This window comes from Vulpes vulpes, chromosome 9, assembly GCF_048418805.1.
Source record: "Vulpes vulpes isolate BD-2025 chromosome 9, VulVul3, whole genome shotgun sequence".
Taxonomy (NCBI): domain Eukaryota; kingdom Metazoa; phylum Chordata; class Mammalia; order Carnivora; family Canidae; genus Vulpes; species Vulpes vulpes.
In genome coordinates, this window is record NC_132788.1 from 21,781,298 (window position 1) to 21,899,549 (window position 118,252).

General features: G+C 39.4%; 2 protein-coding genes and 1 long non-coding RNA gene across 14 annotated transcripts; 2 read left to right on the forward strand and 1 right to left on the reverse strand.

Annotated features, from left to right (window-relative positions):
- Positions 1-44,192: 44,192 nt before the first annotated feature.
- Positions 44,193-49,802, forward strand: LOC140593838 (uncharacterized). Its single transcript, XR_011994173.1, has 3 exons — positions 44,193-44,547; positions 44,646-44,751; positions 48,742-49,802. It is a non-coding gene; the product is annotated as an uncharacterized lncRNA (long non-coding RNA).
- Positions 49,803-50,506: 704 nt separating this feature from the next.
- CCDC25 (coiled-coil domain containing 25) lies at positions 50,507-91,219 on the reverse strand. Of its 11 annotated transcripts, none has more exons than XM_072719552.1 (11): positions 91,064-91,197; positions 86,256-86,303; positions 80,627-80,666; positions 75,919-75,970; positions 74,324-74,472; positions 70,816-70,891; positions 66,301-66,404; positions 65,897-66,099; positions 58,175-58,220; positions 55,656-55,726; positions 50,507-53,831 (listed from the first exon to the last, which is right to left on the reverse strand). In XM_072719552.1, the coding sequence occupies exons 6-10, from the start codon at positions 70,853-70,855 to the stop codon at positions 55,694-55,696; spliced, it is 426 nt and encodes a 141-aa protein (XP_072575653.1). In that variant the 5' UTR covers positions 70,856-70,891; positions 74,324-74,472; positions 75,919-75,970; positions 80,627-80,666; positions 86,256-86,303; positions 91,064-91,197; the 3' UTR covers positions 50,507-53,831; positions 55,656-55,693. The 11 variants fall into 11 exon arrangements, 10 of the variants coding, with proteins under 10 accessions (XP_072575653.1, XP_072575649.1, XP_072575646.1 ...); XR_011994172.1 differs by lacking the exon at positions 74,324-74,472 and adding an exon at positions 59,914-60,010 and having other exon boundaries at positions 53,769-53,831; positions 86,217-86,303; positions 91,064-91,203; XM_072719548.1 differs by lacking the exon at positions 74,324-74,472 and having other exon boundaries at positions 91,064-91,212.
- Positions 91,220-91,264: 45 nt separating this feature from the next.
- Positions 91,265-117,596, forward strand: ESCO2 (establishment of sister chromatid cohesion N-acetyltransferase 2). 2 transcript variants are annotated; one of them, XM_072719540.1, is made up of 12 exons: positions 91,265-91,585; positions 92,143-93,604; positions 94,884-94,952; positions 95,746-96,535; positions 98,690-98,783; positions 103,304-103,361; positions 106,490-106,613; positions 107,674-107,805; positions 108,646-108,735; positions 109,517-109,660; positions 112,380-112,555; positions 116,128-117,596. In XM_072719540.1, exons 3-12 carry the CDS (start codon positions 94,900-94,902, stop codon positions 116,258-116,260), a joined length of 1,794 nt encoding a protein of 597 aa, XP_072575641.1. In that variant the 5' UTR covers positions 91,265-91,585; positions 92,143-93,604; positions 94,884-94,899; the 3' UTR covers positions 116,261-117,596. The 2 variants fall into 2 exon arrangements, with proteins under 2 accessions (XP_072575641.1, XP_072575642.1); XM_072719541.1 differs by lacking the exon at positions 91,265-91,585 and having other exon boundaries at positions 93,505-93,604; positions 95,746-95,924; positions 96,075-96,535.
- Positions 117,597-118,252: the final 656 nt, after the last annotated feature.

Sequence of the window (118,252 nt, forward strand, 5' to 3'; positions counted from 1 at the left end):
CTCTGCCTCTCTCTCTCTCTCTCTGTGTCTGTCATGAATAAGTAAATAAAATCTTTAAAAATAAAAGGCAGAGAATGTCAGACTAGATTTTTTTAAAAGTAAGATCTAATGATACACTGTTTGAAAGAGATGGCTTCTAATGCCACACTTCTAAATAATTATAGGCCAGAGAAAAAAATCACAAAGAAAATTAGAAAATACTTTTAACTGATATTATAAATACATCATACCAAAAATTTTTGGATGCAGATAAAGCAGTGCTTAGAGCTTTAAATTACTATATAAGAAAAGAAAAACAATTAAGTTATTAATGTATATTTCTACCTTGAGATGCTAGAAAAAGAAAACAAATGTAAGCACAAAATAAGATAAAAAAGACAACAATAAATATTAAAGCCACAATCAATATAAACAGACAAACAATAAAGAAAATTAACATGACCAAAAGTTAGTTCTTTGAAAATATGAATAAAATTGATACACTCTTACCTAAATTGATTAAGAAAAACAAAGGAAAAAGAAATAAATTAACAATATCAGACATGAAAGAAGGGACAAAGCAAGGATGTTGACTCACCATTTGCATTCAACATTGTACTGGAGATCTTAGCCAGTGAAATAAGGCAAGCAGAGAAAATATAAAGAATAGGAAACTAGTAAAATTATCTCTATTTACAGACAAAAAATGTGGAAATTCTTAAGGAATGTATTTTGAAAAAAAAAACTGTACTTTTACCAACACACAACTTATCAAAGTCAAAGAATACAAGAACAATACATAAAAATCAGTCATTTCTCTATATACTAGCTACAAAAAAATTGAAGAATGAAATTTTAAAAATATCACAATACATCAAAGAACACAAAATAATTGGGAATAATTTTCACAAAATTTGTGTGAAATCTCTGCATATAATACTATATATAAAATGCTGCTGAGAGAAAATTTAAATGTCCAGAATAAATGGAAAGTATAAATGTTCACAGATTGGAAGACTTAATATTGGACATTCTCCCCAATTAATCTATAATCAGTGCAATCCCAAAGTTCTTGCATGTCTTTTTGTAAAAATTGAAAAGCAGATGCTAAAATGTAAGTGAGCACCTGGATGGCTCAGTTGATTAAGTATTGGACTCTTGTTTTCATCTCAGGTCATGCTATCAGAGTGATGAGATCAAGCCCAGCATCAGGCTCCACTGTCAGTGCATAGTCTGCTTGGGATTCTCTCCCTTTCTATCTCCTTCCCTCTCTGCCTGTTCCCCCAGTCATATGCACTCCCCCTCCCAAATAAATAAATAATAAATAAAATATTCGAAGAAGTAAAATAAAATGTATATAGTGATATAAGTGACATAGAATAGCAAAAGAGAAAAAAATTATTGAAAAAAGAACCAATTTGGAGGACTTACATAGCTTGATTTCAGTGATTACTATGAAGATTTATTATTCAAGACAGTATGATATTGGCACAAAGACGAACAGGCAAATGGAACAGAACAAAATCAGAAATGAGCTCAACATTAGTCAATTGACTTTTTTTTTTTTTTTTTTTTACAAAGAAGCCAAAAGAAATCAATGAGAAAAAGAAAGGTTCTTCAAAAATGGTGCTGGGACAATTGGATATTCATAGGAGGAAAATGTATCTTGACCCCCTAACTCAACTACACATAAAAATTAATTCAAGATAGATGAAGACCTAAATATAAATGTTAAAATTATAGCACTTCTTGAATAAAACACAGAAAAATACCTTCATAATATCTGGGTGGCAAAGATTTCTCAGCTAGAACAAGAAAGGCCTTAAACATAAAAAAAATTGATAAATTAAACTTCACAAAATTAAAATCTGCCCATTAAGAGATCTGGTTCAGTAAATGATTGGAAATGTCACACATTGGGAGAAAATATTTGACAAATAATTTATAAATAAAATATATAAATATCTATTGTAACTCAGTAATAGGAAGATAAATAACCCATAAAAGGTGAAATGTTTTAGCAGACTTTAAAAAAGACATTTGTGCATGACAAGATGTCAACATCATTAGTGTTAAGGGAAATAGAAATTAAAACCACAATGAGATACCACCACAAACCTATTAGAATAGCTAAAATTAAGAAGACTGACTATCCCAAGTGTTGGTGATGATGTAGTGAGGATGCAACTCTCATATACTGCTGGTAGGAATATAAAATAATACGACCATTTTGGAAAATAGTTTGGTAGTTTCTTAAAAAGTTAACATACATTTATCTTGAGGGTCAGCCATTATATCCTTAGGAATATATTCAAAATAATAAAATACAAAATAAATAAAAAACATATATCAAAGAATACATTTATTCATAATAGTTCCAAAGTAAAAACAACCCAAATATCCATCATCAGGAGAGTGGATAAGTAAGTTGTAGTACATCCATACAATGGAATGCCACTGGCACTGAAAAGGGAAATGTTAATGCTGGACACAAAATTATGAATGAATCTTAAAATCACTATGCTAAGTGTATATACACAAAAATAGGGTACATAGTGTATGATTCCATTTATATGAAATTCCAGACCTGGAAAAACAAAGAAAAAATGATAGAAATAAAATTAGTGGTTACTGGGGCAGAAGTGGGGTATAATTGACTAGAAAGGAGCAAGAAAGTTTTCTGAGTTGATGGAATTATTCTGCATCTTGATTAGGGAGGGTGATTACACAGGTGTGTACGTTTGTAAAAATTCAAGAAATTACACACTTTACACACTTAAAATGTGTGCATTTTATTGCATGCAAATTATACACCAATAAAATTGATTGCAGAAAACAACTAGGATACCATATTTTACTCACTAGAAAAATTAAAGTTGAAAAGACTTAACTATCCAGCAATAGAATGTTCCTGTTGGGAGTGAAAATGGTAGAACATCTTTGGAAAACTAGTTTAGCAGATTCTTGTAAAGGTAAACATACACTTACCCTATGACTCAACGCTTCCACCCCTAGGTATTTACCCAAGAGAGATAAAAACATATTCCACAAAAAGACTTGCACAAAAACATTCATAGCAGCTTTCATCATAATTTCCCCAAACTGGAAATAGCCCAAATATCCAGCAACAGAGGAATGGATAAATTGTATTTTCATGCAATGGAATATGAACTACTCAAAAGAAGAAAGAGAAGAAGGAGAGTAGGATGAGGTTGAAGAAGAAGAAAGAAAACAACAATCCAAAATACAAGCAATAACATTAAAAATACGACTCTACTGAAGAAAAGCTACACACAACAGAGTACATATAGTATGATTCCATTTCTATTAAATTGTAGGAGATGCAAAGGTACTCTATGGTGCTAGAGATCAGAATAGTGGCAGCCTCAGGGTGTGTAAGGGAAGAGCAGGGATTGATTGAGAGCCTGAAAACAAGTTTCTCCCATGGAAATGGTCTGTCATTACAGCTGTGTGACTTATACAGATGTACACATTTGGGGGAAACTCAACAAACAATATATGTAATCTGTGCATTCCGCTGAAGGATTGTAAAAATAACACACAATTTAAAAATTTTTTTTAGAAATAGAAATTCACTTCCAAAAGCTCATGAGTCAAAAGAGAAATTATAGGGGCACTTGACTGGCTCAGTCAGTAGAACATGCAACTCTTGATCTTAGGGTTGTGAGTTCGGAGACCCAAGTTGGGTGTGGAGCCTACTTAAAAAAACAAAGAAAAAAAGAAATTATAATAAAAATTAGGTTGAAATAGACAAAGAAAATATTTTAAAGCTGTTTTATAATGAAATATCTAAATCTCAGAAGTTGAGGAGTGTAGCCAAGGCAATACTTGAGGAGAATATTAGTGGTCTGGTATACTTATATTAGAAAAAGAAGAAAGGCTAAAACAAATGAGCTACATGGCCCACTTGAAAAGTTTGAGGTACACCAGAATACACATCAAGAAGAAAGAAAGAAATAATAAAGGCCCAGAATTAATGAAGTTAATGAAAAGGGAAAAAGAAGTTTTGAATGGTGAGGATTGACAAAGCCAAAAGTTGGTTCTTTTTTAAATATATATATATATATATATATATATAGAGAGAGAGAGAGAGAGAGAGAGAGAGAGACATTATTGATAGAGACAGATGAGACATTATTGATCAAGACAGATGAGAGAAAGTACCAATAAACGATACTAGGAATAAAAAAGATGACATTAAACAGAAATGCTATGAACACTTAGTGGCCAGTACCTTTGAAAACTCAGGTGGACCAATAAATTCATAGGAAAATGTAAGTCATCAGAAATGACTCAAGAAATAGAAAACCTGAATATTCTGAAGCCATAGAGACATTGAATCTATGGTTTAAAATATCCTCACAAAGAAAACACCAGGCCCATGCAGAAATACTTATAGGCAAATTCTACCAAAACATTCAGAGAAGACAATTCTAATCCAACACAGACTCTTCCAGAGAAGAGATAAAATAGGGAGACTTCCCCAACTCTATTCCGTGAGGATAGAAAAGCTTGTTACCAGAATCAGAAAAGAAACAGATGAATAGATGCAGAAAAAGTGTTTCATAAATAAGGCATCCATTCATGACTTTTAAGAAATCTTGTCAAACTAGTGTGCTTTTTAAAAAAAAAGATTATTTATTTATTTATTCATTCATTCATTCATTCATTTATTTGAGAGATACAGCACAAGTGGGGGAGAGGGAGAAGGAGAGAGAGAAGCAGATTCCCCACTGATCAGGGAGCCTGACAGGGGGCTTGACAAGGGCTCCATCCCAGGACCCTGAGATCATGACCTGAGCCAAAGGCAAATGCTAACTGACTGAGCCACCCAGATGCCTCAGACTTGGAATTTTTAAACCTAAAATGTAATATCTACCAAAAAAAATTCACAGCAAATAACTTTCATAAAGGTGAAAAATGGAAGCTGTTGCCTTTAAGAGAATCAGACATCGCATACCTTCTGATATGATGTAATAGACAGTACACAGCACCACCTATTAAGTCAAGTTGCCAAAATAAAGAAGGAAAAGAAAAGGAAATTGTCCCTAGTTGTAATCAAGCCTCTAGATCTATCTTCCAGTCAATTTACAACAGCTCCAAAGAGAGAAACATGTTAATGCCATCTTCATGATCTTGAGTTGTCAACCTAGAATGACTCATTTTTCAACAAATAAATGGCATGGGAAAAGTAGAGTAGAGGGAATGTTATAGATTAAAAGAGACAAAATTAATCTTCAAGTAAAAGTGTATTAAAGAGAGAGACTTAAATGTACCAACCAAGTGCAACTTTGGATTTTATTTCAAACAAATCAATTTATAAAGACATTTTTGAGAAAAATCATAGAAATTTGAACACAGATTTGTTATTAGATCATATTACGAAATTACTAAGTGTGATAATGTATTGATTACTTTTTTAAAAAAAACTTGTATATGTTAAAGATACATACCTTGAAATATTTAGAGCTGAAATGATTTAATGTCTGTGATTTGCTTTAAACACAAAGATAGACAAATCACATGAGATAGACAAAACAATTGGTAAAGCACTGATAATTATAAAATTGGGTGATGGGTGGTATATGGGTACACATTATTTAGTCTCTTTGCTTTGTTGGATACCCTCTATAATAATAATTTAAATGACAAATAATAATTATGATGATAACAACAACAAATGTCATTTTAAAAAGAAAACAAAGGGGATGCCTGGGTGGCTCAGCAGCCGAGCATCTGCCTTTGGCTCAGGGCATGATCCTGGAGTTCTGGAATCGAGTCCCACTTTGGGCTCCCTGTGAGGAGCCTGCTTCTCCCTCTGCCTATGTCTCTGCCTTCTCTCTGTGTCTCTCATGAATAAATAAATACATCTTTTTTTAAAAATAAAATAAAACATAATAAAATAAAATAAAATTTTATTTTAAAAATAAAATAAAATAAAAATATGGCAATTATTTTTATATAAATAAAAATAAAATAAAACAAAATAAAATAAAAATAAAACAAAGAAGGCAAGAGGCCCTCCTCCTCTTTCACCATCATGCAGCCTCCCAGGGAGACCAGGCTGCTCGTTAAACTGTCTCCAGGTCACCTCCATGGTTTTTGCTTATATCATTTCTTCCTCCTAGAATTCCCTTTTTGCTTGTCTTTCCAGCATTAAGTCCTGCCTATCCTGCAAACTCAGCTCACATGCCACCTATAGCAGATAGCTGTTGAGGTGTCTGAGTCACTCTTCAATTAATCACTTCAAGTGGTTCAAATAGGGGTCAACCCCCCCCCCCCCCACCTACATCCTCCCAGAAGGAGACCAATGACTCAGGTCTGACCAGAGGGAATACCACTGCTCTGTTCACATTCAGTGCAGGAATGGACGTGTTACCCAGGCAGGACCAATTAGCCAAAGAGTGTCAGTCTCCACACTTTTCACTGGGAATATTAGAAAAGAGGTGCTTTTCTTTATGGGGCAGCTAGGTCAGAAGACTGAAAGCTTGAAGTGTCTGTGGCTGTTTCCCTAAAAATTAGAGAATATCTATCCTGCCTAAGAAAGAAGCCACTCTAAGAAAGCAGCAACACAGAGCCTGGTGACAATTAAAGTCCCTGAACATAGCCATACCTTCTCCCCTCAATCTTCCGGTATATTCATTAGTAAAATGCCCTTGTGTGTGTCTGTGTGTGTGTGTGCATGCACACACACGAGACAGAGAGAGAAAGAAAGAAAAAGAATGCATCTCTTTAAGATCAAGAACAAGGGTGTCTGCTGCTATCACCACTTATACTCAAAATTGAGCTGGAGGTCTTATAAATTTCATCGACATAAGAAAAAACAAATGGTATAAGGCATATGGTGTCTGAGATCTTTTTTGCCTCTTACTTAATAACATGCTAATTGAGTCAACATCTTTCATTTTGCCATTGGCCCTTTATCATGAACTTCATGACCTGCCTACCACATGATTCCGTGCACTCCAGTCAACCGGTCAGTGACCAAACCAGTCAATCAGAAAAGGCCTGAAAATCAGGGGTAGTGCCTGAAAGGATCCTGGGAGAGAAATTTGATAAACCGGTTCTGGAAATGTCCAGGGGAGCCACTGTCTAGGTGTGGGGTCTAACCAAGGGGTTGCCTTGGAGGAACCGTTGGAGCCTTGGTTTTCTCAGAATCTAGAAAGCCAGGAGAGAAAGGGCTTCAAGCCAAGCTGAGGATGGAAGCTCCTGAGGAATGAGGAAGTGAAATAGGTGTTCTGGTAACAAGTGTGATTATTCTGTGGCAGTTCCAAGCTAACTGGTGACCAATTTGAGGTTGAAAATGCACTGAGCTGTGTCTCATTTATATCTCATGATCTTCCCACATCACAGAGGAGGGATTCAGGTGGGTCGAGCAGGCCCTGTCTTTGGAAACAAAAATCCTATTGTGTTTGGATATGGGTGTTCAGGCACTGAGAAGGCACTAAATTGCTCTAGAATCTGGGGAACCCTATGTTAGGGGGTTACCTTGTCCAGTCCTCTCAAGGTCCCAGTGCATTGCAGAACCTGGTAGGACAAGCGCAGGCCCAGTTGTGCTTCCTCAGGTGACCTCAAACTGAGGCAGACCCTGGGTGGACCCCTAGGGATCCCAGGAAACCCCTGAGACCAATTTGGACCAAAAAGCTGATTTAGGTTATTTATTATGAAGGACACATACTTCTAGAGACTGATATCTTTATCCTTTAGCCAGAGAGATGCAACATTTCCCAGCATTAGGGCACCTGACAGCTAGCTCATCAGAAGTTGCCCAGTTACTTTGGAATCGCCAGCACCTTGCTGAGCTTGATTCCACATGTGTTCAAGGATGTTTATTGTCCAGTATGTAATAGCAAACAACTAGAAATTAGGCTGAGTTCCCATTGAGACTAGTTAAATTGTGAGACATCTGTAACATAAAATTATCTGGCTACTAAAAAGTAATAAGGCAGTCCTCTATGAACTGATAAAGAATAATCTCCAAAATATATCTAAAAAGTTAAAATTTATAAAAATCGATGTGCAAAAGAACATGTACCTTATGTGATCATTTGTGTGAAAAATATAAGTATATACATAGCTGGGCAGCCCAGGTGGCTCAGCGGTTTAGTGCCAGCTTCAGCCCAGAGTGTGATCCTGGAGACCCAGGATGGAGTCCCATGTCAGGGTCCCTGCGTGGAGGCTGCTTCTCCCTCTGCCTATGTCTCTGCCTCTCTCTCTCTCCTCTCTGTGTTTCTCATGAATAAATAAAAAAAAAATCTTTTTTTAAAAAAAGTATATACATAGCTATTTTCAAATTCTGAGAATATGTTTGGAAGGATCCATAAAAGCCTGATAATAGAAGCCTCTGGAAAGGGGTGGGGGGGGGTCAGGAAATTGTGAGGTAGGAGGAAGACTAGCCTTTCCCTTTATGTTCTTTTGAACCTTTTGGATTTTGTGAATGTATTATGCAATTGGTTTTTTTTTTTTTTTACGATTTTATTTATTTATTCATGAGACATACACAGAGAGAGAGAGAGAGAGAGGCAGAGGGAGAAGCAGGCTCCATGCAGGGAGCCTGATGTGGGACTCGATCCCTGGACTCCAGGATCACACCCTGGGCTCAACCGCTGAGCCACCCAAGGATCCCCTATGCAATTGCTTTTTATTTTAAAATATAAAAAAGTAAAGTAAAGAATCTAGGCTACCTTTCCAAACCAAGGAATATTTACATTTAATCCAAACTGGGGAAAGTTCAGCAAATCATCAGTGCTCTTGTGAAAGTACAGCTTTCTAGGGACCACATATTTGAATCCCCCAGCTCAGTTTCTCTCCCTTGGCTGGAGCAGCAGAATCTCTGAGAGATTTTTACTTCCTTTTACTTTTTTCTCTTTTTCAAACTCTCGACCCCTTCCCTTCTTGCACTTGCCATGACATCATGATTCATTTCAATATACTTTCATGGCATGCTAACATTTCTAACCTGACTACTCATTCACTCTGATTATAAATGATGTTGGCACCCCCTGCTGAGACTAGGGGAGGCTGATTGCACTCACCTGGTTCCTATCAATCCACTTGCCAGTGGCTTCTGGGAAAGCTCTCTGTGTGCTGCATTAATCCTGCCTCCTGTAGATTCCTGTAAATCTCAGCATTACATTCACCTGGTCCCTGTCACTCCACATATGAGTGGCTTCTGGGAAGGCTCTCGGTCTGCTACATTAATCCTGCCACTGTAGATTCCTGTAAATTTCAGGGCTGAATGGTTCTTTTGTCCCTTGAGGGTTCTATTCTTCCTGCTGACCTCATCTTCAATCACTTCTCCTCCTAGACCTTGGACCCATTCCCTTGTATGAGTCCCGCTCTGCAGTTTTCAATTACTTTAATCTCTGATCTCCTCAGCTAAATTCTCCCATCATTCTCATTCTCCTGTGCCTGATTATAAAGCTTCCCGGATCATACAGGTTTCAGATGTAGATTATAACAGAAGAACCTTAAGATCTGACAATTTCCATCAAGGCAATGCTGGATCATTCCAACTCATGAATCAGGAAACTACATGCATTTTGACCAACTTTCTTAACAGATATCTTGCTGACTAGAAAGTATCACATGATGAAGAGTCCAGATTTGAGCCAGAGAGATGTTGTTTGAATCTTTGCTCTGTCATTTGCCAGTTGTGTCTTGGGCAACTTACTTTTGCTTCATTGAATGCCTTATTTCTTTCTAAAAAATAAGTGTAAGAATCCCTACTTCACAGAGTAGTAGGCTACATGAATTTTGTATATAAAAGGTATATTTTAGTGCCTTGGCTCAGAACCAATGTTTAGTGAACATAATTATCTCCCCCTGGATCTTTTCCAGCTTCGTGTCATAGAAACTATGCCACACAAACTCTCACTAATATATGCAGGAACACCCCTCATCAGGTATACATATGTAAATAAATTAATACGTGTAAATAATTTATCATATAATATAATATAAATGCTATAAATAATATATAAATAATTATAATATTAATTATGCAAATAATATAATGTACATTGATTTACATGTATTAATTGATTTACACAGATAGGTCATATATATAACTCAAGAGACAATATATTTTTTTTTAATAAGAAAGCAAGTAAAGGAAAAGCATGTTTAGGAGAAGAAAGGAGGGTGGCTCAGTGGTTTAGTGCCGCCTTCAGCCCCGGGTGTGATCCTGGAGACCTGGGATCGAGTCCCACATCAGGTTCCCTGCATGGAGCCTGCTTCTCCCTCTGCCTGTGTATCTCATGGATAAGTAAAATATATTTTTTTTTAAAAAAAAGGAGAAGAAATGAATGACAGATAGTTGGAGAAAAGAACGGCTGAGGAGTAGAAGGTGAGAGAATGTGTGGGAATGAGAAATAAACAAAGCTCTGATCAATAAGAAGCTCACCTCCACGAGAGTTTGGTAAGTACAAGTCATTTATGATCTAATTTGTAAGCTTGACTCATTCAGAATAACAGGAAACAGGAAGAGAAATGGAAGCTAGCCATAGCTGTGCCTATTTATTGCCTGCTGGAAGGTGAGCCAAAGAAATATATCTTTGTGTCACCTCAGTCTCAGCAAGATCAAATCACCAGAGGGCAGGAAAAGGGAATAGAGAAAAACGAATACATGTAAATGGAGTGGAAAATGTGGTAGAGTTCAGTAAAGTAATCGATCCTTATCAGAGTAGATCAAAGGTTTTTTTTTTTTTTTTCAAGATTTAAAAAAATGTATTTATTTATGAGAGACACAGGGAGAGAGGCAGAGACACAGGCAGAGGGGGAAGCAGGCTTCCTGCGGGGAGCCTGATGCAGGATTCGATCCCAGGACCTTGGGATCAGACCCTGAGCCAAAGACAGATGCACAATCACTGAACCACCCAGGCATCCCTTGATCAAGGGTTTTCTAAGTAGTCTCCCCCAATACCTTACCATATGATACAGACTGAAGTGATGTTGAGACTTCCTTATCTGAAATCCACTAGATGATTTCAACTTCTGGATATAACAGAGTAACTGGTACCATACCAGCCTCCCAACAAAACAACAATAAAACTGGACAAAATATGTGACAAAACTACTTTCAGACAGTGGATAGTAGGTAATACAAGACTCTAGTCTTCCAGAGAAAGAAAACCCACAAGATGAACTCATGATCACTCTGGGAACAGTTTTGTAATAGAGGGCAGAGGGTTAAAGTCTAATCTCCTGAGCTGAGGAGTCAGGGTTTGAAGTAGCTGAAACAACTGGAAATTGCAGAGCAGGACAATGAATAAGAAAGAAGCATGCATACAAAAGGCCCAAAAGTTGTGTTTGAGTTACCTATAGCACTTTGAATGAGGGCTGTACACATACAAGTAAAGACTACAAAAGAATACTTGTGAGGCTAATATGGGCTTGAGAATGGCACAGAGATATGAGATCAAGAAGTCCTGGGGATATTGGAGATCCATGCAGCAGAGTGGAGAGATGTTATTAGGACATCAGGCTGAGACATCAGAAAAGTTGTGCTTTAGGAGTAAGAACTACACCCTAGAGTAAGGCTTATCTTAGATTCATCCTAAACAAACAAACAAAAAACCCCAAACAACTAAAGCCAAGCTCTGGAAAATGTCTAAGAGACAAAGTTTTGAGGTTGAGTTCCATGAAGTTAGAGGGTTGGGAATAACAAACTTGCTGTAAAAAAAGCATAAACATCGAATCAAGTTCAGAGGGATCAACCAATGATCAAACCGATTACTAGAACAAAAGTCAATACTCTTTACTAAGGAAAAAAACAGATTCCATAGTCTCTAAAATGTGTCATCAATAATACCCCAAAATTACTAGTGTGCCCCTCAAAGAACAAAACCCAGAAAAATCTGACCATTAGGGTGCCTGGATGGCTCCGCCAGTTGAACATCCAACTTTTAATTTCAGTTCAAGTCATGATCACAAGGTTGTGAGATCAAGCCCATGTTGGGCTCTGTGCTGAGCATAGAGTGTGCTTAAGATTCTCTCTCTCTGGGATGCATGGGTGGCTCAGCAGTTAAGCAACTGCCTTTGGCTCAGGGCGGGATCCTGGAGACCCGGGATGGAGTCCCACGTCAGGCTTGGAGTCTGCTTTTCTGTCTATGTCTCTGCCTCTCTCTTTCTGTGTCTTTCATGAATAAATAAATAAAGACTTTAAAGAAAATTCTCTCTCTCCCTCTCTAAAAAAGAAAAATGTGACCATCATCAAGAAAAAAATAAGCAATAGAAACTGACCCAGAGGGCAGCCGAGGTGGCTCAGCAGTTTAGCACTGCCTTTGGCCCAGGGTGTGATCCTGGAGACCTCGAATCAAGTCCCAAATCTGGCCCCCTGCATGGAGCTTGCTTCTCCCTCTGCCCGTGTCTCTGCCTCTCTCTCTGTGTGTCTCTCATGAATAAATAAATAAAATCTTTTAAAAAGAAAGAAAGAAACTGACCCGGAGGTTACCCAAGTGTTAGCATACAAAGAGTAAAAATATGACCATTGGCAATGGAAAAGAAAAAGTCAGAATAGCGTGATGACAGCTCAATTAAAATTATCCAAATTGAAGGGAAAAATACAGCAGAAAAATAAACAGAACCTCAGGAGCACTTGGAAAAATGTCAAATAGTCCAACATACATGAAATTGGAGAATGAAAAAAAAAAAGTTGACAATGAATAGAAATAAAACTGCACCTATTCACTTACTAGTCAAATTCCAAAAACCAAAGATACAGAGAAAATCTTAAAAATAGGCAGAGAATAAAAGACACATTACATACAGAGGGAGAATGATATGAAATACTGTTAATTGTTTAATCAGAAGCAATAGACACAAGAAACAATAAAATAAAATCTTTGAAGTTTTATTATTTTTTTTATCTTTTTTTTTTTATCTTTGAAGTTTTAAAAGAAAATATTGTCAACATAGAATTTTGTATTCATTGAAAATAACCTTCAAAGGTGAGGAGAAAATAAAGATATTTTCAGAAAAATTAAGGCTGACTGAATTCAGAGTTGAATATCTTTTTTTTTTTTTTTTTTTTGAGTTGAATATCTTCATTATAAGAATTGCTAACTGGAGGGTGGTGGTACCTGGGTGGCTCAGTTGGTTAAGTGTCTGCCTTTGGGTCAGGTCATGATATCAGGGGTCTGGGATTGAGCCTCATATTGGGCTTTCTGCTCAGCAGGGAGTTTGCTTCTCCCTCTCCCTCTCCCTCTCTGTACTCTCTCTCACTCTCTCAAATAAACAAATAAAATATTAAAAAAAAGAATTGCTAAAGGATATTTTTCATGCTCACAGAAAATAGTAGATAGAAATTTGTATCTATAGGAAGGAAGGAAGAGCAGCAGAAATTATAAATGAGTGGATAAATATTAAAATGTATGGAATTTTTATATTCTCTAAGTTTTCTTAAAAGATAACTTTTTAAGGAAAATAATAACATTATAGGATATAGTTACATTAAATGTTGAAGGACTAAACACTCTAAAATTCAGAGTTTGTCAGGCTAGTTCTTTAACAAAGACCCAATTAGGGGTGCCTGAGTGGCTTAGTCCATTAAATATCTGCCTTCAGCTCAGGTCATGATCTCAGGCTCCTGGGATCAAGTGTCAGATCAGGCTCCCTGCTCAGCGTGGAGTCTGATTCTCCTTTTCCCTCTGCTTCTCTCCCAGCTTGTGTGCTCTCTCCTCTCTTGCTCACTCTCTCTCTCAAATATATAAATAAAATCTTTTAAAGAAAAAGACCCAATTAGATGCTATCTACATAGAGGTACTTTAGATACAAAGATAGATTGGATGTGATAGATGGCAAAAGATGTACCATGCATAAGAAAGCTGGAATGGGGATATTAATAACAGGTAAAGCAGACTTCGGGACATTAAAGGAGATAAAGAGGAACATATCAGGATAATAAAAGAGATAATGCACCAGGAAGACATAACAATGTATGCATGTATAAACTTAATAACAGAGCTTCAAAATTCATGAAGCAAAAATAAGAGAACCAAATAAAGAAATACACAAGCTCACAATCATAGTTGGGTATTTTAACACCCCTTCCTCAGGAACTGACAAATAAGTACACAAAAAAACCTCTAGTAATTTTTTTTTTTTTAGTTTTTTTTTTTTAATTTATTTATGATAGTCACAGAGAGAGAGAGAGGCAGAGACACAGGCGGAGGGAGAAGCAGGCTCCATGCACCGGGAGCCTGATGTGGGATTCGATCCCGGGTCTCCAGGATCGCGCCCTGGGCCAAAGGCAGGCGCCAAACCGCTGCGCCACTCAGGGATCCCAACCTCTAGTAATTATACAGAAAATCTGAAGCAACTGGAATTGATAACTATAGAATGCTATGCCAAATAAGAACATAATAAACATTTATTTCAATGAAATATAGGCCATCAAAATAAAACATATCTTGGGTCATAAGTTAAGTCTAAATAAATTTTAATGGATTGGAATCTTACATAAAATGATCTCTGATTATAATGTAATTGTATTATAAATCAATGAAAATAAGATATCTAGAATATTCCTCAAATACTTGAAAATTAAATGTCATACTACTAAAAAACACCTCGGTGAAGAAGAAAGATATCATAAGAGAGATGAGAAAGTTTTTATTTATCTATTTATTTTTAAATATTTTATTTATTTATGAGAGAGAGAGAGAGAGAAAGAGAGAGAGAGAGAGAGAGAAAGAGAACATGAACGGGGGAGGGGCAGATGGAGAGGGAAAAGGAGATCCCCGCTGAACAGGGATCCTGATGAAGGGCTCCATCCTAGAATTCTGATTGAGATCATGACCTAAGCCAAAGGCAGATGCTTAACCAACTCAGCCATCCAGGTGCCCCTCGAAAACATTTAGAATGAATAAGAAAAATGTAACCTATATAAATTTATCGGGTACAGCTAAAGCAGTTTTTAGAGGGAAATTTATGGCCTTAAATATCTCTATTGAATAAGAAGAAAGCTTAAAAGAATCTTAAGAAACTAGATATAGAAGAGCAAAGTCAATCTAAAGTAAGTAAGAGAATAATAAAAGAACAAGAAACAAGTCATACAAACAATAGAGTTAACAAGGCCAAAAATAGGTTATTTGGACAAATTAATAAAATTGATAGATGTCTAGAAAGGTTAATTATAAAAAATGGAGCATATAAATTTCAATATAAATAAAAAATACTATTACCATAGATCATACAAACATTTAAAAAATAAGGGAATATTATGAACAATGTTATGTCAATGTATTTGATTACTTAGATAAAATGGAATTATTCCTCAAATAGCACTACTTATAAAAACTAACTCAAGAAGAAATTCAAAATCTGAGTAGTACTATATTTGTTACAGCAATTGATTTTTTTTTCAGTAGGCTCCACACCCAACATGAAGCCCAATATGGGGTTCAAACTCATAACCCTGAGATCAAGACCTGAGCTGACATCAAGAGTCAGACATCCAACCAACTGAGCCACAGGTGCCCCAGCAATTGAGTTTTTAATTAAAGAAAATTTCTCATAAACTGAGAACCAGTCTCTGATGGTTTCACAGATGAATTCTACAAAATACTTAAGATCTAACATCATTCTTATGCAAACTACTTCAGAAAATACATAAAAAGAGGAATCTTCTCAATTGATCTTGTGAGGCCAGTACTATGGATTGAATAATTGTGTCCCCCCCAAATTCCTATGTTGAAATCCTAACCTGCAAGATAAAGGTTTTAGGAGGTGGAGCCTTTGAGAGGCAACTGGTTCATGAGGAAACAGCCATCATAAATGGGGTTTAATGCCTTTATAAAAAGACCTAAGGGAGATCCCATGTCCCTTTTATGGCAAAAAAGAAGACTATGAACCAGGAAATGGGCTCTCACCAGATACCAAATCTTCCAGTGCCTTGATCTTGGACTTCCCAGACTCCAGAACTGTGGGAAATAAATGTCTGTTGTTTATAAGCCACTCAATCTGTGGTATTTTGTTATAGCAACCTAAATGGACTGAGTAAGCCAGTTTAAATCTGGCGACAAAATCAGAAAAGGGCATTACAATGAAGAGAATTATAGACACATAAACTTCATGAAACTCTTAACGAGTACAATTAATAATATTAACAAATAAAATTAGACGATAGTTTAAATATATATAATATATATTTATATATATATAAATATATATATATATATATAGTACCACGGCCAAGTGAAGTTTATACTAGAAATGAGAGATTATTTTAACATTTGAAAACTGATCAAGATAATTTACCACATTAACAGAATAAAGGAGAAAGCTTACATAACCTTTTCAATAGATGAATAAGAGTAATTTAACAAAATTCAACAGCCTTTTGTGGTTTTAAAAAGTAACTCCCAGGGGATCCCTGGGTGGCGCAGCGGTTTAGCGCCTGCCTTTGGCCCAGGGCGCGATCCTGGAGACCCAGGATCGAATCCCACATCAGGCTCCCGGTGCATGGAGCCTGCTTCTCCCTCTGCCTGTGTCTCTGCCTCTCTCTCTCTCTCTCTCTCACTGTGTGCCTATCATAAATAAATAAATAAATAAATTTAAAAAAAAAATAAATAAAAAAAAAATAAAAAATAAAAAGTAACTCCCAGTACATTATAAATAGAAAGAAAAATTTTCAACTTGATAAAGAACATCTATAAAAAATACCCTACAGGGCAACCCCAGTGGCTCAGTGGTTTAGCGCCACCTTCAGCCTGGGGTCTGATCCTGGAGACCTGGGATCAAGTCCCATGTCAGGCTCCCTGCATGGAGCCTGCTTCTCTCTCTGCCTGTGTCTCTGCCTCTCTCTCTCTCTCTCTTTGTCTCTCATGAATAAATAAATAAAATCTAAAAAAAAAAATACCCTACAGCTAATCCTATATTTGATGGTGAAAGACTATAGACTTTTACTAAATAGGAACAAAGCAAGGATCTCATCTCTTATTCTTCTATTCAATATTTTGCTGGAGATCCTCACCAGTGAAATAAGGCAAATAAAGAAATAAGTATTGGAAAGAGTAATGGAAAATTGTCTTTATTCATAGATTGCAGGGTTGCTTATGTAGAAAATCCTAAGGAATCTACAAGAAAATAATTATTAGTAAGGGAATTTATCAATGTCCCGACATAGATGGCTGATACACTAAAACTCATTGCATTTTTACAAGCCAGGAGCAAAATAATTAGAAAACTAAAATTTAAAAAATTATCTAGCAATAGGAATAAAAACATAAGGTATATAAGAAAAAGTTTATGAAAGATGTGCATGATCTCTATATTGAAAACTATAAAATATCTCTGAGACAAATTTTAACATATTTTACAAATGGAAATATATATCATGTTCACATATATAAGAAGAAGATTCAGTGTTATTAAGATGTCCATTCTCCCTATATTCATCCACAGATACTATGCATACACAATACAATCCCAGCAGATTTTTTAATTGACAAACTGATCCTAAAATATATATGTGAAAATGCAAATAACCCAGTAATTCCGCTTTTAGGTATTTACTCAAGAGACACAAAGACTTGCATGTAATATTCATAACAACATTATTCAAAATAGAAAAAACTCTGGAAACAAAGGATCTAGAAAAAGCCAACAGAATTTTGAGGAGGAGTCAAATTAGAGAACTTTTACTATGTGATATCAAGAGTTCCTCTAAAGTAACAGTAATCAAAACAGTGTGATGACAGTGTAAAGATAAACATATAGATCAATTAAACAAAATAGAAAATGCAGATAGAACTGAATATACTATCAATTGATTTTCTTCAAAGGCACCAAAGGATTTCAATAAGGAAAGAAAAGTCTTTTCAACAAATGATTTTTTTCTATATTGAAAAAATTAAGCTTGACATTACCTTATACCATACACAAAAATTTATCTTTTATGGACCACAGACCTAAATATAAGAACTAAATCTATAAAACTTCTAGAAGTAAACGTAAGAGATAGTTTTCATGACCTTGTGATAGGCAAAGATTTCTTACTATACAAAAGTCACAAGCCATAAAAGAAAAATCTTGATAAATAATACTTGATCAAAATTAAAAACCTCTGTTCTTCAAAATATACCTTTAATAAAATAAAAAGACAAACCACAGACTGGGAGAAGATATTTGCAATACATTTATTAGACAAAGGTTTTTCATTCAACATATATAAATAATTCTAGCAATTCAATTTTAAAAAGACAGCCCAAATTAAAAATAGGTAAAAGATTTTAACAGACATTTTGTGAAAGAAGATACATGAATGACCTAGAAGTACATGAGAAGTGTTCAATTACATTCATCAGGAAAATGAAAATTAAACTCCAATGAGATTTCACTACAATGGCTTAAATTTTAAAAACTGACAATATTAAATGTTGATGCAGAGGTGGAGCAACCAGTACTCTCATACGTTGATGGTGGGATTGTAAAATGATACAACCACTTTGGAAAAGTCAGGCAGTTTTCTGTAAATTTTAACATATAACCTAATAAATAACCCAGTAATTCTGCTTTTAGGTATTTACTCAAGAGACACAAAGACTTGCATGTAGTATTCATAACAGCATTATTCAAAATAGAAAAGGCCCTGGAAACAATTTAAATGTTCATCAATAGATAAAAGAATAAACGAATTGTCATATATCCATATTCCAGAGTGAAAAAAAGGAACCAACTACTGATATATACATCTTTGGTGAATCTCACAAAAAAGAAACCTGAGCAAAGGAAGTCAGACTCTAAAGAGCATAGACTATATGATTCTATTTATATGAAATTCTAAAACAGGTAAAACTAATCTGTAGTTATAGAAACCAGGTAAATGGCTACCTGGTGTGATATGCTGAGGATGGGATTGTTTGCAAAAGAACACTAGGGAAGTATCTGAGGTGAGGCAAATATTCTAGTTGGTGTCATTGTCTCACATGGACATATGGATTTGCCAAAATTCATTGTACATTGAAGTATGTATGTTGTATTCTTTATTAATTATACTTCAATACAGTAGATTAAAAAAAATCTATCCCTACCTTCCCATTGTCCACAGGTGTGGATATGGTAAAATTTCCCAGCTGCCCCAGCAAGAGCTAGTCTCTACTTTCACCAAGTCCCATGCTCATACCCTCTATTCGATCATTCATCACATGCTATTACATCTGCCACTGTTTCCAGACCATGAGCTGCTTGAGGTCGGGGACTGATGTGACCAACCACCCACATCTTCATTACTAAAACTGGGAGAGTCCCAGACAAAACAGGTGTGTAGGGAATCTCAAGGTTCTGCTTTGATCCCCTCATGCAAACAGGCCCGGAGAGGTGAAGCCAGAGGCAGTGCCAAGTTCACTGTGTCCTGCCCATGGCTCTGGCCTCTCTACCATGACGTTCAGTGTTCTGGAAGGCAGATAAACAAGGCCTATTTAAGTTTTATGGAGAGCGAAAACCTTCCAGAGCCCCATCTCCAGGAAGCTCCACTCCCCACCACCTGGCCTGCCATTTACCTACTGTTAAAGTCATCTGACCCCAGGTAGCCAACAGTTTCCTTTCTCCCAACACCTTCTAAACCCTCTGTCAAGTGCCAGCACTGCTTGGGCTTAGTGCTGACCTTCCAGGGAACAGTTTGGTAGGAAAGTGACTTTAAGGTAAACAAAAACAGCCTTCAGGTTTTCCAGAAGCAGACTTGTTTTCTTCTTCAGTTCCCAGGGAGAAAAATACCCAGTGGGAGGAAGGAGAGAGTGACAGAGGGAGTGACCCTGCATCCCAGACCTTGGGCCTCTGTCCTCTCAGGCCTGTCCCTCAGGGCCTCCTTTGCCAGAACTCAGTTCTCAGTGGGGAGAGGGGATGGGGGTTGGGGAGACCGGGGATTTAAACAATGCCACTGTGTCTGGCAGCAGAGCTGGATGCTTGACCTGATTAGGCTCCATGAGCCTGGGGAGAGGGAGGGAGCAAAGGCAGCCTTGAGAAACTGTTTTCTATTCCCACCCAACACACTTTTCTTCCGTGTGTCCCTGCCAAGGCTTCTTGGGTGGAAAAGGCTGTATCATCTCATTTCCACAAAGTCATGTCTCAGCCTGGACAAAAGCTTTGACCTGCCTGTCCTCCCTCCCTTTTGTCTTTCCTTCCCACCAACTAGCTCCCAAACAGAGTGTTTTTCACACTTGCAGTCTCCCTCCTCAGACCCTGCCAGGGCGAAGCTGGGCGCAGGAGTCCCGCTGGCACCCACATGAAAGTCCTTCCTGTTGAGAACCCACATGGAACTGAAAGCTGCCCACACCCACAGCCCTGGCCCTGGGTCCCTGAGCACAGGGCCACGGAAACTTGGCCACAATGCTTCAGGGGAAAAAAACAGCCCTGAGCCACACAGGAGAGGAGCCTCCCATGTACTGCCAGTCAGGATACATCAAGGGAGAAGGGACCCATGCCCAGGAACCCTCAGCAGGCTATTAGGCAGCCCCTGTGCCTGGTGGAGGACATTTAGACTGTGGGTAATAGTGCTTGGGGCAGCACTTTGTGTTTGTTAGTGCAGGTGGAGGGAAAACAGGAGCATGCTGCAATTTCCAACACGTTAGCAGAAAAAGTGAAAGCTGAGAAGTCAGGGGTGAGGCCCAAAGGGATGTGAGGGGGTGTGTAGCTAGGCCGAGACTCTAGGTCTGATTCCTGAAATGGTGGCAAAAGGCAACAGGCTGGGGCTTCCTTGAGAGAAAAATCTGGTCTCTCAACCTGGGTGTGGTTACTGGGGGCACAGCCAGGCCTTTTCCTGCTATACAGGTGTAGGCCAAGGAAACGGGGATCCAGATGAGGTGGGGCGGGGGTGTGTGTGTGTGTGTGATGGAGCTCAAGATGGAGCTTCAAGTCTAGACCTAAGACTCCTGACTCCTGAAGAATCTCCTACTAGATTTTGAAGCGTTTATTCTTAAGAAGAAAACTGGGAGAACAGACACCAAGATGTCAACGATATGAATATGAAGTGAACTTTTAAAACATTTGTTGTGTTTTTCTTTGGTTTTTGCTCACCTGTATTTTCTAATTTCTTTTTTAACAAAAAGCAAGGGTTACTTTTGTAAAACATTCAAAGGGAAAAAAACAATTCTCACTAGATGATGCACTACACATAAGATGTTTTAGCAAAATGAGGGATTGGCATCTACTAATGGGTATTATTAGCTTAAGGTGAGAAGGGGATAAGAAAAGGAAGCAAAAGGTGAGAAAAAAGGAGAGAGAGGAACTTCTGAAATAAGAAAGGAATCAAAGCAGAAAGAAAAGGAGTGAAAGAGGGAAGAGTGAAGGACGAATGGTGTGGATATGAAGAGTTAATGTTCTCCTGCCAGATTCTTGGGGATCCATGTTGGCCTCTCAGAGCGTAAGTCACCAGGGACAGCAAAAGAAATTTTAGTCCATGCTCCCTTTTATTTTTTTTAATAGACTTTATTTATTTATTCATGAGAGACACACAGAGAAAGGCAGAGACATAGGCAGAAGGAGAGGCAGGCCGATACGGGACTCGATCCTAGGACCAGAGATCACAACCTGAGCAGAAGGCAGATGCTCAAAGCTGAGCCATGGAGGTGTCCCTCCGTTTGCTTTTCTTAGGGTCAATATTAAAAACCTTGGCCTGAGCTGGACTAGAGGGAAGCTTTTTTAACTAGCTGTGGTTTCAACAGGAGAGAGAGTTAATAAAAGCATTTATAGAGTCCCTGGTTTGTTATATATCTCTGATTTCTGGAACTGTCTCAGCCTGTCTCTCTGTCTCCATCTCTGTCTCCCTGTCTCTATTTCTCTTTGACTCATACACACACACAAACCCACACACACATACTCATACAACAAGAAGACACTGGGCCAGCTTCCTTCAGAGCATCATTCCTATTTTGAAATGAATGCTTTTCTTGTCTCTCTCCTGAAGGAGTGTGAGCTGGAGATGAAGGAGGGGTGTTTTTGCTGCCAGCACACTACAGGGTAATCAAACCATCCTTGGTGACATCATGTTTTCTGAGTGGATGTTTGCTTCAAAAGCTGCAAAATAATCTGAACTTTCAACCCTAACTTCTCCCCAGAGGGCAATGTCCTCTGAAATGGGCCAAAATAGAACTCACGGCTCTGCTCATTTGGGGAGTAATTAGTAAGGTCACCAACAAGTTGCCTCTCTCACATTTCCCACTCACTTCCTCCATAAAAATCCTCATAGTCTGAATTTCTATGGGTGCCAAGGGCTGGAAAAATGAGTGCAAGGGTGAGTTCAGGAGTGGGGGAGGGAAGGAAGCACAGATCCAAAGAGCCTGGTACAGAATGGGGAATGACCCACTGCCTCCCTCTGAGGCTAGTGTCTTTTATAACGGGCATTGGCTAGCAGGAACCCACTGCAGGATGTTGGCAGACCCAGGCAGGAGCAGCTGAAAATAATGCTGGTGGTAAAGCCACCCCAGAGGACACTGGAAATTTAATCCCTGGGGGGCCAAGGTTAACATATCTGAGCCAGAGGCCAGGGCCTAGGGAAGTAAGTGCAGCTTCAAAGATTATATGCCTATTGTCAAACAGGGGCCCTCCCAGGGTTTGGAACCAAAAGGGACTTCAATCCAGATCCCAGCTGGGTGAACTTGGATGATTTGCTTGGCCTCTCCAAACCTCAATTCCTGCATATGAATATGGGAATCCAATCATTTACTTATATGTTTATTTGTTCAACAGCTATTTGTTGAGTGCCTACTATGTGCCAAGTGCTGTGCTAGGCACTGGGGATGCAATAGTAATCAAACTATTGTCCTTGTTCCAAAGGAGCTTATAGCTTAGCAAGGACTAGTAGTGCTACCCTAGGGCTATATATAGAAACACATAGTAGTTTGGGGACAAGGAAAATCTTTCATGGATATGGCATCTAAGCAGAGTTTGGTAATATAGGAAGGAGTTTTTGAAAAGAAAGGAAAGCAAAGAGGAACATGTGCATGGATGTGGCAGTAAAAGAAAGTATGGCTTAATCAGATGAACAGAAATCATTCAGAATGCCCAGAAATGGAGCATGTGTGGTAGCAAGGATATTAGGGAAGACAGAGGCTGAAGAGGACAGTGGAGGTTGGCTATCCATGCTTGAGTTCCATGCCCAAGTCTACACTATAATAGAGGCTTTCAGCAGGGAAATGAGATGTGGCTCCAGGATGAAGACCTGACTGAAGGAGAGAAAATATGAGAATGTGAAGAGACTGTTAGAAGAAGGCTCTTGGAGCGAACAAGGCAAGAGACAACAAGAGATCCGAATGGTGCCTGAGGAAAAAACTCTCAGATACTAATATTCTGGGGGTGGTGTCTTCCAAAGAAATGGCCAAGTCTCATTTCATTCATCCTAAAGTGATAAGCAACACAGAACTTACAGTCAACTTTTGTGGTTTCTCATTCTTAAATATGAATGATAGATCTCACATATTCATAGAAATATGAGAGGCCATAAAACAAGAACAAGGTGCTATGAAAAAAGAATAATCATTTAACAAAAAGAGTTCTTAGAAATTAAAAAATAAAAGAAAACATTCAATAGAAGGGTTAGAAGATAAGATTGAAGATATTTCCAAAAAAGTAGAATTTAGGTATAAGAGAGAAAAGATAAGATAGTTAAGGGATCAATGCAAGGGGCTCAACAACTGACTAGCAGAAATTCCAGAGAAAGAGAAAATGGAAAAGAAGAACTTATGAAATAAACAATAGAAGGAATTTCTTTTTTTGCAGAACTAAAGAGTACATGTCACTGAATTAAAAGAACCTACCAAAAGCCCAGAACAAAGAACTTTTAAAAATCTAAACCTAAAAGTTTGATCCTAAAATTTCAGGACACCAAATATAAAGCAAGAATTTACAAGCTTCTAAAGACAAAAGAAAGAAAAAAATACACAAAGGATAAGAAAGACACTGGATTCTTAAATGTATCTTAAAATAATGATAGAAAATTGTTTTCTGTATTCAGTTAATCTATTAGCCTAGTATGAGAGGAGGAGAGAAATGTTTTCTGAACATGCCAAGATTCAGAAAATTTAGTTCCCATCCAAATGTACTTAGAAACTATGGGAGAATAGGGACCAGCAAAACGAAAAAGTAAATCTAGAGAGAAGTCATAGATTCCAGGAAATGGGATTGCAACCTAGAGGAGTAGTGAAAAAAAAAACATCTTAGAGGACTCTACAGCAGAACTAGAATACGACTTGTCCAGGCTGGAGAAATACTGAGTTCTCTGAAAGGGAGTTCTCTGGAAAAACAAAAAACAAAAAAACATAGACCTGGCAATGTAAATGATATGGTAGATTATATAATGGAGCTTCTGGAAAGAAGTCTGGAAAATGATGCAAGTAAGACAAGAGCAATTAGTAACTCCAGGAAAAACAAAAAACTATACAGGAAAGAGAATGCAATCATAGTGTGCTACTTGACTCTGCTGCAAACAGTGCTTACAAGATCTTAATGATGTAAACCCTGATTATTGATATAAAATAAAAAATAGTAACTTAACTACACTGAGAAGATGGGGAGACAACAGATGTAATGAGAGCCGACATCATATACTACCATAACAGTAATGTCAATAAATATATTATGTCTAAAACTGACATATCAAGAAAAAAGTAGTAGTATATTATTTTTATATTGTGAAGTTAACTACCAATAGAAATGGGTGGAAGTGGTTGTGGAGGTGGTTGGTGAGGAAAAGGTTTCGGAATGTAGGGAGAAGTAAAACAGATGGTTACTGTTTTTCATTAGACTTTCAAAACCACATACAGATGTTTCTTTTATACAACTTTTTAGTTTAAAAAATTAAATGTAAATGAAATAACAAAAAAGAAATGTGAGTTCTCATTCCTATCCTTCTCTGCCTCACCACCCCTCAGGCTCTTAGAGTATGAGGAGAACCCCAGCAGAGTACCCTTGTCAGGAAGAGTCAGGGAAGGAAAGGAAGGCAAGTTGCTGAAAATATATCTACAGTCTATGATTGTCTTCTGGTCAGAGGGCACAGAGATGAAGTTGGTAAAGTATCCAGCACAAAAATCTCCTCAAGAAATGTCAGTTTTCCTTTCTCCCCACCCCTTGAAGGAGCACTTCCCATATATTTCATTATTTAATTTAATGAACACAGTTCAGAGAAAGGCAAAGGATCAGGCAGGAACAGACTGAAGCAGGAGGCTTCATGTAGTTTAGCACATAGTTTCTAACCTGTGTGATTATCAGAATCACTTAAGGAGATTTTGCAAGAAAAGATTTCCCTCCTTAAGACCTGGGGTGACTTGAACCCAGGGAAGAGGAGTAGGTGACCAGGCCAGGAAGAGGCAGAACTAGAACAAGGTCCCAGCTTCTTTCCCACAGTGCCATGGCCTCTACACACCCATCTGGGCTTCTATGACACCCTATTTTTCTCTTTAATAGATCTTATTGGGTCCAGAAAGCTCCTACCATGCGCCTCTTTGGATAGTGTTATTCAATACCAGGGCAAGGGGAAGGTTTGGAGGAATGGTGCTTCAAGTCCCACGGACTTCAGCTCAGACTCATCTGTCCGCCCTTGGATTCCCTCAGACCCAGAGGAGCAGTGGAGCTCCATTGCTAAGTGGACAGCTGCTTGACTTCCCAAAATGCCCTTCTATGCCCAGAAGCATGGGATGCTGGCCCAGGGCTGGAGCCAGAAAATCCAGCTGTGCCATTTGCATGGCCAACCTAGTGCTAATGCATGGTTCCAGCCAACTCTGATTCATATACTTCGTCACTTGGGCAAAATCCCACCCACTGTTCCTCCTTTCTTCCCTCCCTCTCAGCGACTGGTTGATGGGCTGGCCTATGTAGCTCTACGCCAAGACACAGATGTCAGGATCACCAGGTCAACAAATTCAGTGGTATATGCTCGCAGAAAATCAAAGAGAAATGTCTCTTAGGCTTGAATAATTCCCTTATACTAATTTTTCCCTATATCCTTATAGCTTAGGGCCAAGAAAAATTCTTTTCAGGAGAAGGAATTGAAAATAAAAACAAAAAACAAAAAAAGAAAAAAAAGAAAAGAAAAACAATCTCACTTTACATTTGCATATCATTTTCTACATATAGGCTCTCTCGTATATATTCTCTCAGATATTTGAGCCTCACAAGCAATTTTTATGTTTGCTATTGGAGACCCTACACTGCCCACCTCATCAACACTTTCTCTTGTTTCTACTCCCTTATTGTTGGATGGAGACAGAGGAAAGGTTTTCTGTTCAAGGGGATACCATTAACACAACATGACAGAGGGTCTCCTGCTCCCCTCAGAAGTAGTGGGAGGCAGGTTAACGGAGGCACCAGAGCCAGAACAACCTAGGCAGAAATCAATAGGTACAGTGAGTTTACTTACATTTAGAAATGTTTACTATGGAAAATTTAAAGCATAACAAAAATAGAGAACAAGGGTGCCTGGGTGGCTCAGTCGGTTAAGTGTCTGACTCTTGATTTTGGCTCAGGTCATGATCTCAGGGTTGTGAGATCAAGCTCCACGTCAGCCTCAGTGCTCAGTGCAGAGTCTGCTTAAGGTTCTCTTCCTCTCTCTCTGCCCCTGCAACTTGCATTCTCTCTTTCTCCCAAAAATTAAAACTAAAATTAAAAATAAAAAAAGTAAAAAAGTAGAGAGTATTGAACTACTCTGAACTGATCACTCAGATTTAAAAAAAAGAAATAAACCCATGGTTTATTTATATACTTCTTTCCACTGTGTCACTGCTTACTCCACTTCTCCTCTCCACAAATAGATTGTTTTGAAGCAAATCCATACTATCATAAGGTATTCAGTCAGTGTCCAAATTTCCCCCCAATGTTCACATAGATTTGGCTATTACGTCTCTTAAATCTCTTTGAAACTACGTGTTCCTGCTCCCACATTTTTCTTCTGAACTTGATTTGTTGACAAAACCAGGTCATTTTTTCCTCTCTAGAGTTTCCCATATTCTCAATTATGCTGGTCACATTTTTAAAACCTGTTCCTCTGCCCCAGATATTTCCTGACAGTAAACTCTCACATAGATATATACATATGCGGTATGATTTTTTTTAACAAAAATTCTTTGTGGGTGATGTTGTATCATTAAGAAGTGCATAATATCTACTGATCTTTTTCTGATATTAGTGAAAATTTATGATCATTATTTAGGTCCACTAGCTCATAAGGGTTTTGCAGCATGATGATTTTAGTGTTGCATCTTCACTTACCAGCTGGAATTCTTACAGAGAGAAGACTTTATCTTTAAATAATGATTACCTTGAGGAATTCTTACAGAGAGAAGACTATCTAAACTCAAATAATGATTACCTCCAATAATGGTATAAAATTCCTCTAGGAAAGGCAGATTGAATTCTTTTTTCCCTTCCTTTTTTCCCCTAGTGTTCAGAATACTTTGCCTGCCCCTCATATGTCATGCAAAGATGACCTATGAGTTCTTTTTATTGTTTTTATCATTATTATGAACTCGTGGGTTTTAACAATTTGGATGTGTTTCAACCTATTGCACTTCTTTTTTTTTTTTTTTTTTAAAGATTTTATTTATTTATTCATGGGAGACACAGAGACAGAGAGACAGAGACACAGGCAGAGGGAGAGAGAAGGAGGCTCCATACAGGGAGCCCAATGTGAGACTCAATCCTGGGACTCCAGGATCATACCCTGAGCCAAAGGCAGACACTCAACCGCTGAGCCACCCAGGCATCCCTGTACTTATTATTCTTACTTGTGGTCAAATAGTCCCATCTTTGGCCTCTTCAAGTTTGTTCCTGAATTCTTCCAACCCAACCTTAATAGTCATTGCTGGTTTCCTTGCTTTCAGGAATGATAATATGTTTTTGGCTTATCTTGTATGTTTTTAGTCTTGGACCTATATTTCGGTGCTCTTTTTTTTTTTAATTTTTAAAATTTATTTATGATAGTCACACACAGAGAGAGAGAGGCAGAGACACAGGCAGAGGGAGAAGCAGGCTCCATGCACCGGAAGCTCGACGTGGGATTCGATCCCGGGTCTCCAGGATCGCGCCCTGGGCCAAAGGCAGGCGCCAAACCGCTGCGCCACCCAGGGATCCCTATTTCGGTGCTCTTTAAGGAATTCTGACTCCTTTTGGTGGAAAATGATATTTAGAATTCATAATCTGGGCACAGGAGGCACTCATTGCTACTGGTTGATCACAGCTTCTAATTATTTTTAAAGATTGATTGGTTTCAGAGAGAGAGAAAGAAAGTGAGGGGAGGAACACAGGGAGAAGGAGAGAATCCTCAAGCAGATTCCGTTGAGGGTGGAGCCTGATGTGCGGCTTAATCCCAGGACTCTGACTCATAACCTGAGCTAAAATCGAGTTGGATGCTTAACTGACTGAGCCACTCATGCAGCCCTGATTATTTTTAATGCATAGAGCTAGGAAATACATATATTTTTTGCTATCACTTTTAGTTTTGAAAAAAATCAAACTTATAAAAGGTTTGCAAGTAAAGTACAAAGAACTCCCCTCCTCCCAAAATAATTTTAAAGTAAATTTCTGGCATGAATATCCTATAACTCCCAAATCCTTTAGCTGTATTTCCAACAAACAAAAATATTTTCCCCCACAAGAACAGCACAATCATCAAAATGAGGATGTTTTGTCATGGTCTCGTTGTCTTTTATAACAAGAGATCCAAAAAAAAAAAAAAAAAAAAGTAACAAGAAATCCATATACAATCACACATTGTATAGCTGTTATGTTTCTTTAGTCTCTTCCAGTCTAGAACAGTTCTCCATCTTTCCTTAAAAATCATGCCCTTGATATTTGAGGATTCTAGTGCAGCCATTTCGTGGAATGTCCTACAGTTTGTGTTAGTCTGATGTTTCCTCATGATTAGATTCAGGTTATGCATCTAGGGCAAAAATATCACAGAAGTGACAACACTGCATCTTATTAGGTGACACCTGATTTCAATATGATGAATTACAAATGATGTTTGTTTTTATCACTTGATTAATGTGGCATCGCTAACTTTCTCCATTGTAAAGTAGCTCTTTTGCCCTTTGTAACGAATACCTATTTTGTGGAGAGGTATTCTAAAAACTTGTTGTCCAACTTTCAGTTTAATTATTTATACATTTATATTGTGTAGACTCAAGTTTTCCTATTTTATTAAATGGATTATAATCCATTGCAAACATTATTTAGTTTGGTGCTCAAATTGTCAAAGATATGATTAGTAGATGCTCCTTCAGACTAGCTCTGTGCCTCTCTGACTTGTACCCATTATGTTCTAGGTCCATCTTGTCCTTTGCCCATCCCAGCTGTGAAATAAACCATTTATTAAAAAGAAAAATCCAGCTTCTTTTAGTATAGAATGGTATTTAGAAAACAAGATCAGGACTCTAGATGGGCTTATTGCTTTCTGGGGTGTCTGCATTCACAGAACTTTTCTCAGTGGACATAGGGGAGATATATGTGTGTACATACACACACATCTATATTTATTTCTATTTCTATAGCGCTCAGTTCCAAACTAATACCACAGGATCCATTCTGCTTTTCTCTTTCTGTATTTGTAATACCTTTTTTTCCAATGGTTAGACAATTGCTCCCATTATCTGTAATGTATTTACTTATTGAATCAGTCCTCCACAATATCCCATAGCAGCTGCCACTTAGTCTCCTATGAGGATCACTCTGCCCACCCTACTGGGGCACTGACTGCACTTCAGGTACTGCCATTAACTATATGGATACCCTCTTCATCCTGCCCACATTCCAATACCCTGTGTCAAGATGCTCCTCTTTACAGGCACTCTCCTTGTCCTGCTCAGCTCTGACCCCAACACTGGCAGTGCACCCATCCACAAGGACACACTCTGTACCCTCTGGTCTCCGCTGTCCCCAAACCACAGCATGGATATCTATTTTACTCCTCAGCTGCACATTGTGGTTTTAGGAGTGAATTATTCAAGAAAAGAAAAGAAGAGGTGTGCCTCGGTGGTTCAGTCAGTTAACTGTCTGCCTTTGGCTCAGAGCATGATCCCGGGGTCCTGGGATTGAGCCCTGCATCATGCTCCCTGCTCAGTGGGGAGTCTGCTTCTCCCTCTGCCTCTGCTGCTGCCTCCACCCCAGTTTGTGCTGTCTCTCTCAAATAAATAAATAAAATCTTTAAAAAGAGAAAAAGAAAGAAAAGAAAGGAAGAGAAATGAAAGGTAAGCAGAAGATGAGGAAAAGGAAGAATAGCTATATTTTTTTTCTTTAAATAAAGAGAAAATACTTCTTGAGTATATATAATATTTCCAACTCAGATTTAGAAGGAGTACACAATTTTATTTAACTTATTTGATTCCATTTTTTAATTTTTTTTCTCTTAAGCTAAAAATCTTGACTCCTGACATCAAGATTATTACTAATGGAGCACCTGGGTGACTCAATGGTTGAGCATCTGACTTCATTCAGCTCAGGTTATGATCCCAAGATGCTGGGATCGAGTCCCGCATCAGGCTCCCTGCAGGGGAACCTCCTTCTCCCTCTGTCTATGTTTTTGCCTCTCTCTGTGCGTCTCTCATAAATTTAAAAAAAAATTTTAAAAAAGATTATTATGTATTTACTTCTCCTCACTATATATTTAATAGTTTCAGAATAACAAAACCAATACCATTGTGAATAATATGGTGAAACAAGGTTAAGATCTTTTAGAGTTCTTTTAATCCATAGGGTATTTCTAACTAAGAGTGTACAGCCAAATCACTATGCTTTCTAGGTCAATTAAAATCTTACTTTCAGTGTGATTAAGCGACCAACTCAAAACGTGGTTGTTTGTTCGTTTCATTTGCCTTTGTAATTTAGGGGTAATTAGAGGAGAATAGAGAACTGAGAGTGGTAAGAAATTTTAGCAGGAAGAATTGTCCAAAGGAGGCTAGTTTGGGATGGGTGCTGCATAGAGTAGAGAGGTCCAAAAAGTTAGATGGTCAGAAAAAAGGATGGAAAAACCACAAAAACCATATAACCTCTTTTAAGAGGAATTTAACAATATCTACTAACATATATTGGATACTTTACTACCATGTAATATTTTATTACTCATTATAGACATACCACGTAAATTTCTAGATAAGTCTACTTACATACAGAATTACCTGTTGACCCACAAACCCCACATCTAGGAATCTATCCCAAAGACACAATACCAGCATAAATATGAAAATATATGTGTTCAAGGATATTTGTTGCAGCACTGTTTGTAATAGTAAAAGATTAGGGATGATACAAATGTCCATCAAGATGTCGAGACAGGGGCGCCAGGGTGGCTCAGTTGGTTAAACGTCCAACTCTTAATTTCAGCTCAGGTCATGATCTCAGGTTCCTGGGTTTGAGCCCTATGTTGGGCTTCACATTCAGTGGGGAGTCTCCTTTAAGGATTCTCTCTCTCCCTATCTCTCCCCTTGCTCTCTCTATATGTATCAAATAAATAAGTAAATCTTAAAAATACAAGATGTTAAGACAATCATGAAAACATGCGACCATGAGGACTCATGATAAACCAGTTTGAGGAAGCAGAAACTGTAGGGAAACAGAATTATGATGGAGAAATGCAGGAAGAGAAGAATGGATTCAATTTGCAGCTATATTTGCTGGTAAATAAATAACTTAGCAAGGTAGGAAGAAAGAATGAACCTGACAGAGCGACATGGTGACAAAAACAAACAAACAAACCAAAAACCAAACCAAACCAAAACAAAACAAAAAACAACTATGCAAGCCACAGAAAGGAGAAAAAGAGAGCAAGATATTTTTTCTCTAATCCACTATGTTCTTAGGGCGTTTGATTCAAAGCATCCTGGGATCCAAAGATCTCACTCAGGGATCAAGATAAAATCTGCTCCCTGTCTTCTGGAATTATCAGAATCAAAATACTTGGTCAAACTTTTAGCATTTTCCTGTTGGATAGATTAAGAAGTGATACCTCTGTGTAGTTAAGTTTACGTTTCTTTTATTATGAGTACAACTGATCATCTTTTTATATGGTTTTGTTTTGTTTGGTTGTTGTTATTGTTATTTTAAGTAGGTTCCACTCCCAAAGTGGGGCTTGAACTCACAACCCTGATATCAAGGGTCACACGCTCTACTGACTGAGCCAATCAAGTGCTCTTCTTTTCCTATGTTATAAGCCATTTGTACTTTTCCTTTTTGGCCCTTAATGTCTTTTTGGACTTCTTGATTTGAGGGAGCTCTATATTGCCTTTGGAAACATGAGAAGCCTGTCTTAATTACTCTATGATGGGGATCCCTGGGTGGTGCAGCAGTTTGGCGCCTGCCTTTGGCCCAGGGCGCGATCCTGGAGAACCGGGATCGAATCCCACATCCGGCTCCCAGTGCATGGAGCCTGCTTCTCCCTCTGCCTGTGTCTCTGCCTCTCTCTCTCTGTGACTATAATAGATAAATAAATAAAAATTAAAAAAAAAATTACTCTATGATGTAAATTGTTTTTTAATTGCACAAAACTTAATAGCACCCAGACACAAGAAGGTGAATACAAGGTATAAGTAAAACAACTTCCTGACAAATTCCATTCTAAACCCACCCCCCCACCACACCCCCCCCACCTCACCACGGACACTCCTCAAATCAGCCCAAATATCCAAAACAATAGGAAACCTTATTACATTCTTAGCAACACTATCTGGCCGGAAACCTTGATTACTATCACCCCTTCTCTTTCTCCACTCTTGCTCCACCCTCTATACCACCCTGTCACCTCATTGGTGACAAATACATCTTTCTCTCCATCCTCACAATTGTAACAACATTTCTCTGCCTCTGGGCTGGCCCTGCTCTGACCCATTCTCCATGGTCTTTCACAATGGGGAAGGCTTTCTAATGATAATTAAATATCTAGAAACCAAAAAAAGAAAAGATTAAGAAACTCAGTTATATAAAAATAAAAATTTTCCACATTGAAAATATCCTTTATGCAAAATCCAAAGGGAAATTAAAAAGTGGGATAAGGGTTTGCAACTTACATCACAGACAGAGCTAATAATCTCCCTAGTAGCAGATGTCCTACAGATCAAGAAGTCAAGAAGGTTGGAAACAAAGAGAGAAAACGAAATACAAATGGCCTGTAAGAGAGTGATGAATTTAACTCTTAACAAGAGAAATGCTCCCAAAGGGGTAATTTGGCAAATTTATCCAAATTACAGTGCACTTCCATCTTTAATTTTTTATTTTATTTTATTTATTTATGATAGTCACAGAGAGAGAGAGAGAGAGAGAGGCAGAGACACAGGCAGAGGGAGAAGCAGGCTCCATGCACCGGGAGCCTGATGTGGGACTCGATCCCGGGTCTCCAGGATCGCGCCCTGGGCCAAAGGCAGGCGCCAAACCGCTGCGCCACCCAGGGATCCCGCACTTCCATCTTTAAACCAATAAACCCCTTGTGAGAATTTATCCTGCAGATTTATCTGCACATGTGTAAAATAATGCTAAACAGTGTTATTGATCATTAATTTCAACATTCCTACAGATTGGAGTCAATCCAAGTGCCTATCTAAATGGGACTGATTAAATAAACTAAGGTACATCTATAAAATGGAATACTATATAGATTTATTTTTTAAAGAAAGAAATATATTGGGATGCCTGGGTGGCTCAGTGGTTGAGTGTCTGCCTTTGGCTCAGGACATGATCCTGGAGTCCTGGGATGGAGTCCCCCATTGAGCTCCCTGCATGGAACCTGCTTCTCCTCCCTCTGCCTACATCTCTGCCTCTCTCTATATATCTCTCATGAATAAATGAATACAATCTTAAAAATAAATAAATAAGTAAATAAAATAAATAAAATAAGAAATATATTAATAAGAAAGATCTCCAGGACATATTAATGAGAAATCAAAATGCAGGCCCATGTATACATATAAAGGGCAGACACTGGCTAGTTGTTTTCCCAAATGTTTCCTCTTTTCTCCTGGTACAGCTAAGCAACAGTTTTCAGCCCCCATTGCAACAGGGGTGCCTATTGATTCAATTCTGGCCATTAGAATGTAAGCAAAGTGATTTAATGTGACTTGCAGTCCTGGCCCATAAAATTGTCCCGTGGGCCATTCACCATTCTTTCTCTTTTTGTACCTACTGTCCAGGTGCATAGGATCCTATAGAGCTTTCCAAAATTTTAGTGGATGGTAGAAGTACTAATTAGAAGCAAAGTTCTTGAAGGCCTATATGATCTGCCAACCAATACCAGATTGTTGTAAGCAAAAAAACCCCACAAAAAGCAAAACATATTTTTTGAGATGTAGGGACTATTTGTTATACTACGCACCACACATTGATTATGTTACTATGCTACTAAAGTAGTTACTTCTGTGCATCAACTTGGGTAGGCCATGATCCTTAGTTATCTCATCAAATACCTGTCTAGAGATTGCTATGCAGGTATTTTTTAGATTGATTAACATTCACATCAGTAAAGACTGTGATTAAAGTAGGTTACCCTCCATTACTCAGGTAGGCCTCATTTAATCAGTTGAAAGCCTTAAGACTAAAGACTATAGTCTCCCAAAGAGGAAGGACTTCTGCCTCTTGACTGCAACATAGAAATTTTGCCTGAGGTTTCAGTCTACTGATTGAAAATTACAATATCAACTCTTTTTTGGATTTCTAGCCAGCCAAGCCCTACAACTGCTGAGCCAATTCCTTAAAAAAAAAAAAAAAAAAAAAAAGTGTGTGTGTGTGTGTGTGTGTGTGTGTGTGTGTATGTGTGTGTTGGTTGAGATGGCTAGTAATGGTGAGCCACACAAAAATGGCATTAGAGCTTGTGGCTGGGGAAGCCCAGTGGTTGGCTACATGAATGGGATTTGGTCCTAATGGGATCAAACAAATAAGCAAATAAATTGAGGACAATGGGAGTCAGCTCTCTAGTTGACAGAGACAGTCAGTGTAAATATGAAAAGGGGGAAAGGAAGAATGAACGCTGAAGTATAGATTGAAATAGAAAGTATCAGTGTGAATTCATGATCTAGCAGATTTATTTTACAAGAACCAGATAGATAGATAATAGATAATGGACATGTAAGGGGTACATGCGTGTATCTCCACTAAGAGGGCTTGAGATCAGTGCACCCCAGCAGAAATGAGCACATCTGGCTCTGACATCTAAATGGCCCTGACCTTTAAATACCTCTCTCTACTAAAACGAACAAGGAGTTCATGAAAAAATGTCTGATTCCAAGGCTGGAGCAATGGAAATACAAGATGAGCCTGGAACTTAACCTTTCTTTTCTTTTTTCTCTTTCTTTCTTTCTTTCTTTCTTTCTTTCTTTCTTTCTTTCTTTCTTTCTTGTAGTACCAGAAATTAAGGAAATTCCCAAAGAACAATGGGAAGATGTAAAAGGACGTGGAAACTAGCTTGCAGGGGCTCCTGTGTGTCAAATCTAGAACAATTTAATCATCAAAACAATGATATTAATAGATGTTTAATCCATTACTTAAAATAAGAAATCCACACTGATATATGTAAACAAACTAATAAATAGATTGCAAGAAGAGAAACCTCTTCCACATAATTAAATGCCATATAATACATGCAAAGGAATAATGAAGTTTAAAAAAAAAAACCCACTTCATCTCCACCATAGGAATAATTAAATCAGACCAAAACAAAATTGTTGGATGTTAAAACTAGTAGGTGAGAGTGGAATAAGAAATAGAATAATCACATAGTCTCAAAGGATCACCACACCAAGTTTCTTTTTGGTACAAAGTAGGAAATATGTAGATTTCCAGTGGAAAAACCTGGCAAACACCATCTTAATTAAGTGATTGAAACTAACACCACCAAGAATGGAACAAGTCAACAAGTGACATCAAATACGGTGTAACAAGAACACAGCATCACTTCTGCGCTATTCCTGACCTGCAAAATGCATAATCTGTGTCTAATCCCAAGGAAATATTGAATGAATCCAAATCGCAGGATCTTCTACAAAGGCTGGCTTTATAATCCTAAAAAAATACACCCCGGGTCTGAAATTCAAGGAGGACCTGTTACAGACTGAAGGTAACTAGCCAGGCATGACAGCTGGGTGTGATGTGTACCCCCAGACTGCATTGGAGCCAGTACTAGAATATCACTAGAGCAATTGGTTTAACATAAATGGGGGCTCTGGGTGACGTTCTTCGCAGCATTTTTGCAACTTTTCCATAAGAACGAAACTGCTTCAAAATAAAATAGAGATATAGTGTAGCTACAGATACAGGGATAGGTGTAAATGTAGATATAAACATCAGAATAATTTTTTAAAAACCCAAGTAAAAAGTGATAAACTAAGGCACCAGGGTGTGGGAAAGGGAATGGTTGGAGTCAGGGACAAGGACAAAACTTCTCAATGCATATCTTTTGATATAATTTTTATTTCAAACCATGCAAGTATTGATTAAAATAAACCAATTTTAAGAAGTCTGACCATGTCCCTACTCTGCCTAAACCTCATCGTGGCCTTTCGTTTGGTCTGTCCTCCTATCTCAAGCAAGCTTCCTTGCTGTTCTCATCTCCAGTCACACCCCTTCTACCCTGCCCCCTCAGGCCGTCCCTCGGGTTCCATTACTACCATGAACACATGGGTACTCAGTAGGTACTCAGACTGTGCTGAGCACTCAGCAGGTACCTTATCTAATAGCATGTGCTTCCCCTCCTATGGCCTTGCTTCCATGAAGACCCTCTACCAAGAATGTTCTTCCAGAACTAGTGAGTTCTACTTTAAAACTAAGCTCAAACTCAGCCTTCTCTGTGGAAGCTTCCTTGGCCCATGCTGGTTAATCGCCCCCTCCCCTGGGCTCTCAGGGAACTTTGTCATTTGATCACTTGTCACTGTGGATGTGTCTACCTCTAGCAACTTCAGAAGTGTCTTTGCGGAAAGTTAGCTACTTCTGCAGATCCTCAAGCAAGATGGGAAAGGGTCAGATGTAGTGAAAAATTTACCTAATTCATTTGGATTGAAAAAAATGTTCCCCAAAATGTTAGACCAGCCGGGAAGATCTTTCTGGGCAAACAATGGATTTCAAACAAATTTGGGTCTATAGCTTTTCTACCTGAACAGAATCCCAGAGAGCTCAGAAGTTTAAGGAATTCTCACCAGCAACATTGTTCCCGAAACTTCAGCTGGACTGTTGGCATAATTGTAGGCCCGCCCCTTGGGCAATGCAGGAGTATCTCTTGGGAAAAGTATCCAGAACAGTGGAATAATTCATTTAAGCTGCAAAAGATGCAATACACAAGTGTAAGCACAGCTTTTCATCAGCTAAGACAGAAGGACTCTGGGTGGAGTGGGGAGATGCCCCACGTCTCCTCACCCTCCACTAGAATTCATCAGAATTTCACAGCACCCAGATGACTGGATAAAAGCAAAAATCTCAAGCTTTTACATTACATTCTCTCCCCTTCTTTGAAGTAAGGTGTCTATACTCCTATAACTAACTTCAGAAACACAGAAAATAATTCTTTTTTTTAAAAAAAGATTTTATTTATTTATTTTATTTTAGAGAGAGAGAGAAAGAGAGAGAGAGGCAAGGAGGGACAGAGGGAAAGGGAGAGAGAGAACCTCACACAGACGCCCGCTTAACCAACTGAGCCACTCAGGTGCCCCAGAAAATAATTCTTATGTTCTCCTGAAAGGGAAAGAATAATCACTTTCCCTTCCTCTTAAATCAGCTAGGCTCAGACACCCCACAGTCTCCAGACACAAGTACAAGATCATTATGTTTGGAATGTGACACCTTACGAAGAATTTTAATGCCAAGAGAAGCTAGTTCCCCTGCAAGAAGAAATGCAGGTTGTTCCACTCTGGGAGATTGTTAGGCGGTGGAGGTTTTGAAGACAGGGAAAGGGCAGCATGTGTGATCCTGTCCACACAGGGAGGATGGGGCGGGGGTGGAGGGGATGGGAGGGGGTGGTGGTGAGTGATGATTTCTTCCCTGACTGGTAAAGCCCAGGCTGTGTGATGCTGAGTGAGTGGCTTCGCTTCTCACGGTCTGCGTTCCCATCTGTTTAATGTGCATACTAGCAAAGGAGTCTTAAGGATGAAAAACACTGTACCTGGCACAGAGGAGGCACTTAGTCAATTCCTTGTAATTGCTTCTTCCCCTATGCTTTTTACGTTTTTGCAGTTAAAAAAGCAAGTTTGGCCCTTAGCAAATGAATTGTCTCCATTCCCAACTGCCTTTACGTAGCCAACCCTCCTCACTTGTTTGAACTTCTGCTACCAAAACATCTTTAGATTTAAGAGATAAAAAGCATAGTCCTTGCTTCCTGGGTATAAATAATTGATAACTATTTACTTTGAGAAGTGTGAAATATAGATAATTCCAGAAAACCAAGGAACACAGAGAAAGAACAGGTAACTCAGCCTGCAGCAGATCAGAGAGAGCAAAGCCTTCAAGGATGAACAAGGCCTTGGCTGGCTCAAAGGATGGGAGGGGACCTGGAGGACCTAGGTTTGGGGTTATGGAGATTACAGAGAGAAGGCGGGGGGCTCCAAGGCTGGGTATCCTCTGGGTGAGAAAGTGCACCTGACCTTGGTAAGCTTAGGTCAAGAGGTGCTGAGCAGCCCTGGTAATGGAGCCTGGGTCTCCAGCCTTACCCAAGGCTCAGAAGATTCCAGGTGAGGCTGATGGTTTGGAGGCAGCAGAAGCTAGGTGGAGCCACGGTCACTGCCTCCGACCCCAGACTTCTCCTTTGTTCTTTGAGCATGAAGGTCAGGTCTTCTCAGCACCATATTAGGGGGTGGAAGATGCAGAGGGAATAGGTGCCCTGGGCAGGACCTCATTCTCTCCCTGACTACCATCCCAGCCCACAGGATAGTTGGCTTGCCAAGGCCTACCCCTTCCCTTATCTCTTCAGCAATGCCAGAACTCATGCAGGAAAAGGAGGGATTTGTCCCCCAAACCACTCTATTTTCAACCTCTCCAATGAGATTGTTGCAGGTCCTTACTAAGCCATGGCCTAAAAATAGCACCTTTTGGTGAATCTTGTCTGTTCTCCAACTTTGGGCCCTGATGGGCCTGAAAGGTGGGTGGATCAGTCCTTTATAGATATGTGTATGGGGTGGGAGTGGGGAGTGAGGTAGGCCATTCAGTCTGTGCCCAAAACTGGGTGGATCCCAATTCTGGGGAAGCCTGAAGCTGATACAATCTGTCAGGATGCACTTTTAAAGAAGAGGAACACAACATTGCAAATGCAAAAGTATAGACCTTAGGTATAAGTCTGTGCAAGTGACTTGACTCTACAACTTAAGCATCATTGACCTCATGCCCATCCCCGCTAAGATGCTCACCACACCCTCCGCCCACTGTGCGTGGAGCTGGTGGGGGGTGGGGGAAAGAGGGACACAGGATGGAGGCTACAAAGAGAGTACAGGCTGTGGAGTCAGGATTCTGGTTCCAGTCCCACCTTTGCAATTCCCTGGATGGTGAAATCAGAGCACATCTCTGTCTCATTCATCTCTAAGGCCCTTTCCAGCTTCATTCATTCATTCATTCATTCATTCATTCCATGAGCAAGCCCATTTATTTTTTTTTATTTTTAAAGATTTTATTTATTTATTCATGAGATACACAGAGACAGAGAGAGAAGCAGAGACACAGGCAGAGGGAGAAGCAGGTTCCATGCAGGGGAGCCCGACGTGGGACTCGATCCCCAGTCCCCAGGATCACACCCTGGGCTGAAGGTGGCACCAGACCACTGAGCCACTGGGACTGCCCATCGAGCCCATTTAAAAGTCATCCAAGCCCCTGTTACTTTTTTTAGAAGCCCCCTCCAGCCTCACGTTAAATACAGCAAGATGCAGCAAGATGCATTCATATCACCCACTAAATATATACTCATATGTGCTGTAAAATTTAAAATATTTTTAAACTTTTTTTAAACTTAAAGCTGAACTTTTTCAACTTCACTTTTGAAAATTTCGTTCATTGAACAAATGTTTTATTGAGCGCCTAGTATGAGCCAAGCGCTGCTCTAGATGCTGGAGTGCATGGTTAACAAAATCCCTACCCTTATGGAGCCTATGTGGAATCGAGCCCAACAAATAGACAAGAAATATATAATATGGCAGATGTGATAAATGCTAGGGAGAAAAATAAAATAAGGGGGTAAAAAAGCAAAAAATTTAGAAAACTGAAGCCAGAATGGGGGCAAGGTTGGCTTATTGCCTATAAAGTTCCCTGGGTTTCAGGGGTTAGTGGCTCAAGGCCATGATTAATAATCATTGAAATTAGCCCTAGTGAGATAAAGTCTGTGAGACTGAAGGTCTTGCCAGGAAAAATCAGGATCCTGAAGCTCAGCCTTGACCCAGGGATGATTCAGATGTTGTCTGGCTTTGATGAACTCAATCACGATTTCTCAATAACCGATGTGTATTGCTAAGTTACAAGTTTAAAATGGAATGTTTACGAGCGCTCAATCTAAGCATAAGGAAGGGATCCTAGTATTACATTTGTAGACATGAGTTAAGTAAATATATTAGATTGTGCTGGTTTCTATTTTAATCTGGATTCAGACACGTGTTTTTAAAGGTCTCACATATTTTGTATGCCCTGGAAAGCTCACCAGAAATCGTCTTGTTAATGAACTCCGCATGCTGGGTAGTGGCTCCTGTGGGTTTTGGAGATGAGTAAAGACCCAGGCGGGCTCTGCTTGCAGGGCACTCGTCTTTTATGTTCATATCTACTCTGGGCTGCTGCATTCATGAAAGAGAGATCATCTCCACCCCTCAGGGCAGCGTGAGGCTGCAACAAGATCACTCCTGCTCCTCAACAGACCCGCCAACTCTTTGTGACTTCCTCTATATTATCCACAGCATGTCTTCTTGAAAAAGCAACCACCAGCTCCACTGCTAGGTCCTGCAGCTACCGACAGGCCTCAGCCTCATTCTTGAAAGTCTGACTCCCAGAGCCCTGCCATTCCAGCTTCATTACTGTGAATTTCCATTCACTCTCAATGTCTTTCTCTCCTTTGTTCTTTTTCCTTTTCTTTAGTCAAAGTGGCTTTCCTCTGTCCTTTGGAGACATTTGGGGAACCCACTGCCATCACATTCTAGGGCCATGAGGGAAACTGCCTTGTTCCCTGCTATAGCATCCAGACCATTAACCCATTGCTATTCCCCTGCTCCTCCTTTGATCATGCCATCTGGCTCTGGAACTTTCCCTTTCATCTCCAGTGACTCTGGCACCTAGTGTGTGGGCCTGGTGCCCTGACCTTCAGTGGTGCTCACCTGCATAGGGATGCCCCCACCTGAGCCTATTCCCACCCTCTTGACGTCTTCAGCAGCAGACAGCACCACTTCCCAGGCCATACGCCACCCTACTCTGTGCATCTCCTCCTCAGGGCCTTCCCTTTCCTACCATAACCAAACTCACCTCTCGTTAAACCACCAGTCACATAACCACCCCCCATCTTCCCCAGTTCACACCTCCCTTTGTTCCACCTGATTTCCATCCCCTGGGGACTGGAGTCCCTGATCGCCTCAGCCTCTTTGGTGTTGCCCCCACAAATGGCCTAAACTCACCTACATTTCCCCCTTTCTTGCTGTATTGTCAGTCCTAGACTATCCTGTCTTCTTTCTCCTTTCCTGCTCCTTGGCTGGGAGTTGGCTGGTGGAGAGGGTTATCATTCCATGTTAAATAGACCGACTACAAAATCATCTTAACTCTACTATTTCCTTTTGGCAATCTCATGCATTTCTCATAAAAGCACGCTTTCATTACTCTAGTGATATTGCAACCTTGCTCCTTCATCCTCAAATTCTTAATCCCACTCATTGCCAGTTTCTGAAAATTACTTCATCTGCCACTTTCTGGAACCTGATCATTAAGAGCTTTGTTCTCCTCTCTGTAATAAAAATGCCCTCCTTGTCCCAGCTGATTACTCTCATCCCCTCCAAGTTAGAACTCCCTGGCCCAAGCAAATGACATTCCAGGTACTGAAACCTTGCAAAGGGAGGTCACCCAAGTGTTATTTGTGAACTCAGAACTCATGGAAGGCAACAGATTAGAAGGTGGAGTTCTAAATTTCTGAGAGTCAAAGGTGATTTCCTACAACCATAGGTTTGGTGAGTTTGCCATCATCTCTGGCAGAATGACTACAGGGCAACTTTATGTGATGTAGAAAATGTTACAGCAATTACTAGGAGCCAGTACAAGTTCTCTAAGTCTCATTTTGACAAGGTTGCTGAATGAGTAAATCAGGAAAGTGTCATAAATCCATTTAATGTGGATTTCAAACAAGGTGTCTTCTGATACTCATGTGAGCAAGTAGAAAAATATGGTCTGTATTAAAGTAAAATTAAGAGGATTAGTTACTGGGCTGCCTGGGTGGCTCAGTGGTTGAGCTTCTGCCTTTGGCTCAGGGCATGATCCCATGATCCGTGATCGAGTCCCACATCAGGCTCCCTGCATGGAGCCTGCTTCTCCCTCTACCTGTGTCTCTGCTTCTCTCTGTGTCTCTCATGAATAAATAAATAAATAATAAAATATTTTTTAAAAATAAGAGAATTAGTTACTGGGAGGCTGTCTCCAAAAAGTGCTAAATAATTAATTTCAATCAGAAAGGATGGTTCTAGAAGTTTGCTAAAGGTACTAGCCTGAGACCTTCCACATTTTATGTTTTCCCAAATTTTTGGATTATAATATAGAAGGAATGTTAACAAATATGTAGGTAATATTTGTAAAGGGGATTATTTTGGGGTAAATAATTAAAGCCAGAAATAAGTCAGTGGACTCTCACAAGATATCTTTAATGGGGAAAATTCATTAAACACATTATATTAAGTAATGAAACAAAACCATAGGAAAAAGTTTCAATAAGATTCCAAGTGATTGTATCTTCCCATGCATTCCTTTGGGTGTTTGTTACGTTTTACAGAAAAAAAAAAATCAATCCATCTAACCATGGGTCTAAAGTCTTCGAATCCAAATAAACTCCCCAAAGTCCAGAGAGTCTAATCATCATGATGTATGGAAAAGACTTTGGGGACTTAGCTGACAGCGTCAGTCAAAGAGTCAAGTGATTGAGGCTACATGATCCACCCCTGCTCGGTGCAAGCCTCTGGGGCCAGGGCCATGAACCGTGAACCATTAGGAAGCTGCTCTTTACATGGGAGTTAGGCAAACTAGGGAGTGAGGGGCACTTGCCCCATGTGATGTGATGGGTCATCCTCTGTCCTCAGATGCCTGTTTTTTCTGCTAATTGGGATGTTTAGGCACAGTCACAGGGGGGCAACTGACATGTTTCAACCTTTAAAGGCTGTTCATAGAAAAGGAATTCAACCTGGCCTGGGTGTGGCTCCAGAAGACAAAATGTTGGATAGAAGTCACCATGAGACCTGTTTGGCTTCATAAGTAACTTTCTAATAGATACATGGCTTTAGATCTTTTTTTTTTTTTTTTAAGACTTATTTATTTGAGACAGAGAGCATGCGCAGGAGGGGTAGAGGAAGAAGGAGAGAGACTCTCCAGCAGACTCTGTGCTGAGTGTGGAGCCGAATGCAGGGCTCAACATGGGGCTTGATCTCATGCCCCTGAGATCACGATCTGAGCAGAAACCAAGAGTCAGGCACTTAATGTACGGTGCCACCTAGGCGCCCCTAGATAAATGGCTTTAGAAAGTACTGGGCTTCCTGTCTCCAAATGCATTCATGCTGACACTGGAAGAGTTCTGTTACCGGATTTCCTAAAGGGCACAGAAGATCATAATCAGCTTAGGTGACCTCCAAGGTCCCTTCCAAACTCCACTGGCTACATTTCTATGAAAATCCATGATTCTATGAAACCTGTGCATAAATACTCATGGGGGAAAGCTAGAAGCAAAATCCAAAACAAAAGAAATCTGTTTTTAAATGGTTTTGACAGCCATTTTCTTTTTAGATCAATACATGGTATTGGTTTAGAAGATTCAGGCGCCCTCTACCCCACATTTCTAAGATTTCAATGGCAAAGGGCTTTGAGACCCCTCCCTCCCACCTACCCGCGCACCAAAGCATAGCTTTTGCAGACGTGCTTTAAAATTCTTGGTGCTGGAGGGATCCTGGAGGTCCTGTGTTTCTCCACCCATACAAATGCAAGAACACAGTACGGACTCACAAAGGTGACAGCTGGAACTACAACTGCACCTACGCTGAGACCTGTGCTATTCCCTCCTGCCACCTGCTGGCCCTTCCCTTCAAGTCTCTTTTCTGCAGGACACTGGTGGTGTCTGCCCAGGAGAATTCATTTCCAGGAGGCGTCTGGCATCCAGAAGTCCTAGAGGGGAAAGGAAGGAGTTCCCCCTGACTGTAAGAGGAAAGCTTGGATGACTTCCAGTGGTTCTTATTCAATCTAAGAAAATCGGAATTTTGCAGATGACAATGACTGGAAGAGACCCTCAAACCTGTTCTAAGCCAGCCCTCAAGTGAGAGCCCACAGACAGGCCTGGTTTGGCTCAGGCGTGTTAAATAATTCTGAGCTAACATATACAAATTTGACTTAAAAATCAGATGCATGATGTAATTTGCTATTGGATATTCACGAAGTCGTAAAGCTCAGAGCAGTACGCAGGTGAGTACACCCACATTTCAGTTACAAGACACTCCAATAATGAGATTACAATAGTACCAGTCACAAAAGGCCTGAACCTGTCTTATCTACCTTTCTAGCCTCTGCTAGATCCACTGAGATCACATCAGCTTCTAGAAGAGCCAGCCTCTAGGGAAGAGAGAAGCAGCTGGAAGAGGTAGTGACCAGTCAGACCTAAGCTAGCAGGTGAGTTGAAGTTTTGAATTATATTTGGGATTCAAGTTTTGATTTAAATGATAACATTTTTTCATACCTAAAAGGAAGTTGTAATTTTGAAATGGAACGTTCCTATTCTGGGCATTTGATCAGAAAGTCATGGAGTCTGACCTATTGGTCCAATACGTCATCAAAAGGTGGACAAGAGAACCCAGAGTTTTGCTGAAGAAAGGCCTAGAAGGAAACAGCCACTTCTTGTTTCCTGTTCTATCAATTTCAGCCCCTCTGATGAATCCTTTAATAAAATCTTGTTTCCCCCTGGTGATTGTTGGCCAGAGCTGAGAAGCAGCCACTCCCTTCGAAGCTCACTTGTGGTGTGTGTATGTACTTGCCCGCCTTGCCGGCCCTTGTTCCCATCACCTGCCTGACCCCCACTGCACTGGAATTTACCCTGCTCTCATCCTAGTTCTCATTTTCCAGTGGGCAAAAGGAAGCCCAGAGGGGACAGCTGACTTGTGCTGGGTCACATAGAAAAGGAGCTGAGTTTTATCCTAAAACCCCCACTCCTAAAGGTAAAATCTAGGCATGGAGGGACGCCTGGGTGACTCAGTGGTTGAAAGTCGGCCTGCGGCTCAGGTCATGATCCGGGGGTCCCGGGATGGAGTCCCACATCAGGCTCCCCATGGTGAGCCTGCTTCTCCCTCTGCCTATGTCTCTGCCTGTCTCTGTGTCTCTAGTGAATAAATAAATAACATATTTTTAAAAAATAAAAAATAAACAAAATCTAGGTATGGAAATGGTGTACAGTTCCCTTTCCTTCACATTCTTGTGCCCATCCCCACCCACACTAGATCTTTCCTCCCTTTCCTTCTGTCGCAGGAGGAAGAAGCACTGGGATGCTGGGTAGTGAAGGTAGCAGGTGGCAGGGGCAGTCGCAGGGGCGTTGGGGCAAGGACATCTTGAGTTGCTTGAGGCCAGTTTTGTCCTCACCTCCTCTACCACCCCAAACTGAGATGAAAGCAAGCAGATCTCTTCCTTCCTTGTGTTCCTTCTCCCCTGAGCTCAGATTGAACTAGAACACAGGAGTTCATCAAGAGAAAATCTGCCCCTTTACTTGGTGTCCAAGCAGACTTTGTTTTGTGGGTGGGGACACCAAGGCACTCCTAGTCCTCTTGTTCCTCTCCATTTCGGAATTCATTACCTGCCCCTAAGCCCCAGTAGCCAGGTGTGATGTCTGGGAAGTGGCTAGGCATTTTGGATTAGGTGCCCCAGGAGGCAAAGGTAAAGAGAAGCCTCTCCTCCCTCCTTAGCTGGACATAGTCACCCAAGAAGTGGGCAGAATTACCAAGCTGGCCTGAGTCCAGACAGAGAAATTCTACCTTTGATAAAAAACAAAAAACAAACAAAAAACCACCCCAAAACTGGTAACATTGTTTGCCTCCAAGAAGGAACTGAGAACACATCACTCTGTACCCTTTTCTTCTCTTAAATAGTGTTTATTTGTTAGAGTAGTTTTAGGTTCACTGCATAATTGAGCAGAAGATACAGAGCTTTCCAATTTCCACCTACCCCCACACCTACACACAGCCTCCCCCATTATCAATTTCCCAACAGAGGGGTACATTTGCTACCATTGATGAACATCCACTGACACGTCATAATCACCCAGAGTCCAGTTTACCTTGTGGTTCATTCTTGGCATACAGTCTATGGGTTTGGACAAATGTATACTGACGTGTGTCCACTCTACAGTATCATACAGAGCATTTTCATTGACCTAAAAAAATCTCTGCCCTCTGCCCTTTTACACCTTTTGAATTCTGAACCCTGTGTACCTAATTCATAGAAGTGCAAACATTTTAAAAAATATTTTATTTATTTATTCATGGGAGGCAGAGGGAGGAGAAACAGGCTCCATGCTGGGAGCCCTTGTGGGACTTGATCCCAGGACCCTGGGATCACGCCCTGGGCCGAAGGCAGACGCTCAACTGCTGAGCCACCCAGGTGTCTCTGAGTAAAAACATTTTAAACATTCTTCCCAACTCCGAATCCTAGGAGATCCTGGGGGGTGAGGGGCCCTTCTCCAGTGGAGATCATTCACAGCGCCTGGAGGCAAGAGTGGGCAAGCTGAAGTGAGGGAGGGTTTGACTTTCCTGTACTTTCTTAATCCCTGCTATATGAGCAGTTGTCTGAAAAGCGAGGAAGAAAAAGTCCAGGTAATCACCATATTGTCCTGTTCACCAAAGTTTTACTCTATTACAAATCTTCAATCATTAACTGGTTTTAAACATGGCGGATAACGGTTTTCACCATGGCAGAAGAGGGACCAAGCAGAGCCTCACTTTGGGGGTGAGGGGACAGGAATATGGACCACCTTCCCCCTTCTTATTGAAAAAGGAAATATTTTCTAACTATGGGCACCCATAAAGCTTTCTCTGTGACCAAATTTAAGCTTTGTCTATTTGAGAACTTCCACCCCTTTCCAAAGACCTTTTTTTTTCCCTCATGAAACATTTTAATAACATCCCAGAGAAGGCCAGCGAGAAGGAATTTCACAGTGTCTGAGCAGAGAGCCATAACTTCAGCCCCTCCTGCAGCAAAGGCAGTAGAAAGACCAGGCTGACCCTGGGAAAAGGCAGGGGCAGCAAAGACCAGGCCTGGCAGGGTGGTGGGAGAAGCCACAAAACTTGCCACTTGCTAGGAGCTCCGGAAGCACCTTTGGGGAGGCTGGGACACGATGGTGGGTGGGGTTGCTCAGGGGATGCTTTCACATCCAACATTCACACCTCTTGACAGCAACTTTGGGAAGTCTCACGCCCATTTTGCATATGAGGAAATGAAGCCTCTCAGAAGTGAGGTGGATAGACCAGCAGACAGCAAAGGCAAGGAGAGGAGGGCCCACACAGTTTCATGTGAGGTCTGGAGCAGAACTGTCAGCACAGGGGTCCCCACAGTGACATCCTCACATAAGCCAACGTATAGTGGCTGGCTGAAGATGGGCCGGTTGCTGTACTCGTTGATGTAGGTGATCTCCCCTTTGGCATAACCAACATGGTGAGGCACTCTCACTGGCAAAGAGGTCAAAGTCATAGTGGTGCACGATCTCAGTCCAGGGCGACAGCCTCCTGGATGTGAATGTCGCTTTCACTTGGACAGAGGGAGGGGAGATAATGAAGTACTGGGAGTCATTCCCTACTGGTTATACCTTGAACATGCTGTCCAGGCCCAAGCTGCTAACTCTATACAGTCCTCTTCCCAGGGGCCATAGGGCAGGGATGAAGGAACAGTGGAGCTTAGAAACCCTGCCAGAAGAAACAGGATTTTGGAGAGGTTGATTAAGCCACCCAAGGTCACACAGGATGTTGGAGGCAGTGAAGATAAAAGTCCAGGCCCAGCTCTCAGGCTGGGGTGCCTTCCAGGCTGAGGGAAGTGGGGTCAGGGCATCCCCTGATTGCAGCTCCAGTGCAACCTGAGTTACCAGAGCAAACAGAGAGGGTAACGCTGAGCACTCCAGGGCCAAATCCAAGTGGATACTGGCAGGTGAGGCCAAGCAGGGAGTTGCCCCGAGGAGTGGAGTTTTGAACTGGCTTATGAATGAAGGGAAAATGAACTAGAAGAGCTCCAAGACTTTTTTTTTAACTTTTTTTAAAAAAAGATTTTATTTATTTATTCATGAGACACACACACACACACACAGAGGCGGAGAAGCAGGCTCCATGCTGGGAGCCCCATGTGGGACTTGCTCCAGGGACTCCAGGATCACGCCCCGGGCCGAAGGGAGACACTAAACTGCTGAGCCATCCATGGGTCCCTCCAAAGTCTCTTCTTAAAGCAATTCTAGTTTTGGCTAAGTTACATACGTCTCACCAATACTGAGGACATTAACGATATAAAAGAAAAAGTCAAGTCTTAAAGGGACAGAGCAAAGCTGAGGGCTTCACCACAGAAGAAAATTCTGGGAAGACTGAGCTGGGTAAGGGGCACTGCCTCTAACAATATTTTTCTCTTGACCTTTTTCAGTCTGTGGTTTAGACCTGCTGACCCTGGATTTGGCCGAGGAGCTAGAAAGGTTCAAGACTAACGGACCAGCCTTGAGTGGCTGAAAGATCCTATTCTCCGAACAGATCCCAGGAATCAGAAGCAAAGGTTAGCTTGTTCTATGCAAGGCAGACTGCAGAAGCAGAACCCAAAATACCAGCAGGAGAGCGGGCGCCTAAGGCCTCAGCCAGGCAGGATGTGAAATGTCAGGCCATTAGTCTTATATTTTTACTGCAGTGGTTACAGGATGGGGTTGATGTGGGAATGAAAACGCATACTGACCTAGGAGATTTTTTTTTTCAGCCTTAAATATCGACACCCACTCACCAGTTTGGAAACAAGTAAACATGAGATAGGAAGGGTGAGCCTTCATTTCCCTTGGCCTCCATTCCTTGGCTATCGACAGACAAAGGCAGAAAATGCCAGGTCAGTGCCAGTCGGTGCCTGCCAGCAGCAGAGAAGTTTCTTATTTCATCTGGCTCCGGGGCAGAACTACAGTCACAACCACTAAGGTGGGAAGTTCCTCAAGTAAGTGATACTGTGAAATCAGAAAGAATGAAGCAATCAACGTGAGCCAGAAAAAGAGGTTAAATCTATTTTAATTATAAACTGCAGTTACCGTATGGTGTCAGATGGGTATTTGTATTTTCAGTGGACTCCCGAGTCCACCAAGTATATGCACGTATCTCTACAGTTTGGGTGTAAGAATTCTGGTTTCAACCTATATTCCCCGTATCAGTTAATTTACTCAGAAATAGAAATCCAGGAACTTTCATAGCTGAGGCAGTTACAACCAAAAGTAAGCATTGCCCCGACTAGTGAGAAATAGGACTCAAATGTCTTCTAATAATCATTTAAGAATTCATATATGCAGGATCCCTGGGTGGCTCAGCGGTTTAGCGCCTGCCTTTGGCCCAGGGCGCGGTCCTGGAGTCCCGGGATCGAGTCCCACGTTGGGCTCCCAGCATGGAGCCTGCCTCTCCCTCTCTCCATCATGAATAAATAAAATCTTTAAAAAAAAAGAATTCATATATGCTTTTGCAGTTGAGAGCGACACTTGACTGTTTCTGCAGCTCCCTCTACCCCAGGACCTCTCCCTGCAGATGCACTCAGGCACAGAACAAGCACCAGCACGGAAAGGGTGAATCTGTAAAGAACACTGGTCCAAAGCCACTACATTCTTTACGGGTACCATTTCAGGGCGCCTGGGTGGCTCAGTTGGTTCAACTTGGGACTTCAGCTCAGGTTATGATCTCAGGGTCCTGGGATGGAGCCCCACCACAAGCTTCCTGCTCAGTGAGGAGTCTACTTCTCGCTCTGCCCCTCCCCGACTTGTGCTTTCTCTCTCAAATAAACAAAATCTTAAAAAAAAAAAAAAAAAAAAAAAGAGATACCATCCCAGCAAGTCTTCACATATGTAGCCTCATCCTGGTTAAAATCTCAGCAGACCCCTAGGAATTCGAAGGCAGGGTATCAAGTGGTAAATTTCAAATACCAGTGCTCAATCCTGGCCCTTGAGCTCCAGGCTCTTTGCTTCTCTTCCTGGAACTCCTGGGCAATCTTCCCTTCACCCTGATGTATTCCTTTGCTCCTGCTAAGAAGCAAACCTGACCATTTAGAGGGCGTCATTTCAGGCAGCCACCAACCTCCTTCTTCCTACTCATCTAAAAGAAGTATGCACATCCCATCAGTGAGGCAGAGGCTTGGGGAAGCAAAGTGAAAAGTAAAATCACACACACACACTTGGTTCTACTCAAAACTAAAAGCTTTTATTGTATTTTACATATTGCTCATCCCGGATGTGATGGATATGTAGTTGGCATCTTCTCGTTCGTGAAATACAAGAGTGCACATAAAGCCTCCTGCCCCGTGCTGGGCCCACGGGTGCCGAGCAGAGGTCTAAGTGAAACTGGAATGGGAGCCTGCTTGGGCGCTGGCAGTGGTGTCCTCATTTCTGAGCTGCCATACTTATTGCAGTTAGAGGGGTTGAGAGGAAATGTAGCTTGGAATTTCAGTTTCTAATTTTACACTTTCGATTATATTATAGTTTGTTTATAGGCTTCTTTAAAATCAAAGGTTGCCCACTCACTTGACCATGATCATTCTGAGCATGGGATTTGTCGTTCACAATGCCGTATTTGAAATCAAACAGAGAAAAGGCAGGCTTCAATATCACTAGAAGGGTGTTCTATTTCCCTGTCCTGTGCAGTTTCCCCTAGAACCTATTCTAGCCCAGAGACCAAGGGCTTTGCCTCTCAGAGGTGAAGGTGGGGGGTCCAGGGGAGGGCTCTGGTCCACAGCTGGAAGCTAGAGCTGATGTCTTCCTACTCCTGCCCTTTGTACACCTGACACCTTCCTTTCTGAGTGGGGCAACCCCTGGCTCTGAACAGTAAAAGGCTCAGCAAAAGCTGTGCTAGGAGAAAGAGTTAAATATAAAACAACAAAAATAAACAAGAGCTACTGCCTTCAGCTAAAGTTTGTTGCCTATTCTGCTAATGTCAAACAAAACCTTCCGTACTTTGGTAAGTAAGCTTCCCCATATGCGTTTCAGCACCAGCACTGTGTCTGATCTCCTTCGGCCCAAGATCTTGACCCCAGATCAACAAAGGCTGATAAGAAATGGATTCTACAGCTGTTAAGAGTAAAACAGAGTCGACTTTGTTTAACAAATTAAATGATAATGTGAACCTCACCCGCAGCCTGCAGATCTGAGTGGGGAAATGAGACACAGTTAAAAAGAGACACCCTCAGGACCCATGGATCTGATCAAGGGCACAGCTCATCAAAATAATGATTAGGAATTTTCCTATAGGAAGTACAGTTAACAGGCCACTAGGAAGAAAGATGGCTTTAGGGCCAACAGTGTGACCTGTAACGCCCTGTACGGAACCAACACCAAGAGAACAGGTCCTTGCTTTTCTTTTTTTTGGGAACATGGGTGCTGGGGAAAAGACTGCGCAATACACAGAGCCACTCAGGAAGCTTGAGAGCTAGGAATTCAACTAAGAGAATGCAGAGGAGAGGCTCTGACATTTTAAACCAGTGTGAGGTGATAATTAGGATATGTTTAACATTTGGACCCCAGATCTCTCACACCACACTAAAAACAGTCATCTATTTCAAAAGCTCTAACCGTATCTGCTGTCATGGCAGGGGGGGTGGGGCATGGTACAGGGGAGTCCTTCAGCAGCAGTGGCAGGCTGAGGGGACACAGGTGATGCCAGAGCCAAGATCCCCCTGTTCTAGATGTTTGCCACAGTGTAAGATGTGCCTCTCGTGGCGGGCAGGGGCCGTGTGCGTTTCCACTCAATCCAGAGAGGGTTTGGGAAAGGTCATCCACTCGGACCCCATGGGCATCTGAGGGAGAGACACATGTGGCAGTGAGGGAGATAGAGGATAGCCTCTAGAAGCTGCCATGCTGAGCCTAAGATGGATGAGGATTTTTTACAGCCAGATCACCCCAGAACCAGTGTGGGGATGGGGATAAAGAGCAAATTCTAAGAGTTCATATATTAATGTCCTTCCAAATAGAAAATGATTCTTTATTTTTACATTTCTAAAATCACGGAACTCCAGGCTGAATGTTATTAGACACAGACACACACACACACACACACACACACACACACATACACACAATCACTAATTTCTGGAGTCATCTCCCATACCCCCCCTCTCAAAATCTGGCTGAGGTATGCCTCAGGGCAATTTTCCAGTTCAACCTCACACACCAACTTGGGATAAATAGAAACACTGAAGTCTTTAGTTTTACCCACAGTTCCAAAGTGCTCTTACAGGTAGAGTATTTGTTGGAGAAGGATAACTTTTGCTGGGCTAGAATACAGTTAAGAATAAAAAGGTTGTGTAGAGTTCTGGGTGTGGTTAAAATATGAATTTGTATGCCTCCTGACCTGCAAGCTTTTCTTCTTCCCCTTTCATGTTTTGTTTTATCTCTTCCTACAGGGATTGCAATAAAAATACACCTTCTATTCAGAATCCCCCTGGAGAGCAGGTGGTTCAGATGAGGAGTCCTGTTACCTATTACATTACTGGACCTACAACTGAGAAATCTGAACTCTGGAGATACAACTCAAAGTAAATATTATTTCAAGGTAAATAAACAAGTTAATTTGTTGGCTCGTAAAATGCCTCATTCTTTCTAAAAGTATAACCCCAATGTGGGACTTTTGCTTTCTGCTGCATCCCAAGGCAAAAATCAGGTAACTTACACATTCTGAAAATGATTCAGATCATTCTTCCCCATATCTTCCCTTGGTGCTGAGACATGGCTCTGGAGCCTGAAGTTGTACGTATGTGGCTTGGGGTTACTAGGTGCTCAGGTAAACACTGCCACATGCTCAACTTTGATTAATGTGGACTACTTCTCTAAGCATGATGGGACCCAGGGGGAGGCCCTCGCTCAGAGAACGGATGTGCAAGACAGAAGCCAGGACAAAATGAGAGCCGCGGACAACTCTGCAAAGAGACTCACACGGCACAATGGGACGAGAATGCTGAAGCCAGCAATCTTCTGAAAATATCACTATCACCATCAAAACCCATAAGCATTTTTGTTCTAGTCAGGAAATGAGGGTTGAGGGCAACGTTTGCATATATTGCTCACTGATACATTCTTCTTAACAGAAGTGAAGCTATTTTAAGAAATATGAAGTTTTTCAAGACATCTGTTTTCAGGGACAGATCACAGGAACAAATACTTTGCAGAGCTGGTTTGTTCTAAAGTCTATCCCAGGAACAGGGGCAGCCAACTTTCATGAGGTACCAAGACATGTTTCAGCAAAAATATTTTCACTTTCCTAAAGTTATATGCTGTTTTCAAGTCCAAATATATTATAAATATCTGATCCTTTTCTGTCAGCAAAAAAGGGAACACTTTTTTTTTTTTTAACTCCAACGTTGGTAGTATTTGTGCAGAATGAAGGTAGAATTTTAGTTGTTTTTTTGTATCTCTGAATACAGGTGAAATCAGACCATCTGAAACTGTCCTGCAATTCACATCTTTCAAAGGTCCTTTCCTCCATTCACATGAATTCATCAGAGTCATTGCCGTCCTGTAGAAAACAAAAAGGTGAAACTGTAAAAGCTTTCAAAATAAATAACTCAATTTTTAAAATGTACACAGTTATTAAGTAACAAGCTTCCTTATGCGTAACTGCAGAGTTCAGAAAGTAAAATCATTACATGCACTCACCACTTCTCTATCTTAAAGTAGGTGTTGAATTTCTACGGTGTCCTAACATGGCCTGAATTACATATAGCAACAAGTGCCCAACGGTTTCCAAATTATGAAGTAAAGGTTCACCTGGCCTAGGATAGGACGTAATAAGTGTGACACAAAGAAAACGGATTGCTCCTTCAACAAACATACCAAAATATGAATCCAAGCAGATCCTGCCTCATATCCTTATGCCACCAATGCTGCCAATAGGCTAACACATTTTTGACCTGAATTCCATTATTTTGAGCCTCAAGGTTGTCACAAGATGGATATTTCTTTTCTTTCCCCCCCTTTTTTTTTAATAGAAAAAGTGATTAGGAAGCCATAGGCTACTACCAAGTTAGGTGGCCTGACAAGTTTAATTAAAAAATCTTATGTGATGATATGTGTATATATATATCATATATGTATACTGATATATATATACACGTTACACACACACACACACACACACTGATATATATAATCAGTATAAAGGCACTGATTTTACTGTGTGGCTTAGAGACAAGTCCTAAAGACCAAGGACAAGAGTAGAGCCCCAGACTCCTTTATGAGCTATTGCACACCCTGAAAAAACTGCTCTGGATGCCAACATTCCCTAAGTATCTAAGTCTGGGACATTTGCTTGCAAATGTCACCACCTGAACTTATCCCTTGCTGCAGCTTCTCTTACCCATGGCCTGATACCTGAGCTGTTAGAGAAGGGGAGAAGGCTCAGGGTTCCAGATGTATACACTCTGCTCCTTCTTAATAGCTCTTAGTAAAGACAGAAATATAGGCAGGAAACGATGGTTTCTGAAGTCTGGTGTGATCTCCAGTTCCCTTCAATGAGCACAACGAACTGAGGCCACAGTAAAAATGCTTTTGATAGTTGTATGAAGAGCGAACTAATGTTGGTGTTCTATACAAGAACCGGAACTGTGACTGTCCTAGAGTCAGTCCTAAGCAGAAATCCTAGCATTAAAGATGTTCAAAGAGTCACCATCTAGCATGGAAGGTAAGTATTAGATCCCAAACATTGGGAAAAACACTCTTAAGATAATTTGGGTTAGTGACAATGAAAGTGTGTCACTCCCTAGGCTCTGTGAGTCAGATTTGCAGAGTGTCTGTCCCACGTGTCTGCTGGTAGTGGGGATTATGGTATCTTTTAAGTATACATAGGAGATTCAAGACTTAATGTGAACTCCTTTTTTTTGTTGTTAAGAAAGAGAGAGCATGTGTGAGAACAGGGAGTAGGGAAGGGCAGAGGGAGAGAGAGAATCCCAAGCAGGCTCCAGCATGGACACGGGCCTTGATTCCATGACACTGAGATCACGACCTGAGCTGAAATCCCAAGTTTAACCAACTGAGCCACCCAGGTGCCTCTATTTGGACAATTTTTACATTTAGGTCCCCTTTACTTTAAGAGTCAATATGTTTTTCAATATAGCAAGACAAGCTTCCTGTCATCCACCTATAAAGTGATTAGCAAATAAAACTGAATTGAAAGGAACTATTCACTAATACCAAATTTAGAAAGATTAGGAAGAAGTTACCGACTGAAGAGGATTATTCTAAATAGGAGAATAAAAGCTCAAAATTAAAATCAACTTCAGAGTGGAAGATTCACATTTTTCCTGATGATTTTATATAAGCCAAATTAAAACTCAAGTCCTACCTTACATAAACACAAAGCTGCATCTGAAGATCAAGCGATCATGGAGGCAAACTGAATAAGGTCTGCATCCCCTAAACAGAAGATGGTTACAAGGAGAATTAAGACCTATCCTTTTGGGGATGCCTGGGTGGCTCAGCGGTTTGGCGCTTGTCTTTGGCACAGGGCGTGATACTAGAGTCCCAAGATTGAGTCCCATATCAGGTTCCCTGCATAGAGCCTGCTTCTCCCTCTGCCTGTGTCTCTGCCCCATCCCCTCTCTGTGTCTCTCATGAATAAATAAAATCTTAAAAAAAAAAAAAAGACCTATAGACCTATCCTTTTGAAGTATGGGGGAAAGCTGTTAAGAGTCCTTCCATTGCGAGAAAGAGTAAAAACACCCAATGGAAGACTTTCTTGGAAATGTGAATCTGACTGAAACCTGAAGCTCAGGAGAGAGGAAAGGTAAGAGTTAGTAGTCCATTGGTCTACAAAACTGACTTGCTAACCCTAGAGCTTTTAACATCTGTCGCTAATGAGATCATGTATTAATGTGTATACAGAACATGTGTGTGTGTACATATATATGTGCATCTGTATTAATTCCAGAATGTCCATATTTTTAAAATCCACAATGATGGAAATGAATATGCCTCAGATTAACATAATACAGGTGCCAGATTTCTGCTGGAAAATAGCCTCTAAATAAAAGAAAATTCTGATAAGCAACAATAACCCACAACAAAGACATTAGACTGAGGGTATGTTAAAGAATTCTGCTTCACTGTGAAGCTATTTTAAGAGTTCCAAGAAATCTAAGAGTAGTTTTCAGAAGGGATTAAATACATATCATCATTAATCCTGAAACTCTGTCCCAAAAACAGCAACTAAAGACTATAGTGATAAGAAATAACAATGACCGTTTCTATTCAGAGATAACTTTCACATATACACCTTTGTTTACATTTTAGCACAGACCCAGGAAGTAACAGGTCCCCCTTCCACTGCTGATGAATAATCCCTCAGAGAGGTTAAAGAACTTTCTCAGGCTTATCTACTTAATAAACGACAGCTTAGGACTCTACCCTTCAAATTCAAGGCTGTATTTAATTATATAATGCTATTCCTGAATTTTTCAGGAATAAATTACAAAGCTACATCTCTGACTCTGACAAAGGAGCCTCATAAATTCAGAGATAGGAATAAGAATATTGTTCTTATGAACAAGGTAAAATCCTACTAACAACCCCAAGTGATGAATTACCCTATGGGGTTTGACTAAATGACCTTTAAGAGATCTTAAATTCTGTTAATTATTTCTAAGCATCTAAGGCAGTAATGTTTAATGCTATTTTCTGTGATGGTGGAAATGTTCAATTTCTGCACTGTCTAATATGGCAACCACTGGACCACAAGTGGCTAGTATGACTGAGAAACTGAGTTTTTAAAGGAAATCAAATTTTAATTACATTTAAATGACCACATGTAAGTAGAGGCGAGTATCCTGAACAACACAGATCTGAAGTGTATAGAGTTGACTCCTGAACAACATGTGTTTGAACCACATGGGTCTACTACTCATACAGCTTTTTCAATAAATACGATTTGGGGCTCTAAATGTATTTTCTCTTCCCTATGATTTTATGGTCTTTTCTCTAAGCTGACCAGATTGCATGAATATGGTACATAGTACACATAACATACAAAATATGTGTCAACTGACTGTTTACGTTACAGGTAAGGCTTCTGGTCAATAGTAGTTAAAGTTCTGGGGAAGTCAAAAGTTATATCCAGATTTTCAACTGTGTAGAGGGGGTTGATGCCCAAACCCCTGTGTTGTTCAAGGGTCAACTGTATTTATAAACTATGTTACATGCAAAGTAACAGCAAACATATCCACCCAGTTTCAATTTTCTGCAGCTTGTTAAGTAATAGCTAAATTGTGCGCCATCCACTTCAAAATAGATTTTCAGAAGATAGTACTCTGGGACAGTAAGTCCCTGACATAGTTCCAGTAAAATTATTAGATGCTGATGCTAAGAAAATTCTTTCAGTACTCTAATATGGAGCTCCATGTCTCCTTATCGGAGGTCCTGAAGAGCATGAAATCAATGCTGTCACTTAGGCTGCAGGTAAGATCTTGGGGTTAATATTTTGATTTTATCTTTTAATTAAAGGTGACAATTTTGTTTTCGGTTGTTATAATACAGAATTTACAGTCACATTAATATAGAGTATTAATAAGGGCACTTCTGCATGTAGCAACTAGAAAAAGGGATAAGGTTCAGGAAAGTGCTGGAACAGACCTGCACTCCACAACAAATTCCAACAGTCTTTTTCCATGAGATGACCTACTTAAAAACACGTGAGAAGTCCGCAGGGAAGGAGGGATGGTGCCTAATAGAATCCACTTGAATGTTTGATGGTTGCCAAATCACGCCAAGCCATCAGCAACATGTGAATCAGTATTGACTAGTCACCCAATTATTAAAAACTCTTAATTATTTCACAGCACAACACTGAAGCAAATAACATGAACATACCTGATTTGAAGACATGTTCTCAACTTTCATCAATGATGAATAGCTCCTAGAAGAAAAAAACATTTACATTGTTTATCCAGAGGTGCCTGGGTGGCTCAGTCGGTTAAGTGTCTGACTCTTGATTTTGGCTCAGATCACGATCTCAGGGTCATGAGATTGAGCCCTGCGTTGGGCTCTGTGCTAGGCATAGAGCCTGCTTAAGATTCCCCCCCCCCCAAATCCCGCTGCCCTTCCACCCCCTCTCTAAAAATAACTAAATTAATAAAATAAGGCTGTCCAGCCAGAAGTATTTCGTGAACATGTGCCATGAATCCAGCACTGTTGAGAGTCTTTTGGAGGAAAATACGATCCCCGCCCTCAAGAAGATTGCAACAAAAAAAGGGTAGATATCTACGAACAGTAAATAAGATGTGCACTACATGTGATAGTCTACAAAGTGCTTGCTCATACTCATTTCATGTCACTTCCACAGTACCGTGAGGTAGGTGACATTATTCAGATGAGGCTACCCATCTATGGTCAAGAGCAGAGAGGATCCCTAGCTGGGGCAGACTGCCCAGAATGTAGAGGCTACAGGAACTCATGAGGAGATGCACCCAAAGGGAGCCTAACCAGTGTGGAGGATGATTGAATGATGGCAGAGACACATCCAGAAAATGGTAGGAGTGAAGACAAAGAGACAGTATTTGTAATGATGTCTCAAATCAATTCAAGAATCTGAAGGCAAAGTACTGAGAAATTTGTCTGGATATGTGGGGCCCAATTATGCTGTCCTATGTGTGAGTTAAGACAATTGGCAAGAAGTCACAACATAAGATGGGAGTAGAGGAGAGACACGTGAGATTTAAGAAGTATTTACTAAATATCTATGATGTGTAAAGCCCCGTGCTAAGCCTGGGTGAAGGAAAGATGGGAAGAAAACAGAAAATGATGAATAAGACAGAGCATAGCCTCAAAGAGCCTACCAGGAGGGGAGATAGGACCTATTCAACCATAACCATGCAAAAAATTCAACTAAAAACACACAGAGGGACACCTGGGTCGGTCAGTGGTTGAGAGACTGCCTTTGGCTCAGGGTGTGATCCTGGAATTCCGGGATTAAGTTCCACATTGGGCTCCCTGCGGGGAGCTTGTTTCTCCCTCTGCCTGTGTCTTTACCTCTTTCTCTGTGTCTCTCATAAATAAATAAATAAAATCTTAAAAAACAAAACAAAACAAAACACAGAGACACAGGAAAGTGATCCCATAACACCAGTGTTTTAAAAAGAATAATCTTGGGGCGCCTGGGTGGCTCAGTTGGTTAAGCATCTGCCTTTGGCTTAGGTCATGATCCTGGGGTCCTGGGACTGAGCCCCATGTTAAGCTCTCTGCTCAGTGGAGAGCCTGCTTCTTCTCCCTTTCCCTCTGCCTGCCACTCTACCTGCTTGTGCTATCAAATAAATAAATAATAAAAAAAAATAAAAAAATAAAAAAGAATAAACTGTATCAGAAGGGAGAGAGAAAGGAAATTAAGGCAAGGAGAGAAGTTAATAATAATAGTACCTACCATTTAACACATATCCTTTATTTGCTAGGACCTGTTCTATATACTTCATAAATTACTGCTAATCAGGCAACTGCCTTATAAGGTGAGGGACAGTATCCGGCCTACTGAAGACACAGGAGGCAGTCAGGGAAGTTAGGGAAGTTGTCCAAGGTCTCCCAGCTAACTAGGGGGAGAAGCTAGCGTCTGAACCCACCATCGGACTCTTGAGCAGCTCACACTCCTGCCAACATGCCTCAGTCCGCCGCAATGTCCCCAGCGGAGGGCAGGAATCCGTGCTGTTAACAGCTGTCCTGGTAAGAAGGGATAAATCTGAGAGGAATTGACGAGGATATCAAGGTTTCTAGCTTGGGTGGTTTGAAGGAAGTAATGCTACAGTTGGGAGAAATAGGAAGGTGTTGTAAAGCAGGTACGCTTGGGTTGGGGCATGTCGCATATGAAGTAATGGCAGGACATCCAAGTAGAGAATACGAACTGCCATTTTACCAAGTAGAGAATATGAAACGGAAAACTGAGGAGAAGGAAGGAGAACTGTCCCATTTAGAGACAACCATCTGGGAGACATCTCTCTGGGAGAGATTAGGTGATGCTTGTCAGAGGAGGTGGTATCTATAAGAAATACACAGGTAAGATCGACAAGCTGCATGAGTAAAAGAAAAGAGGCATACTGAGCACAAAGTGGATAGAGCAGGGAACCTCAATCCTGGCTGCATTTTAAAACTGCCTAGTGAAGATAGGCATCCACAAGCCATGTTCAAGAACCACTAGGTCTGAGTGCTCACTTCAATGAAAGCAACATACAGATTTAGATTTAGCCTTTGTTAGGTCACACTTTTCCTCTGAGTGACCTGTCTCATATATCCAACTGCCTATCTGATGTTTTTTGGATACCTCAAGATATTTTCAGATTCATATATCCCCTCACAACTCATGGTGCAAAAGCAGTTTGGTTCTTTCCCAGTATTCCCTCAACTCAAAGAATGGTGCCACCATCCATTCCTGCTCACACACCAGAAACCCAGGAATCACTCTTTTCCCCTGCCCATGGCCTCAACCCAACCTAGCTTCAAATCTTCTAACTATTCACACATTAACAATCTTGCTAAAGTAATCTTTGCCCCCAAATCAAGCTCATGTTACTGTTCAAACTGATGATACATTCAGTTGTGACTTGCCATTTTACCTGGGTCTTGTCCTTGTCTTGACTTCCATCACCTGAGTCTTGGGTTCAAATTCCGACCTCTCAGACTCCCAATTTTTAAATATCTCTATCTCAGGTAGCCACAGTCCCCACCTTTTTCTTTTCTGATCTTTTATTTACTTATCCTCTATTAACTGCCTTTCTCTATTATTTCTTCTGGTTTAAATACCCACATGTTGGAAGAGCTTGATTTTGATGTTGGTGCTTATTACACGATACCACAGAGCCCAAATAAATAAATACAAGATTGGCCTACAGCAGGTGAGCTTTCATTTGGATCCAACCCAATGCATTCCACTGAGATGAAACAACAGGGTTAGAACACACCGAAGGGAGTCAGGGATGCTTTTCCCTAGCACCTGCCAATAAATGGTGTCTGTTGGGAGACTCGTGGGTAACCTGCCTAAAAGATTTCTCCAAATGCCTGCTCTCTCAAACCAAATGTAGACTCAGCAAAAGCCCTTCTGCTTCTCTTGTTCTGCAGGAAAGGTCAAACCTAAGACAAAAGACTACTCTGAAAACCTGTGTTGGGTCTCTGGTTATCTTGTCTTACTTAATGCATGCCTTACAGTGCAGTGGTTATGGAAAGGAAGGAATGTGTGAGATTTCTTCCCTACACCTGAACCCTACACAAAGACTCTCTAAACCAAAACCCCATGAGTTCCTGGGCTTACAGGGCATGTGTTAAGGAGCTAATGAGTAAGATGGGCAAGTGAGAATTAATATGCGAAGTCTAAGGAAGGGGAAATTTTCACAATGGTTAAATGAAGAAAATAAATGGTGAACAGAGGGTGTTCATATACCATCCTTCCAACAACCCAAATATTTCTAAAACCTATCGAAAAGGATGATCTTTACGGAGACCTATTTACATTGTCAAACAGATCGTTATGGTTCCTGCATGCTGAGAACAAGGAGTAAATCATTGGCAAGAACAAGATGAAGTTCTGTCTCCAGGTCTACCGCTTTTTGCCTCTGAGCGGAAGTTGTGTCTTCTAAGGGACGGGCTTGGGTTTGTTCCTTGTTGAGCTGAGGGCTGACAAGAGAGGGTCCAAACTAGAGCTCAAAGAACTTGAGATTTTACAATTGGCAAATGGCAATTCCATCCATTTTTCTTCTCACAGTAGACATTAGAAATGAGAAGCTTATTGCCATTCTTGCTCAAAAACTTGAGAAGAGAAAGGAGACTAGAGTGCAAATAATGGTTTTAGAATTGGAGGGAAGTTGGATATCCCCGGATATGAAGCTGTTGAATATTTCTTTGCTGAAATCATCTGCAAGCATAACTTCTGGGATGAGAATATCTTCTTGGCTTCTCTACAGAATCCCCTGCAGATTCAAAAGTCGTTTCTTAAGCAATCGCAGCAACTGAAGTGGATATATGCTACCAGATGGTCCAAATAAAAGAACTGACTGCTGGTCAAAGTTAATGAAATTTTCATTGTCAGGAAGCCAAGTGAAAGACTTGAGAATAAGAAGATTCCGTAGGCCCAGCATTTGATCTCTTGGGTGGGAGAGTCAAAGAATAGAAACTAAGGTGATAGATAAAGCACCAGAAATATATCAAAACAAATTCTAAGACAGGTCAGAAGCAAGCGCTGGTAGCTGGAATTTCACAGAAGTTGCAGGACACAGCACGCAAACAAGCAAGTCCTTGGTCTGTCCCTGCATGGGTTCCCCACTCTGCAGCTCTGCCTCACATCCTTCTAGCTCCAGGAGCTTAGAAAAGTCATTGTTGAGGCACAGATCTCACAGAAATAAACACATCGGTTGTTTTTGGTTTTTTGAGATCCATGATCATTTATTAAAAAGAAAGCAGCAGGGACAAAACTGTGTAGAAAAACATGGGACTAGAAAAGTAATTTTTCCATTTATTCCATTTACATTTTCCTTTTGATATATATGCACCAGAGCAATGTAGGATAAAAATTTGTGTCTGAGAAACAAATGGAAAAATTACAAGGGACTAGGGACAGCTTAAAAAATAGGACTGGTTAGATAAATTTGTTTTTGAGGCAAATATTTCATTCAATTAACAATGAGATTTTCCCCCCCTCAGCTTATTTAAAGATTTTATGTGTTCTTGATACTACATAAGAAAATCTGGGAGATATGAACATTGTGTTTTATTTTAAACTAATAGAATCACACATACAAAATCCCCTAAATTTTACTAGTACACAGCTTGATTTGAAACAAAAATGCATTTTAAGAAGATTACTGTATCTATAAATTACTTGATTCATATGGAATAAATTTTACTTAATTTTTAAAAAGATTTTATTTATTTATTCATGAGACACACACACACACACACACACACACATACACACACACACACACAGAGGCAGAGGGAGAGATAGCCTCCATGTGGGAAGCCCAATGAGGGGCTCGACCCCAGGACCACCACCTGAGTCAAAGGCAGACGCTCAACCACTGAGCCACCCAGGTGCCCTGGAATAAATTTTACTTTAACGCTGAATAGACTGAGCAGAGGTAGAAGAGTGGTAATAGCATGTGTGAGCTTAAGACTCATACTAAGCTATGTGTGACTTTGCACAAGCTACTTAACGGCTTGTCAAGCTGCTGCCTCTTCTGGAAAATACAAATAATAACAATATTTGTCTCATAAGACTATTGTTAGGATTAAATGAGATAATGCAGCTAAACACAGTACAGTGTTTGGCAGATGACGAGTGTCCAAAATACTAGCTATTCTTTCCTGTTAAGTTTTTAAGTAAATTAGGTGGTATTATATTCCCAACATATGTTTCTAAATAAAACTGTTAGCTTTGTAAAGGGCACAAGAAGGTATATTTCCTTTTCTTTTTTTTTTTTCAAAGATTTTGTTTATTTATTTATAGAGACACAGAGAGAGAATGAGAGGCAGAGACACAGGCAGAGGGAGAAGCAGGCTCCATGCAGAGAGCCTGACGCGGGACTTGATCCAGGGTCTCCAGGATCACGCCCCAGGCTGCAGGCAGCACCAAACTGCTGCACCACCGGGGCTGCCCAGGAGGTATGTTTTCAATCTTTTTCCCACACCACACAAAAAACAAAAATGAATATGTTACTCTCAATCTCATATTGCTCAAAATTCCACACATCTTGTTGCGCTGAGTCGATAATTTTTCTTTCACTCACAACACAAAGCAGACTCACAATCTAGGTCAAACCCAAATCTGTAAATTTGTTTGTCTTGTGTTGACAGATAACTCAGGATAACATTTCCAGAGTTCTCCATTCGAATACTGTATTTTAAATGAAGCCACTTATCCCGTTTTCGCAGAACCCCCAAAGGGAGCATATGCATGCAGATAACTGAGAAATACCAGTACTTCATCATAATACCTATGTTCTGACCCAACAATCTAATAATAATCCAGTGTATTCCAAGAAAACTGAGTCAGGACATGGCAAGACAGCCCATTTTGTTCCTATACTATTCGCAAAGGCACAACAATATATTTTCTTCTCCACTTTCTTTTTGGTATACTTAACACAAATGGCTATCTATGGAGAATTGTGGGAAAATCTAGAAATTCAATGAGTAGAAACTGCAGGACTAAATTCCTTCTGTGACAAAGAAAACCTAGGAGTACCTTTAGGTATAACACTAAATACATCTACTACAGATTCACTATGGTGGGCAGAATAATAACCCAGAGATGTCTACATCTCCAGAACCCACAAATATGTTACCTCATCTGGCAAAGGGGACTTTGCAATGCGGATCTTAGATGGAGAGGTTATGGATTGTCTGGGTGGGCCCAATGTCATCACACTGGTCCTCCACAGTAGAGAAAGCTGTGGTCAGAGATGGGACTGCAATTATGGAGGGAGGGTCTCAGAGATGCCATGTTGCTGACTTTGAAGATGGAGGAAGGGATGTGGGTAGCCTCTAGGAGATGGAAAAATCAAGATTCTCCCCTAAAGCTCCAGAAAGGAACACAGCCCTGCTGACACCTTGGTATTAGCCCAGTGAGAATCATGTTGAACTTTTAACATATGGATGGATGGAACTATAAGATAATAAATCTATGTTGTCTGAAGCCACTAAATTTGTGATAATTTGTTATAAATAAAAACCACAGAAAACTAACAGAGTCAATATTCTCATACCCTAGAATTTCAGGATCCAAATTGTATACTATTTATTATCTTACTTATTTGTATTTATTTTTCAAAGATTTTATTTCATTTTATTAAGCAGGCTCCACACCCAATGTGAGGATTGAACTCACAACCCTGAGATCAAGACTCAGAATGAGCCAGCCAGGTAACCCCTACTATTTATCATTTCAAAATGTAGTGCCTTTATATTACATTGGGGTAGGCCACATTACATTAATTATTTCCAACTTTCAAAATACTGAAAAAAAGGGGGGGTTATTTTTTAATTTTAAAAAATATTTATTTATTCATGAGAGACACAGAGAAAAAGGCAGAGACACAGGCAGAGGGAGAAGCAGGCTTTCCACGGGGAGCCTGACTGGGAACTCAATACCAGGACCATGGGATCACGACCTGAGCCAAGAGCAGACACTCAACCACTGAGCCACCAGGAGTCCCAAAAGGGGGAGGGGTTTAAAAACAGTTTTTAAGAATTACTAGCATTGGCTTTCAGAGCTAAGACAACCTTATTCAAATACCATAGCTAGTCAATGTTAAACCGTTAATATACTGCTTTTTCTTTTCCTGAAGAGGTTTACAAACTAAATGCTAAAGATAACCTCTGATGGTTTATCGAAGAATAAAATGGGCTCTTTTACTACACACGCACTCATACCCTGCCTCTACCAAAGGGCGTCAATTGACCAACACTCATCAGTACAACAACCTTCTCCGAGGCTGCTCAGGCCCTGTGTGTGTCTGCATCCCACCCTCCACCAGTATATCCTTCTATGGGCTGGTCCCTGATGAAAATCAGCAGCAAGGAGCCTCCAAGGTTGACACCAACACTGCAGTTCCGACATACCTTAGTTCGTCCATTTCCCGCTTCTTCTTCATCTCTTCCTTTTCTCTCCTTTTCATCTCCTGAATTTGGGCTTTTTTCTCATTCCTCTCTTCCCGGTCTCTGCATTCCTTCTCTGCTGCTAGGTCAGGGAACCGCTCCATTTTGGTCTTTTCCAACCGGTTCAGGATCTCATTCACTTTCTTCTCCACAGTCACAATTTTCACCTTTGAGGGGGCCAGGAACAATATTGAATCTTTATTGTAGGTTTTGCCCCCAGAACAGAGGAGATGCTTTCTAGGGGCCAGAGCAACCCAGCTGAAAGGGATTTAGAAAGCAGGCATCATGCTGAGCCTTCAGCAATGCTGGCAGGAAACAGAAAAGCCCAGGACTCCACTCCACTTCCTCTGGTGGTACGCAACACTTACATCCTTCTGCCTGTGAAAGCCTATCTGTCCCACATCCATGTCAGCTGTTTTCTTCAGGTTAGCCCACGGTGTATATACCACATTAACGTTGTTCATCTTGCAGCCTGCCAAGAGAGACTGTCTTCAACATGCAGGTAGGAGGATACTGAGTAATGCACTCCCTCACCCACTGGCAAATTACCAAAAGCCAATGAAGGGAGAGGCTTAGCACAAACAGCCATCCAATGATTCAAATCACCAAATACTTTTTTTTAAAACCCACCCACAGAAGGAAAATGGTAAAGCTGACCAACACAATTCAAGCAAATGTATTACAAAGGAAAGCAGGAGTCTGTGGATTAGATTAGCTTCAGGGATTTCTGAGACTCCCAAATATTGAAGGCAAAATTTATGATATGCACTTTTTTAAAAGGAGAAATGAACCAAACAAAGTTTCCTCAGTTCCCAAAAAGGTCCTTGCTCCAGGAAAGACTAAACAGCAAGATAAAGCAAAAAGCCATGGTCCAGGATTCAAAAGTCCCCCACTCTACCCTGGCACCAGCACAAACCAGCTGTGTCATTTAGGCAAAATCCCCATGGCTCCCAGAATCTCAGCTGAAACATGAGGAAATTGGACTAGTTCAGTAGAGTTTAATTGCTGTTGCTGTTTCTTTTTCACATGGAACCTTTTTACCAAAGAAAACATCAAAGTCATAAAAGTGGAGATGCTCTGGATGAAAGGGGTAGTGGGTACTCCATTCATTCCTCCTCCTACCTCCCTACTACCTCCACCTCACATTTTCCCTCTGCCCCAGACTGCTGCTCAGACAGCTCTAAGGATCCCTGTTTAATCACTGGTCCAACACTCTTCAAGGCTCTTTTCAACATATTTCACAGTTTATTAAATCACAACATACACTGGAGAAATCTGGTGAACACCTCAAGTGATCAAAATTAATGTCAACAAAAACGGGGCAAAATGGCACCACATGCCTCCTGACTGTAATGCACAAGATTTCCCTTATCCGGTATTCCTGCCTGAAAATGCATGTGATCCTTTCTCAGATGGAAGCATCAGACCAACCCAAATCACAGGGTATTCTACAACTGGTCTCCATTCAAAGTGTCAATGTCTTGAAAGACAAAGAAGTGTCTTTAGATTAAAAGAGACTAGAGACTTGATGTATATAACATATGTTCTTGGATCAGAAAAAAAAAATGCTATAAAGGGACAGTAGTGGGGCAATTGGGAAAACTTACATATGGACTATATAGCAAATAGTAGTATTCTATTCATGTTAAATTTCCTGAATTTGGTCATAGTAATGCAGTGACTCTTGTTCTTTGGACATGCTAAGGAGTAATGAGATCGAGAATTTTCCATCAAATGGTTCAGTTAAAAAAAAGTAATAATTAGAATGTTATATAGAAAAAGCAAATACATACAGAAAAATTGCTGAGGGCAGCCCAGGTGGCTCGGTGGTTTAGCGCCACCTTCGGCCCAGGGCATGATCCTGGAGACCCAGGATCAAGTCCCACGTCAGGCTCCCTGCATGGAGCCTGCTTCTCCCTCTGCCTGTGTGTCTCTGCCTCTCTCTCTCTCTCTGTGTCTCTCATGAATAAATAAATTTTTAAAAATCTTAAAAAAAAAAAAAAAGAAAAATTGTTGAATACAGGAGTCATATTTTTCTTACAACTTTTCTGTAGGTTTGAAAGTTTTATTCAAAATTAAGATTTTAGAAAATCTCCATGTGCATGCTGCTATGGGAGATCCAAACATAGATTAGACAATGGGTCTTGCCTTCCCAGACTAAAGGAAGGCAAATAAGTACATAAGTAGTTACAATGAAAGGCAGAACTTGTCGGGCACCTGGATAGCCCAGTCAGTTAAGTGTCTGCCTTCAGCTCAGGTCATGTTCTTAGGGACCTAGGATTGAGCTCTGCATCTGGGTCCCTGCTCATTGGGGAGTCTGCTTTTCCCTCTCCCTGCCTCTGCTCCCCACGTGCTTACTCTCTCTCTCTCCCAAATAATAAAATCTTAAAAAAAATGCAGAACTCGTCAAATGATATTGGAAGGGTACAGGTAAGGTGCTAATGTAGCTCAGAGAGGGCAGTGATCACCCATACTTTAAGAAGGGAAAGGCTCTACTGGAGAGTTAATACAGTTTAGTGGTAAAGATAGAAGACTTTCATGTCAGATTGTCTGACTTCAGATGCACCCACTGCCATAATTCAGAGCTCTGAGACCTTCAGAAGGCTCCTTAACTACCTTAAGCTGAGCTCCCTCATCTCTAGAATGAAAGTAGTAATGCACATCTCAGTAGGGTTGATAAATGAAATAATCTGTAAAGTTTTTAGCACGGTGCTAGGCATATAATTAATGTTCAAGGTTAGCTATTAATGTTCAAGGTTAGCTATTACTACCATTACTACAACTACTGGGTAGGCCTTGAACCATAGCTTGCATCTAGACATGAGATGACTTGAGAAGCAGACAAACTGAGGGCAAAGGAGATAACGTAAGCAGAAGTATAAAGTAGGAAAACAGTCAATATGTGCTTTGGCTGGAGTGTGAAATATGTGATGGGAAAAGATGCCTGTAGTCAAAGCAGAGATGCTTAACTTCAGCTTAAGAAATCTGGACTTAATTGCACAGATAAGGTGAGGTGTGCCATAGAAAGTATCTAAGTTTTAGAAAGTTTAATCTGGCAAGATTCTATGAATAAACTAACTGATCAGATTCTGTGATGACAAACAAGTTTAACCTAACTCCCATGGTTCTGAGAGTCAAAGGAGGGGAAATATTTTAACAGCAACGCAAATGTAGTATCCTCAGCATTCTCTGCTGTCAACTCAGGAGTGAGGCTCCTGGGCTTAGTTCCTTATTCTGCTAAAGAGCTCTCTCATTGTGAAAGGCTGAAGTGGAGAGCAGAAGAAGGCTGTGGCATGACTCTTCTGCCTTTTCTGTTTTCTCTAGAACTAGTAAACTATAAAGAGATTAAGAAAAAAGAGGCTGGATTGAGGATAAAGAGTCCAAAGATCCTTTAATAAAGCCACATCTGCTACCCAGGGGCATGGAAAGGGGACAAGAACATGTGAAAGAGGTTGCAACACACAAGAGGATAATGATTGTTTTAATTTTATTATTTTTACTTTAATAACTGAAGCTCTTAACTGGAAATCTTAAAAACTCTGTTCTGCTCATAAAAATGGAATGTCTTAAAACTAAGTGCAATTTAATGATTTAAGGAGTTGAAAATCAGTGACTCTGCAAGACCAGACTTCTACTTTCTTTGGCTAAGTATCTGACCCAGCTTTAATGAAAGCTGCCCAACTGAGATTTAGGAAACACAGTCTAAGTGATGAGGAAGGGATACACTGGCCAGCTCTTATCCTGTATTCACCAGCCCTAGTACCTGTTATCAGCTATGTGTCTGCCCTCTGTCCAAACCATTATTTATTTCCAACCGTCTGGATCATCCCTCAACCTCACATCAAACCAAACTTACCTTTACTCTATCTGCTCTATGTCACACACCCCAAAATCCTACCTACTAGCTCAACCATTCTTAGCAGAACACCATCTCCTGGCTCTCCTTTTTTAACTCCTATTTCCTCCTCCCAAATTGTCTTTCTTGACCTATATCGACTAATGACAGATTGAATCTACTACTGACAGCAGAACTAAACAAATGCCAAGCCCAGAATTATAGGCCTCACCTAAAACAGGCCAATTGTTCTCAATGGTCTGTGTACATTACAATCTCCCAGAGAGTGCTATAAAAATACTGATACTCATGGATCACCCCAGACCAACTAAATGAGATTCTCTGGGAGATGAAAAGATCAACAGATTTGTTACCTTCACAATACACAGAGAGAAAAAAGTATGATAGAGAAGAAGAATAAGTAGGAAACAGGGATATAAAGACCTGAATTCTAGAATTTAAGGATAAATGATAGAAAGACATCATTTCCTACCCTACCCTTATTTCCAAAAGTCTTTTTTTAAAGATATATTTATTTGATAGAGAGAAAGAGTGAGAGAGAGCGAGAGAGAGAGAGTGAGAGAGATGGCGTGCGTGTGCATGTGTGTGGGAAGAGCAGACAGGGAGAATATTCAGGCAGACTCCCCTCTGAGTGTGGAGCCTGACTTGGGGCTTGATCTCACGAGGCATGAGACCTGAGCAAAAACCAAGAGTCAGATGCTTAACAGACTGAGCCACCCATGAGCCCCCAAAAGTCTTTCAACATATAACATCAAGTAGGCAGATCTAGACAAGCTTCTAGTCCAGGTAAGGAAACATGGTAGAAAGAGCTAAGAAAGGACCATGAACATTAGAGGGGTAAAGAGATTAGTTTTCAGTTCTTTCATAGGTAGCAGAACTGCCACCTTAAAGAACAAAACAGAGGAAAGGCATATTACATATTATTTGTCTGACTCAAGCCAAAGTCATTGACAGGTTCTCTAAAACATATTCAATTTCAGACACAGAATTTGGTGTTAATTCTGAAAACACCTCTAGGAAAACTGACCTTGAATGCTATTCGCCTTCACAAGATGGGCGCAGTCCATCAGGACTTCCTTTGGAATGTCTTCTATCTTCTCCCCCTGAAACATAAAAATAAACAAGATGGTTCACCACCTTGTTACTGATCAATACTGGAGCACTTAGAAGGCTTTAGTGCCTCGGCACAATTTTATTAAAAGCAGAGGCTCTTCACTCTATCTCAGGACATTGAAAAATGAAGTCTATTATGGAATGTCTGAGAGAAAGCAGTACAAGTAATATGGAAAATATTAATTCTTAATAAGTGGGGAAAAGGGTATTAAGGGAAACCACCAAAATATTAACTGTAATTATGTGTCAGGAACTTTACCCCCCTTCCTTGTTAATTCTCTTCACTCTTCTGGAAACTTTGTGGGAAAATAGTGCCTATTTTTGATAATAGTCAAGTCTTCTTTGCTGAGGTCCCTACGACCTTCCTCTCAAAGAGATATCTTATTATCTTGGGTCTCAAACATCGTTTGAGGTAGGTCATCGGTCAGCCTTAATTAGGAGCCCAGCTCTTGGCGTGTTAGATATAACCACCCACCCTAAGGGAAAAATAATATTGCCTCAATTTCTGTGTAGATACTGTAACAAAGTCAAAGCTGAATAAGCAAAGCCATTCCAAAAGAACAAAAATATTTCAAAGGCAGGGCAAGTGGGAATCACCAACTAGACATGGGATTAAAGAAGCACTTCTGTATGGGAATGAAATGTTCTACCTACCTAAATAACCTGAAATAAATTAAGCTTATTCCATGATGTTTTTGAAATTTTTTGTTTTAAAATGGGGATCTCTCAAATAAACACATTTTGACCGTCCCCCCAAAAAAGTGGAAAAGTTAAGTTTTCCACTAATTTAATGACATATCTCATGCTGTGCAATTCCCTGACCACCTGCAGAAAGGATTCTGAATTTAACACCTTGATAACACAATGTCATTACTAAGAATATCAAGCATTACACCAGGCCATATGGTGATAGTGATGCCTTCTAGATCTTCTAAAATACACAGAAACAAACTGACCCTATACTAAATAAATCAAAATGAGTAATTATAAAACAAAACAGCTATTGCTTTTTAAGTGCCAACTGTATGCCAGGCACTAAGTAAATAGCCATATAACATGGATTAATATTATCTTCACTCTAGCAATGAAGGAAATGAAGCTTAGCAAGGTTAAGTAACAGGGCAGGGTCCCCTCAATCCAGTAAGTGACAGAGCTAGAGCTGAGAGATGAACCCAGGACTAAAGATTGTAGTAACTGACCTGAGTATGGTACTGATGGAATTCTTGCAGAAACATAGTTTCTTGATCCTTGATGTCAGGATACATCCTGATATCCCTTACTACCTGCATCTGTCACTATTCCTAAAGCAATTTCATCTCTCTGCTGGCTACTTCTAATATAATATGAGCAGACTTAAAAACAAAAAAAACAAAAGACAATCATTCAACTTAGCATTATGCATAAAGTCAGAGTGAACTCAATACATAAATCTCAAAATTGTGACCGTGGGCTTTGTGCCATCTGTGTTAATGAGATAAGAGAGACCTCTAGGTAAGTGAGGTTTTTCTGTGGGTTTTCAAAAATCAAAGACGCCTAGGAAAGAACACTGCTGAAAATCTATGATCTTCAAGGTCTGGGTTGAATTCAACTGAATTCAACAACCAAAAAGTTAACATATAAGATGCTTAGCATGTGCCAGGCATTATTCTAACTGCTTCAGTCATGCTAGCTTATTTAATCTTCACAATGGCCTGAGAAGATAGGTACTGTTAGCTCTCTTTAACAGAGGAGCAAACAGGCACAGCTAGGTAACTTGCTCAAAGTCACACAGCCAGTATGCAGGAAAGCCAGGATTCAAATCCAGCAGTTTGGGTCCCCATCCACTTGGTCTTACTCCATCTCTAACACTTACTTAGTACCTACTAACCACAAAAGGCTACGCCATTTACTGCAAATCGACCAGGTAAACGTTCCCTAAAGTGCACGTATTTTTACTGAGCATATTGTGTGCTTCCAAAAGAAAATGAAATTAAACTTCTTTTCAAACATGGGGTAAATGGTGGTAATATGGACTTGGGACAACCACTGTTGTTTCCATTTTCTGACACAGCAGAGTCTAAAGGAAAAAACTTTAATCTGAACCAAAAGGAAACTTGGTAACACCATACTCTATTTTCTCTAAACTTAAAAATAGTTCCAATGGCAAAGAAGCTGCCAAAGAGAATCCAGACTTTTGTTTCAGCACAGAGTTCCCAACCTCCTCTTTTCCTTTGCAACATAAACAGTATAAATAAAGATGGGGCACAGTGTTTAACCTTGCTGGTAGGGATCCCTGGGTGGCGCAGTGGTTTAGCGCCTGCCTTTGGCTCAGGGTGCGATCCTGGAGACCCAGGATCGAATCCCACGTCGGGCTCCCGGTGCATGGAGCCTGCTTCTCCCTCTGCCTCTCTCTCTCTCTCTGTGTGACTATCATAAATAAAAAAAATAAATAAAAAGACTTAAAAAAAAAAAAACCTTGCTGGTAAATTAAGAAGTTGAATATTATAATTTCAATGAGATAGCATTCTATTTATTTTTAAAAATTGCCAAAAGGTTGCTATTTTTTTAAGTTATAAAGTCCTAGGAAGGGTTTGGAAAACCTGTGTATATCAGGTAGCATTTTAAACTAGTGCAATTAGTTTTAGAGTGCAATCTGGCCTCTGAAATATTTACCAAATGTTTCTATCTTTTGGCTCGGTGATTCTGTTCCTGAGAATTATTGTAAAAAACTTAATTCGAAAGAAAAACAAAGTGGTTGCTAAAAAAACTTCTTGTTAGAGATTCATAATGCTGAAAACTATAAACAACTTATATTCTGACAAGGGAGGTTTCATATTAATTGTGGTATACTATCTATCAACTCAAAGTGGCCAGTCAAGACAATAAATATGAAAATAATACAGTAAGATGAAAAAGTCTATCAAACTGTCACTTTAAAGAGTAATTCAATTAACTAGGGGAATCAACAATTGTAATAATATAACAGAATGGAATGTAAACTGAGACAAAAAAAATCTAAGTGCATGGCATAAGATCACTGAAAGGTCGTGAGGTAAAAAAAAAAAAAAGAGCAGCTTACAAATAACTTTGGAAAACAGCATTTTGACTGGAAACTAAAAGGCAAAAAGATAAAAATAATTGCACATAAACACTGTACTTTAGTTGATAAAGTTGTTTTGCATGGAGAGACAGCTTAACAAATGTGAAACCACTTATACAAATAGTGGTGTCAAATAAGCAAATAGCTGGTGAGTGGTGGGAACCAGACTTCTCAATGAGAAGGAAGTAATAGAGAAGCAAGGAGAAAAGGCTAGAATGGCCTCTGTAATAACAGATTTGTCATAAGACATTAGTATGAGCTCACATTAGCTTAACAGAGATACAAATGGAGACACAAAAACAATCATTTCTATGAATTACTAACATGTCTTAAGTATACATACATGTATTTCCTAGCTCTGTCTGCTGAAAAGGCCTAGAGGCAATGACACTCCAGGAACTGTGAACACACCAAGTCCAGATCTTGGCTTCTATATACCATTCCACCAAAAAAAGGAATCAATGTTCCTTGGTGAAAGAGTTGATTCTAGGACTGGAGCAGGGAAAATACAAGATGAGCCCACAGCATCTTACAGTGCCAGAAAGTAAGCAAAATGCTCAAAAAACAAAATGACAGGAACATATCAAATGACCACAGGAGCCAAGCTGAAAGAGCTCCAACCAAAGCTGGGACAATTTCAACAACCACATAATGTAGAACTGGATTATATCCCAGAGTATAAAATAAATGAGTCCACAGTGATATAAATAAGCTACTGTATTAAATATATAGGGGAGAATGTGTAAATACTCCCCACTGTAAGAAGTGGAGCTTAATTTCATCCCCTCCCCCTTCAGTATGGGCCGGACCCGGTGACTTGTCTCCAAAGAACAGAGTATGGAAAGGGGAAATAAAACAACATTCCAGTGGATAAACCCAGCAAACACTGGCCTGGCCAGGAGATGAAGGTTAGCAACATTAGTGCTAAGTTCTATTAGTGCATGTACCCCTGATGTGATGTGATGAGGAGGATGCTCCACTCTCTGCTATTCTTCCTCTAAAACCCTAATCCTAACCCCAGTCATGAGAAGAACATCAGATAAACTCAAATTGAGTGACGTTCTGTAAAAATATGACCAGTGCTTCTCAAATTGTCATGGTTCTGAAAAATAGGGAAAGTCTCACGCTAGGTAGATATAACAATTAAACACAATGCGGGACTGGATTGGATCCTGGAACAGAAAGAGGACATTAATGAAAAAAACTGGTGAAATCAAAATAGAGTCCAGAGTTTAGTTAACAGTAATGTACCAATGCTGTCCATAGTAATATAAGATGTTAACAATTGGGGAAGCGAGGCATGAGATGTATGGGAACTCTGTACTATCTCTGCAATTTCTCTCTAAATCTAAAATCATTCCAAAATAAGACATTAAAAAAACCCCCAGTATACATAACAAGTATATACATCCTATGATTCAGCTGTATAAAATAAACGAACTTAAAGGCATTAGAAAAACAGTGCTTTTATGTTACTAGGAACCACTGCATGTTTTCCCTTTCCCAAAGAAGCCCCTGATAATGGGAATATCTACCCTTAGTGAGGCAGGAGAATCACATAAGCATGAGAAAAAAAGAACCACACATGATTTCCACTGGAGAAGACAGAAGGTCCACAACTGTCAAATGAAATGAAAGGGAGAGAAAGCAAAGGTGACCAACAACATACCTGAACTGGCAGGGTAATTACGGCAGTGATGGCAGTGGTTCTAGCCATGGTATATGTACTATGCCCCCTTCCAAGTATCAGAAATCACCAGAATTTCCCTTAGTGATTGGTGGGGTCAGGGGTAAGACATCCCTTCATCAGCTAATTTTTTCAACTTTTGTACATAATTTATTACTTTACGAAATTTAAATCGCACAAAAAGGACAGGGGACAAGATAGGATGCTCATCATAAAGCAAAAGTTATGAGTCCATGTTTAAATCCAGTTACCTTATGTAATCGAAGGTATACATGAGCCGAAGAGAGTTTGTCCACATGAAACCTACAAAGAATGAAAACCACTTTTAGCAAGAGGTACAAGACAAGCATCTCCTCAGGCCCCTTGCATTTAAAGCATTCCAATCCAGAAAGTATTAGCTCAGTGTTTACCACATGCCAAGCATCATAGGGAGTATAAAAACACAATGATTGCCTCCAAAGGCAGTTATCAGCGGGAGAGGCAAGATAAACATGGAAAGCTCTGCAGCTGTGTGAGACTAAGTGCCAAGACGTAGAGACAATGGAAATGCCCCAGAAAGTGTGATTTTTCAAGTAAGAAAGAACCATCAGTGACCAAAGGCTTCACCAACGGACTGAGTTCTAGAGGGTCCCTGGCTGAAGCACAGGATTTAGAAAAAAACAGGGAAGGGTATTTTAGGCGAGGAGAAAAGGGAATGAGAGAAGTCATCAAGACGGCAGGACCACAGAAAGAAATATTTTATAGCTGGAGAAGATACCAGTTTGGGGAGAAAAATGAGAGGTTTGGTTTGGGACACCCTAAGTTTCAAGTGATGGCAAAATAATCCAAAGAGAAGCACAGAGTTATACGAGTCATGAAATGGGGCAGACCAACAATTCATCCTGCCTCACACCTGACAATGGCATCTTCTGGGAAAGCATGGGGTTGGCCTTTATGATAGTGTCCTGAAAACATGTGGAATGCCCTTCCATTCCATTGCCCCAAATTTACCTTTTATTAAGGCTCTCTCATTCACCAATTTAATGAAATGTTTCTAAACTTAATTCCTCTCTCATCTAGTCTAATGTTTTGAGATATTAAGCTTTTCATATTTATAATTCACCAAATAAAGTTGACTTTCTCTTTCCAAATTCCAGAGATGGCCCCAGGATTCTAGGACCAAACAATGTAACACATAATGGTCACTTTGGGATTCTGTTAACTTTAGTCATCTCTTCTTTAGTCTCTTACCTTTCCAGTCTGAAGAGTTATAAGGAAAACCCTAAGGAGGTACCACTACATCCCATTATATGCTTCTCTAGACCTTTTCTTAGCATTTACGTATCCTCCGGAGGTGAAAATGGTCACACAATCATACCTAGTTACAAGATGCAGACAGTGTCATTCTATATAAATATTAAGTTGTGGTGTTCCTAATGCCCTCTTCAACATGTTAAGCATCTTGTTAGTCACTGTGGATACAGAAAAATATTACACATTTTTGGCAGTCTATGATGATTCTAGGTTCTATTATTAACAATTACTGCTAGCCAGAAGTGGACTTTGATTTATTTTTCCCCAACTGGTTCATTTATACATTTGCATTCCCATAGAAGATTCCTACTGATTATTGTCTTTAGCTTGGCCTTTTCCACCAAAAAAAAAATGTGTTTTTGCAAATCTAGAAATTAAATATCTCATTACCCGCTTTCAGGAGCTAAGGAAAAGACTTTGTTAGGAAGCAAGTTCAGTTGAGATGTCTTCTCCCATTCCAACTTGTTTTAAGCCAGTTCTTTACTGACAACAACTTTTTCCTACATACCCACAGTAGCTCAACTATATTGTGATTTTTCTTAAGATCTCTGACACACAATTTTGTCAAAAGAAATATACAAATAATTCAATGTATATCTAATGAAGTGATACATAAGTCATCAAATTCCCAAAACACATATGGGAATATCATTGCTGATACAGAGACCAACTCCAGGTTGGTAGGTACTTCAACAGGACACAGGGAATTTGGGGGAGGTATGGGGCTTTGGCTGAGCTGTAGAAACACACAAAAAAGCAAGCTCTGTAAATAAACTATCATGAGCAAGTGTCCTTAAGAAACCTTTACAAACCTTCCTAAATGTTTACTACAAAAAGTTCAAATTATGGCCAGTAGATCCCTAGTTCCTTCTTGTCCTTATTATCTTCCTCACTCTACTTTATCATTGTTTTCTTTAATGAATGCAGAGACTAGAAAGCTCAATCAATGAGCATCAATGACCAGGGGATGCAGAGATATGGGCCCTCAGAAGCAGAGTCATTTAACTCCAGAAAGTGGGGTCCCTGGAAATACTGTTCATTAGGGAGTTTGGAGGCAGTAAACACACACTATTTGTTTTCTTTTGATTAAAGATAAATTCAGTTCTATTCTCATTTTGTCCTGGGAAAATCCTTTGCTTACAGGTGCCTCAGAAAGTTTTCTGGTATAAACTCAGATGCTGATATTCACACACATAAAGTTCCAAAGTTTACCTCAGAGAGAAGCAGGATGAAAAATTGCTCTGGAATGTCAATCAACCAAATCATTCCTAGCATGCCCATGAACGTTTCCAGGATTGACAGAATGGTTTGAAATTTAGGGCTGGCTACTCAACATCACATTAGGACTCGAATAGCTTCTGAAAATAAAAGTCAATCACTTCCAACAACAGTCATTAATCTCAAGAGTGTCAAGATGGGTATCAAAGTATCTGTAGACACTGACTTGGTTTAATAGCATTCCAGAAGATAGCCAACAATAATGAAATTAAAAAAAAAAAAAAAACTCAGAACATACAGGGTATAGATTAGAAATTTCTCTTCCACTTATTTAATTAAAGGAAAAAAGTCAGGTAAAAGGCTGTGGTAAATTGACTTTCATGGTGCATCTGAATATGTAACATTTACTATGCAAGTATTTATGCCTCAAATCTGACATGTAAAAAATTCATAGCAGATAACTACATAACATATGCAGCCATCTGAATCTCTCTTGACAGGATCTGGAGACCTCTGGGCTTTAAGGACAACTGAAATAATCCAGTTCGGTGACAGGTGCTCCAAATGGAGATACCAGAATACAGTTGCTGTGAAGAAATGTCCAATAGAGATCATTGCTAGTAAGGCAGAGAGTTAATTAGGAAGTCAACAAATATTTATTGAATGTATACCAGGTGCCAGATCCTATGGTAGGTAACGGGATGTGGTAGTTAACAAAGTGATCTGAGATGAGAGGGTACCAAGCAGCATCTTTGATGACACTTGATATTTGGGTTGAGAAGACAGACAGGCCACTTTACTGGAAAAGGGGGCTGATTAAAAAAAAAAAAAACAAAAAAAAAAACTTTAAAATTCCCCAGGTTGATAGTGTCTCTTGGTTCCTGGAGTGTGGACTTTGGAGAGGGCAGACAGGAAAGCATTTCCTCTGCGTCATGAATTAGCCCCGCCACAATGGGGGCAGGCTGGAGCAAGAGAGGAGGCGCCCTTTAGTGGGTACCTGTGGCCAGGCTCGGGGGTTCTGAGGATGGCCATGTCTGAGGGAAAGCTTCAGTTAGTCTCTGTGCGATAGTCTTCCTATTAAATGTCTGATGCTGTCCACTTTACTGAAAATCAAGCAGCTCTTCTAAAAAGTGCCTCACCTCTGTCTCTGTAGGGAAATAGGTGAAGGATCCAGGCCCACCCTTGGAGAACAGAAGTCCAGAGAGAGCTGTGGCAAAGGCCGGAAAGGGAAGGAAGTCACCCTCAGCCAAGAGCAGCAGCCCAAGGGAAGAAAAACAACCGGTAAGTCAGAACTGGAGTTAACCGGTAAGTCAGAACTGGAGTTGACCGGCGGGGGGGGGGGGGGGGGGCAGCAACAACCAGAGCACATCTGTTCAGTTTCTCCATCTGAGAATGGGAACACCACCAGTAACTCTTTTAAAGGACTACTGTGAAATTAAATGTATCAATAAAGTGAACACCTACCAGTATTTGACATATAGTTAGTTATTCACTAAGTGTTCACTGTTACTATTGTTAAAGCAAACAGGATCTGTGCACTTATCTTCAGGGATAACATGTGTGTGGGGGAACCGAGGGTAAAGAGGGAGGCAGTCTGGAGTTCTGGAGACCACACCCCGCTCTATATGTGGGATTCAGCTCCAGGAAAGACATATTATAAGAGCAGAAGCTGGAGACAGAACAAGAGAGGAAACTGAGCCCAAGAGTGTTACGTCAAAGACATAGGAGTCTGGGTCCCCTAAAAGGTTTGAGGTCTGAGTGGTAGCAACACCCATATGGCATTCTAAGGCAGTTAGAAAAAGAAAAGAATTCAACTAAAATGAAGGGCTTCTTTGTCATTGTTTTTTGGGGCTGGGTTTTGTGAGCAGCGAAAATTATCTTGGAAGTAAGTGAAGAAAGTATAATTGTTATTTTTTAAGTTTCCAGAAAATAGTTTAGAAAGAGGGAGAAGAGGATGAATCACAACAGGGCTAACCTCACGAGGCAGCTGAGACGACAAAGGGAACCTAACCCGTGTTTTCTTTCAAGCTGGACCTGGTCAGATGCTCTATTCCACCTACACGGAAGCTTCTATTTTCCTCACTGCTCCCTGTGAAGCCCTCATCCGTTCTTTCATTTTTTTTTTTCATCCATTCTTTCAATAAGAGTGGTCTGTGTGTGTGAGTGTGGTGGTCTCACCAGCCCACTATAAGAAGACACACACAAGGTTAAAGAAAGACTCTGGTTCCAGAGGCCTCTGTGGTCAGGTCTGAGATCCAGCCCTAAGACATCATCCCTAGTTTACATGGTGATTACAAATGAAAGGCACCGGCAGTCAGTTACTTATCACTGAATATTCATAAACAAAATGCAAAGCATGATTCCAGGTTTCATCACAAAAGTCAGGTGGCTGGCCAAATCTGAGAAGGTAAATAATGCACAGAAAGCAGAAGCAAAATTGTTACTCACCAAATATCTTCAGGCCAGCCATGCTTTATTAGATCTTCATCTACAGTGAGATACAAGAAAACAAAGAAAAGGTTAAAAAAAAAAAAAAACCATCAGATGAAGATGCCAGTTATAATTAGCTGGGGAGAGGAGAAATACCAACCCTTTCCACAACTGTTTCTCTCCCTTAGTGGAGAAAAGGTAATTCAGAGAGGCTTTGATACTGAAAATAGGGAAAAGTTTTTTTTTTTTTTTTTTGTAAAAATGGTTTTTATATTTGGGCCATCATAATTATTATTTTTACAATAATACTGGGATCCCTGGGTGGCGCAGCGGTTTGGCGCCTGCCTTTGGCCCAGGGCGCGATCCTGGAGACCCGGGATCGAATCCCACGTCAGGCTCCCGGTGCATGGAGCCTGCTTCTCCCTCTGCCTATGTCTCTGCCTCTCTCTCTCTCTCTCGCTGTGTGACTATCATAAATAAATAAAAATTTTAAAAAAAATCTGTTTTACAATAATACTTATAGGAAACTTCAAAGATATTTCTATTAAAAGGTAGTAAAACTTCAAATTAGGGCAGCTGAGAAGTTGGATGAGGTCTTAGAAGACTGATTTACTATAAGGAACTTATTTGTTAAAAATGGTTTTGCTAATCAGTGGACTGCATTTTACTTTTTTAAAAACACCATTGCTCAATTATTAAATTGTAGAACCTTAGAAAATAAAACCACCAGAACTATAAAAAAAGAAATAAATACCTAAAATTCTGTCACATGTAAAAAGAAAAATAAATGGCTAGAAGTTAAAAGTAACTATCTCTGTGGGATGGAACATTGGTGTTGGAAAGGATAGGGTGAAAAACTAATGTTTACACATTCTATAACTATTTCAATCTTTAAGCTATGTGTGTTAGTGTAAGAACAAAGTAAAATAAACGAAAAAGGTCTTTGGAAACAACGACTACTTAATTCTATCATGTGAATAAACTTTTCTACTGTCTACATTTGGGTTGTTTTTACTTATAAATGCTTTGGTAAATATTTTTAAAGTAAATATATCCATTTTGCCTGATTATTTCTTTCAAGCATATTGATGAAAGGGAACTTATTAGATCAAAATGTATACTTTTACATTTTTAAGGCTAGTAATATATATCACTACAGAAACTTAATATCAATATACACATCTAATAGTGACATTAATAATTAGAAAGTAATTATATTTAATACAAAAGCATTATTTAAAGTATCAGATACAAAGTTAAAAACTGTAAGGTAAACAAAATGATATGATGATTTAAAACATACCCAAGAAAGTATATATATATATATTTTTTTTAGAGATTTTATTTATTTATTCATGAGAGACACAGAGAGAGAGGCAAAGACATAGGTAGAGGGAGAAGCAGGCTCCCCATGGGAAGCCTGATGTGGGACTTGATCCCTAACTCGGGATCACACCTTGAGCTGAAGGCAGATGCTCAACCGCTAAGCTACCCAGGCATCCCCAAGAAAGTATAATCTATCTAACTTGAAAGGGTTGTTCATTTTCCAGAAAAACAAAAGGATGATATATCTTGGATAAAGACACTCTCAGAAACTGCAGACACTATAAATTTTCTGAAGGGCTTTCTATTAGCTTAAACAGAAAGCTGAGCCAATAGCCAACAAGTAATAAAAAAAAAAAGTAAAGGGAACTATAAAAAAACCTATTTTCCTCAGTCAGGCAATGCTTGGCTCTCCAGTGACACCTGCTGGCCAATAAAAAGAAAACATCGGAAAACTTTTTTGAAAGTAAATTGCTCAATTAAAAAAGCATTTTTGTTCCATCCAGTCATTTGTCTGAAATCATCAAGGTTATTAGAAATAAGTATTTAGTGCTGGGAGCACTAGAGAACAGGGTGGTTTAAATGTGTAATACCTTTCTTACAAAGCAAACTAGGAAAGCTGACCTCTTCAAATGATTCCAAGAGGTCCTGGGGAAAAATGTTCTACACATAGATTTTTTTCCTACATACATTAAAAAAATTTTTTTTATTTAAATTCAATTTGCCAACATATAGTATAACATCCAGGGCTCATCCAATCAAGTGCCCTCCTTAGTGCTCATCACCCAGTCACCCTACCCCCCCCCCACCTTCCTCCCTTTCCTCCATACATTTTTTATTTATTTATTTTTAAAAAATTTTCTTTACTTATTCATGAGAGACACAGGGAGAGAGGCAGAGACATAGGCAGAGGAAGAAGCAGACTCCTCGCAGGGAGTCCGATGTGGGACTCGATCCCAGACCCCAGGATCATGCCTTGAGCTGAAGGCAGGTGCTCAACCGCTGAGCCACCCAGCTGTCCCCCTACATATATTTTAATGGCAGCAAAACACCACCGTGGTGTTTCCAGTGGGCTCTGAAAAGAATCTAAATTTATACCTGTGGGAGGTAGCCTGGGTGGCTCAGTGGTTTAGTGCCGCCTTCAGCCCAGAGCCTGATCCTGGAGACCCGGGATCGAGTCCCGCATCAGGCTCCCTGCATGGAGCCTATTTCTCCCTCTGCCTATGTCTCTCTCTCTCTCTCTCTGTCTCTCATGAATAAATAATTAAAATCTTAAAAAAAAAAAATTTATACCTGTGGGTATAGACTGTATATCTAGATTTATTATCTGTAGACACAAATTTCTACAATGGACATTCAAAGGATTCTACAATCAAGCCCATCCTAACCCACTCCTCCACGAGGCCTTCTTGGTTCTCTCCAAATCACACTTACTCTCTGCCCCCTCTGTTTCTCCAGCACTTATTAATATGGCTTCATTTCACCCATACTTTTTTAAATAGACATTATTTTTTGGAGTTTTTAGGTTCACAGCAAAATGACCCACTATTTGTTTTTGTGTACGCCTCTCTATCTTAAATGCTGTGAAAGCACAGACTGCATCTTCCCCTTTGGATATTCAGAGTGGCTGGCATACGGCCCCATGCAGCAAAGTCCCAGAAGACGGTAAACTAGAATGGAAGGGAAAAAGAGACACGGTGGCCCTGGCACAGTTGCCTTAAGTCAGTACCACTGGGAGCCCATCAGTGTGAACCAGTATCAATGCAGTCCTTCACTGTGAGAAAGTTCCCTGCCCAGAGTCAAACAGTGCAAAACCCACACAAGTGTATGTAGTAGCTCTCCTCTAGGTGCTTCTCAGTTACCTAAGTCTTGGGTTTGTATCCTTGATGTGGTAGAAAGAAAAGTAGGTTTGATCAGGTGTAGCTCTACATCTACTATACATAACCATGACTGGTTATAACCGTGCCTCCTTGCTCAATGTAATACAAGGAGATAGCATCCCCTTCTCGGCCACATTCATCAAGAGAATGATATGAAAAATATACAAATCATCAAAAAAAAAAAAAAAGAAAAATATACAAATCATCTGTGATGATGTAAGAGTTACTAGGAAAAATAGAAAACTCAAGTATTAATATATCGCAGACTGCTCCTCCAATAAGTCACACCAGAGACAATGTCATAAATTCATCTTAAGGGAAAACTTTTAAAATTAGTTATTTTATTCTGCTGTGTTTTTCTCTCAGCTAGGATGTAATAGTTGTGCTTAGTCTGATTCTGCTTTACGGCAACCAGTATTATTGCAAAATTCGAAACCATTTATATAGGTCTGATTAATAACTATATATATTTACACAGCTATTACATATAGCACATTACATATTTTATATGTGTTACACTGTGTTATATTAGATATGTGAATGTATTAACTAGAGTTATATATACCTATATATATGTAACTACAGTTACATGTAACATTACTGTTCTTTGACATCTTTTCAGTTTTTGGCTTAATTTTTCTGTTGGTGTCAAATGTTTCATACTGGAGACTACTATACTTGCCTCTTTTAAAAGAATCAAGTTTAAAATGTTGTCAGTTTCAACCTGCACCTAAAACAAACACTGATGGTTTTGGGTGGGGGTGGGGGGAAAGCAATATCTGAAGGTTAAAGATAAATAACTATAGGGAATTAGCCAGCTCTTGGACTACTGAGGTGGTCATCCAGCCCTGGAGTTTTCCCAGGAGAGGGAGGAGCTAACTCTGAGGAGCTAAATAAGCTCCAGCAGTGACTGCTACCATTGATTAGAGCTCACCCTGAGCCAGGCACTCTAGTCAGGCTCTTTTATTTAACCTTCACACCCCTGCAAGGCAGATACTATCCTATGGTCCTCTTTTCACATCTCAGCAATATGAGGGTTGGAGAGGTGAAGTGACTAGAGCTATTCTGCTAAAAGCTGGGATTTTTTAAATACATATATATTTTTAAAGATTCATTCATTCATTCATGAGAGACACACAGAGAGAGAGAGAGAGAGAGAGAGAGAGAGAGGCAGAGACACAGGCAGAGGGAGAAGTAGTAGGCTCCCTGTGGGGAGCCTGATGCAGGACTCGATCCCAGGACCCTGGGATCATGACCTGAGCCAAAGGCAGATGCTCAACCACTGAGCCACCGAGGTGTCCCAAAAGCTGAGATTTTAACCCAGATGGGCCTGACTTGAGAGCAGCCCTTTTCAAAACATTATACTACCCCTGTGAGAAGAGCCACTGTTTTCTCCAAGCTTGAGAAAGAGTGGTCCTGTGAGGTCTCCAAGCTCCCCTGTTGCAGATCTTTTCTCCCTTAGCTCAGTGTTCCACACCCCAAGGGCCAGTGCTGTCAATTCACTGCTCCAGAGGAAGAAAGCTCAACTCTGTCACCTTCCTCGCTCCTGCAGTCAGAGGCCATCCCCTAAAGCAGTTTTTCCTTTTAAACTTTAGTTCACATTCATTAGTGGGTCCAAAAATTAATTTGGCAGGTTGAGACTGGCTTTTTAAAAATAAAACAAACAGGGCAGCCCCACTGGCTCAGGGGTTTAGTGCCGCCTTCGACCCGGGGTATGATCCTGGAGATCCAAGGATCGAGTCCCATGTCGGGCTCCCTCCATGGAGCCTGCTTCTCCCTCTGCCTCTGTCTCTGCCTCTCTCTCCTTCTCTCTGGGTGTGCCTCTCATGAATAAATAAATAAAATCTTTAAAAAAAAATTAAAAAAATAAAACAAACAAATGAGGGTATAGCAAAGAGTATGAGTATTTTTTTGGTAAATTTTTGTTATAGTTGCATAAATGTGTACAGTATGGAATACTGTATTTCATTCTGTGGAGAGCATATCTCCTTCAGATATGTCCTTTCAGACATTTTCAAAGTCTGAAAAAATTGTTAACATTTCATGACTCAAAAGGAGCCTTCTCCAGCCTGAAAAACCCTAAAAATATGTTTCCTTTATTCATAAATGTGGTAAAATGTACAGAAAATGAACTTTCCAACCAAGTCACAGATTTTTACTTGACATAAATTAGTACAGGTTAACCTCTGACTGACATCACCCTAAATCAAATGATATGACAAAACTCTTAAAGTTTCTAAGTAGCAAAAAGTGGTCTAATAGACCCCAATATTATTTAATATAACTAAATTCAAGGAAAGTTAACTCACTGAAGTTCTGTATAATGGGCTTAACTACTAGTAGTTAGTTGAAAACTCATAACCAACCAACCATGGGGGTTGGGGGAGGAGGCGATTAACACTTACCTGCTGGAAATTTCAAAATCAATGCTTTTGAAAACTTACTTTCATATTTATCCTTTCCCATGTAAATAGTGTAAGCTGATGAGTTAACTAAGAGAAAAACAAAAATATAAAAAACAGTTAGATAACTTCAACCCCAACAAAAGTGCTTCACAGGAAAAGCAAGTGAGAAATGCTTAGATTAGGGGTAGGCAAGACATGGCTTGTAGGCCAGACCCAGTCAGCCTCCATGCTAAGAAATTACTTCTATATTTTTTAAGAGTTGAAAACACAAAATGAAGAAGAATAAAGCTACAGAGACTGGATGTGGCTCACAAAGTCTAAAGTATTTACCACCTGGCCCAAAGAGGAAAAGTTTATTGACCCTTATTACAGAATAGCTACTTCTCTACTTTCATTAGGGATATAGTTCAATACAATTCCAGTCCTATACTTCTGCCTTCTTCAGAAGAGTTAAAAAAAAAAAAAAACCAATCTTCACTTCCACCACTTAAATATAGGTTCTTAGCTGAGTTTTTTCATAATTTTATTTAGCCAATATTAGTTATCGTCCAGGTGTGCTGCATATTATAATGGACTCTATCCCATTCTAGGGAAACATGATTTTCAAACACCTTCTAAATCAGACTCTAAACCCTAATTATACATTAGAATCACCTAATTATGTCCCAGCTCCATTAAGACTAACCAGATCCAAATCTCTGGTGGGTAAGCAATGGTGTTTGTTTGTTTTAAGGATCTTCAACTATTTCTAATGTAAGGTAGAATGTTAGCAACCACAACTGAATATTCTAGGTATGGTTTACCTTAGAAATGACATATGCTTTACTGAGCTAGTGTCTTTTAACATAGGCATCCTCCATCTAGGGTCAAACAAAAAGTTAAGTTTCCAAACTGAAATTCTATCTGGGTACTGGGTTTCCAAGCTAGTCTACCAAAACTTGTTTGGCTCCATCTGCATCTAAACTCCTGAATTAATAGTCACCAGGCCCTCAGTCTGGACAGCTTGTTGGCTGTTGCTCCAGAGGACTAAATTAACATGTGTGAGTGAAACTCTAAAGGCCAGGGAGCAGCACTTGTTCATTTATAAATTCTTAAATTCTTCAATAAGTTGCCTTGCACTTTCAGTACTGAGGAGCTCCTTAAATTATCAATTTTAGTTGCCTCTCTTGGGAAGGGAAAAATCTCATTTCCTTCAGTCAACAGTTATAATGACTACAACCCAAAATTACTTGGAAGTAGTTGAGGGAACTGGGAAGGAAAGAGTATTTGCATGGACTTGTTGAGAGAAATACTTGTCTATAATTGAGCATTACATTAGCTTGCTAAGCCTCAGCATAGCCAGAACAGCCATTATAATAAATGCCAGAAGTGCAGGAATAAAACCATTTCAGGTTCTCTCTGTACAACCTAGCATTCTATGTGTACGCTCTTTGATCCTGTAATACTATATTTTTACTATAAGTGCATACTATAATTACTCAATCAAGCAGTAATGTTCTTTTTACAACCCAAGCACTCATTAATTAAGACTAGTTAAACACACTGTAGAACATCCATAAACAAAATACCATGTACCCACTGAAAAGGCAGAAATTAAATAGCAGTATTACATACAGCAAGATTCAATGTGTAAAAAGTGAATATATAGTTGTACACACGTTTACAACTATATGCTTAATAGACGCACCTATTTTCTTTATATGTTTGGGGAGCTAGACATATAACTGTTAACAACACTTACCTTGGCTAGCTTGCTTACCAGACATATAGATGGCTTTTGTAATCAGAATGAAAGTAATTTTTCAAATGATTAAAATAAAAGTGTCTGTGCAGGCTAAGCTGTCTAAATTACAGTCAAGAGAGTGACAGACAATTGTTTGGATAGGTGACCTATAAAATGAGGTGATTAAGCACATAACTCCAATGCAAACCAAGGGGCACTTTACAAAAAAATTCTTCAACAACAGTGTCATGAAAGACAAACACTGAGCAACTGCTCCAGATTAGAATAAAGAGTAATGAGTGCCAATTGAACACAACAATGACTTGTAATGTTCCTTTGTTATAAATGTATTATTAGGACACTAATGAAACCTGAATATAAAAGCTGATTAGATAATGGTATTGCTGTGATGTTAATTTCCTAATTTTGATAATGAGGAATGCTTTTTGATAACAGAACATCTTTGATTTTAGGGGGGAGAAAAAACCCTGAAGTATTTAGGGGTAAATTGTGACCTACCAACAAATGGTTCAAGAAAAAGATCTGGGGTTGGGGGAGAAGAGAGATGAAAAAAGGAAAAGAAATAAGTGAAAATGTTAGAATTTGGGGGATCTGAAAGATTACAGAGGAAATCTTTTATTCTTTTTGTAACTTTTCTGAAAGTTGAAATTAGTCAAAATAGAAAATTCAAAATAAAAAGGAGCATGACCGTGGAGCAAGAAGTCAGAATGAAGTTATATAGGGGATATATGTTATGTCTATGTTAATAGGGATAAAGGAAACAAATTATTCTAGTACTTTTTTTATTTGTGCCCAAAGAATAGGGTTGATTAGTATGGGAATTAGTTATCTCGAAGGTACTGGATTCAGGTGTAGTGACCAATCCAACTTTAGCCGCTCAGTGATTAGTTCTTAATTTACATAACAAGCTATCCTGAGGTAGATGCAATTAAAAGGTACTAAAAGAACAGACGGACTTGATGGGCCAAGTGCAGATACTCTGTGGGTCCATAAACCAAAGGGTCTTGAATTTGACAGCAGAAATACAGTTAAGGCTAATGTTTCAACATTCCATTAGGACACAGCATTAAAGAGGTATAAAGCTGAAGAGATTTAGTCAGATACTAACTTTAAAAGGAAAGGCAAAAACTTTCTATTGAGATGTTCTCTCCATTTAAAAAATGTTTTCATACAGTTAAACCCTAAGTTGGTTGAAAAGCTTGGCTAGCTATATGAAGTCATTTCCTGAAAATTCTGCTTGTTCAAGTTGTTTCTCTATAGGAACATGTAAAGTTTTACTACTATTTTACTGACAAAGTTATAATTTTTTCCATTAACTTTGCCGCCCAAGTGTGTTTCTGTTAGACTTAAAGGCCAAATATTTTTCCAATAGGAAGCAGTTCTGACCTTATAACGGAAGCCAATGAGAAAAATGTGACCCATAATCTGCTGAACCACTGTTCAATTACAGGCATCTGTGTGTATGAAGAGTGCTCAAAGAATTCAGAATGGCTTCAAGAAGAATAAAGCAGCTAACATAAACTACATCTAGTACCATACATCCTGCCTGTATTTTTTATTCCATTGTTGGGTTTGTATGGGTATCTCTGTCGTTGGGAACTCTCAAGAGTGGAGAAGCTAAAAAGAGATGTTAGTTATGACAAAGTGAGCAAACAGAAAAGAGGGAGGATGAAAAGGCCTATTACGACTTTTCAGGCAAGTGTGTATATTGTTTCTGCTAATTTTAATAATATGAGTTAAGACAAACCAAACCTATAAAGGCAGATAAATGGCTATGGCACACGGTGGAAGTCTAGACTACTGATAAAAATAATGAGATGTGGGGATCCCTGGATGGCTCAGCAGTTTAGCCTGCCTTTGGCCCAGGGTGCGATCCTGGAGTCCCGGGATTGAGTCCGAGTCGGGCTCCTTGCATGGAGCCTGCTTCTCCCTCTGCCTCTCTCTCTATGTGTATCATGAATAAATAAATAAAATCTTAAAAAAAAAAAAAAAAAGACAGGAAGGGTCGGGGTGGGGTGGGGGTGGGGGTCTCTGGCTTACAAATTCCCTGGGCCTTATTGTTCTCATCTCTCAAGAGAAAGTATCACCCTACTCAAAACCACGAAAACAACAAAAGGGCTAGCTCGGCATAAAATCTCACGTTTAGGGATCCCTGGGTGGCGCAGCGGTTTGGCGCCTGCCTTTGGCCCGGGGCGCGATCCTGGAGACCCGGGATCGAATCCCACATCGGGCTCCCGGTGCATGGAGCCTGCTTCTCCCTCCGCCTGTGTCTCTGCCTCTCTCTCTCTCTCTGTGACTATCATAAATAAATAAAAAAAATTAAAAAAAAAAAAATCTCACGTTTAAGATGCAAGCAAAGAGAGCGGCAATGGAATAGTACCTGCTAAGACAAAGTCAAAAAATACCATTAGTTGGTTCAACAAGCATTTATTAACTACTGTGGGCCAGGCACTGGTCTAAGGAAACAAGGAGATCCTGCCCCTGTCCTCAAGGAGCTTAGACCCCAGGTCAAGCAGGCAGCATTTAATATCATATGATAAATGCAATACCAAAGATACACACGGGGCGTCAAGGGGGGGTCCCCCAAAGAGGCCCAGCTAAGCAATCTCTGGGTGGGAGTTAGGTGGGCGTCTTACGGGAGTTAATGGGACTGATCAGGCAAAGGGAACAACATAGGCAGAAAAAACAGGGTCAAGACGTAGCACTTCCTGGGAACTAAATGCACCCCTTCCTTGGCTGCCAAAGGCCAATCAGGAACACTATCATACGCCAATATTTGAGATATGGGACAACTCTGCCCAGTGAGGGGCTGCAGCGCCACTCCAGGGTCCATACTGTTTTCTGTTGCATTCCGGGCCCTACGAGGATATCCTTATCCTTAGCAGGGACGGGCGCACTTCCTGTAAGGCAGTGTGGTTGGCAGGTATCTCCTTCCTCCCTCAAAGTGGATCATCACCAGGACGCAGCCAGAATAAAGGCGAAGGGGGTGAGGAGGAGTCTCCAGATGGGGGTGTGAAGAAGCCCACGATCAAGTCCAGGCTGAAGAGCAGCTTGGGAGCCCCGCCGTCGAGCAGGGACCGAGGAGGTCACGGCGCCCACTCACCGCTGCTGCTGGTGAAGTAGAACACCATGATCCCGGCGGCGGCGGCGGCGGAGCGGCTCCAGGGCGGAACAGCAGCACTCAATTCGCCAGCTCAGGAGACCAGCGCGCGGAGGCCTCCCGGTCCCCGGAACTCCTCGCGCACTTCCGGCGGAAGTCGGAAGTCGGGGCGCGTCATAACGCCGGCCCGTCGGCGCCATTTTTAATTCTGGCAAGGAGGAGTGTGTAGCCGGGCTCGGGGGCTTCGTTGGTTTGGGGGTTGGAGAGGGAAAGAAGATGGAGGTAGGACAATTCATGGTCGGAAAACGAAGCGGGGAAATTCTATCTTCCTAAAAGAAAAATGCCTTCGGCTGACCATTTTTAGACTCTCCACCGAGTGGGCGGTCTTACCTTGAAGTTTACCTGTTGGTTGTATCTCCTACCCATCACACCCTGGTGGCGCCCCTCCCCCCGCGCTGCAGGAACCATTGGCCTTGTTCACAGATGGGCGTTCCCTGCGCCAATCACAGCGCTTCTTGGCACGTAGTAGGTGCTCATTTTATTTTAAAATGATTTTATTTACCATTTTATTTTAAATAAGATATTTAAATATTTTATTAAATATTAAATATTTTATTTTAAAATTTATTTTTAAATGAAACGAATTCTTCCACTCTGCACGTCCTTACCTGGCTCCGCCACTTGTAAGGTACTTGTGGGGCACATTCTGTGCGTCCCTTCCATCATCAAAGTGGAAGATGAGCAGAGCAGCTAACTCATAGGTTGTATTGTTAAGGTTAAATAGGTCAACAAATGGAAAGGGTTTAGAACCTACTGAGCGCTCAACTAAAGTGATTTGTTAACGATATTCCCCAGAGGCATATGCGCCTTGGGGTTTGGACTCTACGTTGTCCTGCCTTTAAATCTAAGATCTGCCATATATTATTATCTGTGTGATAGGGCACTTCCAAACCAATGGACCTCCGAAGTCTGCTTTTGTCAAGTGGGCATAATCTTACTCCTATAAAGCTCCCCAGCCATTAATTTTGACCTGATTGTTTCTCTTCACTCCGCAAGCCTAAGTTCTTTTTATTCTTTTTTAGGATTTATTTATTCATGAGAGACAGAGACGGAGACACACACAGAGAGAGAAGCAGGCTCTTCACAGGGACCCTGATGTTGGACTCCATCCCTGCACCCCCGGATCATGCCCTTGTTGTGCCCAAGATCGCGAATCCGAGAAACCGCCAAGGAGCCGACACCGATGCAATCACACGAGGGTTTATTACAAGCCCGAGCCTGGGTCCAAGTATACCCGACGCAGCGGAGCAGGGACTTGGACTCCGAGACTAAGAGGCTTAGCAACTTTATAGGGGCCAGTGGCCAATGGGATAAGCAGAAAGTTGCACAGTCATGCTGGTCCACTGAGCCGGATTTCCCGTTAGGGTGTGCCCTGGTCTTTGACTAGGGGCGGGCAGTATCACTGGGCCGGATTTCCGATTAGGGTGTGTCCTGGTCTTTGATTAAGGCGGGACAGTGCCCTAAGTAATAAGCAGGTCAGCACAAGGCGGGTGCAGCCCAAAATAGAGTCAGTCCTGCTCTGCTTGTCCAGAGGTAGGGGATTCTGTTAAATTTCCTGAGTCCCACACCCTGAGCAGAAGGCAGCCGCTCAATCATTGAGCCACCCAGATTTCCCTCGAGAGACTAGTTCTATGAAGTAAAGTGAGTGCATCCCTTAACTAAATTTATTTAGAACTAAAAATGAACAAAGACTGTAGCAGGATCTGGTGACACAGAGAGAATAAACAGTAGCTGACAACCCGTGAGTACTTTAAGAACACTACGGCTTCCCAGAGCAAGAACCCAGCTATCTCCTATAAATAGTAATTGTTTGCAGGCCCCCAGTTTTCATTTCAATGAAATGAGAAGGATAATCCATATCTCATACATTGTGACGAGAAGTAAATGGAATAAACCTAGTAAAGCGCGTGAGACTGCCTGGCTGGCACATTACAGATGTTTAGTGCCATGATTTAATTTTTAAATTTAAGTTGGAAAATTAAAAAAAAAAAAGAACTAGAAATCTAACGAATAATTAATAAAAATGTTAAGCTGACGAACAAAGTTTCAAATGTGAAAGGTAGCCGTCTGGAGAATCTTGTGGACCCTACTTTACAAAAACATGCTAAACCACGTGACCCCAGAGTCCACCTCGACCTCAAGTGAGTACCTTTGTTCTGCCGAAAACTACAATTCCCAGAATGCATCTAAACCAGACCTCGGGAATGGAGCCCGGCGCTGCCGCAAGGGATTATGGAAGGCATTGATTCCTAGGCCGGGAGAGAGCGTTTCTCCTGCTAAGGGCGGGAGAATTCTGGAGACCGCCTCCTGGGTAGGCGGGGCAAGAGCTAGTGAGCGACCAATCAGCGAGCCAGCCCTTGGAGAGTCCGAAAAGCGGCGAATCAGAACGCAAGCGGCTTCAACCTGCACGGGCGCGCGGTAATTTGAATACAGCGGAGGAGAAACTGGCTCCGCCGAAGAGAGGTTGCGGGCTTGGAGACTCAGGTAAGTGCTGCGCGGGGCGGGGGGGTGGAGGCGTGGGGCGGAACACGGAGGAGCACGGGGGGTTCTGTGGAACGTGGGGGTGAACGTCAAGGAAAACGAGCTCTAGCTCAGGGCTTGGCGCCTCAGCAGCTCGAGACCGAAGCCACGCAGGGGATTCTCCGCACTGTGAGGTCAGCGGGTTTCCATCTTTCTGATTTAGGATTGCCTTGTCTCTTTCTGCCATGACTGGGTTCGGGGACAGGCGCGCTTTTCTGCCACACATTTCTTCATTCAGCCTCACAAGAACCTTCTCTTCAGCCGCGGTTCGACCTTGAGTTCCAGAGACCCTGGTTTCCTGTTTGACCTTGAAATCATGCTCGTGAATTATTATTATTATTATTATTATTATTATTATTAATTACTATACCTGCTCCGAAAGAAGGGGAAAGGAACGTACCAGGCTCTCTGGTGTTCGAGAATTAACGTGCAGGATTGTGTTGATTTTCAGCAGCCGAAGGAGGTCCTCGTATCTCAGGAACTAGGAAACCTGCGGCTTGCTCTAGGCTCCTCAGGAGTAAGCTGGGAGGCGCTTATGCCAAACCCGTTTCCTTGCTGAACTCTGAAGAAAAAGCTAGAAACAGCCTCTGTCCTCATGGAGCGTTCAGGCTGTTGAGGAAGACAGTTAAACCAACAAGAAAATGTGTCAAATGGAGCGTGAAGGAAGTGTAGGGTCTGCCGAGGGAAATCACAGAAAGATACCCCGCAGAGTATTTGAACTTGGTATAAGTTAATCAAAGGGGGAAAAATGTGCCCTAAAATCGAGTTTAAAAAAAAAATGATTCCTCCTTGGTAGGATCATTTACCAGCTTGAAACAGATGTGCTAATTCTGCTATTATTTCTTGTTCTTCATTGCCATGGTAAAGTGTTTTTCCTTTTTTTTTCTTTTTTTTTTAACCTTCGTGGTTTAAATGTTTAATAAAATGATTTGCTTTTTAAAACACCTTCACTCGGGCAGCCCGGGTGGCTTGGCGCCTTTAGCCTAGGGCCTGATCCTGGAGACCCGGGATCAAGTCCCATGTCAGGCTCCCTGCATGGAGCCTTCTTCTCCCTCTGCCTGTGTCTCTCCTTCTCTCCCTCTCTCTCCCTCTTTCTCTCTCTCATGAATAAATAAAAATCTTTTTTAAAAATTGCCTTTACCCATCTAAAAGCTTTTTCAGACTCTGCAAGTATAATTTGATATAGTGATTTTTATATGTTATTGGATAAAATTGGTTATTTTACTTTTCCTATTGCTTTTAGGAGTTCGGTTAAGAAGATGTCGGCTTTTACTCTGAGAAAAAGGAAGCAGCCTTCTTTGAACTGTGACAAGTGAGTCTCATCCTGTGTGTAAAAATTCTTAAAAAAGAAAAATCCACCTCCTTGTGTTTCTTATATTCTCTCTTCTGTTTCTTAAAATTTCTGTTATTCCACTTGTCCTTTCTTGTGGTTATAGGAACATTTTATATTCTAATTCTAATCTGGAAATACTGTAAGCTTTCAACCTTAGTTATTTAGTGTCTTTGGAGAGAATCAGAAAGAGCTGTTTTCTATGACTTGGAAATGTATGTCAAATCTTTTATTACCTTGCTCCTTTTTCTTATATAATAATTTACAAAGTGTTTTTCATACAGTACTCCTCCTCTGTGAGCCATCCTAGAAAGTGTGTTTACTCAGTGCTTAGTACATGTCCTAACAGGATATAAATTATTCCCCACAGAACAAGCTTGAGGGAGTCAGTTTATTATTAGAATTAATAGTTTTAGGGGACTCACAGTAGCCAGTAAAGCCAGATGAGCTATAAGTATATGGCCAAAACTTAGAAATAGGTCTTAAAGCGTATACACAGTCGCATGTGCATGCGCACATGATATCAAAGGTTCTTTCTTAACAGTGTTTGTTTTGGCAAGCGTTGTTGGGACTTACTTCTGAAAAATATTTCATTGCTTCGGTATGGACACATTTTGAGAATCCTGGTAAACTAATAGAGAATGTGTATGGATGGATGTTTGGTAGAGAGAATGTATTGTTTTTAGTATGATCTACAAGTATGGTTGTTTATTAGTTATAGATTGGCATAAAATTGAAGCAAAATGATACTAATGGACTTCATTTCTTTTCATAGCTTATTATCAGACATTCCATCGAAGAAATTAATTTTGGACTCTGCTGAAAATACATTTCCATCACCTGATGAAAATTACAGTGATAACAATGAAAAGAAGGTTCATTGCTCTCAGCAAAGTCATTTCCTTTCAAATCCATCCGAAACAACTAAAATCAGATTGCCATCTGCAAGTCAAGGTTCACCATTTAAATCTACTATGTCTTCTGTATCCTTTTATAAGAAAGATAAGTGGTACCTCAACCCATTAGAGAGAAAGCTGATAAAAGAAAGTCGATCTGCTTGTCTAAAAAGTAATAATGAAGACCAATCTTTTCCTGTTGTGACAGAAAAAATTCAGGGAAAACCAGTCTGCTCCAAGAGGATGATTAAAAGGCCACAAAAGACTTCTAAATGTCAACCAAAATACAAATGCATCAAGCCTCCATCAAAAAATTCTAAAAGTTCCAAGCAAAATCGAGTGGCCTATAAGCCAATTGTAGAGAAAGAGAATAATTACTATTCAGCTCAAAATAATCTGAATGCTCCTCGGGTTCTAAGCCAAAAAGTCAAACCACAAGTTACACTCCAGGGTGGAGCAGCATTTTTTGTTAGAAAAAAGCCCTGTCTTAGAAAATTGTCTCTGGAAAACAAGCCATTACTGGAACTCACAGAAAAGAATATATCAAAAGTGATCAAAGATTCTAATGCAGAGACTGCAAGGCAAGTGCCAGAGTGCTTGTTACTAGAAAAAGAACCAAACATTGAGTTGCTTCATACAAGAAGTAAAAATGAAGAGAAATTAACAAAGGTAAAGAAAACCAAATATGTCACTTTAAAAACTAAGTTGACTATATGAATAACTTCAGTATACATAATACATATAACATGGTTGAAAACTTTTTATTTTCTTTACAGTCCAACGGACTTTTATGAAGCCAAATACTATATTTTAATCACTATGAAGAATTTAGGGGCAGAGTGGGATAATGGGACTTTTCTCTTTTGGCTTAAGGAAGCCTACATTTTCTTGCATTAAGGTATACATTTCATTAAAAATTACTAAAATCCAGGGAAGCTTAGTGATTTTTATTTGGTAGTATTTTAGAAAGTAGAAATAACACAGGTAGTAGTTTTTCAGTATATGAGCATTTGGTTTTTTGTTGTTTCAGGTCATTATTTAAAGTACTAGATTATTTTGGAAATTGTAGAAAAAAAATTTTAGAAAAGACAATTTTTTTTTTTTATATCTTGTTACTGCTGGCTAAGCCATGACATTCTGATTTTACTAATTCTCTTATTTTTTTCTGCCGAAAAACACCCCCATATCTTGACTGGATTTGTTGGTATGAGTGTATAATTTTATCAAAACTAATCATTGTATATTTTACATCTGTGGATTTTGCATAAATGTACCTCAATTTTAAAAAATGCACAATTCATGCTAGAATTCTCAAATTAGTAAAAGTGGCAGGGGAGAAGAGAAGGGTGTCCACATTTCTACCCATCCATCTCCTGGTTAGTATTCTCCCTATCTGGTAATAAAGATACAGCCTTTATACAGTGACATGATGAATTCTCCACTACACTCTCCCTCTGCCTTGTTTTCTTCTCTGAACTTCATTATAAGGGGCATGATACTGAGTTCTGTCTAGTTTTCAGTAATCTTTGAGAAGCTGGGCTTTTGTGCACCTTACGTTTGTGAAACTGAGCTCTGCTCAAGTTAAATATCACTACTAGTAGTCCTCTCTCCTAGCCAAGGATGAATCCCGTCTTCTTTAGAGAGTACATCACCTTTCCTCAAATCCCTGTGGAGCCCTGAGAAATAATAGTAAACTGATGCATTGTCCCATCTCTACTGAGATGTAATGGTCTTGAATAGGAGTTCTACTTTAGTTGAAAGGGGTTTTTGGGGATCCCTGGGTAGCTCAGCGGTTTAGCGCCTGCCTTTGGCCCAGGGCCGGATCCCGGAGTCCCGTTATCGAGTCCCACGTCGGCCTCCCGGCATGGAGCCTGCTTCTCCCTCCTCCTGTGTCTCTGCCTCTCTCTATGTCTATCATAAATAAATTAAATAAATAAATTAATTAATTAATTTTAAAAAACTTTAAAAAAAAGAAAGAAAAGGGTTTTTTTCCTTTCCTCCCAAGCTATATGTATTTTCTGAGTCTTACCAAATTAGTAGTGTTAGTGAAATACTTCAAAATGTTTTCTACTTTGTTTTTCCCCCTTCCCTGCTACTGCCCAACAAGTGGGATGTAGAAGCCTCCCAGCTACTCCAGAGAGTTCTTTTTCTTTCCTTGGCTGCCTGTTTTTGTTGTTGTTTTTTAAGATTTTATTCATTTATTCAGGAGAGACACAGGCAGAAGGAGAAGCAGGGTCCTCATGGGGAACTGTTGTGGGACTCCATCCCAGAACTCCAGGATCACATGCTGAGCCATCCAGGTGTCCCTGGCTGTCTTTTTAAGGCTTATGACAGGTTGTCCCTTCCAGTTTGGTGGCTGCTCGGGAAATTTTTTTGACATTTTTACTTTTTTTTTTTTTTTAATTTCATGATCATAGAAAGGATGTTTTATAATCGTCATTCTACCATCTTTATCAGGAAGTATATATTATACTTCCTGATAATATATAAGTATATAATATACTTCCTGATATTATATATTATATTTCAAACGTGTAATACATTTTTGACAGGATGACAAATTACAGTATTAAATATGCCCACTCTATCTTTTGAAAGGTTATGTACATTTAGGGGAAATTATCCTTAAAGTAGTTTGAAAATTGAGGATTTAAAATCAGTTTAGAAGTGTAATTTATAATGAACTAGATATTTTGCTTTAGAAATAGATCTATTGGGATTCATTCATGAGATAGAAAATAATTAAGAATTATAGGTTTCTTTTCTTTTTTTTTTTCTTTTGAATTATAGGTTTCCTTTAATTTTCTCTATTCATTATTTCAGGACTCATTTGGTGGAGTAGTTTCTTTAAGAGAATGTAAACCTAATGAAAATGCGTGTTTTCCTTCAGAGGATTCTCTCAGTAAAAACAAGGCGGGTAAGTAAGAGAAACTTCTCAAAATGAGTTTATTTATTTAGAGTGATAATTCATTACATGAGTCAATATGGAGTTATATACAATACTGTGTTGGTTTTTTTTTTTATTCAAGTATGTGGTGTGCTTTTTTTAAATTCAAGTATGTGGTGTTTGTATCTTTGTGTTTATCTCAGTGACACCTTTTTCTTTGATAAGCAACATGGTGCATTTTAAAAACAAGGGAGACTGAGGAGAGCCAGAGATGTTAGGCAGGAATTTAAATACGGATATATGATTGGTTCATGCGATGTGGTCAAGTTACTTAAGCTCCCTAAAACGCAGTCTTCTCATCACACCTAACCTACTTATCTTACCCAAAATCATAGGAAGGAGTAAAAACAATTTGTGTTACATATTTGTGATTAAAGCCTTATTGTAAGATAATTTACAAAGCCATAGAAAGGACACTGAACTGGGCATCAGGAACCTTGGGATTTTGTTTAGGTCTACCACTAATTAGCTATGTGATCTAGGGAGGAGAGCTCTAAAGTAAGAGGTTAGTCTTCATTTTTATATTTCTCTTCTGAAATCCCATTACTAACTTGTGGTATCATTGTTCGATTAAACAGTATTTACTAAACTATGAATATATAAAGAGGTTAATTAACATTTTGTTTTACCAACCAGATTCTTGGTGGTCACTTTACTTTGTTGGTTATATCTGTAAGTTTGGAAATAATGAAAATCCTAGGAGTATATATGTTGATTGAAGTGAGAAAACTGCAGTTCGTAGGAAGAAAACAAAGATAAAACTAAAAGCATAATCTGGAACAATAGTCCTTAAGAGGATCTAATGATATATATAGAAGAATTGTCAATAATGATAATTCTAAGATACACTGCTAATAACTAATATTTACTAGGTGCTGAATAGGTACCAGGCAGTGCTAAGTTTTAGTATGTGTCAGGCTTCACATGGGTTGTGCTATTACTGATATAATAGAACATGTAACAGAACAATAATGGCTTTCTCTTTACAGTATTTATAAAGTTTTTTTTTTTAATAAATTTATTTCACTACACTAAGTTCATTTAAAGAAAACTAATGAATAAAAAATATTACAGATGGTATAAGGATATGGCAAAATTGATAAAGGTAGTATACAAATGGCAAAAGTTTATTACTTAATTACAATTTATCTTTTCTCACAACAACCCTAGGAAATGGATTTGTATACGCATTTTATAGTAGAGGAAACAAACTTACGTTAAGTAACTTACCTACAGCAGATCAGACCTGTCTTGTCCTTATTTCTAGAGAACGGGCTCTTTTTCTTTTTCTTTTTTAAACGGGCTCTTATTTTTCAATGGAAAGTTAAAAGTTTGCTTTTTACCACATAGCCCACTTGCAATATATTTTTCTCTAATCAACTGCTATTTTAACTTTGGTCCTTTTTTAAATTTTAAAAATTTTTTATTTTCTTTTTAAAGATGATTTATTTATTTATTCATGAGAGGCAGAGACATAGGCAGAAGGAGAAGCAGATTCCTGCAGGGAGCCCAATTGTGGACTGGGTCCTGGGACTCTGGGATCATGCCCTGAGCTGAAGGCAGACATTTAATGACTGAGCCACTGGTCAGGCATGCCTGGTCCTTTTTTTAAAATAGGCTTTTTATTGTGCAGTAATTTTAGATTTATAGAAGAGTTAAAAAGTGCAGAGGGACGCCTGGGTGACTCAGCGGTTGAGCGTCTGCCTTTGGCTCAGGGCATGATCTTGGAGTCTTGGGATCGAGTCGCATATCAGGCTTCCTGCATGGAGCCTGCTTCTCCCTCTGCCTATGTCTCTACCTCTCTCTGTGTCTCTCATGAATAAATAAATAAAATCTTTAAAAAAAAAATGCAGAGAGCTCCTGGATATCTCTCACCCTATTTCCCCCCATTATACCATTTTCTATCTCCATGGCACGTTTGTTAAAACTAAGAGACTGATGTTATTAGTACATTACTATTAACTAAATGCTAGCCTTTATTTGGAGCTCACCAGTTTTTCCATTAATGGCATTTTTCTGTTCTAGGATCCAGTCCAGGGTACCACATTGCATTTAGTTATGTCTCGTTTATCTCCTCTGCTCTGACATTTACTCAGTCTTTTGCTTGTTCCATGTTTTTCATGATTTGACCTTCTTGAGTACTGATTGGCCAGTTATCCTATACAGTGGCCCGAATTTTGGTTTGTCTGATCCTTGTCTCATTAATCGACTGGACCTTCCGGTTTTGGGGAAGAATGCAATTAAGGGGAAGTACGCTTCTCACCACACTTAGTTGGGAGTACTGATATCCAAATGACATTACAGATGATGTTAACCTGTCATTTGGTTAAGATCAGGTTTGCAGTTTTTTCCTATTCCTTTTCTTTCTTTCTTTCTTTCTTTCTTTCTTTCTTTCTTTCTTTTCTTTCTTTTTTTTTTTTTTTTTAAAGATTTTATTTATTCATGAGAGACACAGAGAGAGAGAGGCAGAGACACAGGCAGAGGGAGAAGCAGGCTCCATGCAGGGAGCCTGATGTGGGACTTGATCCCGGGACTCCAGGACCACACCCTGGGCTGAAGGTGGCACTAAACTGCTGAGCCACCTGGGCTGCCCTCATATTCCTTTTCCATACTCTATGCTTTGGAAGTAAATCACTAAGTCTAGCCCATCCTTTCAGGGAGGGGATTTTAAGCTCCATCATCTGGAGGGAGAATTACTTGCATATTTTATTTGGCATTCTTCTGTAAAGAAATGTTTTCTCTTCTCTTCTCATTATTTATTCGATCTTTAAATAAATGGACTCATGGATACTTATTAGTAGGGACACATGAATATTTTCTATTTTGGGTGATAATGGCATACTACATTATTCTACTGTTCAGATTGTTCTAGCTTTGACCATGAGAAGGTCTTTTCAGGTCCTTCTCTTTGGTATGTCCCATCCTTTTGTTTTTTGAACGCTTCTTTACTTTCCAGCACTTCAGGGTGCTCCGGGCTCATCTTGTATTTCCCCTGCCCCAGTCCTAGAATCAGCCATTTCTCCAAGGAAACTAATTCCGTTGGGTTTCTATTTAGAAACCAAGATCTGAACTTGTGCTCACTGTTCCCGGTGTGTCATTGCTTCTATGCCCTGTCAGCAGACGAAACTAGGAACTAGATGTATATATACTAACCCATGTAAACCCACGTAAACACACATGTCTGTAGCTGTTCTTATGTCTCTCCATCTGTACAGATACTAAATAAACACAAGTTCAAACCTAATGTCTCTGACTCTAATCCAGTACCATAACGTGTATCCCTTCCTTGCTTATTTATCCATAGCTTCCCACAGACAGTGGAAAACCTGGTTCCCACTGTTCACTATCCACCCACTTAATTGTTCAGTCCCACTACACCTGCACAATAATTTCAGAATTGTTAATTCACACTCCTGTAAGAAATATATACCAGTTAAGAGTATATTTTCAGTCCTTTTGTCTTTAGCCTTCTAATTTCTAGTTAAAACAGTTTTGTAAAGTCAGCTGCCCATTCTTCCCATACTTCTTTCATTGCAGTTATTCCATACAGTTCTGATACAGTTAGATTCACTTGTCACAGTCTGCATTTCATCTTGGGATCCCTTACCATCACGGCTAATGTTTAAATTTGATAAAGTTCAGCTTAATATTTTCTTTTATGTATTGTGTTTTTGATGTTATATGTAAAAACATACCCAAATCCATGTTCATGTGGATTTTTCTCTTATTTATTTATTCTTTTATTATTTTATTTATTTATTCATGAGAGACAAGAGTGAGAGGCAGAGGCACAGGCAGAGGGAGAAGCAGGTTCCATGCAGGGAGCCTGATGTGGGACTCGATCCCAGGACCCCAGGATCACACCCTGGGCGAAGACAGACGCTCAACCGCTGAGCCACCCAGGCGTCCCTCTCTTATGTTTTCTTCTAAAAGTTATATAGTTTTACATTTTGCATATAGATCTGTGATCCATTTTGAGTTAATTTTTTTTTTTTTTAAGATTTTATTTGAGAGGGAGAGAGAGAGGGGCAGAGGGAGAGGGACAAGCTGAGCATGGAGCCCGAAGCAGGGCTTGATGTTACAACTCTGAGATTATGTCCTGGGCCCAAACCAAGAGCCAGATACTTTAACCCACTGAGCCATCCAGGCACCCCCCATTTTGAGTTAATTTTTATGGAAAAGTGTTGCCAGGATTTTTTGCATATGACTGTCCAATTGTTCCAGCACCATTTGTTGCCCATCCTTTCTCTGTTTAATTACTTTTGTCTCTTTGTCAAAAATCAGTTGGCTGTATTTGCGGGGGTCTGTTTGGGGCTATTTTGTTCTGTTGATCTAGTTGTCCTTTTGACAATACCATACAGCCTTGATTACTTGTTAAATCTTGAAATGAAGTGATTGGGATATTTTTGTCATATTAACCTTTAAAATTTTATGATTTTTTTTTATGATTTATTTTCTAATATAATTATTGTCATTTTCCCCCTGACCAGTTTCTCCTGAGTCCATTGTCTATCCTATCTTCAGTGTGTCTTCAGTCAATACAAAAAGGTAAGGATGGCTCTTGTTTCAGTGTTTAAAGTTTACTTAATTTTGAGTTCTCAGGGATCCCTGGGTGGCTCAGCGGTTTAGCACCTGCCTTTGGTCCAGGGCACGGTCCTGGAGTCCCGGGATTGAGTCCCGCGTTGGGCTCCTGGCATGGAGCCTGCTTCTCCCTCTGCCTGTGTCTCTGCCCCCTCTCTCTTTCTCTCTCTCTCTCTGTCTATCATGAATAAATAAATAAAATCTTTAAAAAAATTTTTTTGAGTTCTCTGGGTATCTTTCTTTCTTGCACTATTTAATTGGGAGAGTATTTTTATACCTCCCCACCAAGGGGATATTGAAAATAAGATGAAATCAGGCCCTCTCATAGAAACTTTGTAAGAACCTAAGGGTTGAGAGAAGGGAAAAATCTTCATGGGTTTGAGCAACAATAATGGCTAAATTATTTTTTTTTAAAGATTTTATTTATTTGAGAGAGTAAGAGAGGACGAGCAAGGGGGAGGAGGAGAGGGAGAAGCAGACTCCTTGCTGAGCAGAGACCCTGATGCGGGGCTCGTTCCCAGGACCCTGAGATCATGGCCTGAGCCAAAGGCGGAAGCTTAACCAACTGAACCACCCAGGTGCCCCATTTTGCTAACATTTTTATACAGTACCTAGCCCATAAGAAATAGTTTATATTGTTCATCTCATTTGATTCTTAAAACAACCTAGAAGGTAGATCCTATTAATGATTCCATTTTCAGCTAAGGAAACTGATAGTAATCCAGTTAAAATTGCACAGCTTTGAGGTGCAACAGCTCTTAGCAGCCATGACTAGAATCTGTATCTGGATTAAAGCCCATTCAGCTATATTGCCTTTCCCGGGTGACTACATATTAATAATAGTTAATGTTTGACGAGCATTTACAACCTCCTGATGTAGGTACCATTATTATTGCCCCCATTTTATAGACTAGGAAACTGGCCAGAGGAGTAACTTACAGCAGCTCAGTGCTGTTAGAAATCCCAGCTGAAGCTGCTGCTATCTTAGGAATGGGTGGGTATGAACAGAATAGATGGGAAAGCTCTGGAAAAGATGTTTCTTATAGCCTTAACATCTTCCTGAGTGGCTTTGGTCCCTCTCTCTCCACTTGATGATAAATAACTAGAGGTATTGAGCAAGGAACCTGTAGCTAAGTTCTACTTTTCAGAGCACCTCACCATAAATTAACTGAGATTGGGTTGGGTGGGCAACTTTCCCTCTTTAAAGGCCATATTTCTAGGTTTCTGTACCTTTTCTGTCTTTCATGACTATTCATTGAGGATTGAAACCTACCACAATTACCTGATAACAGTGTATAAACTAATTTAATCTAGCCTAAGGAGATATTAGGATATGGTTGGTTAAATTATTTGAAATTTCTCTTTATGCAGGACCCAAAGGTCAGATCTCCTCATTCTCTTGTGGATTAACCTATGACTTTTACTTTAGATAGGTTACAGATTCTCCAGGCTCTTTGTTTACTCTTTTGGCAAACATTTATAGAGTACTACATGGTATTGAACTATTACTGAGTTTTGGAGCTGTGAAGATAAAAACATTGTCCTATCATGGAAGTTATGGTTGGAAGAAGACAGGCATTTAAATGAATGCATGTAATGAAGTATTAAAATTACTAAGATAGAAATAAAGAGATTGTGGTCATATGTGCAGGGATAGGAAGAGCGGAGTTCCTTAGTAAAGGAACAGGAGAGGGCCAAGCAACTAGAGAATGTGTTTTATATTATGGGCATGTACCATAGGTGGTTTGTCCAAGCAGTTTAAAACTATCATATCGAGAATCTTTAAAGTGGAATAATGCATCTCTCACAGTAATTTATTTACAGTAAATTATTTAGTGAAACTTCTTGGTTTTTAGTTTTATGTATATTTCTGTATTGGTCAAAATGTAAAATACATTTCTTACCATAATGTCAAGTCAATTTGAAAGACATTCTAGTCAAATACAGGATAGCTTGGCTTAGTCTTGAAGCACTAGACAGATTTTTTCCGTGTGTGTGTGTGTGTGTGTGTGTGTGTGTGTGTGTGTTTAACTTGTTTTCTCTGAATCTCTTACTTTGGGCACCTGTCTTTTTTCCTTGCCAGTTTTCTTTTACCTTTACTCTCCACAGATTTTTATTCTTTTGGTCCTTGGAAAACCAGGGTCTTTGATGATAAGACAAGAGTTATAAACTCAGGGCCTGCAGAGATTGGGTGAAGAGTGGAACCAACTGAAGAATGTATACCTCATCTAAAAGCACATGCACTGCTGTGTTAATTACATTCTTTGAAGAAAGAATGGTCTGGTGATCTTACAGTGGCTCTTGCAATATTGGAAATACACATATTTAAGTGAAATCTCTAGGTATTGAAATATTGGTAGCTAATCCAAAGTTTTAAACACTGTGTAAGCCAATCAAAACATACCTGCTAGCTGGATTTGGCCTGAGAGCCTCCAGTTTACAACCTCTGTAAGCCAATCCCAACATTCTTTCCTAATGAGAACAGGTTGTCTCAACACCATCTATCCAGCCAAAATATTTTTTTCTAAGTATTTGAGACTAGTGGGGTGGTGCATTAGGTATGAGGACCAGTGAATATGTTAGCCTCACCCAGCTGCCCAAGTAGAGCTGTTGGATCATAATATTGCTGGTGGCTGATGTCCTGTGGAATTGTGGAGTTCAATAATAGAAACTACTTATTTGCTCTGCTGCTACTGGAATTTCTTTATGTCTACATGGGTAAACATTGCCCTAAAGTTGGCAAAGCAAAAAAAAAAAAAAAAAAAATCACTTTTTAAGAGAAGTAAACTTGTGACTGCATTATGTGCATCTGGTAGTATTAATGAGGGTCCCTTGGACTTGGAGTTAGAAGATGAGGATTTGTGTCTAACTGCCGTTCTTTACTAGTTAATTTACTTGGAGTAAACTACTGATCCTCTCTGGGCTTCAGGTTTCTTATTCTGAACCCTGTTACTTCAAGTTACTGTCAATAGAGCAATAAAAATTGCAAGGTGCTCTGCAAATATGTACATATCCTCATTGTAATTCCTCCGACATTTTTAGTTTATCAAATAATTAAATAATATAGTAATAGTTTATTAACTTTCATTTCAAAGATCTTTAGTTGAAGAACAGTCTTCTGTGGGATCTGTCATATCTGCTAACTTGAAACAGATCAACATGCAGAAAAGTACTAATGCCAGGGATACAAATAAAGAAACAGAAGACCAGCTCATCATTGTGAGTAAATTTAAAACAAAGCTTCTCTTGTGCATGTGGCTTAGACATGTTGTCTTAGCATAGTTAACATGGTTTACAGACATTCTGAGTTTTGTAAATGCCAGCTTTGTTGTAGTGATAGCATTTAAATATAGTCAAGTAGATTTTCAAACTCATAATGTTGGACAATGCTAGTAATTTAGTAAAATGTTGATAAATGAGTGGTCTTCAGATAGGACAATTCTTGTTGATCCACAGAATATTTGATGATAATAACTACACTGTATTAGACTTGGGTTTGGCATATTATGGCCGTAGACCAAATGGCCTATAAGCTTAGAATAGCTTTTATGTTTTTAAAGGGTTGGAAAAAAGAAAAAGAGAAGAATGTGAGACAAAAAAAGCCTAAAATGTTTTCTGTCTGGGCTTTTTGCAGAAAAAGTTTCCCAGTCCCCCTGTATTCATTCGGAACTTGGTATTTTCAGTAGCATTAAACAATACCTCATGAGATAGAATGGAAGTTAATAAGCCATAAAATGGAATATTCCTGACTTTCCTGTATTCATGAATTTATGCTTTTTCTGAACTTTTATTATATATTTTTTTATTAACTCTTGCAGCAAATAATTTTAATATTCTTAATCACTTAAGGAAAAAAATACTATATGATAAATATACAAGTCCTGAGACTTTTCCCCTGCCTCTTTGAATTGAAACAAGGCCTTTTCAGGTCTCTCATTTAAGATCTTAGTAAAGAAACTATTATTTATCTTAGCTATTATCTTTATGATTTAATTTGATTCCTTCTAAAATTGTGGGTCTGCCAAAGAATCTTCATTTTTTTTATACCATCAAAATGGTATAATAAATAAAAATTCATTTCTTTCATCAAGTTCTCTTCTCATTCCATTTTGTTTAGGAGATGGGGGAAGAGGATATAGTAACCAGACTTTCATTTAGTATTTTACTCATGCCAGCACAAAAGAAAAATTAGGGAGAAATTTGAATGAATGGTTACATGAACTAAATACAGAGCTATTTGTGATATGTTTAAGATGGACTTTTTCTTTCCCAATTACAGGATGCAGGTCAGAAACATTTTGGAACCACTGTGTGTAAGTCTTGTGGCATGATCTATACTGCCTCCAACCCTGAAGATGAACTGCAGCATGTTAGGCATCACCACAGATTTCTGGAGGGAATCAAATACACAGTAAGTAAAAAATAGGCTTTCAATTTGTTCTAAAAGTAAAACTGCTTTAAAAGATACATTTCTTTTGCTTAAACATTGAAAGGTTTATATGTCTATAAATACCATCTGCAGTTGTGTTGTCTTTATACTTGAGGTTGATGATATTTAAAAGTTAACTTTTAATAAAAGTGCTATTTCAAACTTTCTATCCTAATAGAAGTATTGTTCTAGGTTGAGTGAACACCCTTCATCGTCAACTCTAGCCTTTTGAGCAGAGCTGAACAATTTAGAATACAAAACTTAAAGAGTTAAGGAGACTCCACTTCCCTGCACCTCCTCACTTTACTTTCTTTCTTGTAGATAGGATTAGAAAAACAGCTTTTCTGTGGCTTCTGCAGGCTTTTTCTTTTCTGATAAGAGAGGTTCCACCTTTTTATAAAGCACCTTTCTAGTCCAATACATTCTATTGTTGGCCTTTGTGATTTGTGCCTGCTACTCAAGTGGATTATCTTTTTTCCTATATTTTTAGTGTGGTTTATTAAAACTGCTTATCTTAGCCCTCTTCCACCTTCCTACTCCTAATAATTCATCTTCTTTTTTTCCTATATATTCCTATGAAGGGCTCTTTAATTGATTTTGCTTTATTTTGTAGTAGATTATGTACATATCTCCTTCTAGAGTGTCAGCTCTTGAGGACAGGCACTTTATTTTAGGCATCTTTTATTTCCCTTTTCGTATCCCTTTAGATAAATTGTGTCTTTTTTCATATCCTTCATTGTTCATCTTTTTGTTCTTTCCAGACTATTTAATGTTTTTCTCCCCCCTCTTCAAATTAAACTGTGACTTTTTTTCTTTGGTCAGGGCTGGAAAAAAGAACGTGTTGTAGCAGAGTTTTGGGATGGGAAAATTGTGTTGGTCCTGCCACATGATCCAAGTTATGCTATCAGAAAGGTATGGAGCATTCGTTTTTTAATCCTTGTTCTCCTCCTACTCCCTCTTTCTCCTCTCACCAAGAAATCAACGTAGTTTGACTTATAAAACACCTTTCCTGATAGCTAATCCACTTTGGTGCTCACGCAGGGATGACTTCCATAGTGGTTTATATAAAACTAAATTTGGAATTATAAGACAAAGTGTCAGTCAAAGATTAAAGAAAACAGTTATCTGTTTTATCCTTGACCTTCATTTTTACTTGTGAAAAATAAACTAAACTTTTCAATATTGAGACATTAATGGCCCCAGAATATATTTCTCTAGTGGTGGTATTTGTTTCTTGGGCTAGATGTTGAGCCCCCAGTGAATAATGAATAAAGCTGAAACAAAATCTGTTTTGGCACTTTCCACTCCTAATTCCCCCAGGAGTCTGCATTTCTTTTTGTTGAAAGTGATCTGTAAAATATGTTTTTCAAACCCTGTTTCCAAAGTGGCAGATGCATCAATAGTAAAGTAATTTGAGGAGTGTGTAAATTTTAGGAAATAGAGGTAAAAAGCTAAAATGATAGTAATCACAAATTTTGTGATTATATATATAAATATATATTTATATATATATTAAATATATATTTAATATAATAATAATTTAAATAAATAATTTATTTAAATAAATATAATATAATAATAACTTAAATATTTGTAAATATATTAAACATATATTTATATATTTATTAAATATATATATAGTTTCTGTTCTTTTTAAAACAAGTTAATCTCTTTTGGTTTTTAACATCATTAGGTAGAAGATGTCCAAGAACTTGTTGATAATGAATTGGGCTTCCACCAAGTTGTTCCCAGATGTCCAGACAAAACCAAGACTTTTCTCTTCATATCTGATGATAAGAAAGTAGTTGGGTGTTTAATTGCAGAGCCCATCAAACAGGTATGGTATATGTCTTAAATTATTAGTGTAATGTGTGAGCAGAAACGTAGTTGGGTGAAATCTCAATAAGCATTTAAGAATACTATTAATGACTTTTTCCACCTCCAAAAGTATCCTTGGCCATATCAATAATTGAAGTCATTTAGTTCTATTATATTTGGCATTTTGTCATATGTAAGCAGAATAAGTAAGTCAGTCTTATGTTCATGTGGTCATTTCCATACCTGGACTATAAAATACAGTGATTTTAAATAAGCAAATCTATAGAGCCCAGATATTGTACATGTGACTTAGTGCAGGTTAATATATTTGGCAAAATGATTATTGTTCCTTAATTAGAATCTATATTAGGTGCTAATTAGCAATGTTCTGGACGAGGAGTTGGCAGACATCAGCCCCTGGACCAAGTTTGGCCCACTACCCTGTATTATAAATAAAATTTTATTAGAACACAGCTATGCTTATTTCCATATCATCTGTGGTTGGTTTTTGTAACAGAGATCACATGGCCCAAAGAACCTAAAAGTTGCCAACTTTTATTCTAGAATAAAGAGATATAATTTTTGCCTTCAAGATGATTACAGTATAATCTTTAGCTACAGAGAATTATAGTTCAAGTGTGTTCTTTTTTACCTGACTTTATAGTATCACACACTGATGTCGCCTACCTTTTAAAAATATTGTCTTAAAATGTCTTAAAAAGATATTAACATAAATTTATCTTACACCTTTGTGTAAGTGCCTCCCTTTCTCCTCTCACTTCTATCTTTTTTTTTTTTTTAAAGATTATATGTATGTATTAGAGAGAGAACAAACAAGTGGGGAGGGGGCAGAGGGGAGAGGGAGAAGCAGACTCCTGGCTGAGTGAGGAGCCCAAGACCCTGAGATTATGACCTGAGCCAGTCACATAACTGAGCCACCCAGGTGCCCCTCATTTCTACTCTCTTTATTGCTCTTTCATATTTTCTCTTTTTATATATATATGTGTGTGTGTGTGTGTGTGCGTATACACACATATATCACATACATAAATCACATATATATATATATACACACACACACACACATATATGTATGTAGACACATAATATAGTCTCCTGTGTGTTTATCAACAGTTGGAGCAAAAAAATAGCTGGTTTGTATTAATGATCAATTTGACCTTTTATTTTAAAGAAGTAGACTGTATATGTAGTGATGATAGGCAAATATAGCCAACATATTCTCTTCTTTTTATTTCAAAAGCAGTTTTCTTGATGGTAAAAATTAAGTACCCAGCTATCAGAGCAGCTACACTAAAAAAATTGTGACAATACCAAATGCTGGGAAGGATGCAAGGAAACTAGGTCTTTTGGACATTGTTGTTGGAGGGAACAGAATGTTAAGACTGTAAAACATTTGGCAGGTTTTTTTTTTTTTTTTTTAAAGATCTATTTCAGAGAGAGGGAGCAGAGCATGTGTGCACACACAGTGGGAGAGGGGCAGAGAGAGGAGACAGTCCAAAACAGACTCACGTCGAGCACGGTGCCAGTGCAGGGCCCAATCTAACGACCCTGAGATCATGACTCAAGCTGAAACCAGGAGTTGGAGGCTCAACCAACTGTACCACCCAGGCACCCTGACTGTTTCTTTAAAAAATTAATCATATAAATTGGATTTAAATAGAATATTAAAAAAAATAATAATCCTATGTTTTTCGTATGACCCAGCAATCTTACTCCTGGGCATTTATCCCAGAGAAATGAAAACTTACTCCACACAAAACCCTATACCCGAATGAGGATGGCACTTTTATTTGTAGTAGCCTGGAAACAATGAAAGTGTTTTTCAGTAGGTAAATGATTACACAACTGGTACATCCATTCAATGGAATATTACTTAGCAATTAAGAGGAACAAACTGTTGATATATGCAACAGCTTGGATATATGTCAGGGGCATGTACCAGTGAAAAAAAGCCAATCTCAGAAGGTCACATGATGTATGAGTCCATTTATATGACATCCTCCTAAAAAAACAGAATTTTAGAGGTAGAGAACAGATTGAAGTTGCCAGAGCTTAGGGATGGTGAAGGGGGAAAGGTGGGTATGGTTATACAGAGGTAGCAAAAGATCTTTGAGATGATAGAGGAGCTCTGTATACAGGTTGGCTGTGGTGGTGCTTAAATGATTATGCAGGTATGATGAATTGCTCCATGACATAGAACAATACGCCTATGTTAATACCTGTATTAATCTCTTGGTTTTGGTATTATAGGTTAGTTACAGAGGAAACTGGGTGAAGGATACATTATTTCAAAATAGGAAGTTTAAAAAAGTCCTTAAATGCTGACCAAACTTCATAGTTAGTATGCAAAAATCTTCCTTAGTGTTATCAGTTTCTTAGGATATCATATAGTTTAGGCTGGAGAGAATGGGAGAGCTCTATGTACTATATTAAAAGGAAGAGTCTGATTTTTATAATTTTTTTAGTCAGAAGAAGGAAGTTTCATAATGGTATGTAATACACTAGAATGTGGGAATATCTCAACGTCACTAGTATTTTTTTAAGCATTGTGTCACTATAAATGGATAAGAATTCAAAAAGCGCCAGAATTTAAACATTTTTGGTGAAGGTATAAGATTAATTTTAGATACTTAAGTCTTGTTTAAGGAATGAATTTTAAAGAGAAATGTAAACTCAACTGTATTGCTAGCTCTGTATGCATCTGTATATTATTGCAGGCCTTCCGTGTCCTTTCTGAACCAACTGGTCCAGAATCTGTAAGCTCTAAAGAATGTCACCGGGCTTGGCAATGTTCAGATGTACCACAGCCTGCAGTATGTGGAATAAGTAGAATCTGGGTCTTTAGGTTGAAACGAAGAAAGCGCATCGCAAGACGATTGGTAGATACTCTCAGGTAAGAAATAACATAAAATGGTCTAGGCCCAGATTAGCTTTCCCAGAACCTTTCCTGGCTCATGAGTCAAAGGGAATGATGATGTTAAGACACTTCTGTTTAAGTACTATCAAAGTCAGGCAAAGGCAAGTGTTGGCACTTGAGGGGAAAAAACCCCCCCACTAGATGTACTCACTCAGTTTAGGGCACAACATTCCAAGTATGAACATTATAGCCCAGTGCTAATCAAACTACCTGCAGTGAAAAACTAGTTTAGTTATAGACCAACACTTTAATAAAATGAGATGAATTGCTAGAAAGTGAAATAGAAAAACAAAATAAAAAATGGAAGATACAGCCCAAATTTTTATTAGACTCAGCAGATATAAAAAAGTTAACATGCACTAAATATAATTTATACAAGTAAAATATAAGTTTATAAAAAAGAACTACAGAAATTGCACATATTCATGAACTGGTATGTGACCAGGTAATTAGCGAAGACTTACTATTAACTCATATATATAACTAAATATAAAACTGAATTAGTGAGGCAACCCACAAAATGGGAGAAAATATTTTCCAATTATTCATCTCATAAGGGCCTAGTATATCCAGTATATATGAAAGAATTCTTACTGTGCAGCAATAGAAAGACACCCCCATTTCAAGATGGGCAAAGGATTTTAATACACAGTTTTCCAAAGAAGAAATATATATGGCTGCTATCGAGGATTTGCAAATCAAAACAATGATGAGATACCACTTCACACTCACTAACGTGACTATAAATTTTTTTTTAAAAAAAGGAAAATAACAAGTATTAGTGAGGAACAAATATTGTGGAGAAAATTGGAATCCTTGTATATTGCTGGTAGGAATGTAAAATGGTACAGCTGCTATGGAATAATAGTCTGTAGTTTCTCACAAAACTAAACTGTTAACCATATGACCCAGTAATTCTACTCCTAGGTATATACTCAAAAGAAATGACAGCAAGTGTCCATATAAAAACTAGTACATAAAGTTTTATAACAGCATTATTTTTTTAAGAGCCAAGAAAGTGTAAACAACCAAATTTATGATTAGTGGATAAATACAATGTGGCATTTCTGTACAATAACACAATGGGATATTATTTGGCCATAAAAAGGAATGAAGTATTGACATCTATAACATGGATAAACCTTGGAAATAGTATGCTCATTGGAATAAGCCAGTGACAAAAGACCCTGCATTGTATGATTCCATTTACAGAAAATATCTAGAACAATAAAATCCATAGATAGAAAATAGTAGTTTCCAGGGACTGAGGGCAGGGTAAATGGAGAGTGACTATTGATAGGTATAGGGTTGCTTTTTGGGATGATGAGCTGTTCTGGAACGGATATTGGTAGTTCCACAGTTGTGTGAGTATATGAATAACCACAGAATTGTACACTTCTAAAGAGTGAGTTTTATGATATATGAATTGTATCTCAGTAAAATATAAGTGATTTGCCATTTTAAACTCCCAGGTGCACACTTTCAACTAACATTTAATTACTTGAAGTTTCTTAATGTGACAAATGAACTTATTTCTTGCTTGTAAATGTACCTGATGTAGGTTTGCTTGAATGAGTTTCACACAACTTACTCTCTCGACCTCTATACATAAGTTAAGAGGTTACAATCCAGTGACCACACTTTGAGTAGTGCTATTCTAGCCTTTTGAGTCCTATGCACTTTTTAAGAAAGAACACCCAAGACCATTGTGGGATCCAGTGTTGGGCCATAATCCTAGTCCCCTGTACATGCCTTATAAAGGGGAACAGTGAGAAAAATTAGCGTCTGTAAAGATTTTTATTTGATGGTTAATTATGAAATACCTCTGTTTTCTATATTTTTTAAGGAATGCATAAATTTGGCATGGGTAATACCAGTATCTAACCTAGTTCCACCAGTCTAGTCTAATGTTTCTCAAACTTAGAAGTCTATATGAATCACCTGGGGATCTTGTTAAAATGCAGGTATGATTCGGTCGGTTGGGGTGGGACCTGAGATTCTGCATTCCTGATAAGCTCTGAGGTGATGAAGAATGTTGCTGGTCTGTAGATCATACTTTGGGTACCAAAGCAATAGGTTATCTATAAGCAATAATGAATAAAAAATTAAGTTACCTTTAACAGAGAAATAAAAACATTCATTTGAGAACACATCTCTTCTCACATCTGTGATTTGGAGATACAGGTAATTGGCAGCAATCCTGTAATGAGGAGCCTTGGGTTCAGTTCTCTCTTGTCTGTACAGGCAATATATGTTTAATCCTCATAAGAGTAGAATATTGTTCCTAGTTGTTTGATATAGGCAACTGAGGCTCACCTGGGGATTATTAGTACACATCTATACTGACAGGCAAATGAAATGACAGGACTCGAACCCACAGATCTGAAATTCTTTCCATAGCTGCTATCACCTGTAAAGACAGTAAGATCTGTTTAATCAAACCAGTGTTTTGCTTTGGATTCTAGGAAATTTAGCAATAAACCGTGTACAAAATTACATATTATCATATGCTTATATCTATCTTCTCATTGAATCCAGTCTTTAATTTTATATTTTTTGAAATAACTTCAAACCTATAAAAGAGTAGCACGAATAGTAAAAAGCCCTTATTTACCTTTGCCCAGATTCATCAAGTTGTAACATTTGCTTTCTGATTTATGTGCATGATGTCCCTTTAGCCCTTAGTGCTTCAGCGTATATTTCTTAACACCAAAGATAGTCTTTTACATAAGCACACTTCAGTCCTCATATATGGGATATTTAATGTTAATGGAATGCTTTTATCTGACATACTGTCCCTATTTTAGTTTTGTCATTTATCTCCAATGTCCTTCATATTCATAGCATTTTTTTTTCCTGCCAGAATCACATTGCATTGTTGTCCTAGCTCTTTTGTCATCTTTCCTAACTTGGAATAGTTTCTTACTTAGTCTTTGTCTTTTATGGCATTGAAGAATCTGAAGAGTACTGGCTACTTTATGGAATTTCCTTCAATTTTGTTGAATTCTTTTAACCGTTTCATTGTATTACTTTTAATCCTGGCTGAGCTGGGTCAGGAAAGTTGTGGTCAAAATGCAGGTTAGTTTTTGCCTCTTTTAAGCTCCTAGTGTGTGGTGTGGTTGAGGAGAATAGTTGTTGGTTAAAGTTGTTGATGGTGAGTTTTTGGTTTTAATGCACTATTGCTTTTAATCAGCAATATTACCGCCTGTTTGTTGCTCATTACCATGGATCCTCTCGAGTCAGCTACATAATTTGAATGGTTCCTTTTGCATCTCAGCAGAATTTTTTCTGGACCTCAGTGTGCTCATGTGTGAAATGGTATCATTAGACTTCCACCTCTAAAATCTAAGGCATTAAATCACTTTATCACTTACTAAAATATTTTTTATTGTAATCAAGAGAATTTAAAGAAATTGAAATTTTATATATGAATTGCTTTTTCTTGAAGGAGACAAAAAAATATATATAATTAGAATTTTAAGTTGATTTCATTGTTAAATTGTTTTTTCCTTTTCTTTAGGATTAAATTGTCTTTTCCTCTTCTTTAGGAACTGCTTCATGTTTGGCTGTTTTCTCAGGACTGACGAAATAGCATTTTCTGACCCAACACCAGATGGCAAGTTATTTGCAACCAAATACTGCAACACCCCTAATTTCCTTGTATACAATTTTAATAGTTGAGCCCAGTGTCTACTATAGAACAGTTACTATGTGGATGACTTCAGACACATTTGTTAAATGTGAACTATTTAACAAATATCAAAACAAAAATACTAAGATGCACACAGAGACACATAAACCTGTATCAGTTTTGTTCCTTATGAATTAAAAAGTGAGAGATAAATTTGTTGAAAATTATCTGGGTATTCAAAAAAAATTCTCTCCAGCACTAGAATCCTTAATTATGAAACTTTGTAGCTATAACTGGAAAATGACATGCCTCCTACATAAAAACATTGACAAAACAAGGTGGTTTCCACAGATATGTGACCACTTATCTTTTATAAAGCAGACTTTGGCACCAGGATTATCTCATGCTCAATCAGAGGCAAATAGCAAAATTTAAAGACAGGCAAATAATTTCCATGCCCTGCCTTTAAAGGTAATTCCTGAATTCTGTACACAAAATTCTCACTTTATAGGTGTTGGCTAGAGTAACTCAGTTTGAAAGTATTTAGAATGTGTCTTGAATTTTTAATTTTTAAGAGGACTCTCCCATATTTATTGTAAAGAATGAGTAAGATTTCCATATCCTTTTATGTAACACAATTCTGTAGCTTAGGGTTTTAATCCTTTTGAACAACATACCTGTCTTCAGACTTAATTACAGTTAAACATAATAGTTGCACTATTGTCATTTCATGAATTTCAGTGTGTGAAAATGCTGATTGTGCTACTCACCTTTAGTGCGCTTGTTCCTGAGGATCAGTGTCATTAACAAAATGGATCCCCAGTTGGATTAGAGGATTCCTATGGTTACATTCTTTAAATGTTTGAATGTTTAAGATATATCTTGCTCTGAGAAGTCTGGCAAACGTTCTGACAAAGTGAAGAGTAATATATAACTGAGGTTAGTAAATAAATGTATCTAGCCTGATGGGCCAGAGAATGTAATGACATTATATAAATACAGCTCAGTATGCGCACATTTTTCTAGTATAATTCTTGGATACTTACTTTAAAGAACAAAGAATTATTCATATTGTTTTGATTTTAAAATTCATATAACTGCTTATCTGGCAATAGGACTCTAGGGAAATTTTTTGTGTTGTGACTGTAGAGTCAGTTCATCTGCATTCTTTTATTTTCCTATAAGTTAACATGTTCCCCAAGTGTAGAAGCCTGGATTCCAAAAAGAATGTGGAAGTGTTAAAATGTGTGTGATTATGCCAACATTTTAATGCTGTTTTCTGCACTGCTGTTTTTGTTTTAAATATTTTATTTAAAATTTTCTATTAACATTATTTTGCTTGTTCAGTGCTTTGTGATGAGTCAATTAAAATTCCTTTCAATTGTCTGTCTGTTCTTATATAACCAAATGCACTGATTTTCTTTCTAAAGTATTTTTGTGACTATAGAAACCGTATATGCTCTTTGATTGTAAAAACCAATGATGGGAAACATATCCACACAAAAACCTGCACACTGGACATTCCTAGCAGCTTTATTCATAATTGCTAAATCTTGGAAGCAACCAAGATGTCCTTCAGTAGTTGAGTGTACATCCAGACGATGGGAAAAAGAATGAACCATCAAGCCCCCAAAAGGCACAGAGAAACCTTAATATTACTGAGTGAAAGAAGCCAATGTGAAACGGTTACCAACTGTGTGATTCCAACTGTATGATATTCTAGAGAAGGTAAAACCGTGAAGACCATAAAAAAGATAAGGGGCTCAACGGGAGAGAAGAATGATTGGTGGAGCACAGGATTTTTAGGGCAGTGAAACTACTCTGTATGACACTAAGGGTAGCTCCATCTCAGACGTTTGCCCGAACCCCTAGAATGGATAACACCGAGAATAATCCCTAATTTTTCAGGGTGGTTCAGTTGCAACAAATGTCCCATGTTGATAGGGGGTGTTGATGGTAGGGGAGGCTGTGCATGTGAGGGGGAAGGGAGTATATGGGAAATCTCTGCTTCCTCCTGATTTTGCTATGAACTTAAAACTGCT

Coding starts and splice junctions, on each gene's coding strand:
- ESCO2 (XM_072719540.1), top strand. CDS start 94,900: ATGTCGGCTTTTACTCTGAGAAAAAGGAAGCAGCCTTCTTTGAACTGT. Junction 107,806..108,645: donor TGGAGGGAATCAAATACACA/GTAAGTAAAAAA, acceptor TTCTTTGGTCAG/GGCTGGAAAAAAGAACGTGT. Junction 109,661..112,379: donor TTGCAGAGCCCATCAAACAG/GTATGGTATATG, acceptor ATATTATTGCAG/GCCTTCCGTGTCCTTTCTGA.
- CCDC25 (XM_072719544.1), bottom strand. CDS start 91,091: ATGGTGTTCTACTTCACCAGCAGCAGCG. Junction 60,011..65,896: donor CGGGAAATGGACGAACTAAG/GTATGTCGGAAC, acceptor CCTTCTTACCAG/GACAGCTGTTAACAGCACGG. Junction 58,221..59,913: donor AGCTGCTCAAGAGTCCGATG/GTGGGTTCAGAC, acceptor TTTTTCTTCTAG/GAGCTATTCATCATTGATGA.